Source organism: Conger conger, chromosome 11 (assembly GCF_963514075.1).
Source record: "Conger conger chromosome 11, fConCon1.1, whole genome shotgun sequence".
In the NCBI taxonomy this organism is placed as follows: Eukaryota; Metazoa; Chordata; class Actinopteri; order Anguilliformes; family Congridae; genus Conger; species Conger conger.
In genome coordinates, this window is record NC_083770.1 from 43,104,989 (window position 1) to 43,222,122 (window position 117,134).

The 117,134-nt window shown below is 45.1% G+C and overlaps 4 protein-coding genes across 11 annotated transcripts in view; 3 read left to right on the forward strand and 1 right to left on the reverse strand.

The window, feature by feature from the left end:
- The window catches only part of tsc1a (TSC complex subunit 1a), a 23,965-nt gene extending 6,893 nt beyond the window's left edge, over window positions 1–17,072 (reverse strand). Inside the window, exons 1-18 of one of the 4 annotated variants that reach the window (XM_061261101.1) lie at window positions 16,887–17,072; window positions 12,912–13,134; window positions 12,058–12,161; window positions 10,044–10,196; window positions 9,412–9,556; window positions 8,711–8,865; window positions 8,554–8,627; window positions 7,949–8,127; window positions 7,240–7,352; window positions 6,563–6,716; window positions 5,843–5,946; window positions 4,917–4,992; window positions 4,630–4,737; window positions 3,683–4,286; window positions 2,874–2,944; window positions 1,519–1,685; window positions 904–1,086; window positions 1–12 (exon numbers count right to left, since the gene is read on the reverse strand). The exon at window positions 1–12 is cut by the window's left edge and continues 99 nt beyond it. In XM_061261101.1, coding sequence (XP_061117085.1) covers window positions 1–12; window positions 904–1,086; window positions 1,519–1,685; window positions 2,874–2,944; window positions 3,683–4,286; window positions 4,630–4,737; window positions 4,917–4,992; window positions 5,843–5,946; window positions 6,563–6,716; window positions 7,240–7,352; window positions 7,949–8,127; window positions 8,554–8,627; window positions 8,711–8,865; window positions 9,412–9,556; window positions 10,044–10,196; window positions 12,058–12,161; window positions 12,912–13,020 — 2,511 coding nt within the window. In that variant the 5' untranslated portion in view covers window positions 13,021–13,134; window positions 16,887–17,072. Of the gene's footprint in view, window positions 13–903; window positions 1,087–1,518; window positions 1,686–2,873; window positions 2,945–3,682; window positions 4,287–4,629; window positions 4,738–4,895; window positions 4,993–5,842; window positions 5,947–6,562; window positions 6,717–7,239; window positions 7,353–7,948; window positions 8,128–8,553; window positions 8,628–8,710; window positions 8,866–9,411; window positions 9,557–10,043; window positions 10,197–12,057; window positions 12,162–12,911; window positions 13,135–16,886 lie in introns of all 4 variants that reach the window. The other 3 variants (XM_061261099.1, XM_061261102.1, XM_061261100.1) reach the window with 3 other exon arrangements.
- Window positions 17,073–21,651: 4,579 nt separating this feature from the next.
- On the forward strand, window positions 21,652–29,686 carry LOC133140858 (bile salt-activated lipase-like). The gene is made up of 9 exons (XM_061261125.1): window positions 21,652–21,714; window positions 23,782–23,929; window positions 24,383–24,502; window positions 26,342–26,539; window positions 27,223–27,353; window positions 27,740–27,847; window positions 28,434–28,548; window positions 28,680–28,866; window positions 29,479–29,686. Exons 1-9 carry the CDS (start codon window positions 21,652–21,654, stop codon window positions 29,684–29,686), a joined length of 1,278 nt encoding a protein of 425 aa, XP_061117109.1.
- A 4,394-nt stretch (window positions 29,687–34,080) lies between these two features.
- zgc:92275 (cholesterol 7-desaturase nvd) lies at window positions 34,081–57,517 on the forward strand. Its single transcript, XM_061261124.1, has 7 exons — window positions 34,081–34,686; window positions 49,147–49,335; window positions 51,755–51,933; window positions 53,110–53,235; window positions 53,352–53,471; window positions 55,533–55,709; window positions 56,878–57,517. Exons 1-7 carry the CDS (start codon window positions 34,269–34,271, stop codon window positions 57,037–57,039), a joined length of 1,371 nt encoding a protein of 456 aa, XP_061117108.1. The 5' UTR covers window positions 34,081–34,268; the 3' UTR covers window positions 57,040–57,517.
- A 10,236-nt stretch (window positions 57,518–67,753) lies between these two features.
- On the forward strand, window positions 67,754–103,423 carry LOC133140851 (glutamate receptor ionotropic, NMDA 1-like). 5 transcript variants are annotated; one of them, XM_061261104.1, is made up of 23 exons: window positions 67,754–68,262; window positions 71,002–71,136; window positions 71,591–71,767; window positions 76,494–76,556; window positions 77,228–77,325; window positions 77,644–77,765; window positions 78,469–78,643; window positions 79,604–79,748; window positions 80,205–80,291; window positions 80,822–80,957; window positions 81,316–81,443; window positions 82,673–82,837; window positions 83,166–83,284; window positions 83,494–83,606; window positions 83,881–84,029; window positions 84,425–84,582; window positions 86,517–86,678; window positions 90,418–90,527; window positions 91,925–92,070; window positions 92,486–92,542; window positions 96,299–96,325; window positions 97,384–97,494; window positions 101,507–103,423. In XM_061261104.1, exons 1-23 carry the CDS (start codon window positions 68,014–68,016, stop codon window positions 101,570–101,572), a joined length of 2,898 nt encoding a protein of 965 aa, XP_061117088.1. In that variant the 5' UTR covers window positions 67,754–68,013; the 3' UTR covers window positions 101,573–103,423. The 5 variants fall into 5 exon arrangements, with proteins under 5 accessions (XP_061117088.1, XP_061117089.1, XP_061117090.1 ...); XM_061261105.1 differs by lacking the exon at window positions 76,494–76,556; XM_061261103.1 differs by lacking the exon at window positions 96,299–96,325 and having other exon boundaries at window positions 67,882–68,262.
- Window positions 103,424–117,134: the final 13,711 nt, after the last annotated feature.

Consider the following 117,134-nt stretch of genomic DNA (forward strand, 5'->3'; position numbering starts at 1 on the left):
CTGCAGCTTGCTCTGCGCAGAGGGAACGCACAGTCAGCCAATGGGGTGGGGAGGCGGGGGACTTTTGGTGGCTAATGAAACAAGGGTACGATTGCTGGGTTGAACGGAGCAGGACATGATCAAACGGTTGGGCTGTCGAGTGCTGGGCTGCCCCTGGTGTCCTGTAACATTTCTAAAAGCATTGCTAGGACACTGGGGATAGTCTAACACCAGACAGCTCAACTCTCCAAGGGCTCACTATCCAAGTTCTAAGGGCTCACTTAGTTTAACAAAAACTCCTGAAGTCCTGTTAAGAGCTGTTAACTGTTCACCGAGACATTTTTAACGTCTTATGAGTTTATGAGCGGAAGTCTGGTCAATAAAGTAAGACTTTAATGCACACACACATACCAGCAAAATGGCAACGCGACGACCTGCATTTTGTTCAGATGCGTTTCGGTACCAAGTGGCGTAGCTTAAATGAATCGAGACAAGACTGTTTGAAAAAAGACGAAGCATTCGTGGGGGCTGCCTGCCATCAGAGGCAGGGGGTGTGCCAGTGCTCCCGGGGTCTACCTGCAGCTCCTGGGTCTTTGCCTGCCATCAGGGTCAGGGGGTGTGAGCACTCTGGGGGCCTACCTGCAGCTCCTGGGTCTTTGCCTGCCAGCAGGGCCAGGGGGTATGAGTGCTCCGGGGGCCTACCTGCAGCTGCTGGGTCTTTGCCTGCCAGCAGGGTCAGGGGGTGTGAGCGCGGGCGGGGCCTACCTGCAGCTCCTGGGTCTTTCAGGGGGTGTGAGCGCTCCGGGGGCCTACCTGCAGCTCCTGGGTCTTTCAGGGGGTGTGAGCGCTCCGGGGGCCTACCTGCAGCTCCTGGGTCTTTGCCTGCCAGCAGGGTCAGGGGGTGTGAGCACTCCGGGGGCCTACCTGCAGCTCCTGGGTCTTGGTGTAGTACTCGTCGCGGCCCTGCTGCAGCTGGCGGATCTGGCTGTGCAGGCGGGTGACCACCGTCTCCCGGTCCTCCCACAGCTGCCGGTACCTGCGCTGCTCCGCCTGCAGGCTCGCCTGGACGTACTGCATCTCCAGGTCCTGCAGCTTCAGCTGGTCCTTCTGCAGGGCGGAGCAGAGAAGGAGAGGAGAGGGGGGTGGAGACAGAGGAGGTGGAGAGGAGGTGGGGGTGGAGAGAGACAGGAGGTGGAGAGGGGAGGTGGGGGTGGAGAGAGACAGGAGGTGGAGAGGGAGGTGGAGGTGGAGAGAGACAGGAGGTGGAGAGGGAGGTGGAGGTGGAGAGACAGGAGGTGGAGAGGAGAGGGAGGTGGGGGTGGAGAGAGACAGGAGGTGGAGAGGAGAGGGAGGTGGAGGTGGAGAGAGTGAAAAGGAGAGTGAAGGGAGGGAAAGGAGAAAGAAAAGCAGAAAGGAATGAGATATGGAAGGAAAGAGAAAGGGGGGGGAGAGAAGAAGTGATAAATCCCGGGTTTGAGAACCACAGGGCGCAGTAAAGGACAGGACGGGCATCGTGGCGCAGCGCGAGGCGGGCGTTACCATGGCGTGGTTCTGCTCCTCCAGCGCGGTGGCGTTGATGATGCGGCGCAGCAGCCGGCGGTTGCGCAGGGCGTGCTGCTCCCTCTTGTAGCGCTCGTACAGCAGCTGGCTGTGCAGCAGGAGCAGCTGGCTGCGCAGGGTGTGCAGCTCGTCCAGGGGGGCCGAGCCTGAGCGCGCAGCAGCGCGGGAAGAGGGGGCAGGCGGGGGAATTAGCACACGGGGCGGGGGGGGAGGGAGGAGGTGCACACACAGTGACAACAAACCACGGACCGTCCTCTGTTATCAGAACTGGGACCCCACACGGACGCAGTCGCACCGCACCGGCAGCCATTTTGCGACTGAACGGTTTTTGTATGAAGTTCAAGTTCTGTACCCGCGGTAGCGGCCATTGCAGGAAGGTTATGGCAGCAGAGAAATTCTATGCAGCGCAAATAGTTTCAATGGTTTTAACATTTTCTCCTTCAGCTTTCATTTTTTTATTCTTACACAAAATGAAACCAAAAATTTACAAACACTGGCATTTGTGTATCAGAACATTTCAATACATATCAACATACACTACAGGACCTACGTATTTGGACAGTGGCGCAATTTCCGTTTGGCTCTGCAATCCGACACATTGGATTTGAAGTGCAGACTGTTTCCCTTAATTTAAGGGTATTTACATCCATATCGGCTGATCTGTGTAGGAACTGCACCCCATTTTTTCATAGTCCCCCCCATTTTTGGGTACTAACATTAATTGGGCAGTTGGCTGATCAGCTCTTTCAGAGTAGTCAGATGTGTTCAATCACTTCCTTAGCGCAGGTATAAGAAATGTCAGTATCGAGTCTTGATTCTAGGCTTTTGATCGTCGTAGTTATTCTGTCTGTTATTATCAACATGAGGACCACAGTATTGGAATCATTAAGAAGAAAGAGCACTGGTGAGCTCAGTAGCTGTAAACGGGCTGGTCGGCCAAGGAAGACCTTGACAGTTAATGACCAAATAATTCTTGCCATTATGAAGAAAAATATTTACTACCCCTGCACAAAGCAAGCAATTTCATAAACCTGACTAATCACAAAGTGCTGAGAAGCCAACAGTCCAATGTATAAAAAGGGATGCAATTCCCACATAGTTCACACAATATGGACGCGTGAACATATGTGAAGAGAAAAAAACTGAATGAAAGCTACACAGCGTGACATCTGTGCTGCTCAGCATCATAGCATCTGTGAATTAAACTTGTCAACCACATATACGATTTACACAATAAATGACAAATGTGTATGCATGTACAAAATGTGTATGGTTGTTTTTCTCATCTTCTCTTTCCCAAGCCAATAGTTGCTCTCGCCCCGGTTTTGCAATACCTTTTGCTTTAATACTCTGTTGTTTACCTCCAAAGTGCGTCCAGTCAGCTGACTTGCTTGGCAAAGGCAGTCTGAAAAAGAGCAAACAAAGAGACGGGGAGGGAGGGGGGGGGTACTTCAGTAGGGAGTCTGGTAAGCTCAACAATGAGACACACGAACCAATACAGAACACCCCCGTGCCAGGAAGCAGATGGACCGCTCCACACAGATCAGGTGCACACCTACATGCTTGCAGGCCACATCCTATTCAGCTATGTCACTAAAGGTCATGCACCCCAGCTCGGACGGGTTTAGCAAGTCCAAACGTCTGACAGTCACAACGGAGTGGCCGTTCTTCCGGGATTAACGACTAAAAACACAAAAATGACATTTTAATGAGGCAATTAAAACTGCTCGGGCAAATTAGTGGAGTCAACGCCCGGCAGTGCTGTCGAATTAAAGCACAAACATGAGCAATCCAACATTACAAGACACATGTGCACAAGAACAAGGGTATCTACACATACACCGGAAGCATGCGCCAACAAAAACTGGGATGAGTACCTGAAAAGACACGCGTGCGTGCACACACACACACACACACACACACACACACACATACGCACACGCACACACACACGTACACACACACACACACACGTGCACACGTGCACACACACGCACACACGTGCACACACACGCACACACTCACACACACGTGCACACACACGCGCACACACACGTGCACACATACACACACACACACAGACACACGCACGCACGCACGCACGCGCGTACAAACACAACGCTCGCGGACGCGGCGCCCTCACCTCTTCAGCACCTTGTCGTGGACGTCGTTTCCCTGCTGAATGAGCCGGTCCAGCACCTCCAGAGGCGAGGAGGCCGCCGCCCCGTCTCCTCCCTCCTCCTCCTCCGCCTCCCCCCCGCCCCCCTCCCCGCTCCTCTTCCCGCGGGCCCTCCTCGCCGCCTCCACCGTCCGCCTCCCCACGAACAGCGTGGCGGCCTTGGGCAGCGCCAGGTCGAACAGGGCCTCGTAGGCGGGGGCCAGGGCCGCGCAGGGGCTGGGGGTGAACAGGCTGGCCCCTTCGTCCTCGGGGCCCGAGGGACAGCGGGGGAAGCGGCTCCTCAGGGGGTGGTCGATGGGGGTGAAGACCGGCTGGAAGGAGAGCTCCAGGCCGGCTCCCGCCCCCGCCGCGCCCCCGCCGCCGCCCCAGGGCGGGGCCTCGGGCTTGTCGGGCGTGGAGGTGGCGTTCTGCGGCTCGCCGCCGCCGCCGGGGGTGCAGGCGGCCGGCGGCTTCTCCTGGGCCCCCGTCAGCGTCTCGGTGGTGCGGTAAAACGGCGAGTCGAACCCCCGCAGGCCGGAGGCCTCGCGCTTGTCCTCCGTGATCTGCAGGAGCTCCTCGGCGATGGCGTCTGCAAACAAGCGTCACGCGGGGAGGGAGGGAAAGAGAGAGACGGAGAGACAAAGGAATTGTGAGTGAAGACAACGAGGAACTAAAGCCCTCCACTAGTGCTGGGGGAATGACGTTTTGACACCAAATGGGTGGAGCAGTGATATTCAACCAGTAACTCACTGACTTGAACCAGTAACTGTCGGGTGCAAAGCCTGCTGACTAGTTCAGCAAGCACATGACCGACGGCTTTCTGTAGCTCCGCCCATTACGCGGGTTCGAGAAACCCCATTCGCTCGCCACTACGGCGCGCAATCCACAACGCGAAGAAACCGGTCGTTCCCGTGTCAGCCCCTCTTCCTCACCCTCCTCTCCCTCCTTCTCCGGGCGCTGCTGCAGGTCCAGCTCCTGCTCCTTCATGAAGGCGGACAGCTCCGTGAGCGTCATGGTCTTCATGTTCTCGCCCAGGGGATCTGACCACGACAGCAACAGAAAACCCGGCTTCAGTGAAGCATCGGGGAAGCCCGACACCCGCTCGCTAACTGCCAGGACACACTCTGACGACAGAACGGAAGAGAACAAAAACACCCCCCCGCCCCCCCTCTACACCGGTGCCCTCAAAACTTCTGACCTCTGCCATTGGCCATCTCACCACTGTCCTTCTCCTGCTCACTGATTGGCTCCTGTCTCTGGAGGTGGGGCTTCGAAGATTCGGTGGGTCGATCCTCCTGCAGATGAACCAAGGCAATATAACATCAGGCACGCACGCACACACATACCGCCCCTATTCACTGCCATTGCAGATTTAAAAAGGTGCAGAGAGGGAGAAGCACACGTAATTGCAACCACCATATGAAAGAAAATGGAGTGTTTAGTAATCTCATTTTCTGAAAACCAAAATTATTGGCACCCCTAACAGTTATTGTAGATACTGTACAAATATTACACAATAACAGGAGACAGCAAAAGCTTTATGCGTGGGAATGGTAGTGCTGTTTGTGTAATTGTGGTTGGAGTAATCACTGGGGGGGCTAACCATTTAGCCGTTAGCAAGTAGCTTTTTTTAAAGATTATAAAAATTGCCGAAAAGCATTCTTTTTTCCACATGCACAGAAATGTCAAAATGTTATACATTATTTAGAAGAAATGAGGAAAAACCCCATTAATTTCTTCCATAGGCCATCTATTTTTTTTATCCGGAAGTCCGTAACCTGCCCCCCGAGACCAATTCCACCTCCATGACCTGAGGTCCACTACTGCTGTTCACATTTAGCAACGTCTGATAATTATGCAAAATTGTGGGAAAAAAAGTGGGAAATTGTTTCACAAACAACTTGGAAAAAGTAGTGGCAAAAACAATGGCAAAAACAATGCCATTGTTTTACTTGAATCAGTATGGACCACAAATTGAAAGCTCAAAAACACAAAAGATATGCAAGTGAGCCTTTAAGAACATTCTAATCACAGGCTAAACAACAGAGACACCTCCTAAAGCAGAGGCCATTCACTGCGTGTACTCGACACAGACACACACTTGGACACAGACACACACTTGCACCCAACAAACTAGTGGCTTACCTTGCGCGGGGCAGGGGCGCTGGCGGGTACGGACATGTGATCGCTCAGGGAGGGGGGAGGAGAGGAGGTGGCAGGGTAGCTGGAGGAGGGAGTCCGTTTGCCACCTGCAGAGAAATGAAAGCAACCTAAACTCACCCTGTTCCTGGATATACAGTGGCTTCAGAAAGCCAGATCCCTTTACTTCATTGTGTTGTAGACTTCATTTTCAATGGACAAAATCGCTATTTTTGCCCATCTATCTACACTGAATAATCCATAATGACAAAGAGAAAACATTTCTTTTTTTTTTTTTGTTAAAAATTAAAAACTGAAATCATTTATATTTGTATTCATACCCTAAGCGCAGTACTCCGTAGAAGGCAGCAAAGTACAGCTTCAAGTCTCTACAAGCTTTGCACACCAGGATTTTGACATTTTATCCCACTCTTCCTGGCAGAGGTTCTCAAGCTCTGTCAGATTGTGAACTGCCATCTTCAGGTCTCTCCACAGGTGGGGCTTAAGTCTGGGCTTAAGTCAGAGACTTGTTCTGAAGCCGCTCCAGCGTTGTCTTGGCTGTGTGCTTCTGGTCACTGTCTCGCTGAAAGGTGAACCTTCACCCCAGTCTGAGGTTGCGTGCACTCTTAGTGCAACTAATTAGCAGCTCAATCACGCAATCTCTAGCTGTTGAATGAGGTGTGTGGAAGGGCAGGCGTGGGTGGCTCATCGCCCTGACCGGCTTACCTGACACGCTCTGCGTTCGGCCCAGCGGGTGAGGGGCATTCTGGGACGGCTCGGTGCCGGGGGAGAGGCGAGACGGGGGCGTGGTCATGCCACAGAGGGAGGAGGGGCTCCAGATGGGGTCCTTGGCCCCACAGCCACCCTCACAGTTCAGGCTCTGGGGAAGCAGTTTGGGAGCAGGTGTGAAATAAGCAATATGAGGAAAGACACAAAATATACACAATATAAAATATATATACGCAGCAAAAGAGCTGCTCGTTTTTCATCCTTGGTTGCTCTTGGTTATCTTGAAGAAATAAAAGAATAAAATAGAAAATAAAAATGTTTTATCTGCAAGCTCAAGATTTTAAAAACATTTCACTAGATTTAATACATGAGATTTTCAATATGGTTAATATATAACAATAATAATATAGTGTTATTGGTGGTTGAGCTTGAGTGAGAAATTAAATCAAGAACCGTTAATTGAATGCGTTTTTTGTCAAAGCAATGAAAAAATAGTTCACAGTTTGGTCCACGTACTGCTAACTGTGTGCAGAGTTTTGAAAAAGTAATCTTGGTCTCAAAAAATGTTTGTTAGCAATTGTAAATAGCTGTAAATATGCGAGAGATGGCCAGGCAGCAGGGTGGCATTTCCACGTTGAGACTGTACTTGGTTGCTGTGCGGGTTGGGGGCTCACCTGCTGTCGGGAGGTCTGGGGGCTACGCTGGGGGGGCTGGGTGCCAGACAGAGGGGGCATGGGCAGGGACAGGGGCTGGCGGGGGGTCGAATACGGGGTCGAGGAGGAACTTCCTGGGTTGTAAGAAAAAAAAGCAGACATCACCAAGCGTTTGGGCGCCTGTTTGCGTTTGTGTATGTGTGTGAGCATGGGTGTTTGTGTGTGTGTGCGTGTGTGTATAAGGGCGGGAGGATATATCCTATATTTATCGGCATCGAGATATGAACATGCAAGAAACTGCAATGAATAGAATGAAATTGATGTCATTTTTGTTTATTCAATGGGCATAGGCTAGTCATTGTCGGGGATCTATATTAGCAGTGTACCTAAAGCAGAAAGACAATAGAACTCTGCACAGATCAGTATTTGTTTATCGCAAGTCGTATCGTCATCAAAATATTTAAATGTTTTTGCATATAACATCATTTCCTCATATCGTGTAGCCATAGTGTATGTGTCTGCATGCACATTTGTACGTGTGTGTGTGTGGGGGGGGGGGGGGGGGGGGGTGCATGCGTGTGCAAGTGTGCGTGTGTATGTGTGTGTGCGTAAGTATATATGTGTGTGTATATGTGTATGTGTGCATGTATGCGTGTGTGTGTGTATGCGCGTGTGTGTGTGTATGTGCGAGTGTGTATGTGCGTGTGCATGTGAGTGTGCGCTTGCGGACCGTAGCTGCTGTGCAGGTCAGTGTAGGGGCTGGCGGTGCAGTCCAGCGGGCGGAGCTGCAGGTGGGTGGAGAAGTGATCCGGCATGGTGGAGTATCCCTCCTCGTACGACGCCTCCTTGGGGTCCAGAGACACTTTGGCACACTCGATAACGATGTCGTGGACCTCAAACCTCTTCCACCTGCGCCATATTGGGGGGGGGGGGAGTTAGAAGAGACTATCTGAAGTATATAACTCAAAGCTGAGAGTATGGTAAATGGACTGCATTTTACAAAGCACTTTGGATAAAAGTGCTTTACAATTAACATTCACACACCAATGGCGACAGGCTGCCATGCAAGGCACTGACCAGCTGGTCTGCAGCTGTTGGGGGTTACGCGTCTTGCTCAGGGACACTTTAACACACCCAGGGCGGGGGAATGAACCGGCAACCATGTGAATGTTGTTACCTCCTGAGTTAATGTCCCCCCAAACTCCACACTCCCACAAGCTGAGTTGCACACACGCACGCGCGCACACACACACACACGCGCGCGCACACACACGCACACACGCATGCACACACTCAAACACACACACACACGTGTAGCGGTTGTGCTGCTCTCACCGGGTGGGGTCCAGCTCGTGGTCCTTGGTTCCGGTCACTAGCTCAGGATGTATCCTGACGTGCTCCAGCATCGGCTGCAGTGCGAGAGCAGAGAGCGTTAGCGTTAGCGCCGCACCCGCGAGGGGAGGAGACTCCGCTCAGCCCGCCCGCGCCTCACCTTCACCACCTCCTCAAAGGTGTCGCCGTTCTCCTTCATGCTGTAGTGGGAGCGCAGGTAGGAGACGAAGTTGCAGGGGTACATCCCGTAGAGCCGGTGGAAGAGAGAGTACACGGTGGCGTGCAGGTGGATCAGGTACACGTCCGTCACATGACCTGTCCCGCAGAGACCAACGGATGATCAAAACCTTACCCCGTCTCACTCCCTCTCCCTCTATCTCTCTCTTTCTCACACACTCTCCCTGTCTCTCTCACACACACACACACACGCTCTCTTTTCCTCACTCACTCACACATGCTCTCTCTCTCACACACATTCTCTCTCTCTCTCTCTCTCTCTCTCTCTCTCTCTCTCTCTCTCTCTCTCTCTCTCTCTCTCTCTCTCTCTCTCTCTCTCTCTCTCTCTCTCTCTCTCTCTCTCTCTCTCTCTCTCTCTCTCTCTCTCTCTCTCTCTCTCTCTCTCTCTCTCTCTCTCTCAAACACGCTCTCTCTCAAACACGCTCTCTCTCACACACACCCACACACACACACGGTCTCTCTGGGCTTGGCTAATGAAGATGGTGATCGTCTTGCACCTCAGATTACAGAGTTTAGATGTTTACTAATGCATTGGGTGTAATTAAAGACAAAAATAGAGGCGATTCACCACATGGCGGAAATGGCGGTAATTATGGTGTGCATGGGCGGACGCGGCTGACACACCTGGGTTCCTGCCGTTCCAGGCGGCCAGGCGGCCGAAGATGTCGAAGAACTCGTACAGGTGCTGCTTGCCAGGCTGAGGGATCATGGGGAGCAGCGTGATGAGCACCAGGACTCCAGTTATCAGCACCACCACGTCAGTGTCCGCCTGCCACGCCACCCACAAACACAGCGCTTCAGACCTCTTAGCCTGCCTGGGTACTCAAGGCTACTCCAGGGTCCACGCAAAACACAGACGCACTTAAAGATAGGAAACAGTCAGTACAATGCCGTACACGAAAGATGTTTCTGCTCTGTACAGTACGGACAAGAACAATGAACAAATCAAATTCTTTTACCCATTTTAATGGCTCTGGTTCCATCTCATTGCAACCATTTCATTTTGTTCCTAAGTCAGTTTAACTGCTCAAGAGCTACTGGTTAACCATCGGTCTAAAGAGCAAATCCAAATACAGCTCATTTTTAATAAAATTAAGATTTTAAAGTAAGAAAAAGGAGCTAATAAATCCTCCCTGGTGATTTGATTCACACGAGTAAGACAACTGAGAAAAAGAAAACACCTCCAGAGGAGCACTGCCACTGTAATGAACTGCGCTTGTCAAGGACCTATGACCCCGGCCCAATACCCAGCATACCTTCAGGCATTTGAGAAGGGTGTTGAGCAGAGGGAAGCGGGCGATCTTGTGGATCCAGGACGGCTGCTTGCGAACGACGTGGCCCAGTAGGGTGAGCGTGGGCAGCCGACAGGGCTGTCTGCTCAGGCACTCGTTCATCTTATCCAGGAGGTGCTGGGTCACACACACAGGTACACACAGGTACACACACACACACACACACACACACACAGGTACACACACATACACAAAGACACACACACAAGCACGCACACACACACACACACATTATTACCGGGACTTAAATACTACTTCCCCATCCCACATATACACGTGGGCCAACCGTGACTCATTCTGTATGGCGTTGCTTGCAATATTTCTGTATTACTGAACTGGGCAGCAAAGTGCTCAGCAGCAGAATGCTCATACAGTTTCACAGTTTGGAAGTACAAAATAAAAAGACATCATTTAGGCCACAACAGTGGCCGTGCTGAAAGCGGAGGAAGATGAAAGATAATGAGGAAATGGGGGCCCAAGCAGCCATGGTTTTTGAAGCCACAACTTATCCGTTATTGTATTTAGATATTTCTGGGATTATAAAAAAAAGTTGAACTTACAGCTCACAAGGAGACTTTTAAACACTGTCCTTCACATTTTCATGAACTTTCATGACAGTGGCACCAGTCAAGTTGTCTTCACAGAGCCACATTTCCAGCTATTCAAGCCAATTAACTCCAGAATTAATTACAGTAACCTCAACGGACACACCAGCGTGGACCATTTTGATTGGAATGAATCGACTACTTGACCATTAAAAAGCAAACTGCATCTGAAGCAGACCCATGGCTCCTGAGAGGACTTCATTTAATCAGCATTTTTCTAAATGAAGAAACTCTTTGGGCATTATTTTATATGGCAGAACACATTCAGCACTTTGGCACCTGCTGCCTTCATCAGGGTTTTCAAAAATCAATTCAAGAAAAGCGAGCGCAACCTTCGCTTCCAATGTTCGCTCCTCTCTCATTTGCACCCTGTTAACAGTTGGATTCGCCTCCTCCCATTTGCAATTTGTTTTATCTTACAAAGTGGAGTAAGAACAAATACTTTGAGGGGAAAAATAACAAAACCAGAGGGTTTCAGCAGGATAGCTGATTCTATTCTCATGTATGCAGTGACTGTGAACTGATGACTCGACAGGGAGTGCTGATTAAGGGGAGAGCTGATTAAGGGGAGAGCCATTTAAGGGGAGTGCTGTCTAAGGGGAGTGCTGATTAAGGGGAGTGCTATCTAAGGGGAATGCTGTTTAAGGGGAGAGCTGATTAAGGGGAGAGCTGATTAAGGGGAGTGCTGATTAAGGGGAGTGCTGTTTAAGGGGAGAGCTGATTAAGGGGAGAGCTGATTAAGGGGAGAGCTGATTAAGGGGAGAGCTGATTAAGGGGAGTGCTGTTTAAGGGGAGTGCTGTTTAAGGGGAATGCTGTTTAAGGGGAGAGCTGTTTAAGGGGAGAGCTGATTAAGGGGAGAGCTGATTAAGGGGAGTGCTGTTTAATGGGAGTGCTGTTTAAGGGGAATGCTGATTAAGGGGAGTGCTGTTTAAGGGGAATGCTGTTTAAGCAGAGTGCTGTTTAAGGGGAGAGCTGATTAAGGGGAGTGCTGTTTAAGCGGAGTGCTGTTTAAGGGGAGTGCTGATTAAGGGAAGAGCTGTTTAAGGGGAGTGCCGTTTAAGGGGAGAGCTGAATAAGGGGAGTGCCGTCTAAGGGGAGTGCTGATTAAGGGGAATGCTGTTTAAGGGGAGTGCTGTCTAAGGGGAATGCTGTTTAAGTGGAGTGCTGATTAAGGGGAGTGCTGTCTAAGGGGAGTGCTGTCTAAGGGGAGTGCTGATTAAGGGGAGTGCTGTTTAAGGGGAATGCTGTCTAAAAGGGAGTGCTGATTAAGGGGAATGCTGTTTAAGGGGAATGCTGTCTAAGGGGAGTGCTGATTAAGGGGAATGCTGTTTAAGTGGAGTGCTGATTAAGGGGAGTGCTGTCTAAGCCTCACCTTGTCATGAGGCTCCCTCACAGAGACTAGGATCTGCACAGCCTGGGAGGAGCTGGTCTCCAGGTAATAGTCCACCAAGCCGTTCAGCAGCACTGACCCTCGTTCTGCATGTACACACACGCACACGCACACGCACACGCACACGCACGCACACACACACACACACACGCACGCACGCACGCACGCACGCACACACACAAACACAAACACAAACACAAACACAAACACAAACACATGCGCACACATACACACAGAAAATCAAAAGAGGGAACACAAGCAGCAGGTCAGAGAAAGGGCAGCAACCAATCTGCCAGCATCACACACCACTTCCTGTTTCAACTCAGGAAAAGATGAGAACATCTCCACCATGACTTGAATGAGCTCAAGCAAGGCTTTAGAAAGGGCTCTCCACTGTACTAGAGTCAGTTAACGCTACTAAAACAAAGCTAGTCAGACAGTTCCACCAATACTAGGCCCAGTGTACATGTAGTAAACTAAGGACGTGCAGAAGTACTTGGAATCAGTTCAAGCACCCAACACAAAGCTCTAAAAACAGTTGCACCAGTCTGGGAACCTGAATAAGGCTCTCATGTTATTTTGCTGACATTTTTATCCAAAGCGACTTACGGCTAGTTTCACGCAGCCTCTGAAGTTTCTACGTTTACTAGCGCATCAGGTATAATTAGAAAAAAACAAAAAATAAATGCAAATATGCGGCACATGGTGGTGATGACGTTTAACGGCGTTCCGTCATTATTGTACTGTGCATCGGCCAGCTCTACACCCGATGGAGCGCCCAGTCCGACAGGCCACAGACTGCCCCCTCAGTGACGTTGTGTGCAGGCGTCTCTCACCCGTGTTGAGTTGCTCGTTGATCAGGCCCTTTATCTCTTCCAGTTGCTGCAGGTCGGAGGTCTCCAGCAGGGGGAGCAGGTCCCCGACATTGGGCTGCTCCCGGGCCATGGTGCGGGGGGACGGGAGACCGAGCCCGGGTAACGGAGGTCCAGGGCGAAGGTCGCGCCTATCGCTCGAACGGGGTCCTGTCCAGGGTGGGGGTCCCGGGACCAGGCTCCACTGCTGGGACGGGGAAAAAGCGCTTAGCTATATTTCTGCCCTCTAGAGCAAAACCCGCGTCAAACGGGTAATCTCACACCGGCATGTTTGCTCATCATTGAGGGAAAAGTAAAGAATAAAAGAGAGCAGTCAGAGAGCAGAGTAGTCCTCTCGGTTGGCTCATTTACACCAGGCAGGATGAATCAAGCACAGGAAAGTATTTGAATCCAAAACAATAACGTATCTGACCCGGGTCTGATGACCCAGGTGTGATGACCCAGGTCTGATGCCCCAGGTCTGATGCCCCAGGTCTGATGCTGGTTCACAAGTGTTAGCAGCATCGCTGCCACTGCAAACTGTTGGGCAGTTTACAACACTTAGCACTGTATCACTGTCTCACTGTATTACTGTATCACTGTATCACTGCAGCAGCCCAGGTACGATTCCCTGGCCAGCTGCAGATGGGAAAGCACTCCAACTGTAAAACTGTTTGAGTCATCACAGGCTTTACTAGAAGTAGATTTGTAAAATAACCAAAAGTCAACTTCTGCATGTTGTAAGACTTGGAAGTGCTCTGCAATGAGAGTGGAATTTCTGCTACTGAAAGATGCACAGATATAGCCACATCAACATAATTATTAAGCATATTCATAGAACAGGGCGTGTGCAAAGAGAATATAATTTCCTTGATTTGCACATACCCTGTCTGACAGTAATTTCCACAACATTTGCTTTGTTCGTTGTTTGCTTTGGAAGTGACCCATTTAAGTATTTTTTCACTCAAGCAGTCCAGGGGGGTATATCACAAAGTAGGATTACAGAGTTAGCTTGACACGTCCACCGAGTCCACCGCCATTTTCACTCCAGTCCATGTTCCAGTTTTCAAAGGATTCTGGGTTTTACACTGTGAGCTCATCCTTCAAACTCTGCAATGCTGCTTTGTGATACACTCCCCAGTACAGTCATTACAGTTCAGATCTTCAGACTATATTTTCATAACCGAGTACCACGTCATCTGTCCTATCACCAAAAGCCAACTTGACCATTGAGCAACACAGAAACAATGATGTCGCATATCCTGACCAGTGTCCTCACTTCCTGACCAGACCAACAGTCACCAGACGAACGGCAAAGCAAACGCATCTGCTTCGGTCAGGCGAGGACAACCCGCGACCGCAGTTCGACCAGCCCTGAGTTAGGGCCACTGTCCTTACAAACCGTAGAAGAGGAAGAATGGGAGGGTGGGGGTGGGGGAGGGGGTTGCGATGTCCAAAGCATGTGAAAACAGTTCTACTGGGAGCAAACTCAATCTCAATCAAATGACCTAAAATAACGGTCTAACAACATTTTTATTTTCAAACAAGAACCCCCTGCGCCACATAACAGTGGTCCGGCGGGGGGGAGGAGGGGGGGCTTGACGGACAGTCTCAGCTGGGGAATTACACACACTAACACACAATTTCCTAGAAATCCCCTCTGAGCCAATCACAACTGACCTTCAATCTGGCCACCTGTGGTATGGGTGTGTGTGTGTGTGTGCGCGTGTGTGTGAGTATGTGTGTGTGTGTGTGTGTGTGTGCGCGCGTGGGTGCCTGCATGACAGTTTTATATTTCAATGCTTGGACTTTGAGAGTCCTGCTAGCTAAGTGTAGAAATGGCTTTGAGATTTAACACTCCTGCTGGCCTCTCCATAAAGTCTTACCTCTACAAGGCACAATGCTCGCAAAAAGCATGCAATCCACTGATGCAGCACATAACCCCCTATGAGAACAGCAGACCACATTTAAGCGAACACAAGGAATGCTTATGTTACGTAATACTGTTTCAAGGATAGAAAATAATGTGAAGGTCACATATTTGCCCACACACCTCTGCTCAGCAACCTCTGCTCAGATAACACTGTAGGCATCTACGTTTGTTAGCCTGAGGGCTACGAACTGGGTCCAGAGCAATACTGGACTCCATTATATTGTCATGAATTATTTAACAGGAGCAATGCTAAATTCATAATACTTAGAACATTTTGTATAACAAGCTTACTCGCATGAAAAAAGGCTAAACAAAGAAATGAATGCACGGTACGTAAGTGTCTCTTAATGTCCTCCAGAAATATTTCACTGTCACATGAAATTTAACTATGGGTTAGGTTCCACAGCAGGAGACAGAATTCTGAATTGTGGTGTACAATTTTCAGAATACCTGAATAGGGGTGAGTTTCAAATCAGCATATATAAAGAACTAGCCTAGTACGTGCACATTTAATTTGACTCTAGGTGCCACATACCCTTATTTGAAATTCACAAAAAACATTTTAAGAGTTATTCTTGCAAGAAGAGAAATAAAAGTTGCATGGTTACTAACGTTTCTGAGACGGCTATTCGTAATGTAACCTCAAAGCAGCCATGATATAATTTGAAGCGACATGGAACGTTCATTCTTAGAAATCCAAATAAATTAGCCGAAAATAAGCTGCACAATAAGCAACGGTGATGACATACAAGTAACATTCGCAACTAGTAACTTATAATCAAGGGCCGGGGAGGTGGGAAATGCCACTATTAATCTTACAAGAATTTAACTCACTCACAATAACAAACGTCCTAGAGTCAATCATAAGATATGTGCAATGCGTAACCTACCAAATACTTAGCTAACTGAAATTTTAGCTCATACATGAGATATTTAGCTGCTTCATCCCAGGAAATGGGAGCACACCGCATACGCACTAACCAGTACTGTTCACGAAAATACAACAATATTGCCTAATGACAGAGAAGTGGTTTAACTGGCTTGAAACTTTTTCCCCAAATAAGATTGATCGTATGAATTTGATAATACCTTGGTAGGACATGTCAGCAGTTAGCTAGCGTTTACCTTTCAATAACAAACGGCAGCATTGCTTGGAACATGACAATTCTATCTGCGCTAAAACCGGAGAAATAGAATTAGCATGTTTTATTTCTTAATATATTCCATTATTCTAACTTAGCTGTCAAGATGGAGTGCTTATACTCTTGACATCAATAAGAAATTCAATCATTCTGCATGACCATTATTTTCTTGATATGGCACTTTGAACAACATACACCGCGTACTTGCAGTGAATTGACTTGACAATCTGTATGTCCACACACAGCAAACCAACTTAGATAATCATATCACTGGGCATTATGCAAGCGAATAATTCTGATCACGATTTCAGTCTTGCGACCAAACTAGAAAAGCAGCGTCTCAAAGCAAATCATGCTGTATTTTTTGGTGGACGTTGACGCTGCAGACAATGATACGGCTTGCACGCCAACTGATTTGGCTGGTTGGAAAGTTTTGCGCATCCGACCAGACTTTATTACACCCGTGTGACAAGCTTTGTATAACCACAATATAATGCATTGCTAGCAAAATAGCTAGCTATCAAAGCAGCTGATCAAAATGGATTGTTGCATCCGCTACAATAAGTATTAATTATTCTGACGTTACATTGAAGTGCAATTCGTTTGCTGGCTATAACTGAAAGACTAAACCGCATAAAATAAAGGCAGGCTGGGTTGAACATTTAAGTTAGATATCTGGCTACGCTTGCTAGCAAGCAGGCTAGCTAGCTAGCGTTCAACAGTCAGCAACTCAGCTAGGTTCTGAACTAACCAAAGTATTGTTTTTATAACAGTGACAAAGCATGACAAGTTTAAACTACTAAACAAAATCTGAAAGCATGCTGCAAAATAAGACAAAAACAGTTACTCTCGTTAGTAATGTATTCATTAAATAGACCTGTTTACCAATTAGAATTGCCCCACTCCGTAGGGCGCCGCCATGTTGAACACCTTACCACCCCTCCCTCTGCAATACTCCTCCGCAACTGAATAAGAAAAATAATCCCAAAGCGCTCCAGAATGTCCTCTTCCACAGAAAAGGGAAGTCGAAAGAAGGCTATTCTGATATAACTGTGTTATTTTCTCATTTAAGTAACACGTGGCCGTCCAGACTTTTCAAAGTGTTAATATATGAAAATGCCCCCTACCCAAATACATCTGAAAAATGTTTATTGTTTTTCCCAAGGTGGAAGGATGTGCTGAGAGTGAGTCGGCTTTCGCGTGACTCAGACAGTTTGCGCAGGCGCTGTAATGAAACATGACGAGAAAAAATACTTTCTGGTAGAGATAAAAAAAAAGAAAATCCAGTGTTACGGGTGAAAAGCTGAATGGCAGCCGTGAATTTGCAAATATAAATTGGGTTGGCAGCGAGGTCCTAAAGAACAATGAAAATAATCGAAATTAAATGAACTTGCATTTACTTAGATTGTAGTTTAGATCTCTGCTAGCTACCGTTTCTGAATAGCAATGGTTTTACTGTGACATAATTGTGTATCCAGTTGGCCTATTCCCCAATTAAAGCAGGGTAATCCCCTATACATTAAGACTACTTGGCAAGCACATCATTTGTATATGCATCGTTTATTTAGTTTGTTTTGTCTTTAAGAAATGTCTATAGGAAGAATATGTTTCATATAAATATGTTGGAAATTAAATGATTTATTGTACATTTATGGACATACACAGGTTTTATTTATTATTATTTTAGGTTTTTCTTCTTAAGGCTTGGAATGGATTGTAATCTATATGTGTTCGTATTTTTCTTAGCTCAGTTAATTTGTTTTAGTGCTTTCGTTTTGGTGTAACAAAATCCCCACTCATCTTGTTAGCCAGGTCTGGATGTAAATTAGCTGAATGCATTCATGTGGATTCATAGAAAACAGTGTGTGGGATGAAAACACAAGTGTTTTATTAGTGCAGCAGATGTGTAACATAATAGATATAACAGTGCCATCCTGGGTTCAATTCCCATGTGACACATTTGTATCCATGAACAAGGTTTTTAAACTCCTTCAGTGAAGCCATTGAAACAAAAATGTAAACGTTTCTGTTATCCAAGGCACTTTAAAACAACTGCTTCAGTGAATTTTCAGCCATTGAAACTGTCAAAGAAAAATTGTAAATTGCTCTTCCCAAAGCCTAGAATGTAAATGTTTCTATTATCCACAATGCCTTTTCTGCAGTAGATGGCAGCAGGAGATGGTTGTTACTTAAGTCATCAGCATAAAATGGATATATTTGAATTTGCTAATAACAACACAGCCCAGCCCAGCTCAGACAGGGAGGACAAGTTTATTTTAATAATTGCAGGTCATGGCTTCATTGTAATGAGGAAAATATTTTTCCTTTATGGCTTTAGTCTCCATTGTAACGCTCTGCCAAAGCAACAGAATGGTTTGCAATAGGAACGCAGCCAACAGTTGGAACTTGGCAGATACTTTACCACAGAATCATATTACACTGCAAAAAAAACATTTCTTGAAGTGTTTTAGAACCGGTTTTACAGATACATATTATGCTTACTCATGGAATAACTTGAGTTTTGTACAGAGAATCTCCATTCAAAATGTAATTTAGTCTACTACTAGACTTAATCTGTGTTTGTGAAACTGGCACTTATAAGGAAACTTAAAATATTTTCTTTTTTTTTCCCTGAAGTACAAAATACTAGCTTGTTTTAAGTTGTCTTCTGCTTGACAAGTGAAAACTTCATTCAGTCCAGATGCTCTAAGGCAGGGATCTCAAACTCAAATCCTGGAGGGATGCACTGTCTGCTGTATATATAATATATATATATATATATATATATATATATATATATATATATATATAAATATATATATATATATATATATATATATATATACAGCAGACAGTGTAGCCCTCATATATATATATAAATGTGTTTCTGATTTTTCCCATTACCCTATTTATATCAATTCCCATGTGCACTGCCGCAAGCCTGCCCCCTGGCAGCCTTAATGAGAACGACACACCTTCAAGCTGTGCCATGCTGTCTCCAGCCCCGGCAATCAGGGAGGCTTGCATGTGGCAATCCTTCCTGCTGAGCCCCCTGTCCACCTTTAGCACTATTACTGCCGCTCCCTCATGTGCCCCCCATTCTTGGATCTAGCTGGTGGGCCAGATCCTCAGTGGGCAACTGCATAAAACTAAAGCCTGATACCTTAACCGTGCACCACTGTAGCCTGAAGCCTTAACCGTGCACCACTGTAGCCTGAAGCCTTAACCATGCACCACTGTAGCCTGATACCTTAACCGTGCTCACTGTAGCCTGAAGCCTTAACCGTGCACCACTGTAGCCTGAAGCCTTAACCTGCACCACTGTAGCCTGAAGCCTTAACCGCGCACCACTGTAGCCTGAAGCCTTAACCGTGCACCACTGTAGCCTGAAGCCTTAACCGTGCACCACTGTAGCCTGAAGCCTTAACCGTACACCACTGTAGCCTGAAGCCTTAACCATAAACCACTGTAGCCTGAAGCCTTAACCATGCTCACTGTAGCCTGAAGCCTTAACCGTGCACCACTGTAGCCTGAAGCCTTAACCGCGCACTACTGTAGCCTGAAGCCTTAACCATAAACCACTGTAGCCTGATGCCTTAGCCGTGTGCCACTGCGGCACCCCAGTCTGCTGGTTTTTGGAGTACTCCTGCACTTATGTGCTTAATTTAAAGCTTTGGTTGGTGAAAGAGTCTGTACACTTTGCTTCATGGTCTAAATTGGCTGCAGATAGAAATGAAATCACAAAAATCCTCCAGGACTGGAGTTTGAAATATCTGGTCTCAGGACGACTAACTTTGTACATCTGAAAACGTTTCAGAATAATTATTTTAGATGAACACCTTCTGGCAGCCTGTAATCGTTTCTTTGCCTGTGGGCTAAAAGCTGCTCTTGGGGCAAGGAGAAAGTAATCTCAGTATTTTTCTATGGAGGGGTATTCTGAAGCTCACCTCATTGTGTTTGTCTGCAAGGCCAAAAGACAAATGTAAACTATCAGTTACATTGAGTGTAAAACAAACTATTGTATTATTTTGGAATGGTCTCCCCCTACATTGGTGGTAAGCCTATTATCCTAGGTCTTTGCCTTGGTTGGAAGGAGGTTATGGCGCTACTATATCTCATGTTTAGGCCACTCTTGAGTGAAAACAGTAATGGTTGTTCAGCATTGGTTTTAACTTGATGCAGTAATGTTACAATACATCCAAATACATTTCTTCCTGCCATAGCTAAATGATGTATATGTAAAAATTAAAGCACACAGAAACTGAACTTTTTAAAGTTTTTCTTTTTCTTTCTGCAGAATCAGACTTGAATCTTTGTAACCAATTATTTTGGTGGCCTATAGTGTTGATTTTCTTATCATTTTAATCTACATTTTTTGCAGAGGACTAGCTTGTGCCCCACTGATACTTTTTCACAGGGTGATGTGAGAAAGCCTGCAGCTGCGCTATGTAACTTTGATAACATATTCATAGTTTTGTAAACACTATAGACCAGAGCTGTTTCTGGATTTCATGCCAACTTCTGGACTAGTTATTTAAATAGCCCTAACATTCATGCCATCTAACATTTAGCTACATCAAGCTAAAAAAAATGACTGTCAAAGACTGTTCTTGTGGCTGTATATATTTTCTGTTATTTAATGTGCAAGGGGACCAGTGCAGGTGTGTACACTGATTTAGCCTGGATAATTGGTGGAAACAAAAATACCAACCCTCCAGGACCAGAATTGCTTACTCCTACTATAGACAGTGATGTATTTGGCACAGTAGTCCAACAGCTACATAAAACAGGGATACCTTGTTTCAGCTCTCCATGATGCAGGCAGACCTGGGCCAAATACATAATTGTTTTGGATTCAAATATACTTTACTAAACTTGGTGTATTAGAACCTGTGAGTATACTCTAAAATATTTTTTAAATCACCTTCTGGTCCTCTTGGTTGGCTCCAGGTAAAATCAATCAAGCATAGAAGCATTTGAATCCAAAACAATTACATGTTTGACCAAGGTCTGGATGTCTAAAATGTATAAGTTGAGCAGCTGTGTGGATTAGTGGCCTGGGAATATGGCCTGGAGGTAATGCATTCAAACCCTGGTGGGACACTATTGTTGTTCATTTTTAAAGTATTTCCCTTGAAATATTTAAGTAAAAATGATCTTTTCCATAAATGTATTAATCATACTATACAGATATATATATCATTATTGCTTACATTTTCATTTTCATTGTCATTGAATTCACATGACCAAGTGTGCTTTATACAGGGAATCTAGGGGAAACAGTCAAACAGAATACAAAACAGATCTCAAAGCTTTTAATCTGGCTGTAGTGTTAATTGGATATTAAGGGAGGGATGTTTAAGGTGGCCGATGGTCTGGGACCAGGGTAGGGACAGAGGGGTCACTGAGGCCTACTGTTGCTCTGAGATGTACCGCTGTAGGGAAAATATCCACTCCACTTGGCCATTGCATTGTGCCGCTAACATTTACTGTGCCACTCAATCTTTGATTACATTGTGATATGGTTACCATGAAGGTCACTTGTTCCAACCTAAAAAAAAGGCAATGAGATTGGGGAAACCACGAGACGTACAGCTGTATAAATAGCAAGAAAAACTTTATTACGCCTGTCTGTGTGTTGTTGATGGTGATGACTATGCTGAGGAGTCTCGTGGCAGTTGCCCTGTGCCTGGGGTCCACATCTGCAGCAACTGTAGGTATTTCCGCTCAGAAGCAGGGGGGGGGGGGGGGGGTCTTTTTGTATTGCTTTGCTTGTTTGCTAATGCATAATTTGGGATTAGTATGTCATCCATCTTTTCCCACTGGTTCAGTTCAGGAGGCGAAAGAATCAAACCTGGATACTTCTGCTTAAAATCCCGGTTCCCACAATGATCACCCTGGTGTAAAACTGGAAAGGAAAACACGGCTGCAAATATTGTCATAATTAATAACTAACCTCAGCTATTGCTTTCTACCCCCACAAAAATTTAAAATCCCCTTACTTCACAGAACTGAATCTTTTTATGGAAAGTGTCAGCAAAGCAAGAACTGGCTTGACAAATGAGGGTAGGCAATGACTACTTCACACTTTCAAACCGGTTTTTGCCTTCCATCTGTCTCATTTTCACTTTCGCCAAGCCCGAGTCTGGGCACCAAACCTAGGTCAAATGCATAATTCATCATTATTTTAACTCTTTACAGTCTTTGTCGGTATTTGAGAACACGCAAATCCCTGGGAGCTGTCTGTAAAACATGCTGTTCACCAAAACTGTGTCATATGAAACAGGGCTTTAGGTACTGAATATTGCAAAAAAAAATACATGCTTCACTGTTCTCTGAAGTATTTTATAATGATCCAGTTTTGTTGAAAACTGTACTTCCCGCAGGAAATAATAAGTATAAAAATAAATATTTTCATGAATTTCAGGTCTTTTGTGGTTTGGTGTAGTGTTATTCTGTTTGCTGTAGTCAATTACTGATAATAAAACTACTATTGGGGTGAGTTCTATTACAAGGAAATACAGTGCAGTGCAGAAGTATTTGGACAGTACAATTTCTGTTCTCTTGGTTCGGTACTCCAGCACATTCCATCCATCCATCCATCCATTATCTGAACAGGGTCCTGAACAGGGTTGCAGGGGGGCTGGAGCCTATCCCAGCATACATTGGGCGAAAGGCAGGAATACACCCTGGACAGGTTGCCAGTCCATCGCAGGGCACAGACACCATTCACTCACACACTCATACCCATGGGCAATTTAGACTCTCCAATCAGCCTAACCTGCATGTCTTTGGACTGTGGGAGGAAACCGGAGTACCCGGAGGAAACCCACGCAGACACGGGGAGAACATGCAAACTCCGCACAGAGAGGCCCCTGCCGACGGGGATTCAAACCCAGGACCTCCTTGCTGTGAGGCGGCAGTGCTACCCACTGCACCATCCGTGTCACCCGGATTTGAAATTAAACAATGAATATATCGTCATCAATATATCAGCTGTTTCTGATTAGTCAGGTATATTCAATCGCTTTGTTGGTGCAGGTATAAGAAAGCTTTCAGTACCTAGTCTTGATTCTAGCCTTTTGATTGCATTTGGAGTCTGTTTTAGGCATTTGTCAACATGAGGACCAGAGCTGTGCCAATGACAGGCAAGGAAGCCATTATGAGCCTGATAAATAAGAACACACCTGACTAATCAGGAACAGTCCAGAAGCCAACTGTCCAATTACTTTTGGTACCCTAAAATGGGGGGACTGAATAAAAAGGGATGTAATTCCAACACAGATCACCTGATATGGATGCAAATACCCACAAATTAAACAGAGTCTGCAAACCTCATGTGAATTGTTTAAGTTCAAATGCTGGAGTATAGAGCCAAAAGAACATAAATTGTATTACTGTCCAAATACTTATGAAATTTGATTGACATTTGTCAAACCAACAATGCATTTTAAAAACTGAAAACACTTCAGACGAATGGTGTCGTTACTAAGGTGCAATCCACATTGTTCTACCAGTAGAGGTCGCCACAGTAAGGGTATTGTAAGATGGAGAAAAAAAGAGGTTGTGTTTTGCTTTGAGGCGTTAACTCCAAATTAACTTTATCAGTGGGTCAACATACTACACCTTCTTCTTAAATACTTATTCTTATTATTCTTTAATATTTGACTTGTGTAGAAGTCATGATTGATATTCAAACTCAAAGTGACCATTGGCAGGGGTAATTAGTCCCCTCTAGTAGTGTGAATTGTGACCCATCATACCCACGGTGTGCCTGCAGTTGGGGGCTGTGTCCACTGAGGGTGGGATGGTGGAAGGGACCAACCACCGACTGGGACTCTTCAGCTCGATTGATGTCTTCAAGGGGGTTCCCTTCGCTGCTCCCCCCGGCAGATTTGAGAAGCCAAAACCTCACCCGGGCTGGGAAGGTATGTATCATTGCCTAATGTTATGAATTCCCCCCATGATTCATTTTAAATACAATAGTAATACTAAAATAAGATGAACTACAGTTTCGTAACATTTTGGCCTTTTCAGTTTCTTTGTTTGTTTTTTTTTGGCAGGCTATTAGTGATCAATGTGGATGTACCATCCTGACTTCACTGCAAAAAAATGCAAGGCATTCCTTGTCTTAACAAGTGTTTTAGTCTTGTAACAAGAAAATATTGGCTTGTATGAAGTTACAGTTTGCTTGACAAGTTACATTTTCTTGCTCCATTGGCAAATCTTGAATCTTGTTTTTTGTATTTTTTTTTGCAACAAAGTAGAAGTAAGATTTTAAGTCAAAAAATTTTTTTGGCAGTGCACTAAATTATTTGAGCATACTGTGTCTCAAACTCACCAACCAGTACCCCCCCCAGTGTCCATTCCTGTCCCAACAGGGGTGTTGAAGGCCACCAAGTACCAGAACAGGTGTCTTCAGGTGACTCTGATGCAGATGGGCACTCACGGAAGCGAGAACTGCCTCTACCTCAACATCTGGGTCCCCCAGGGGCGTACAGGTACCCTGAGAAACCAGTGCTGGTATAGCCGTTAAGCCTTCAGGCTACTTTGAGCGCAACTCCCTCCCCAATGCTGAAAACCTGATGCAACAAGCAAATACTTCTCTTAAATTTAAAACAAACTCCATTTGAGTGACAGCTGCCATTGGTCTCTCAGAGAAGCAGAGACAAATATATGCATGTGTAGGCCTTCGTTCGTAGTTTGTTGCAGTAGAAGGCTTGTTTAGAGATGCAATGCCGTTATTGAGCATTGTTGCAGTGTTATAAAGAAACCGTGGTACTCTTTTAAGACAAATCACACAAGGGTGACATGTCATGAAGACATCCATCCACGCTCTCAGTTAACTGGGAAACTGGGAAGTGAGCTGGCAGGTTGATGACAGACTGGAAGGAACCAGAGGAGAAAGCGCTCAGGCAACAGTCAGAGGAAAACGATTATTCTTGCTGGTCCAGACAGCAGTTAACATTGCAACGATTGGTTACACATCAGGTTGCTAGGCAGTTTTGCCTAGTCATTTTTTTTTTACTTTTTACATTAAAACACCACATCATGCCATAAAATACAATAAGTCTTCATCACTGGTTGGCTCCATCTGCCCATATGGAAATCTAAAATATGCGTCATATATGTCAGTTTTGTTTTTATATGGGGGCATATGTATATGGTCATATATTCCATTTTCGTATGGGTGTTATCCCCTGTGCTGCCCTCTCACCAACAGTCCACACCCTAGAGGGTGGAAGATAGCAGAAACAAATAACCTGGAACAAAACATTTAGTGAGCAGTGGAACAGCATAAGAAGGGATGAGAGGTGTAGTGTATACTAAAGCGAGTGATCAATGATTAACAGAGTGACTACGTATTGGAGCACATACTGTAGGTGTGTATGTGTATTTGTATTTGTATTGAACACGGAAAGGCGGTTGGTAAGTTCTCTGTTTCCTTTGCCTCTGTGTGTGCCTGAAGGAATGCGGAACTGACATCATCTCATACCACAGACCAACACCTCTCCTGTCAGGAATCAAAGCTGAACAACATCATAAATTATGCATTAAATCAGTGCCGTTCAAGTTCAGTCCCCCTGCGTAAGCTGTCAATTTTTCTTAAATCACCCTTTTCATGTTCCAAGGGATTATTCACCCTCTTAAGTCACATTATGCTGGAGATACACATTGTGCTACGTATATAAGAGAAAGAGAAACGAATGACAGAAAATGGTAATGAGCCGAACCTGCATTGTGTTATGTTTAAGTGAATCATTATTAAAGAATTTATTCAACACGTTGTTAATTAGGACCCAATCGATTCATCTTTAATTTGATCAGTTAAACGTTTTGTTAATTGTTCACAATATAGCACAATAAGCACAATATGAACATGGGGCTTTTATTGGCATGGCATGCACAGCTATTTCTGACATTATGCTGCTTACGAGGGTAAATATTTCCTCTAGACATGAATAGCACCCAATTAAGAATAATCAACAGCCTCTCGAAATTCTGGGATTGCAACTGTGGTTGGAATGATAAAAGCATACACAAGGGGGCCCAGTGAACTGAACTTGAGAACCACAGTATAAAATAAATTAAATTACGCAACAATTATTGCACCTTTCCAAATTAATTGTGTGACGGGCTAATGTGTCCCAGACACACGAACAAGCTTAGTGCAAACTGTAACTGGAGGATAGACAGATATTAGAAAATAGAGTAGCTCAATAGGTGATTATACAGGGGGACATCAAAGTTGGCATCTCAGTCACAGGAAAAATCACATCCCTACAGTGACCTCTGCCATGTGACAGGAAGTGAGACGGTTGCTCTCGTTCTCCACATAGTGTCCACTGGCCTGCCAGTCATGATCTACATCTTTGGAGGGGCGTTTCTCCTGGGGGCATCGAACGACGTCAGCTTCATGGGAAACTCGCTGTACGACGGCGAGGAGGTCGCCAAAAGGGGCAACGTCATCGTAGTGACGGTCAACTACCGTGTGGGCACCCTGGGGTTCCTCAGCACCGGAGACGCCAGGGGACCCGGTGAGTCACTCCTTTGAGCTGGGATTGGACAGGGCTGTTGTCAGGCGGAGGGTGTGATTTTTGTTGGAGCAATTTAGGGCCACAACAATATCCTTGTTTAGGGTTACTAAAACCCGTGGCCTGGCTCTGCTGGGCACCAGCAGTCTGCCTGCGCCAGCTGCACAGGAAGGGTACTGCTACAGAACTGTGCAGCACAGCTGGGGAACGGCAGAGCAGAAAGACGGGCAGCACATGCCTTCAGGGGAGGGCACGCACTTGCCTGCACTCTCCCGGTTCCGTGGACGACGTTTCGCCAAAGAGAAGGCGGCCGATGAACACGAGCAGGCATTCCAAAGCGGGAGAAAAGGGGAGCGCTGCGATTGGCCCGACAAAGATAAAAGGGCGGAATGGCGCTGCGGAGCACAGCGTGTGGGGAAAACTAAACTGCAGCTGTCGGATGATGTGTGTGACATATGCTTCCCACAAGACAGCCCACCTGGGACCGCAGCACACCAGTGTAACTTACCGTTTCCCCTGCATTATTCATCGGCTTCGCGGGGCAACTCACACGGCTCATGCTTTACACGTTATACATTTACTCGCGCGCGGCTGCTCACCCAGGCGACGCAGCGGAAGGGGCCTCGCCCGAGGGCTGGACGCCTGGCCCGCTGTCGGGGTTTTAACCGAGCCGTTTCCCGTGACAGGGAACTACGGGCTGTGGGACCAACATGCGGCCATCGCCTGGGTCCACCGCAACATCCGGGCCTTCGGGGGAGACCGGGAAAACATCACCGTCTTCGGCCAATCCGCCGGCTCCGTCGGCGTCAGCTTCCAAGTACGTGAGTCACGGGAGAGAGGAGAGAGTGACAGGTTTGTTTCTGTGGCGTGGTGCTCGTCACTCCCCCCCCCCCCCCCCCAACCCCCTGGCTTCTGACAACGAATGAAGCTTTGTGAAGCAGCTTCTCCCATGTGTCCTTTTGTCTATTTTTAAATATAGAAACATTATTGTCTCTTTCTTTCTATTGCTCTGTCAAAGGATTAAGACAGCCTTTAATAGCATGTCAGCAGCTATCCACTTTGGCAGCTTCAATTCAAATAAGACAAAAGACCAACTGCTCCTTCCTTCCTGACCAGAAATAGAAAATGAGCATCTCTCTTGTGAGAATACATGTGAAAAATATCTCCCTCCATCTCTCCCTCTCTCCCCCATCCCTGCCTCAGATGCTGTCTCCCTATAACAGGGGCTTGTTCAAGCGAGCTATCTCCCAGTGCGGGGTGGCTCTGAGCCCCTGGGCCATGCAGAGGGACCCCCTGGCTTTAGCCCAGAAGGTTTGTGTTCACGGGGGAAGTGATTAACTGCTGTTAACGGTCAGCAGGGACAGCTGATGTCACTAGCATTCACCCTATGCATATACATTTGGATAAGCTCCACAAAATCATTCATGTTTGGTTTACCATGTGAAATATCCTTTTAAATGATTTTATTTAACATAACTGGTTTAGTTGTATTACATTTCTATCAACATCATGTTTATATGAGTTATTTAACTTATACAGTACCTACTTTTTGAGCTTAAATGTACCTATCTTATCTATTCCGTAGATCCGAGTTGAATTTACACAAAGGTCCGGATTAAATATATTCACGCCAAGCATCACACAAATAGTATGCAAGTAGCCTACTGCTCACTTAATTTTATGACGTGAACGTCATTACTTAAATTAATTGAGTTATTTGAGCATATTCAAAATATTCATAATATTTGCATGATTGTATTATTTGACTGTATCAAACTCAAATCATATAGGGACTGCAAAAAAACAAAAAATAAGCCAGTCAACAAGCATTTTAGTCGTAAAGTCTGGTCTCCCCCTGGAGGGAGTGGAGTGACACTGTCTCAGCCTGCCTCTACAGGTGGCTGAGAGGGTGGGCTGCCCTACAGGGGAGGAAATGATGGCCTGTCTGAAGATCACAGACCCCGTGGTCCTCACTACGGCAGGCAAGCTGGCCCTGGGGGACATTGGAAAAGGTCAGTACAGGCCTGGAACAGACTGCCTCGGGGACTGTTCAGTGCAGATTGTCCACTGCACATGAATCCTAGGGATGAGGAAAAGGATCACTGGATGTTGGAATGACCCAGAATTCACCTGGCTCATTCAGGTCCTGTGGTGTATCTACTGGAGCTGTCCCCCGTTGTAGACGGGGACTTCATCCCTGATCATCCCAGCAAACTGTTCCACAATGCTGCGGACATCGACTACATTGCTGGCACCAACAGCATGGACGGCCATCTTTTTGCCGGCATGGACATACCCTCCATCAATCAGAAACGCAATCCCACTTACCCGTGAGTGTTGTAGGGTGTACAATTGAAAACACACACACACACACACACACACACACACACACTTTTGTTAAACAAGATTGTTAAACCAGACCATTGTTACCCAATATGAGTATACAGTATTACGATTATAATGTGGATTGTTATTTTTAAGACGTATGTATATTATTCTGAAGGATAGTATTTGGGCACAATACATAGTATATTATGTATTACTATATGTTTATTTTTTTATCAATTGCTGGTCAATCACAGTGACACCAAATGCACATCCTTATGTCCCTTTATTATGTATTATTTGTGACTGCAATGCCCATTCTCTCTCTCCTGGAAAACAGCACTGCAAAACAAAACATATAAATAGATATATTGATGAATTAATATACCTCACTGGAAGTTTAGATGTCCAGGGATTCAACCACAAGCACCACAAGTGGTTATAAGTAATTACTACCTTCAGGCCCAGGGTGCTCTTCATTGTTTGGTATGTTTTGGTCGTCACTTCTACACCTGCTTTGTTTGAGGAAGTAACCATAATTGATGTGTGGAGTAGATTTCTCCACGGTGAGAACAATAGTGAAATCAGACTCTGAAACATCCTCACTTTCCCTGCAGGGAGGATATTAAAATGCTGTTGGCAGGGCTGACAAAAGACAAAGGAGAGGTGGGTGTAAACTCCTCATTCAGCATGTACACACAAAGCTGGGTCCCTGAACCTGACCAGGAGACCGTCAAGCGGACCGTGGTGGACATCGAGACGGACTACCTCTTCCTGGTGCCAACCCAGACAGCCCTCCACCTGCACTCCAGCAATGCCAAGTAAGGCCATTATTCATACCGCACCTGTTCAGGAAAGGGTACATAAAGAAGCTAAACATAAACACAAACATAAAAGGGGCTTTGTTTGATATCATTGAACCAGGAAAGAAAGTTCCCGCACAGTGACGCTGAGTACTGCAATGTATTTGTGCTGTTTCTTTTTCTATGTCCTAACCTGCTCCTATTCAACACTCCTGTAAGTTACTTTTAAATGTCTTCAGTGGAATAGTGAAGGTATGTCCTCCTCCTCACCTTTTCGTCACCCCGCTCCCCACCTGTTGAATGACAGCGGCCTAAGACCACATGTTAGAACCCTATGCTGTATGGCGTGCAGTCACCTTCATCCTATTTTAATGATTAGTCATCCTGATTTCACAGAAAGACTGTTTGTGCAGAGAAACGCCTTAGCTGTCCGCCATCGCAGTTTTGTCCCCACCTTCCTCCATCCTCTGCCTCGTCATACAGGGGCGCAAAGACGCACTCCTACGTGTTCTCAATGCCCACCCGGATCCCTGGCTTCCCCAGCTGGATGGGGGCGGACCACGCTGAGGACGTTCAGTACGTTTTTGGCAAGCCCTTCTCCTCGCCCCTCATCTACCTCCCCCGTCACCGCGACGTCTCCGAGTGCATGATCAGTTACTGGACCAACTTTGCCAGAACCGGGTAAATGCGGCCGCCATCTCCTGCCGAAGCAGCCTGTTAGCCACAGCCACAACGCCTGCTTCCAAGTGCAACACGTCGCAGCTTCTCAGACATAAGCTTGCCGCTAAATCATTCCGTCTCACACGGTTACACTTTCTGTCTTTGCCACCTTGTGATAGACATCGTCTAATGGTGAGGCCTCATTATGCACCTAGCCTAATTAACCTTGTTTGGGTCTGGTACTGCTGCACTGTGCATGTGAAGTGTGCTTGAAAACCCATATGGGTGAAACCTGTGAAAATACTGTGTTGAACTATGGTCAAAATATACATAAAGTAATTTGACAAGATGAAGGTTAATATTAATACATATAAACGAAGGACCCATTTGCTGTATGTACTTTTGTCTCAATCTACTGTATCTGATGTGTCAGTCAATCAGAATGTTTTACATTCTATGTTTATATGGAACTGGGCATGACATAGAATGCACAGATAATGCTTCAAACACTTCGGCAAAAAACAAACACATTCGATCTGTCACTCATACACTGATAGTGAGTGGGACATCACCAGAACATAAGCTGTTAAATACAGATGTTTAAACAACATGGTTATACTCCAGGTTTACTGATCAGAGTGGTTCAGGCTTATAGAAATGTATGGCTTCTTGATAAAAGGCAGAAATCACAGCATTTTGTAAGATGGGGGATGGGTGGGGATAATTCTATCGAGTTGCAAAGTCACAGAATTTTGGAAGGCAAACTATTTTATGGGGAAAATGCCATACTGTCTCTTCCTCTAAAAATGATTCCTACTGACTAAGCTTGCCCTTATCTTTTGACTTGTGTTCCCATTGCTGCTCAACACAGTGACCCAAACAAAGGAGAGTCTAGAGTCCCTGTCAACTGGCCCCCCTTCACAAGTACCGGACGCTATTACCTGGAGATCAACAACAGGATGAATAAGGACTCCATCAAGAATGACCTGCGCGTTCACTTTGTCCACTATTGGACATCGACCTACGCCAACTTGCCTTCATTTCCTTGAAAGGGGGGATGCCTTTGACAGAACATCATTTCCCTCCTGTTTAATTCATTGCATGCATAATGTTCTCATAATTATTGTGGATATCTCATAATTATAAGTGGATATTTTGTTCAACCAGCCATATTTATAACCGACCAACTGGACTTGACTGCGACATATTTCAAAGCTCAATTCATGCGAAGAATGCAGCCGAATGCTTGATGTGTTCAGCTATATAAATTATATCTGACATGGGAGCAGAACATACCAGGCTTCTAAACAGACTTCATACTGTGCAGAGAATGGTTTTCCCCTTGATTTTAAGACACCTAACTCCCAAATGCTCCTGACGAGCTGGTCGGCGCCTTGCATGGCAGCCAATCGCCGTTGGTGTGTGAGTGTGTGTATGAATGTGTAAAACCCCACGCTAACCCAACGACGGCATTTAGCGAGGGCTGAAGGTATCAGCGTGCTCGTCCTTCTGGTGGTGCTGAAAGAATACTAATAGGGTTAAAAATTAGTGGCCCCTATGCGGAGAGTCTAGATCAGCCAATAAATCAACCATGATACAAAGACAGGAGTACCACTCTGCCTTCCGCTCTTTACTGGTCCGGGCTGACCAAGAATCTCCACAATAGGGCCAATATATTCACCTTCGTTTATCTGACTCCATTTTAGAATAATAATTTAGATTAGTTATCCACATTAAGTAGATTTCTTATTGATAATTTTGACTTGATCGCTATAGGAATCCTGTACTGAGAAGAACTCGCTGAACAATCCTCTGCTGGTACCACCGCATGTCACATTGTGCGTTATGTGCACGTCTCACGAACTGACTAGCTATCTGTAGTCATTACAGAGGTCGCAGGAATAGCTACTCTCGGGTATATCTGTTTACAGCCTAGGGACCCAAGCAGACCAACATAGCTACGGCTGTGCTCGACATGAATGAACTACCATGCGGAGGCGAGGGATTTACCAACATAGGTCTACGGGTGCTATATGCCGTGATACAGTAAGTGGAAATAATCATCCTCCCTAGACCAGTTCGAGGGGGTAAACCACGCATTCCCTGTGTAACATTAAGTGTCAGTAAGGAAAACCAAACAGATCAAGTTTTAACAATTTTATTTTACCAGGCAGGTTACATACACGTAATTACATACTAGTTCCAAATCAAAAAACATTACAACGGAAACCAAATTACGGAGTCTTAAAAGTCATACCTGGTAATAAAAGCTACATACGGGAGCCTGGCTACAGACACCCTGTACGTAGAAATTACGTGCACAGAGTGCACAGGAGGCTGATTGCATTCTCCCAGATTGCTTAGTTTACTGTCCTTAACCTCCTAAGACCTGGCGTACACATGCGTGGACTCCACATTTTGGGCTGTACAACCATAATACTTCATTCTTAAGACCGAGAGTCCACATATGTGGACATCATTTTTCTCAAAAATGGGTCACCCATCTGTAATTTGGAGCCACGCCTCCCCAGGAAACGCAGGGGGGTTGAGGCACATGGCTTTCACTGGGGCAGAGCTCCACACAGTTTCTCCTGGTTGGTTATGATGTCCATGGTTTGCTGTTGCAGAAATAAAACCATTGCACCAGTCGCACTGAAACAATCAGAATAATACCAAACATGAATATTATCTAAACTGACTTTGTCATGAAACATCCAGTGCTGCACACATCATTTAGTGACTGAGTAAAAGGGGGGTTCAGGAGAAGGTCAGGGCCTAGCAGGAAGTATTTCCTCCCAACCTCTCTGTGCCGGAAAAATTGTTGCCCTGTCGTAACGAGTTTCACGGCTGGAGGCCTGAGTCTTCCCCCACAGGCTCCTGCCCGTATGGGTGCGGAGATAAGGGGGGGTTAAATTACTTTACAGCCACATATTCCACAATACCAGAGGAAGCCAGCAAGTTGACCAGCCCTGAGTGATAATAATAGTTAATAATGATTTCCGCCTTACAAATGGGTGAATGAGAAGCATCAATTGTACAGCGCTTTGGATAAAGGCGCTATATAAATGCCGACCATTTAAATTTTGGCAAGAGAAAAGAGATGTGTTGCTTCGTTAAATAAGACATATGATATTGCCAGATAACGATGCGGTTAATAGAAAAATTAATTCTGTTAAGCTGATGCCGTAGTAATAAACAAATAAAAAGCACTGTTAGTTACGTTGTATCCTCAAGGTCCCAGAAATTATTTGTATTTGCCTTGTAGGGGACATGAGTCTCTGGCCTTAATATCAAGAATTGTATACTCTACTATGCTGAAACCTACATCACATGTTAAAAATTAAATAAATGTTAATTTTGTTTCATTTGTCATCCAAGACACTTGTATGGCAAAAATTGAAAATAGGTCATTTTGTTTTCTGCCATGTCTCAGGAGGATATGGATAAGAAAATAAGCTGATGTGATCTTTATTTTTTTGTTCATATGTGACCTTGCACTTACATGTATCAATATGCACGTATCGAATTAAACGCATCTCCTACAATCATAAAACAATCAAAATAGCCTATTAATGTTAGACGGCAGTCGGACAGCTTAACATTTTTTCCTGCACTCACTCAATGTTGTATCTATGCATTTCGAATGTATTCGTGTAATTCCATCCTTCTGCCTGTGGGCGTGACTGCGCGACTGTCCCAAGTCACGTAGTATCGTTTCCCAGGCGATTGGAGAGTCTCCAGTGGAGTTAGGAAACACTCCCAGGCAGGTAACTAACGAAACACAGCACATGGAACAACTCCATCTGCCTACAGCAGATCTACAGAGACGCGGAAGCATGAGCAGGTTTCATCTATCTTGCTCGGTGTAGTATAAAACACCGAGCACTTTCGAGGGGGACAGAGTTTCTGGCGCACCACGAGGTCACTCAATCTGCAACGCCGGGATGGAACGATACAAGCTCTCTGTTTTTGTCAAGGCGATCGCGTTGATGGCGATCAGTCTGGCTGTTGTACTAGATGATACTGCCGACATGTTTATTGGTGTCGCATACCCGGAGCTGTGGAGGAAAGCGGGACTGGCAGGTGTACCAGCCCGTGCTGCTGCCTGCATCCTCGCCGGGGTGTCCTTACTGGCCTTAGGCTGGCTCTACAGGCTGATATTCGCTCCCCTGGAGCTGCTCCGGACGGCCGACGAAGTAGGGTATATTGCAGAAGATGGTCGTTCGCGCGCCCAGACTGCCAATGAAGTGCGTAGGCGACGGAAGACAGGGGAGCTACCACCAATCTACCCGAACGGCTGGTATCGAGTGGTGGACTCACACACGCTAGAACGGGGCGACGTTAAGAATGTCACATTACTTGGTAGGTAACCCCCGCCCCCCCAATCGTACATTTGCCTTGAAGACAGCAAGTTCTTGCAGCTTCTGCATCACTGAACAAGATACGAATGAACAAATAATACGGCATTTTTAGTAGGCTAGGGGTAATAGGCTAATGAACTGTTCTGGGCAATATCAGGACTAGATTTTGTGGAACATGCATGGTGACTGTATGCAGTAGTATCGCTGTACACCTGTGATCTGACAAGTAATGTTTGCTTCAGGATCGAGCTTGCAGAGCAGGGAAATCCCAAATTAGCTTCAGGCAAAACCGGTATTTTTAGGTGAGTTCAAGGACTCAGTCTAACGTCGCATCTTTATAAACTGCTGACACAGCAAGCACGAGCTCTACCAGAAACATAATTTCGTGTGTTCACGGTTTGTGTCAACTGTAATCTGCTGTTATGCTTACTGTAAGATAGTTTTTCCATTTTGATGATACGCGACTGACCCATTTTTATAGAGGGAGATTTTGCAAAAAGCAAGGAAACGGCGTCTGTATCCAGCTACCCGTGCTAAACCCATAGCTATGGCTGTGAGGGGCACGTCACTCCCACCACAGAACTTTGATCTCTTTTTTCCCGCACTTCTCCTCAGATTAGTCACCCTCGTTTCACAATGTTTGTGGAAATTATGTAATGTGGTATATGGTATGGAATGTCACGTGACATTACATTTAAAAAAAAATTTTTTTACACGTTAGCTTCTGTTGTCTGCGATTCTTATTGTGAGTATTTTGGCATAGGCCGACCAGAGTGGGATGCTCAAGTCTCTACACAACTACATGATTTTGACTCAAAAGACTGAATGAAATATCCATAGAGCAGCAGTGAACAGTGAAACACCATATTCTCTCTGCTGCCACCTCAGTGATCAGTCTGCTTTGCTGATAAATACTTGCTGACAGACACAGAAATTCCAGAATTACCTTTGCCCACCATCATCGTTCATATTATTTGGTTGAAAATGTTAAATTGTCTCATTGCTTGTTGCTTGTCTGTGACGTGTGACCGCAACAATGAAAAGCAAAAGTAACTGATGGAACGGCACCAAAAGAGCATTTCAAGTTATATGGATGCAAACAATTACATCTACAATTCCTTTGTGTATAAATGCATCCGAAGATGACTAATCCTCTCTGACTGACACTATTGTGGAACTGAAACGGCTATCTTTTAAGTTCCTTGACTGAAACACTTCAGTATTCTCTGAACTTCATCACAATTGGGGAAATATTATATGCTCTCTTGCTTCACTCTTGTTCATAGGAACAGAGAAATGTGGTTCTAAGGTGTCGCTAACCTTGCATTTTCAGGGGGTCTGGTTCTTGGGGGTTGTGTGGGATAGGTTTCTTTAAACATCCTTTAGAGTTTGGGGCTCTTTTCGGGCATTTGTTTTGTGTGGCAATTTTGACATCTTTATTTCTTGTTATATCACATAATTTTACAAAGACCCCATTCTTGCCTTCTCGGTGAGGCCTTGGATTCAGTGAGTAATAATGACCAAGCACAGGTCTGGTAGTCATATTAAAAACTTTCATTGCAAAGGCAAGGGAGTCTTCTGCTTAATTTATGCAACCAGCTTGGATATCTCCAGCCGGCAGCTGGTTCTATGAGACCCTAGGCACCACTGCATTGTGTTGAACCTTTGGGTCGACCTTGACCTCAGTCTGTTCTGTTGTGCAACAGCCTGGTGCTGACCCAGATTATATAACCATTTTACTCGCACACTGTGCTAGAGGTATTTCCCTCCTGAAGAGACCATGTTATCCTGTCATTCGCATGAAGGTACATGATTTGTTTTAATGGGAGCGGGCAATGTTACCTTTCAGAATGAGAAGTAGAGGAGAGTAGGGGCTCACCATGGGTGCTCAGTGCCTGAAAACCCTTGTGGTTAACAAGGCTAAAGGCTAGATTATTACATTTATATAGTTCAGTGTTTTCGTTTTCTAGACACTCAAACCACCACCAATGTGTAGCACGCACCCGGGTGAGGCACAGCTGCCATTTTTGTGCCAGAATACTCACACAGCTGAGGTGGAAAGGGAGATATTTTTGCCAATTGAATCAGGTCTCATCTGAAAGACTGCATTTCCTTCAGCACAGTGTACCCATCACTGCACTGGGGCATTGGGGATAATTTGATCAGAGGGAAGATCGCCCCCTACTGGCCCACCAACACCACTTCCAGCAGCAAATTAGTTTTCCCGGGAGGTCTCCCATCCAAGTACTAACCAAGCCCACACCTGCTAAGCAGGAGCAGGGTCCATGGTGGTTTGGCTGCTGGCTTATATGCAATAGGCAGTGAAGTTTCACAACTACAGTTATCACTAATCAACAGCAACCAAACACAATACATGTAGGCTGCTGTACATTTTTGGCTCTAGGCAATAACAGCCGTGTGAGACTTATGTTTGTGCTATCGCAATGCTCATACATATGAGATTCCCCACTACAGAAAACAATGGGTTATTATAGGCTCTCCTAGAATAGGTTTGGGATTTTATGAGATTCTGATCACTACTGCAACAACTCACTGAACCTAAGAATGGTGAGAAACTAGTTGTGAGTGAAATGTCAAGGAAATAAAATAATTATTTTAGCTAATATAAATAATAGAAATAGTAATTCATATTAATAGTAAATGTATTCTTTGTGAGTGATGCACCATTATGTGTGTTAGTCATGTATCTGACATTTATTGGGTCATCAAATTAGTATATCAGAATTCTTTATTAACTCTTGTATCTGCGCTGTGGAACAAGGAAATGTGTATGTGTCCCTATGTCTGTCAGGTAATGAGTGTTGCCGTCCTGCAGATGATCAGTGGATCTTCCAGTGGATCAGATTAGTCGCTCAAGGGCATTTGGACTCTGTGAACAGTTGTGCCGCAGCTGCTGACTACGCAGAAGCAGAGTCAACAGAGCGCACTGTGAACCCTCATAGGTAACCAGGGAAAAGGATCAGATTATCATTGCGCTGCAGGCTAATGCCCTGCAGCCTTTGCCAATGGGATAAATCGTTTTTTTTTTTAAAGATGCAAGCCTTTCAGAACACGGCCTGGTCCCGGAGGGCTTCTCAGCTCTAGCTCTGTGCAGGGTTGCTCAGCCCAGCCCGTGAAGTGTCCCAGTGTCTTCAGGGCTACTCTGGTGGGCTGCCCCGGTGGTAAAGGGCCGCTGTGTCTGCAGGGCTACTCTGGTGGGCTGCCCCGGTGGTAAAGGGCCGCTGTGTCTGCAGGGCTACTCTGTTGGGCTGCCCCGGTGGTAAAGGGCCGCTGTGTCTGCAGGGCTACTCTGGTGGGCTGCCCCGGTGGTAAAGGGCCGCTGTGTCTGCAGGGCATCTCTGGTGGGCTGCCCCGGTAGTACAGGGCCACAGTGAATGCAGGGCTACTCTGGTGGTCTGCCCCGGTGGTAAAGGGCCACAGCATCTGCAGGACTGCTCTGGTGGGCTACGTTGGTGGTAGAGACCTACAGTGTCTGCAGGGCTACTCCGGTGGGCTGCCCCGGTGGTAAAGGGCCGCTGTGTCTGCAGGGCATCTCTGGTGGGCTGCCCCGGTAGTACAGGGCCACAGTGACTGCAGGGCTACTCTGGTGGGCTGCCCCGGTGGTAAAGGGCCACAGTGGCTGCAGTATATTGTTCCAGCTGAGAATTTACCCTTCAGATTGTACTTGTCCTACGACTGATTATCACAGTTTTTAATCCTATATATTGAAAAAATCCTATCGAAGAAAACTGTAGACGGTTCTACAGATGTGTTACTGTAATATGTGCATTACTTTTCCCATGTTTAGCTCCACGGTATCATGTTTCAATGACTAACTTGTTCCAGGTAGTGTGGTTTTCAGCTCTTGAGATGATAGATGCTAAAGAGTCATAGCAGTCTTGGTAAATGGTTGGCCTTTATCCAAAGCGCTGTACAATTGATGCTTCTCATTCACCCGTTCATACACACACTCACACACCAACCTGCCATGCAAGGCGCTGACCTGCTCGTCAGGAGCATTTGGGGGTTAGGCGTCTTGCTCAGGGACACTTCGACACAGCCCGGGCGGGGGATCGAACCGGCAACCCTCCGAATGCCGGACGACTGCTCTTACTGCCTGAGCCATGTCGCCCCCTCTGTCTTCTCTGCTAAAGTTGCATTCCACTGCTGCTGCTGTGCTAATACCTGCAGATTTACTGCAGTTTCTGTGCCGTAGCCACACCGTCATGAACAGTAAGCACAGTAAGCAGCTGCCTAACCTCCACTTACCTTTGTTGTCCCGGTGCAGGTATCTGTTACCATGGCATGTTGCCAAGGAAGCACCTTTTGTGCTCGGGGCTCTTTCCCTTTGCTGGAGAACTGGCTTTGTCTTCTGCTCGGGGTCCAGGTTGTAGAGTTGATGGTTTGAGTGTCTGGGAAACCTTTCAGGAGGCGTAACCTGTAATGAAAGGCCTGTCTGTCCAGCTTGATCTGAGTGCCACTGGAGGTGTATCAACAAGGTCTTGGAAATGCTGTTGAATGGAAAGAATTATTAGACCTGTTGTACGGTGGCTGAGGTTGCGGTTTCAGGACAATAAGCCCCGCGAAACCTGTCGGTGTGACTGTCACTTCTTGTAACCACTAACAACTCCATTTTAACACCATTGTATAAACATGAGTTATTTAGCTAGTTGTCCCTTATACTGTAAGAGATTGTCACTAAACTCAACATTGCTTTATCAGTAATGTTAAATTTTTTGTTGTGATTTGTTGTGATTACCACATATTATGTTGTTCATTTTTGGATACTGTACTCCTTTTTGTTTACCAGAAGTGGAAGTGGTAAAGTAAACAGGATGCATTTGTTGCATAAGTGTATGGAAACAACTACCATTGACCTTGGGGTCTACCTACAGCGAGGTTGCAGTTCTCACTACATTGTATGTATGAAATCACACCCCATCTATTGGCCACTGGAGTTCTCAGCACATGCGGTACTCTAATACCATATTTAGAGGTAACTTTCATACCTGGTGTGTTACGGCGGGGGGGACAGAGGAACCAGAAGCAGACACAGGGGTGTGGAAAATGGCAGGTTTACTAGCAGGTGAAGGGGCAGACAGAGCGTAGTCAAAAAGCAGGCCAGGGTCAAAAACCGGGGGGTCAATCCAATAAGGCAGAGGTACAGAAATCCACAACACACAATGAATAGTCCAGGGAAGCAGGCAGGGGTCAAAACAGGAAATCCACAATAATACACAAAGACAAGGACTAGGAAACAAGGAGGCTAGAACTGGGGGAAGGGATGCAGGGCTCAGGACTCAAAACAGGACAAGATGAACAAGCAGCATGCAACTGAAAAGGACAGGTATAAATACACAGGGGAATGAGACAAACTAGGCGGGGCATGGGAGTGAGGCCAGTCTAACAAATAAACATCAGGTGAGACACTTGAAAGGGTAATAGGACAATAACGAGGGGGAAACGAAAACGCAGACTGGATTCACAAAGACACACACGTAATAGTAGACAATTGCAGAGAATCAGGAGATGCAGAGATACAGAGAGACAGGTGTGAATACTTCACTGAAACTAAGCAAGTAATCAGTGATAGAATAGGGAGGCGGAGTTACAGAACAGAATTGAAACTGGAGATGCATTAGTAAGTTAGTTAAGTGATTTAACTTGCAAATACCCAAAACTAGTGAATGTTAGTTTGTTAGTTTGACAAACATATTAGTGTGTTAGTATAATTAGTACTGTACAAATTCTATGTTAGTTGGGATTAGTATATTGGTGCTATGTACAAACATGAAATGGAGAGAAAGCAGGAAGTAAGGAATGCAAGATTGGAAAGAAGATTGAACCCCGGAACTACCGTAAACACCTGAATAGTGGGGCACGCAGACAAGGGAGTGACTGGGCTCGTAAACATTCAGACTCAGACATCACAGGGGAAGACGAGTGCAAAGACTAATGAATATAAACAGAACACCAGACATGAATATGAAAAATAATAAATTACAAGAATAATGATAATAAACAATGATAAACTAACACACAGAACACAGGAACATAACATGGTGATGGTTTGTGAAGCAGAGCTGTGGTAGGGGGAGGGTGATAGTGTTGTATGTGGGAAGCTGCCTTATCAACACATGCATGCACATACGCATGCAGAAACGTTGACATGCACGCATGCTTACAAAGTCTAGAGGTCAGAAAGTAAAAGTAAATGTGTTTCTTCCACCCATGAACTCAGCCAGCTGATTTTACTAATTAGTTCCTCCTGGCTGGAATTGTGCAAATCCAGGTGTGCTCTAAATAAATAATTCAGTGGCTTTGTAAATGTGACAATCATAAAATAGTTGCAGTGTCTCAATAAAATTACTGAATATTACATAAAGTTATTATTCAAGTTGGCCATACCTATATATCCAGCCATTAATTTTGTCTGAAATGTACTTATATTATTGAAGTTTATATGTTGGAATTTACTTAAATTATTAAAAGACCCGGTATACTATTTGACCAGGTATACTAAAATGATTAGTCATTCCAAATCAAAATGATCTGTCCTGAAGAACAGCTTGGGAAAAAGAGGTTGATGTCTGCAGCTGTTGCAGTTGCCCACTTCCCCATAGGTTTTATGAGGTGCAGCAAGATCAGAGTGATATTGCAAAATACATATTGTTTCAGTTGCTGAAAATGTTCAGGAGTTACAGTTGTAAAGTGTGCTTAGCAGTAGCTTCAGTGTAGATCAGATTGAGTAGTTGGCCTAATCGCACTCATTAGTTGTTTGGGAAACAGAACATATTGACATCTCTTCGTATATATTTTCACATTTCTACCAAATATAATTCATTCAATTTGTCAAAATGTGTTAAATATATGCATTTCCAAATGTAATTTGTGAACCCCTGATAAATATGCGCTAAAATACTGTAAACAAAAAAATAATAGTGTCATTGACATAAGCATTATTTTCCAACATGAAAAGTGAGCTTTATCAATTTACTTAATTGAATCAACCCAAGTATTACATTTAAAAAAAGCCTGCAAAAAACACAATTATCACCCCTGGTTTAATACCCTGGCCATGAGAATCAGAATCATTGATATCCTTGGGTTTGCGTTTATGAACCACACCCGCCCCCTTTCCCCCTACAGTCAAATCCCATCAGATGTTTGACTGAGACGGCCATTGCATTACATTACATTACATTATTGGCATTTGGCAGATGCTCTTATCCAGAGCGACGTACAACAAAGTGCATACCCATAACCAGGGATAAGTGTGCTGAAAGACCCTAGAGGGAAGTACAATTTCAACTGCTACCTGTACAACAAAGATAAGGACCAGGGACTATTTTTATTATTATTATTATTTTAAACAAACAAACAAACAGACAAACAAAGCAAAAGTGACCAAACTTAACTATCCAAACACTGCTTACCTAGCCAACTAAAAATACCGACACACAAAGTAAATCACAAAGACAACAATTAAGGTTCACAGGGAGGTAGGGAGGGACGGGGAGAGGTGCTGCTTGAAGAGGTGCGTTTTTAGTTTGCGCTTGAAGGTGGGGAGAGATTCTACAGTTCTGACCTCAACGGGGAGTTCGTTCCACCACCGTGGAGCCAGAACAGACAGTAGTCGTGAGCGTGAGGTGGAGGTTCAGAGAGGGGGAGGTGCCAAGCGGCATGTGGAGGCTGAACGAAGAGGTCTGGCAGGGGTGTAGGGTCTGATGATTTTTTGTAGGTAAGCTGGGGAAGACCCCTTAACTGCTTGGAAGGCCAGCACCAATGTTTTGAATTTGATGCGAGCCATGACAGGCAGCCAGTGGAGGGAAGTAAGCAGGGGGGTGACGTGTGAGTATTTGGGAAGGTTGAAGACCAGACGAGCTGCTGCATTCTGGATAAGTTGGAGGGGTCTGATGGCGGACGCTGGGAGGCCAGCCAAGAGGGAATTGCAGTAGTCCAGGTGGGACAGAACCATCGCTTGGACCAGGAGCTGGGTCGAGTAGGGGGTGAGAAAGGGGCGGATTCTCCGTATGTTGTTTAGGAAGAACCTGCATGACCGGGTCACCGCCGCAATGTTCTCAGAAAGGGACAGTCTGCTGTCCATCACCACGCCGAGATTCCTTGCACTGGGTGATGGCGTGAGTGTGGTATCCCTGAGGGAAATGGAGAGATCCAGATGGGGAGAGGTATTAGCAGGGATGAATATCATTTCAGTCTCACCTGGGTTGAGCTTTAGATGGTGGTTGTCCATCCAGCTCTGGATGTCACTCAGGCAAGCAGAGATACGGGCTGAAACCTGCGTATCAGATGGTGGGAACGAGGTGAAGAGTTGGGTATTACATTACATTACATTACTGGCATTTGGCAGACGCTCTTATCCAGAGCGACGTACAGTTAATTAGACTAAGCAGGAGACAATCCTCCCCTGGAGCAGTGCAGGGTTAAGGGCCTTGCTCAAGGGCCCAATGGCTGTGCGGATCTTATTGTGGCTACAATACCTTGTGTGTACCAGTCATTTGCCTTAACCACTACACTACAGACCACCCTGATAATACGAGTCAAGATTAATTTGAGTATTTCAATTAGGTTTGCAGAGATGCATTTCAAAACACCATTTTAATTAGGTAGAGACACCGCAGCAAAAAGGGGCCAAGCTTGAGGTGACCACTTTCTATATATATTCAGAGATAACTGAAAACGGACAGAGTGTGTGTGTGTGGTTCCCACACATCCGTGCCCACACGGACAGAAACGGCTCGTCACACTCACACCGCAGACACTTAGTCAGAACAAGAGTAGCCGGGAATTAAGAGGCACACTGGAAAAAAAACAACAACTTGTGAACCAGTAACGATGTAGGTCTACACTTTAAAGGTCGGAGAAGGCCTTTAACGTTTCAGTGTAAATTAACGCTTTGCAACGTTTTGCCGCGGCTGAAGGTGGCCCTGGTTCAAACATTTCAAATTATATAAGCCATACCCACGAAAGAAAGAATTCTGTCCCGATTATTGACGAAAATAGCCACAAAGGGTTGAATTATTATTAATAAATAAAAATGGCTCAGGTACGATACACAAAGCAAAACTGCACGTGTAAATGCATACGCTGCAGTAGGGTGGCAGTGGCTGTCACTAAACCATAAGCGCACACCAAAACACACAAGCATGAATTTGACCTTTGACCCCGCTTTGAGGCAGACCGCAGTGTCCTGAAGCAGTGGCTCATGGGACCAGAAACCAGAAGCTGAAATAGGACTTATAAGTTTCTGACTTTGAAGACTTCTGACTGCAACGAAGGATACATGATCCTTCCCAAGCGCAGTAAAGTGACATTTCATTTTAGAATTGCTTTGGGGACATTTTTGAGGCCTACTGATTTCTAAATATTCTGTGTCAACTAAGCCACACACTTCATTCTGAGATGACCGATGGCTTTCAAGAGCAATGTACAATCCAGTGAGCATTATGAAGCAGCACAGAACCACAGAATCAGACCCGGCAAACTGCTGCCATGACACCAACAATACAAAGAGCATGTGTTTTAATAATCTTTACCAGACACCTGGACACAGCAGCACAGACACAATCAGGCGCTCCATTTCTGCCGAAACTTCACACACGCACGCACACGCGACTCTACACGAACATTTGTTCAAGGAGCAGATGTGCTCCTAAATTGAAAAACTCAGGAGCACACTAATGCATCAAAATTGGTAGACATGTTCTGAAATGCATTTTTCCAGTTAGCACATGAAATTTCAGCAGCAAATGCTCATGAAATGTCCACTGCAGAGCCCTACACACAAACACACACATGCGCGCGCGTGCACACACACACACACACACACACACCATATATACATGTACATCAGGAGACAGATTAAATATGCATTTCAACCCAGACGTCCAGTCTCTGGACGGTGCGGTCTTCGAGTGAGCTCCAGGTGCGAGTCCTCCGGTCCAGAGGGGGCGCTGCAGCGGACTCACAGAGACGGTGCGGCTCTGAGCAGACACTTGGCAGAGCGGGACAGGACAGCGCCGCCCCGGACCGCCAGGCTCTCCTGCAGAGCCTTGCGGTCCAGCTTGTTGAGCCGCTGGGAGCAGAGCTGTAGATCCCGCACACAGTAAGTGAGGCTGTCCAACGCCCTGCCATCCCAGGGGCCGCACACCTGGCAGCCCTGCAGGTTGAGGAGCTCCAGGGTGCGACGGCCGTCCCTCAGGCCTGTGAACAGTGCCTCCAGCCCGGCCGAGGTCACCGCAGGGTTCCCCGACACATCCAGGGAGACCAGGGACGGACACGCAGCCAGACACCTGGTCAGGGTTGAGAGGTCACAGTCGGTCAGTCCGTTGCCAGCCAGGCTGAGGTGAGTGAGCGCACACTCCTCCTGTGCCAGTAGGGCAGCCAGGCGGCCGGTGAGGGGGGGGTCAGCCGGCAGACTTCGCACGGCTGACGGGTAAAGGTGCGTAAGAGAGCGGAGGGGCAGGGTCTTCAGAACCAGCTCGAACCCCGTGGAGCCCAGGGCATTATGGGAGAGACACACTGATCGTCCGCATGGCAGTGGTAGGATAGCCCATGTGCAGTGATCACAGGGCCAAGGGAACGAGTGTAAAGAGAAAAAAGAAGCGGGCATAGGGCTGAGCCCTGGGGAACTCCTGTGGCGAGGGGCTGAGGTGTCGATACCGTACCAGCCCAGGCAACCTGGAAGGAGCGACCAGAGAGGTAGGACTCAATCCAGTCCAGGGCTGTGCAACAGATGCCCGTTGCTGACAGGGCGGACAGGAGGATGGAGTGATCCACAGTGTCGAAGGCAGCAGAGAGATCTAGAAGAACGAGGACAGAGGAGAGGGAGGCTGCTCGTGCGGCATGGAGTGATTCACTGACGGAGAGGAGCGCGGTCTCTGTCGAGTGGCCCGATCTGAAGCCAGACTGATGGGGGTCATTGCAGAACATGGATGTTGTTTTCACTTAACCACTTCTTTGCATTTACACACCCGGCACACGCACACATACACAAGTGCATAATGTGCATGCAAACACAGTCACACATGCAATGCCTGCCCATGGTCTACAGTAAGACGAGGCTAAGAAGGCTTCTTTCTTCATGAATACATAATTATTCATGTTATTTACATGATAATAAAGGCCACAGATTTGAATAACAATTGGCCATCCTACCCACGTGCACACCCAGCAACTACCTTACTGTATTTACATAATAATAATTACTCATGCTGTAGCTCTGTATTTTTAACCCTTTGTACAACTACAATGAGATAACAAAAAAGGGGTTGTAATTCAAAACTTAATCTCTAGAGTGACTTCTGAATTATAATTAGTACACCACAGTAACGCTACCACATCAGGCAAACAATTTAAAAACAATCTAAATATTTTACTGGACCTATAACTCTTGTTTGCTGAACAGCACAACGTGAGCTAATGCCACTTACTTATGGTTGCTGTGCCAACATGAAAGGCTTGTCAGCGGAGCTTAGAATTTGTATACCAGGGAACCTTAATTGAGCCAACGTAAAACTAATGCATTGTAATTAGTTCCCTGCAATATTGTGGTTGGAGAAGCCATTTTTTACATTGTGGTGCACTGACCTTGCTTTGCTAGGATTGGAAACATTATAAATGAGAGGTCACGTCTCTGACTGCACTATATGCGGCTCGCCCTCGAGCAGTCACACCCATGGAGACTCACAGGCTGTCCCGTGGCCACCTGCAGTACCTCCTGTTTTGCATGTTTATCTCCAGATGAAGCTGAATAAACAGTGACATTTGGCCATTTTTCATAAGGTGAGGTGAGGCCAGGCAGTTAGACTGTGCTGCCGAGGCTGGACTCTATGTAATTACTTGACCATATTACAAGACCTGGTTATAGAGGAGTGTACATGTTTTTATGTGAGGATTTGGGTTCATCTCAGTCTGCTTCTCCTCTGTTATCTATTATGTACATTTATTGTTGGTTTTATTTATCCTTTATTTAGCCAGAATGGTCCCATTGAGACAGTGTCTCTTCTTCCTGGTCACATGGTCATTTGAAAAGAGGAACACACAGTCCATGGCAGTGATATCCATAACACAGTCCAAGTCCACAGTCCATATAGAATCAAGATACATTTGTGAAATGTTTGTACATTTTTATGTTGCTCATTGCACTTTTGTAATCAGGACTATTTCGTGAAAAGGGCAGGTCTCAGTGTATCTCCCTGGGTGGGCCTAAGTAAAGAATAAATTGATTAAACCCAATTGGCCTCACATGCACTCTGTTGAGAGTTGAATTAAAACTGAATAGCTTACTGTGAAGCAGTACAGTCAATGGAATGCGTGTTGGATTGACTGACAGCCGTAATGTGAATGAACATGTTAAGGAGGAATGCGGTGCCACCAACTGCTCCCGCCGATAGCGCTCTTGAATTGACAGAAACATGATTTAACATCCCAAAAGTGCTGAGTCACAGTGACACTGAGTGGCTCAGACTGCCCTTGAGACAGTCGGTGTAAATTACACCTGGGATTGGGCAGAGAATATATATGCGCATTCTGTGCCTGTTTGAGGTAAACTGTCAGTTTGTCTTTATCATGCGTGTGCATTGTAATGTAATGTAATGCATTGTGAAATGCGAGGTATAATGGCTGATTTATACAAGCTGATTTTAAAGTGGGCAAAAAACCAGTTTACCTTCTTGGATGAGTCAGATTCCAGTGAATGTATGACTTGTCTGTTAAGTGTTATTGTACGTGCTAAGTGTAGTGCAGCACATGGAACCTGCTGGGCTTGAGCATTTAGCAAGAGCCCCAGCCCAGTGCAGATACTCTGTGTTTTTTGCACCTGCAGGCTCAGTTGGTTACCAGGTTTATAGTTAATAGGTAAATTGTTAGAAGCTTGCTGTGAAATAGTCCATCTGGTCCAAATGCAATTCTCAGCCTCACTGGTTCAGTGAAAGCTGAAGTTTGGCCAAATATCTAAGCCTGGCAACCATCCTTTTGTTGAACTGTTTTTATCTGTTTTCAAAGCTTTTTCAAGTGAAAGGAACATGCGGTTCACCAAAGCAGTGTGCGAAAAACCTACAGCAGCCAATTATACGAACAGGCCAGGAAAACAGATTTAATGAGAAGGGAAAACAAGTTAGAAACCAATTTTAGACTGAGGAGCCCGGGAGAGTTAAAAAAGGATACTACAGGCTCTGAAAGACTGCTGGCAGATACATGCCTGGCAGAGGCCTGACACAAGTCTGTAATCCTCCCAGTGACGCAATCATGAGAGGAAGAGAGGGGGAGGAATTGAAAGAGGGTGAGGAGAGGGAGAGCAGGTGAAAGAGTGAGGAGAGGGAGAGGAGGTGAAAGAGTGAGGAAGAGAGGGAGAGCAGGTGAAAGAGTGAGGAGAGGGAGAGGAGGTGAAAGAGTGAAGAGGAGAGGGAGAGGAGGTGAAAGAGTGAGGAGAGGGAGAGGAGGTGAAAGAGTGAGGAGAGGGAGAGCAGGTGAAAGAGTGAGGAGAGGGAGAGGAGGTGAAAGAGTGAGGAAGAGAGGGAGAGCAGGTGAAAGAGTGAGGAGAGGGAGAGGAGGTGAAAGAGTGAGGAGAGGGAGAGCAGGTGAAAGAGTGAGGAGAGGGAGAGGAGGTGAAAGAGTGAGGAGGAGAGGGAGAGCAGGTGAAAGAGTGAAGAGGAGGTGAAAGAGTGAGGAGAGGGAGAGGAGGTGAAAGAGTGAGGAGAGGGAGAGCAGGTGAAAGAGTGAGGAGAGGGAGAGCAGGTGAAAGAGTGAGGAGAGGGAGAGGAGGTGAAAGAGTGAAGAGGAGAGGGAGAGGAGGTGAAAGAGTGAGGAGAGGGAGAGGAGGTGAAAGAGTGAGGAGAGGGAGAGGAGGTGAAAGAGTGAAGAGGAGAGGGAGAGGAGGTGAAAGAGTGAGGAGAGGGAGAGGAGGTGAAAGAGTGAGGAGAGGGAGAGCAGGTGAAAGAGTGAGGAGAGGGAGAGCAGGTGAAAGAGTGAGGGGATGGAGAGGAGGTGAAGGAGTGAGGAGGAGAGGGAGAGCAGGTGAAGGAGTGAGGAGGAGAGGGAGAGGAGGTGAAAGAGTGAGGAAAAGAGGGAGAGGAGGTAAAAGAGAGTGAGGAGGAGAGGGTGAAAAAGATAGGGAGCCTTCTGTAAATATGGCAATATGGCTTATCTATGGGCGACCAGCCTGATAAACACTTAAAGGTGTGACACAGCATATTTTCAGAGAATCGGTGGGCTAGAGTTTGGACTGGAGTTGAGTGAGCCCTGGTGTACGTACTTGCTACTTGTTCAGTTTATCTGATTACTCTACAAGGCTTCAGGTTGTTTCAGCGCACTTGTCCCTGGTTATCATTTGCCCTTTATTGTACGTTGTTCTGGATAAGAGCATCTGCCAGATAAGTGTAGTGTAATGTAATGTAAGTGTACGGTCGTGGTCTGACCTGTCTGCCCCTCCCTTCCTCAGGTCAGCAGGTGGCAGTGTTTCGCTCTGAGGACGGCGTGGCCTACGTGGTGGATGCCTATTGCCCGCACCTGGGTGCCAACCTGGCGGTCGGTGGGCGAGTCGTCGGGGGCTGCATTGAGTGCCCCTTCCACGGCTGGCAGTTCCGTGGCACGGACGGGAAATGTGTGAAGATCCCTTATGCTGACAAAGGTGATTGACCTCTGATCTATTAACGCTGCTTTCACGCGACAAACGGCTTGTAGCGTAGTGGTTAAGGTACATGACTGGGAGCCACAATGTCAGTGGTTCGAATCCCGGTCGAGCCACAATAAATGATCCGCACAGCTGCTGGGCCCTTGAGCAAGGCCCTTAACCCCACATTGCTCCCCGGGCACTGCACTGTGGCTGCCCACTGCTCCTAATAACTAGGATGGGTCAAATGCAGAGGCCAAATTACCCCACGGGGTTCAATAAAAGGTATATTATTATTATAACTGTAACAAGCCGCAACAAGTGATAGTAGTAGCTTGTCTGCAGTTATACAGTATTTACTCAGTGATGCTTACAGCCACCACCATAACACCAGAACAGTAAAGATGTAGCCATTACCCTGCGAAAGACCTCTTAATAGACACTGTTTTTGTCTTGTTTTAGTCTTATTGTTTTAATTAAAGTAGAACATATTCATTTACTGTTTGACAAGTAAAATGTCCGTACCCTCTTGGCAAATCTTGAAAGGAGTCAAACTGGATATTTTTGTCTTATTTGGAAGTCTAAATATGTCTAAATATAAGACTTTGTTCTTGTTCAAAAATGACAAAAAATGTAATGGAATAAATTCTCTAAAGTGAGGTGACCTGGGAGGGACTATTCTGTCACAGAGCCACAGTGAACTTGACAGACCAGAGAGCCACAGATATCACCATGGTTGCAGACTTCAGCCATCTTGACAGAGGGCTGTTCTCTCCCATGTTCCCATGGTTGGGCGAGCCAAAGAGCACACTTCATTTCATTTCTGGATGGACTGAATGTAACAGAATTGTTCATCCAGAAGGGGCAGGACTGGTGAGGACTGATATGTCACACTTTGTGGTCATATGGGACAGTGTAGCTTTCAATCCGTATCATCTTTCCACCACCGCTGTCTGGTTGACAGCCCATTTGTGTATGGCCATGCGGTTTCTCCCACAATGCTCTCTGCAACAGAGGGCTGCATTAGGCATGCAAGTACACAGATACTCAAACAGAATATCCCACCAACAATCCCACAAACACAGCTATCCTCAACCCAGGGCTCTCAATGAATAATTACCACTATCCCGCTGTTTAAAGGAGCAGTCTAACAAAAATAAAATGCAGTTATGTTTCACACTGTACCCGGAGTGCTGTCTATCCATCCAGATAGTTTTGCTGAGTTTTCTCGTTAGCCGCGGCAGCTCACCCTGATACAGCATAACTCCACAGACCCTGTGCACGGTTTAGTCGAAATGTACTTTCAGCCAAAGTACTGCAACTATGTGCAGTACTGCACGTGTTTTTTTTAACTTTCCCGTGAACACAGCCTTTTAGGTATTTATTTTTAGTGCCAGAAAATAACGCAGCAAACATACAGTATATTTAACAAAAAATGACACAAAATCCACAACCTCAAATCTTGCAGTATTGAGTGTGTCCACCCAGCTTAATCTTCCTGGCAGTGGGCTAGGGGTCATCATCATGCTGTAGAATTTATTTGTTCCTAATCAAATGTTGTCCAAACGGTACTGCGTGATATGTTATGATTTGTTTGTATTTATCAGCATTCTTGATGGCTTCAATAAAAAAAGAGTCTGGCATTTACTGCTGGGGATTTCCAAGGATAGAAATTATTGCAAGAAAAACATTCAGTACTGTGATGAGATGGATAACCTGAATGAAAACTGTTGCCTTTTTGAGCTGTACGTTCTTGTCATCTTGTACCTATCTTCAGAAATTACACAAAATTGAACGGAATAACTTCTCTAAAGTTAGGTGACCTGGGAGAGACTATTCTGTCACAGAGCTACAGTGACTTTCAATGATTAATTACCACTATCCCTCTGTTTAAAGGAGCAGTTTAACAAAAATAAAATAAAGTTTTGTTTCACACTGTACCCGGAGTGCTGTCTATCCATCCAGATAGTTTTGCTGAGTTTTCTCGTTAGCTGCGGGAGCTCACCCCGATACAACATAACATTTTTGAGCAGTTTTTGTCATCTTGTACTTATCTTTTGCTTAAAGGTACAATAGGTAATTTCAGATTTCTAACGGTCAAGAGAGGAATTGCAGCAACAAACATGCTCAAACCACAATACTATTTATCCCGCCCCTTCTCTGTGAACACGCTGACGTTGAAATGCGATTGGCTGTGGCAATTACAACTGTTTTCCAACAAATGAGCTTGAATTATTGTACAGCTATACAATGGTTTGGTACAAAGTGCTGGCCCGTCAACAAATTTAAGGACTATAAACACAGGCAAAGGGTGAGTCTTTTTCAATGATAGGAATGGATTTACAATGGTATTGTAACAATTGTTTTAACACAAAAAAATTGTACCTTTAATTTTCATAGAATTTTTTGTAATTTTGTTGTGGCGTGCATGTCCCAGTGCCGGAGTTTGCAAAGGTGCGTTGCTGGCCCACCCGGGAGGTAAACGGACTGGTACTGGTGTGGTTCCACTGTGACGGTACCGAGCCCAGCTGGACTGTTCCGGAACAGGTGGAGATCACACGCGGGGAATGGGTGTACCGTGGCCGCACTGAGCACTTCATCAACGCGCACATCGAGGTCTGTGTGTGTGTCTGCGTGTGTGTGTGTGTAGTGTGTATGCTTTTTTGGGGGGTTCGGTGCTGTGTATGTGTATAAATGTGTGTGCACGTATGTTTGGGTGTGCGTGGATGTGTGTGAGCATGTATGCATACACATACTGTGTGTCTGTCTTATGTGTGAGCATGTTGACATCTATATGTGTGGGTGTGTGTGTGTGTGTGTGTCTGTGTGTGTGTGTGTATAGCATGTGTGTGCTTTTTTGGGGTTCTGTGTTGTGTATGTGTATAAATGTGTGTGTATGTATGTTTGGGTGTGTGTGGATCTGTGTGAGCGTGTATGCATACACATACTGTATGTCTGTCTCTATGTGTGAGCATGTTGACATCTTTGTGTGTGTGTGTGTCTGTGTGTGTGTATGGCGTGTGTGCTTTTTTGGAGGTTTTGTGGTGTGTATGTGTATAAATGTGTGTGCACGAATGTTTGGGTGTGTGTGTGTGGATGTGTGTGAGCGTGTATGTGTACATGTACTGTATGTCTGTCTCCTTGTGTGAGTATGTTGACATCTGTGTGTGTGTGTGTGTGTGTGTGTGTATGTATACAGTGCTATGAAAAACTATTTGCCCCTGGCCTGATTTTCTCTATTAATGCATTTTTGTCACACTGAATGGTTTCAGATCTTAAGACAGTCAAATGGGTGACAGCTGTTTCCTTGAAATAAATGAAATAGTCCTTTTAAAAATGAAAACACCATTAAGTGTGAAAAATATGCAATACTAGAGGCAATCAGAAAGGGGCAGATACTTTGTCACTGTATATACCATATGAAAATGCTTATTTGTGTTATTTCTACTGTTTATCTGTTGTATGTGTGTGTTTGTACTGCATGTGTAATCATTGGTAGATGTGTTCAGCGTCATGTTTCTTGGGATAGGTGGTAAGTGTGTGCTCATAGTCACTTATTTGTTGCTCTTAAAAGAGCTGGCACTTTTTTGTGCTATCGATAGCTCGCTGATTTGAACAAGTTCCTGGTGTTTTTCCCTGTAGGGCCAACTCATTTTCTTAGGCAAGTGATTGAGGGACTGTGATGTCTTCACTACAGTGGCAGTCATTATGTTCTGTATTTCCAGTACCACCGGCTGACTAATCTTTTCATCGCCTTTCCTCCTGCTCTTTCACCTTGACTGCCCTCTGCAGGAGATTCCCGAGAATGCAGCTGACATCGCCCACCTGGCACACCTGCACACACCGGGCATCGTCAGCGGCGTGGACCTTCGCTACACCAACAGCAAGACCTGGGAGTTTATCCGTCACGACTGGAAAGTGAGACCGGCGGGGGGGCGGTGTCCGGGACAGTTTCTCACTGCACTGCTTTAACTCTTCTTGTGTATGAGGGAAAGCTCCCTTTGTGACGGGTGAATTCTGTGCTCTTTGGGCAGGTGGACTGGAAGCCGGAGCCAGAGCCCACCCTGCACTGTTCTGAGATGCTGGTGAAACACGCGCTCACTGTGTTCGGCCGGCGGTGGCCACTGCTGGACGTGGATGTGGTGGCTAGACAGGTGAGTGCAACGGAGCGGAAGACCGCAATGTTAAGTAATTGGGCCCGGCTGTAAGTTCATCAAATTGTGCAGTGTTAGGCATGAAGCCAGCCCCCTATAGTACTCTGAATGGGTACTGGTGCAATGCAGGATAGCAGCTGAGAGAATACACTCCTTTTAAAGGAAAACACCAACATTTTGGGAAATACACAGCAGTTATATACAGCATAAAGTTCCAACCTCCGAAAACGAACAATTTTTTTTCTGCACATGTATTTCAAATACACATGATACGTAGTGTAAATAAGACATCTTCGAAGGTGTATTTTTTCACGCTGGTGGAGGTAAGCTACTGACTCCGATAAGCTTCAAGTCTTTATGCTAAGCTAACACGTTATGCTAACATGGAAATTGAGCCAGTGAATGCACAAAAATGAAAATGACATCGCACAACTCATCTAAGCCTGAGTAAGTCAGAAAAAAGGTATATTTCCCAAAATGTTGGTGTTTTTCTTTAAGGATTGCTGCAGTTGGGGATTCTGCTGAAGCAAGAGACAGAAAAGAAACAGTGTGATAAACTTTGTGAGAATGAGGGCGTACATGTGCAAGCATGTGTAAGACACTGTGTGTGTGTGTGTGTGTGAGTGTGTGTGCATGCCCGGGGTCTGTTTGGGCTACAAATGAGAACCAGCATGTCTAATCTGGACTTCTTGACCGCCCCGACTGGACTGTAGCCCGAATCTGATAGAGCCCAATCTCTGAAATGACAAGCCAACAGCACCATAAAGCGTAATACAAAATAATGCAGTGTTTCCGCTGGTGAAGGTGCTCGCCATCATGGATTGGGGGGGCAGCATCACCTCCACCAGCTGTTCTTCCTTCTGTTGTGTTCGTTAAACGTGCCGTTAATACGTTTGTGGCTCGCACTTCAGCAACAAACAGCGCAGGAAGGACATCCTCATTTTCTTTTTAGGTATGCTATGTGCTTACATAAAGCATGTTTGTTAAATAGAGGACTAATTTATATTTCAATGTTTGGGATTATCAGAACAGGCAAGCCAATTTTTTTGAGTAATTTCTCCTTCTGTTAAATATTAATTGCTGTTCCTATTGATCAGAACAGACTAGCCAGCGAGCTGTAGTTTTTATTTTTGCCAGTTATTTGTGCCATTTTTCATTCTGTTAAATGCGACATGAATAAGTTTGTCGCTCCTGTGCTGTCAAATACTTGTTTTAATTAGCTTATACTTATATTGAGTATAAAGGTACACAACAAAAACTGGAAGCTTTGCCCTATTGTCAGTTGTTATTGTTACTGGTGGAGGTGTTGCTCCACTCCTAACTTCTGGTTCGGCCGTGCTTGGCCCATACAGTACCCGATCTGACCCGACATCACAGAGCTGAAAACAAGCCCGATGCCAGACAAAATCAATGCATACCTTCGGCCCTGTCGGATTCTCTAGAGCATGTGTATGTGTGTGTGTGTGTGTGTGGGTTTGTGTGAGAGTGTATGCATTGTTTGTGTTAGAAAGGGTATGTCTGTTCGTGCATTTTGGGGGCAGGTGTGCATAGTCTGGCACGTATGTCTGTGTAAGAGACTGTGTCTGTGCGTGTGTGTTTGTGTGTGTGTAAAAGAGTGTGTATGTGTGTAAAAGAGAGTGTGTGTGTGTGTGTGTAAAAGTGTATGTGTGTGTGTGTGTATAAAAGTTTATGTGTGTGTTTGTGTGTGTGTGTGTGTGTGTAAAAGAGTGTGTGTGTGTGTAAAAGAGTGTGCATGTGTGTAAAAGAGAGAGTGTGTGTGTGTTTGTGTCTGTAAAAGAGTGTGTATGTGTGTAAAAGAGAGTGTGTGTGTGTAGAAGAGTGTGTGTGTGTGTAAAAGTGTATGTGTGTGTGTTTGTGTGTGTAAAAGAGTGTGTATGTGTATGACAATGTGTTTGTGCATGCAAACGTGTGTGTTATTCACTGAGGGTTTGCGCAGGTGTAAATGTGTATGTGGTGCAAGTGTGTATGTGTCCGTTTCTATGGGCTTCAGGTGGGTTTGAGACGTGTTCTGATTCTAACCTGGTTTGCGTGCGGTTGCAGGTGGGACCAGGTGTGGTTTTCCTTCTCTTTGACCACAGTTTCCTGGGTCATGGGCTGATCATGCACTGTGTGACCCCAGTGGAGCCCCTCCTCCAGTGTGTCACTCACACCATCTTCTATCAGAACAACATCCCGCCGCTGGTGCCCAAATTCATCCTGTGGGCTGAATGCATCCAGGTAAGGCTCAGTCAGATGACTGTTTGCATTAATTAGGTATTTCCACAGTTAACTATATTCTCCTCTGTTCCCCTCAGTCAGGTAACTGTTCTAATCATTCAGGTGACCATTCTTCTCAGCAATGTAACTCTGAGATCATTACAGAGATCTGGCCCTTGAGCCTCCAGTAACATTCAAATTTCACACAGAGAGCTAAATAGAGACCGGCAGTGGAAAACCCAGGATGAGAAAGTAAAAATTCCTCCCTAGTATTTTCTTCCAATCACCTGGATTTGAAAATTAGCACAATTCTAGTAGAACTAATGAATGAAATCAGCTGGCTGAGTTCATGGGTGGAAGAAACACGTGGCTGGACTTTTACTTTCTGACCCCTGGACTTGTCTGTCTGATACCACCGTGCTGTAGTTACACGTTCACAAAGTACAAAGTATTCGCTTTGGCTCTACATATGTGTGTGAAAAAAACAATTGTACGTGCATCTGGATACATTTTAGGGAGGAGCTGACTTGGATCTGACTGAGAGAAAATCGATATGTTTTATTCAACGGAAAATAATGGCCTACCCAGCAGAATTAGGAAATCTAGAGTTTAGGTGGGAAATGAGTCGTGGCAGACTGCCAGTTGCGTTATGTTCACATAGTCATGGCTGAGGACCCTGGAGGCCTATACTGGTGGATTTAAGATGTTCACTGTGAGTGATGCTAAATGCTAATTCGTCCAGACAAATGGAGTGGTCCATCGAGTCCTCAAAACTCAGCTTAATGTGCTAGGGCTTTTAAGGACAATATTGTCCTGACTGTCTCGCCCTTGATCCTGTGCACTTCCCTAATGCAAACCAGGGCCGTTCTTCTCCAGCCCTGGAGGGCTGCAGATCCAGCGGTTATTTCTAGCTCTGTGTAGGCCGCTAATGCTAATGCTCGGTGCAGCAGAGGGGAGATAAACTGATTCAATCAAGACAGTTTTGGTTAAGTGGCTGTCTGGAAGCAGAGGCCCCCCTAGGCCCACAGTAGCACCGGTGTGAATAAATGATTGCCGCTGGAGTGTTAGCAACCAGCAACAGGAGCTGCAGGCCTTCGACCCTCAGGGGTCTCGCGGTGCTGGTCTTTTGGACGAAACTTTGATCTGAGGTGAGGGTTTGTGTTCCTGTGCTCTCTCTCTCTCCCTGCAGTTTGAGCGGGACGTGATGATTTGGAACAATAAGACGTACATCTCCAGGCCCATGCTCGTGAAGGAGGACTCCGCCATTCAGAGGCACCGCCGCTGGTTCAGTCAGTTCTACAGCGAGAACAGCCCGCGACTGCGCTACCAGCATGACACGCTGGACTGGTGACCTTTCACCCCGGCCGGGAGACGGAGAGACGGGGCGCAGGCTGGGACGGCGGGCAGGGAGGGATGGTGAGAGGGAAAGAGGGAAAGGATGTTCAGCTATGTAGCTAAGAGAGGGAGAAGTGGGGCCGGGGGAGAAAACGGAAGTGGATTTGCACTTAGTTTTGCCTTTAGTTGTCATCGGGGAGCCAACATGACATTTTCCACTTTCCTGCAAGGAGAGTTTTTAACTTTTTCTTCTTTTTAATGGGGGTTTCTCATCATCCCAAGAGCAAATAATTTTTTAATATCTGTCAATAACATAACTGCGAAGTGTTGCACTAGGACATCTTTCCTGGCCCTGTGAGTTTGAGTTTTAGCCAGCGGTACTTTCATAATTCTTCGTAAAGGAGACACCGCCTTAGTAAAGCCTCGTGACAGCACCTTCGGAGAGCCATATCAAGGGCAATTTCACTGACTGAGTTAGAGGAACAGAGGGATGGAAGATACAGAGAGAAAGGGGGGGGGGGAGCAGAGAGGAAGGGGGGATGAGGGGGACATAGGCAGCGTGGGAAAATGAAGGGAACAGAGTGGAATGAGACAGGGTCCGGGTGACAGAACGGGGGCAAACATGATGGAGGCAGGAAACGTAGAGGATCTGTCCTTGCCCGGCGGTGATATTAGTTTTTGTTCATTTAATGAGACACATGGGTGCCTAGTGTCTGGTTCACCTCCCTTTATTACTGTAATAATGGGACCACATTCCTGTTGTATATTGCGCCGAGGTTCAGTTTAAAAACCCGACATAATTATTTCTGCCTAGCTGTGGGAGCTTTATATCCTCCTGAATGTGTGTAACCTCCTCCCTGTTCTGACATCATCAGCTTTCGCCGGACATCTCAAAATCCTTGTAAATGCACAACCACAACTTTAAGCTATCTCAGCAAAACCAAACAAAATAACGTGCGATGAGCTGACCTAGGCTCGTCATTTATCTGCAGTCTACGGTGTCCAGCACTGCGTCAAGGCTGAATTAGAATGCCCTGAGGCTTTCTTTCTCTGCGTGACCTGACAAACTATTCCACACATTGACAATTTTCTGCATAAATGCATTCTTCCTGATACCAGTGCAGAATACATGATCCTTAACTAATTTCCCCTATGCCTGGGCTGATCTCTCCTCCCGGACATGTCCTCTTTTTTGTACCAAAAATATCAGTCCAGGCAGAATTTCTTAGGTTCTCAAAAAAGTCTGCTTAGGTTTTCACGTTCCATTATTAATATAAATAATGGCCCAATGTTATGTTCATCTTGCCCGCCCACCCCTGTCGTCTTTTTTATTGGAAAACCGAAATATCCACTCTACCTGTGCCTCCCTTTTCTGCTCACAGTACTCAACTTGAAGAATTGTCCCTACCACTTGGCACCGTGATGTAAATCACACAGCATTTCGACTGAATATAAGTAGGAACTGCTCTTGGTTACTGCGTGGTAGGGTGGTAATCCCCTGGGAAGGCTCTCTGTTGCTGCTTGAAGTGCTATTGACGGGCCAGTAGGGGGCAGTCTTTCTGGTGGAGAAGCGGAATACACATATTCCAATACAGTGAATGCTGCACAGCTGAACAGATGCCGAAAGTCCAGGGGTCAGAAAGTAAAAGTCCTGCCATGTGTTTCTTCCACCCATGAATTCAGCCGGCTGATGTCCATAATTATGTCTACCTCCTGGCCGAAGAACTGCAATTAGCAAAATCCAGTTGATTTGAACAAAAAACTTGGGAGGATTTTTACTTTCTGAACTTGGATTTCCAATCAACAGGATCCTGTTCAGAATTATTAAACCATGGTCCTGACTGACACGTTTGACTGACAGTCGAAGCCTATGCCACTTATTGCAAAGAGTAGGAGGGGGGGTGTTCCCTTTGTCCTGGTCAAATTCCCCACCCAGTGGAATCAGTCTTATCATCCCTTATCATTTTATCATCCCTTGGTTTGACTGGCTTAATAATTCCCTCCCTTTATTCTTCAGCTTATCTGATTGGAGGGTTCTGGCACAAAATGGCTGACAGGTGGCTGATACGCAGTGATGGCTGTTATCAGCTTCCTTGTGAAACTTGTGAAAGGTGCTGTTATTATTATTATTGTTATCATCATAATACTACGCAGGATTTCTATCCTTGCGGAGGTCCTGGGTTCAAAGAAGTCCCCTCCTCCATCTTCAACCCTGCCAAATCCCCTCCGTTTCTATATTTTATATGTTTTTATGTTTTTTTATTTTTATATTTCCATTCCTTCCTTTGATAGCTGTCACCATTGAGGAAGAGCCAGATTGTTTTTGAATGTTTGAGTTACAAATACTCCACTGAAACATCCCGAACACATCTCAGAAGGAGACATACAGGCAGAGGAGCATGGATTCGGCAAATGTGCCAAATACTGATATCGCCAGTACATCATAGATATGACTGAGCATGGTTATTATATAACATTTTCAAGTGAAAATCCTTCATACTATGCCTTTATAGTCTCTGATGTTTTGCAGCACAGAGCCTCACGTTTCAGTGCATTTGAACCACTTTGAAAGCCAATACCCCCTCTCTACATTAATTAGGAAATTGAACATCAGACAGATTTCTGAGCCTGTCCATTGTGACCGAAGGACGTGGAATTGCACCAGTATGCTAATTAAGGGACAGTGTGCCAAGTGTTTCATGTTCTAATCATATGCAGAAGCTTTGAGATTTGTATTTAATATTCTTGGCATCAAAAATAGACTGAAGTGCGTCACTCTGTATGTACAAAGATCATATATATATATATATATATATATATATATATATATATATATATATATATATATAGAAAAATAAACCCAGGAAAAGCGTTTGGTTGTACGTGCCAAGAATCGACCCTTCCCAGCAGTTATTTTGTTAGCAGTTTCATAGTAATTCATATTTGAGTAATGAATTGATCGATTGCTTGTTTTGTTTATTCAAAAGGCGAAGTAATTTATTCCCCTGGGGCTTCTTTTCACAAATGCTTATTGTCCCCTTTCCAGAAAATGTAAAATGTATTTTACAATCAAGTTTGATTAATTGAAATGTAAATACGAGTTATAATGGGACGAAATGGAGATTTTATTTTCTGCGGCGAACAGCCTGAGGTGCCTTGTAAATCGCTGAATGTTGTGGAGTTGATTCCCAGGCCCGGGTGTGCAATGGCGGAGCAGCTTGCGGGGCTGTCGTCTTCTGTGGCTCTCGCTCTCCCGAGCGGCGTGATTGACATTTGCCGGGGCAGCCAACGGCTCAGCACGGCGGTGCTGCTGTCATTGAAGAGCGTGTGAGCGCGTGCTTTTTACGGCGCACAGCTGGGCCGCGGGGCTCCGTTACGAAACGCACGCATGTCGCACATAAAGCCGTCTCGTCTTGTTCAGTCTGTGCCATTCAATATGCATTAACATGAGAAAATATGACTTCATATTACTGTAACTGCTACGTATGTGACCAGACAGCATACAGCACTCGTATATCTCTGGTTATGTATTTATTTTGTTTATTTCAAGTTCAGCTCTATATTCGAAGCATATATTGTTCATTGCATTTATTTTCTGTATGCTTTCTAGTTAATCTTCAGAATATCCTGTGAATAGCCTACTTGTTTGGGCTTTGGGCTGACCAGACTCCTTAGAGAATGTCCCTTTTATGAACTAATTCATGAAATGATAGGGAAACAGCAGATTGTGTTTTACCGATTTGTACAGATAACCAGTGAATGGTGGTTACTTATAAAGTAAGTTGTACTAACATTTAATTATAGTTGACCTTTATAATTGCAGGATTTAAGAAAAAAATGCTGTTCGGTTTCTGAATGTGTATATGCCTTCCTGGAATATTTTATAGTATTGACAAATTACTCAAACATTGTTTCTCTCACTGATCGACTGTAGCAAACTAATACGATTTGAATTTACATTGTGGTTTACCATCCAGATGAGCTAAATTGAGAGTGCCCTTGTGTTAGAATCAAGAACAACAGAGTTTTGCTTATTTCTATGCATGTGAACCCTGAATGTACTGTATGTGAGAAAGATAAATCTTTGGGAGAATTGTATTCCAGGAAAATTTTCAATAAACAAAATTATTTTTGAATGTACTATATCCTTGTTCTGCTTATTATCTGTTTATATTGTATTGATATGCCATTTTTTTCATGATAAAATTTCAGGAAACCAATCCCAAAATACTAAATGGCAGAAGCCTACTTGGCCCGTGTGCTGTCTGCATGAGTGGTGGGTCGAGGTTCTGGTGGTCCTAGGTGAGGAAGTAGGGGAGACAGGGGCGCAGAACAGCACGGGCCAGGTTGAAACATGGGGATTTTGCATAGCTGCATTTGCGCAGGAATGATGGGTTCGTTTTGACGTATGTATACTCGCTTCTCCTGTTTTAGTACCCTGAAAATCATGTTTTCTTCCACTAAAGCGTTTTCCAATTAACTGATGATGTGTGAACGCCACAGACTTCAAATATACATCATTTAAATCACTGTCTTGTGGGTAATAACGCAGAGTGTCAGGAACCCGGGCAAGGGGAACCAGTTACAGACTCAGGGGTGAGAAAAAGCACAGGGAAAACACGGGGAAGCAAAAAGGCAAGAACCCAAAAACACAGAGTGAGGGAGAGAGAGGCAGAAAAACAGGGTGGCAAAAAGAAAGAACCACAAAAAGGAATACAAGGACAGTCTCAGGAAACTGGAGAAGACGACCTCACCCTGAGAAGCTGAAAAGGACAGGTATAAATACAAAACTGATTGAACAGACAACGAGAAACAAGTGAGAAGCAAGATAGACAGGAAGGAAATCTGGTGGAGGCAGAGACACTAAATACAGAGCAGGTGAGACAAAAACATACAGAAAAACACAGAACCTGACACATAGTTTTTTGCAGATTTCACTAGCAAGCAGAGACTGTGAGCCATGCAGGAGTACAACTAGCACAGCCGGGGCATGTTGGAACGCTGTGTTCCAACATGTCCCCGCTTATTATAAGTGCATCAGCCACAACAGCTTTTAAAAGTCTACACAAAATAATGACGCTTTCTACAGGAAATGTATGAAAAATTTAAGCAGTAAGAAATGCTGGATTCACCATCATTTGCAACACCAACAATACCAAAAGCATTTTCCAGTCCGTTTTCCTACATTTTGGACAGTGACATTTGGTGACAGTTTCACTCCTGTTACTTTCGACTGAACTGTAATCGCCAGGGATGTCTGTGCCGATGGTCTATAGTCATAGCAAAGACATGCGTCTTCTTTCTGGATTAAAAATATTTGCTGTAATATCTGTATATGTTTTTTAATTAAGTGAAAACCTTAAAGTGTTTGGTTGTTCCCTGATCCCTGATCTCCCCTACCTCTCCTGTGCACATTGTTCTGAATTTGATAACTGCTGCTACATCTGTTCCAAACCAATCTGAAAGATAATTGCAACCTTGACAATGCATGGCTAGCTTCTAGGGCCCAGTGCTGAGAGCTCCCAAACTGGTCGGCCCTTCTTTTAGCAGAAGAAAGATTAACACTGTTAATGTGCTATTTTTGCTCAGGAGACACTTTATACTTTAGCCAACAGCTTTACACCGCATGTATCATCCAAATTCAAGCATCACCCATCAAATGCTGCAGCGAAACAGCATGCGCTAATCTCGTGTTTGGATTAAATGGTGTCATATAAAATGTGTGCGTTGTGAGTATATCAGAGATACAGTGTAGTCTGTTAGTATTTGGACAGTGACAACATTTATTTTTGTTTTCGCTCAGTACTCCTGCAAAACCAGTTGGTTAAAATGCACTTTTAAGATTTAATTTGATCCATATTGGGTGAACAGTGTAGGAATTACAGCAATCTTTATACATAGTCCCCCCAATTTTAGGAGTCTCAATATGGATCAAATTAAACCTTGCTCTTTAACCACATAGCAATTGTTTTATTTCAACTGTTTGTTCAGTGGAGTACAGAGCAAAAACAACAAAATACTGTCACTGTCCAAATACTTACAGACTGCACTGTACATTCATCAGTATCTCTCCCCTTTCCTGAAAGGATAAACCTCACCATTTTAAAGTCATCTCCCCAGCCACAACACAACAGTGTTTTGATGTATGGTGCTGATTTTGCTTGTGATTTTTTTTTAGCCCCTGTTCACAGTATCCCTGTGGTCATCCCTTTATGGTCTTCTTGCTGCTGGCTGGGATCGCACCTTATACCAAAATTGTTCAGCAGACTCTGGAAGCCCTGTTGCCGGCTGACTCCAGAGGGTGGCACTCCTGTGCTGGGATATCCAGCAGATGCAGCAAGGACACTTTTCACCTGCTTTTAACATCTTTTCAACTGCCTCCGGGTTCTACGCCAAGTCATTATCTTACCGGTTTACTGAACTGAATTTCTGTAACAGTAAGGTCACTGCCACTATATTTTGTGACCGGACAGCTCTACCTGGCTACTTTCTATCTCTTCTTCCTCCAGACATTTTGTTTCAACTACTGCTAACAGCCTCATCCGTTTACAGCAGCCTACTGTCCATGGCCGTTCATGTCTCCTGCTTAACTCGGCACACGCTGGTTTCAGTCAGAGAATGGGAGATGATTACCTCAGCTGTGATCTCTGAAGGCCGTGTGTTAAATTTAACAGCCCAGTGTGAGTGCCTGTCCCTCGGGTGTGTGTCCTGCTGTCACCCTTACCACTCCTTATGATGACATGACATTGGATGTACTGGATGTACCTTGAGAGAGCCACTTTCTCTTCCTTTTGCCCAAGCAGTCCTGACCAACAGGTTCCTCAAGAGTCCACAAGTGACATTTCTTTCCACAATTCTTGTACTGTGACTGGGAATACATCCAGTGGCTCAACAAGCAACTGAAGTTAATATCATAATTGATCCTTAACGTGCAGACAATAAGTAAATAAAGTTCTGGAGGCCAAATTGCTCATTGAGTTCTAATATTCGTATATGAAAATATCGCAATGTAACTATTTATCTGAACTAAACCGAATGTATTTGCATTTTTCTTCCATTTAGTTTTATACCTTGAATACCCAGAATTGAACATAAACACTGTTATGGATATACTACGTATACATTATATAACTATACTATATTAGGTTTGCTATGCACTGCAAACATACTTAAAAATAATTCAATCTCAACAGGTATTTTAGGCTCATATTGATGCTCTTATTTCTTTCACTTTACTTTAGAGACAATCTAAGATCTTCAATTACAAGACTAAAAACGGTTTTTAAGACAGTAATTTCGGCTGCAGATGTGACGCTAATGTTTATTAGTGTCCTCCATTATTGGAAGATGTTGCTTTTTTGAGGACCGCTAAAAATAACTGCCTGTTTCCACAGAGAGAATGCTACAGAGAAGAGGAAGAGAGTCACAGAAAGGAGGCATGAGGCACCTCACATTTCTTCATGCTAAGCGGTCTCCTTGATGAGCACAACTTTCAAAATAATGAAACAGGCCTCAGGAAACATCTCTGGCAGAAGTAATGGTCTTCAATAATGCATACAGGGGAACATATGCTACAAAAGAATCACATTAAGGGTGCGACTGTGGAAAACAAGGCCTAACGCTTTATGCTCAATTTGCTATCTTCTTATTAGTCTGCCTTTCTACCCCCTTCTGTACATTTTAAATTTAGCACAAGTAGAAGGCACCATCCCCCCTACTCCCCAAATCAAATGAAAGACAATTTGCTGTGCATTCAAGCTGTAACATGCACGACAAGGCAAGGAGAATTTAAGGTCTTCCCGATTAAATAAAACACTGGTCTAAATGAGCAAATCAGTATTTGGAATACTGGTGCTGCAAACTGTTGCTGGTGTCTTCCATATGAGTTCCACTGAGTTGCTTCCGTGGTGAAAAGGTCAGTAATATTTTTTTTCTGTCACTGTTTTAATCTGCCATTGTATATGAAAAGATATTTTAGCTCACTCCACTGAGCCAGATGAATACCACATAGGATCTAGTGATGAAATGGTGAGCCTTTTCTCTGCTGTCGCTGTGGCGACCCAGTTCGGGATTCACTGTAGTATGATTTAAAAGAGCCCGGAGCATCTTATAGCAGGAGCTTCTCTGCTGCCAAGTTGCGTGCCTGATCTGTGTGCCTCAGTGTCTCTGCATTGGGCAGAATGGCCTTTGCTCAATGATTTCCTTCGATTGGCTGTGTGAACAGTGTGGCCCTTCACTCTCAGCCGAGGACTCGGAGGGGTTGAAGGTAATTGGTTAATTGTGCGGAAACTTGATTGGTTGCTCTGGAATCGCAGGAATAGTCCTCCCTTTTCTCCCCAAGTGGAGATATTTATGTGGTGTCCCCCCTCCTGGTGTTCCACCTCCCATGGGCCCCCTGCATCAGTGGCTACTAATCTGTCCATAACCTAAATCTCTGCTTTAAGGACATCCGAGAAATATGATGGGGTAAAGAACTGCAGTTTGTGTGATTGTGAATGGTCTTAGTGTCTCCCTGCCGGTTCCTAAAGTACATAGTATGTTTGCTGCAGCAACATGTGTATTCTTACTTTAGTATCTATGGTGGTTTAGGAAGTACAGGTATGAGTACCGTCGCATATGTGAGCATGTATGTACAAATGAGTGCTGTGCAGTCAATGTAAGTGTGCATGAATATTCATGGGTGTGCATGTGTTTATATGCATGTGCGCCCGTTTTTGTGTATATAATTCCTTGCACAGATTCCTGTGTCTGAGTATGCATGTGCATGTGGCTGTATGAATGTGTGTGTCTGTGTTTTTGTGCATTTGTGCGGATGTCTGTAGCCATTACTGTACGAGGAGGTATGTGAAAGAGTGTGCGTGCGCGAGTGTGCAGACCAGCCCGTGCACGTGTAAGTGCATGTGTGAATCGTGAGGTCTTAGTAACCTTGATGCTTGATGCTGGGTTTTTGTTTTCAGTGCTGTAAAGCACTTTGTGCTGTACGCTCGAAAAGTGCTTAACAAATAAAGTTATCATCGTTATTATTATTATTCTCTTTTTCAGTGCTGTAGTAATGAGCATATGTGAGGACCTAGTGGCACCGAGAGGCGTTAAATGAAGCCGCTGTTACGCAGACTGCCGCTGCTTTATTGATGTGGAGAGCTGCGGGGGGAGGGGCAGCAAACGTGGCGCGGGCCAGAAGGAACCATGTCGGCCCTTTGATTGTGTGGCTCTCAGCAGGACAGGATCAGAGTCCTCGTTGCTTCTGACATAAAGACCACACACTGTCTCCAACTGTAACAGTGCATCTGTCTCTGTGTCTGTAGAAGAGAAAAGAGAGAGAGAGAGAGAGAGAGAGAGAGAGAGAGAGAGTAAATAAAATATACGATGTACCTTCCAGCTCCTATTAAGATTCTGGAAACGAATGCAATAACGCTATGGTTTAAACATGCGCACGCACTGGCAGTTGTTCTCATGTCTGCTTTCGCTTTCAGTGGCTTCCATAGCTTGCAATAGTTCCTTAATCCACATGCTTCATTAAAAATGAAATGCTGATTGGTCATAGCTTAGGCTAGGCAGACCGCAAATATTGAAAATGCCCTTGCGTATTTAATTCATAAGTACTCTCCTATTCTTTTTGGATGTTGGAGGCGTTTACTACCACAGAGGTACGTCGTTTTCAAAAACTAGCTTGAGCCAGAGATTCTTGTTTCCTTGGTAACCGAGGTCTGGTTGAATTTCTCGCTCTACTGTTCTGGAGCGTTCTGCCTGGAGCCCCTCTAATAGATGCACCTCCCATTTGGATTAAACATGATCTTATATCTAAACAGAATAAATATTATTTCGATTTCTTTAATAATCCCGTTATTTTCAGGACACTTCATAAAATATTCTTTCAAATGCATGTATTATTCATGAGTATGTACTGTTATGAATCATTTAATAGACTGGATGAAGAGGTGGTGGCCCTGTTGGTAAGGCTTCATATATTCTGAGCTGTGAAATTATTTATATATTGTATAGACAAATCGATGCAATCTGCAAAAGAATCGTATGCGGATTTTCTCCATGATTGTAGAGGTTAATCCGCGGATAACCTGGTTATATAATCAAATAACTGTCGTCGAAGAACACTTATCAACAGTGACATACTGTACGCTCGGTGGTTTGGTGCTTTTAGGTGAGTGAATTTTCAAAGTGAAGAGATTTACAGTTGATCTCTCAGGAGACGTTCAACAGAAAAAACATCTTTCACTATAATGAGCAGATTTAACATACTTCTTCCATCGTATTTTAACCTCCAGGCCCTATCAACACATGTACATATAATAATTATATCTATTCATTGTTAACACGTGCTGATTCGCCCATGTTTCCTACCTGACAGACATGACAGAGAAAGCCAGATTAAATTTTACTTGACAATAAACTGCAAATAAACTATAGGAAGAACCAGGTATCATGTTTGAAGGACGTCACGTTTGTAGAGAAAACCACTTGGTCGTTCAAGCAAAACACAAAAGGAATATCGAGTGGGGGTCCGTGGGCGGGCACGCGCCTCAGTGCGCAGGCACCGTGGTCAGAACCACGGACAGCCGCTCACACGGAGGTTTCGCTCATTTGTCTCACAGCCCAACAGTACCTCGGACAGTGCCGAGGCAGAAGCAAGCGGGCGTCGACATGCACTTCTCCAAGCAGACGAAAAGCATTGTATGGTCCTGTAGAGTGAATAGAATTTCATCACACATAAGAAACAAACGAAGGATTTGCTGAGGATTTGGAAAACACGAAGAAATTAACGGGATATAAAATATCTATTAATTGTCCAGCGACTCACTCACACATAAATAGCGGGCATTCCTTCGCAGTGTATGTTAATGTAACCACATTCCAGCGGTACACTGGGACTGCAGGCGGTCAGAGAAGCGCGGAAATAAGACGGACACACCGATCCACAGACAGCAGAAAGAGACACGACCCGGGATCACGGAGCTACGGAGTTTTACACAAAATGCGTCTCTGTCTGCTTGCCATTTTCTTCTCGTGCTCCTTTGCGCGTGGCGGGTGTGAGCCGAAGATGGTCAACATCGGCGCCGTCCTGAGTCAGAAGAGGTATGAACAGGTGTTCAAGGACGCGGTCGCCCAAGCCAACAACATATACGGAAAAGATAAGTTCAAGCTGAACGCCATCTCTGTCACCCACAAACCCAACGCTATTCAGATGGCTCTTTCCGTCTGCGAAGACCTCATCTCAAGCCAGGTAATTTAACGTTAGTAATAAAACACGCTTTTCTAAGCTCATCAAATAATTATTTGCAAAGATTTTCTTTAGGACGTCCACACGTTTAAAGGTCATATACACATCATAATGATATGCAGATAGAGTAGATAGCTTACAGCACAGTAACGTTCATTGTGGAGGGCAAAGAAGAAACCAATATTTAATGGAAAAACTAAATAAGCAGAATAAACATTTACAGAGCAAAGCTGGAAATTCGCCAGAAGCGTACGGTTTGAGATGACCTGTATGGGCTCAGTAAAACACACGGTGTCGTATCAGACAAGCTGTCGAGAAAGCAGCACCATAACAGTTTAAAACACATGAATGGCGAATGGAAGCCAACTGTATTGAACCGGCTACACCCACTTTCGAAAAAAGACAAAATAAACGAATTGCATGATGCACGAAGAAAGTGGCATGGTAAATATAAGACAAAAAGCAAAGATGTATCGCTTACAAAAAATATATATATTGAGGAATAACCTTACAAGTAATCCTCCCATTTACGGTCCACGGTTTACCTGTTACGAAAAGCCTATTAAGATGATGTGACTACTCGTCTGGGCTCACAGAGGATGTGTTCTTTCAAAAAATATTAGACAGCCGTTCTTTTAGAATTAAAGTTCAACACAATCTCACAACTGAATGCTCAGTAGCCTAAATCAGAACGCCGATTAAATGTTCTTGCAACCTTGTGTGTGCGTGTAGTCAGATTCCCCATGAGAACATGGTGTTCAACAAATCTAAACTTTGTGATTCTTGTATATTTAATTTATTGTTTACCACATCCAAGAAGGCTTATTCATATTTCACGCTCTGCCTTAGCAAAAAAATCACCTAAAACGTAATGTTGGTCAATTTAGTTGTTGATATAGCTAGACTAACTTGGTGATTGATTTCGTTGGCTATATAAACCCATAAGCTTTGAAACACAAACCAAATGTTTTAAAACTGCCAAAATGTTTATTGAAAAATATCCGCGTTGACGTGGAAAGTAATTTTGGGCACACATCCCTCGCTTCATATTAATTGATCAGCTATTTTTTACTGTCGGTCGACGTGACAGTGCACAATGATAAATAAAATAGTCAGCAAAATTATCTAACGTATTCAGCATTATCAATATAGATGCAAGTAAAATGTCTTTTTCTTTTTTTTTTCATTGATTTTTCATGCGTATGTTGCAAGCCTGATGCATGCAAATGGTTTTCTATTATACTAGTATAGACATATCAGACATAGTCTATATTGATAGTGACGGCTATTAAGCGACGACTGTGTCGATAGGCCCAAATAATCCCTATATGACGCAGTTGTCACTATTGTGATTCCCACATTCAACAACCACATCTCACAGTCTATTCAGATTCACATTCGGAGGAGTAACAAGTGTAAAATATAGTAGCCTATAGACAATGCTTTTAATTGTGATGGACGGGTAACTATTTGGTAGTCGACAGTTCGCCTAATTAGCAAAGTCTACCCCTTTACCCAATCATAAAGCGTGATAAGAACCAGGCTATTAAATAGGGCATGAATGCCCTTTGATTTAAACGCATCAGACGTATTCACGTCCACGCTTAGCCAGGACACATTGCCCCTAACTCCAAGGAGAAGAATATCGCATTTTCATCTCTCACGCTCAAACCGAGTGGAAAAACAGGAATAATGAGGAATAAAACGTGACGTATCCGGTAGCACTGATTTTACGGTTTATATAGTCATAGCCCATACCGGGTTTGACGGCGTAGAGCCCCGAGGCGCTGACCCTGGATCCGTTACACTGGTTGGGGTTAGGATTGGCTTGGTCAGCTGATCCCAGATCGGGCACTTTACTGGAAGGAAAATGGAATCTGATTCCAGTTTAAAAAGGAGGCCAACATGGCGGCAAGATCAACATCTGCCTTGTTCTTGTGAAGGGAAAGCCTGTGATGCTGCGAGTGGTTGAGCCTCTTAGTTAAAAGATTATTGACGTCAAAAAAAAAAAAAGAAAAAAAAAAAGAAAAAAAAAGAGAAACATCATGCCTTACCAGCACCCTTACCACCAAAAATGTCTCCGGCACCCCAATCCATCAGTCATTCTCATGTATAGAACCAACAAAAATTGAGTGGTAATTGTGTATGATAGCTTACATTTGTATACACATTTCAATTTTCTCTTTAGTGGTTGTGCAGGCTGACATAAACCATATTGTTAGCTGTTAGTTCCAAAATAATTTTCAACTGTACTTTAACAATGGAATAGTTCCCCTCCACAAATGTACAGCAAATGTGTGGTAAACATGTTGTTTTGCACCCATTGTGAATGCACCGTACGATAATCCTCCCCAAATGTATTTGTCTCATGTTCATGTTTCTGTATTAATACATGCCTTTATCAATGTTCTAGTTCAGTGAAAACACATAAATTGCATTGTCTGTGAGTCTGTGAGTTGCTCAGGGCTACACTCATTCTAATGGCCTCATTCTAAACCTGAAGGCTGGATAAACATCCTGACATACTACATAAGGTCACACACACACACACACACACACACACACACACACACACACACACACACACACACACACACACACACACAAGCAGAGCAATACATATAAAGGACAAATTACTTCAGAGGAGAAAGATGTGTACCTTTGCATCTGCTTGGAGGGACAGCACTGCCTCACCTGACTTGTGTCCACAGCAGAAGTATAATGCTCTCTTTGCGCCCACAGGTGTACGCAATCCTGGTGAGTCACCCACCACAGTCTGTTGACCACCTCACCCCCACACCTGTGTCCTACACCGCTGGATTCTACCGCATCCCAGTAGTGGGGCTGACTACGCGCATGTCCATCTACTCAGACAAGGTGAGCACCTGCTTCCATGGTGACCGTGAGCTTCCTTTTGGCCCTGTTTGTTACAGAGGAACAGGAAGCTTCCCCCCCCCGTCCATTTTGGCTCTAATCTGCATGCTCTCAGTGTGGCGACAGACATTAGAGGCCCACAGGCATCAGTGTTCTCTTCCTGGTTTCAGTAACTAAAACACCCACAAGACATTCACAAAGAGCAGTGACGTAGGTTTTTTGAAAAGTCCCCAACCCTACCCCACCCCTCTGCCTCCTGTGGTCAGCTGATTGTGTTAACATTCAGCGACATCATCCGATAATTATGCAGAAACATACATCATGTCACCTCGGAAATAATTTTAAAAACAGCTCCAAAAAAAAAGAGAAGCAGTTAGACCCTAAATTATGCATACTTCTACTAAAATTGCGGTGTGGGGCTGCTCTCTCCCTCTCTCTCTCTCTCCTTCTTTCTCAGAGCATCCACCTGTCCTTCCTGCGCACGGTCCCGCCGTACTCCCACCAGGCCCAGGTGTGGTTCGACATGATGCGCGAGTTCCGCTGGAACCACATCATCCTCATCGTGAGCGATGACCACGAGGGCCGGGCCGCCCAGAAGAGGCTGGAGACGCTGCTGGAAGAGAGGGAGACCAAGGTGAGACGCGTGGCGTGGAGGCAGTCACGTGGTGTGTGTGTGTGCGTGTGCGTGTGCGTGTGTGTGTCGTGTACACGTGTATCCTGTACTTTAATATCTCAATGGTCTTCTATGTATGTAACTGTTTTCTTTTCTGTTGTGTAAACGCATTTCTTTCCATTTGTAACATTGGCAAACATTTTTTATGCTAGAGGCATCGACAGCGTCTTAAGTGGTTTATCTGACAAAACTCTGTATTTTCGACTCATCTCACGTTAATTTTTTGCCATAGTCAAATTCTCCTACGTGTCAATCCACACCGGGAGCAAAAAAATACTTAACCTGGGGCTGTGCAAAAAATCAACGATTTCCAGATGGTTAAGCAGCTAAATACATCAGTTTTTTTTTTGTATTTGGGTGTTTGTTCTTGCTTTGAAATGATGTGCATCAGTGTGGAGTGGCGGAAGCAGTTATATAACGGGCATGAATGTCGACAGGATGCGTTTTGTGCGACTCCACCGCTGTTGTTGGTATGATTGAAGCAGAAAGTGTCGGTGTTCGGCTTTATCTGATCCTCTTATCTCGCGACCTAAAATGATGGACGGTTGGGTCTGTCTGAAACCAGAATCAGGTGCAATTCTCTGCGCTACCACTTTGATCTGGGGGCGTTTAGACGGGCACAGGTCTTGGTGGTTTTCATAGCTCTGTGCCTTCTGTGGTCACGTATTTTCGATTTAGCGAGGGGTTGTGCCACTTGATTCTCAAATCAAAACTGTCATAATGGCAGGGAATGCACAGCTGGCCACAATCCCGCCACTAATCTGATCTGATCGCAAAGCCTTTCAGGAAATGGGTTCTCTGCCCTCGCTGATGTGCCAACAAATGAAATCGTTTAATGTTCTGCCTGAACTCAGAGGTGGACCCCGGTAATCGTCCTGCATCACACTCTTACCTTCGAACACAACCGCGTTCTACTGCATGAACCGGGCTATGAGGAGCACTTGTCATACATATTGCTGGCTTCTTTATTATTTATCATTTATTATATTTGTTGTGAAGCTTTATGCACGCAGTAGGTACTGTGTGAGAGACTATACACCTATTGCTTATTCATTTTGATGTATTTTGCGGATTTCTGTGGTATTTCTGGCTTTTATGACTTTACTATTGCTTTGTGCTATGATGCTACTACTACAAATAATAAAAATGTGGAAAGATATGATTATTAATAATAACAATAACAATAATAATAATATTTTTTATTATTATTATAATCATAATTTTTTGGTAACATATTTTTGCTAAATCATAGGCTGTTTCATTATAATTGTTGCTAAAAATGTGTTGTGATGAATGGCATAGTTATATGCTACTGTAAACAGAAATGACGTTCAACTGACTGTGCCTTACTGTAAATATTTATACATTTTATTATTTCTAAAAGAAATTTGTCATACAAAGACAATAAATCAATCAAATACCAGAGAAATCCAGAGAAAATCTGAAAACTTATGCAACGAACAACAGCAACAAATATAAATTTTACAATTCATTTTTTAAATTACTAGTATTTTCAAATACTTATATTTGTACAAAGTCGCTTGATGTTTTGTCTTTTCTCTTACATCTGCCTGGATAAATTCAAAATAACTGTACAATGCAGCAGGTGTTAAATACACAGACATACACAATTACATCAAATCTCATCACCAATACTTGTACATACTGTAGGTCCATTAGTGTATAATTTACTGTACATATACAGTACCTCAGGAAGGCAGAGTGGAGCTGCAGGAGACAAACAGCAGTCAAACAGTGCTTAAATAGCTATTAAAATAGGGCATGGTTGCAGTGTGTGGGAAGACTGCATTGGTTATCAGTGGAAACACCTCCCAAGGAAGGTCCAACGTGGTAGGGATGAGTAACATACTCGGTTATAAGGCGACACCCTGCGGTCTAACAGTTGGCGCGGAGGAGTTCAGCTGTTTCATCACGCCGGGGTTATGCTCTCTCGAGGAAGTGCGATGCTGTTGATGTTGGAGCTGATCCCATCTCTCGAAATCGATTTCAGAGACTGATCTAGCGTCTTAAGGCCGGGGGCTGTTCATGGGAGTTCACTGCTGCGGAAACATGGAACAATGCCTAGTGCTCAAACAACATTTTTGATTGCTGGATTATGAAAGATCAAGGTTCAGTTGCAATTCATCAACAGAAGCATATTTTCTCGGCATAATAAAAATAAATATTGCTGTAAATGTTGCCTAATGTGCGGTAAAAGTCAGCAATAAACGGAATGAGCCAATCATTCAGCCAATAGATGTTCTTAATTATCTCTGAACCGAGAGCTTCTTCTGTTAACGACACATTTGAAGTCTGCCCTTTTTTACCTTCTGCCATATTAAATAAGTTTGAAGCATTCTCAGGGGTTCTGCAGGCCTACTGCTCCTGATTTTTAGGACAGGTCAGCGATGGCTCCAGCGTACATTCTCAGCCCCCGCCCCCCCCCCCCCCCCCATGCCATGTCCCTGCCTAGTCTGCGCTTTAATCTTAAATTAATAATGAATGTCCTATTTAAGATACTTCCTAAGAATTTTCATATTTTATTTAAAACTCCAGGCAAGTTAAACGACCTGCCAACATCTCACTTTAATTACATCTGTAAAAGAGATCCTCTGGGATCCTAACTTCTACAGAAGCACAGCTCTAATCAATATTGCATCAATATGAATCACAACATGCATCCTCACAGGAAAACTGTACTGGAGAATCAGGAAAACATCCTGAAAGGTAGGTGACACCACGTAGAGGTAATCATCACCTTCTGCTGTCTTCAAATGAAACATGTTCTTTTCTTTCAGTTACAAGTTACACTGCATTTTAACTATCCAAGATCATTTAATATTTCTTCATTTCTGACTAACCACAACTCTCTCACAACAAAAAACTGATGACCAATATGTGTCTATCCTGCCAGTATAGTACTTGGGTACCTCGCTTTTATGCTAATATTTTGGTTGTTCTATAAAATGTATATTAATCTTGAGGTAGTTTTTCTAAAATATGTTTCCCCATTTAAGCTTCCATGACAATTAGGCCTTTTTTCTGGCCTGACAATCATTTTCTGGCCTGATGTTCAAGTACAATATTTACACACACTGCAAAAATGACAGATTTTTTTTATTTTTAGACTTAAAATGCACATGGTCATCACTTAACACCAAAAAAGAGTCAATTAAATTACACTTATTTAGCAGACGCTTAAATCCAAAGCGACTTACAGTCAATTCAGTTTGAAAATCAGGAGTATAGAATGAGTAAGAGGACACACACACGTATATATCTATACACACACACACACACACACACACATGGAGTACAGGAGGAGTCATTAGTCCAATTATAAATAAATGAAAACGTGCAGGATTCCCATTACTAGCCAAGAATATCTCTGCCAAGAATATCCGGTCCTCAGCAGCAAACACACACAATAAGTCAGGGAAAATTCATTTATTCAATTTGACAAGGAATCCAAATCAATAAGTAAAGTGAGATCAAGAAATTATATTTCCACATTATACTTTCACAGACCGTATAATGGACTGCTTTGTATTCACCGTGGCATTGCACGGAGAGGGCATAAATTCTGCTTCAAAGAATAGCTCGGTGACGGCAGCTATACTGTATGTGAGAGCAATCAGGGCACGCACGCTTAGTCACGGTGTCCATTTTGTAGCTATATTGAGGTAGATGTCTCACATAATGGAAGCCTTGGAGACGGCATGGCGGCTAATAATTCCAAGGTCAAACGAGAGCAATCAATCTTCACAACGGCTTCAGAACCTGAAGGTCAAACCACAGAGCTGCTCTGAACCGGGGACTTGTTGTGCATATTTGGTCACAAATCGGGCTGGATATTTGTAGATTGGTAACAGTGGCTGTTTTTATTTCGTTGTGAGTGCTAGGTTATCAGCTTTATGTCTTGGAAGTCTTTTGTCTCTGGTACTTTTTGCAAGTACTTGTCTTCATTGCTAGTAACTAGCCTGACTGGGGCCTGTATGAGCCCGGGGAAACACTCAGCGTGTGGTAAAATAGAATTTGTTAAATGCAAAAATGTTTTGTAGTTGATGAAGTTTTTGATTAAGCAATTAAATTGCTTTTGCATGCTTATCACACATGAGCCATGCATGTCCTTTGCATTGTTTGGAAATGACCGGGCAGGTCGAGGGAGTTTGCACAGTTGTTGCAAAGCTCTGCATGCAGGAATACATTGAGAGGAGATTAGCTGAGTCTCAGAGAACTCCAGGCAAATGCCCAAACTCAAAAGTGGCTTGCTCCACACAGAACAGAATGCTTGCTTTTTTTATGACCTGACTGGCAAGTCTGAAGTTCCCTTGGAGGGTGAAAGGCCACCCCTTATAATTGAAATACGGGGAGGGCGTGAATTTGAAAAACTTCACGAAATGAAACACATATACGAAATGAGTTGAAGTTATAGAGAAACATAGAGATCAGCGAATGGTATATCGGGTCTTTGATAAGCATGCCGACAGCCCCGCTAAGTGCAGTGTACGGTTGGTGTGCGTCGAGTGGTCCTCTTTGATGTTTTGCAAGCCCCAGCGTTAGGGATTCCAATTTGAAGCAGAAAAGTGGAGATTTGTCGGAATGCTTTTACTGCCGCCATTTTTCAACTGTTTATAATATTTAATATCTGTGTCTGCATATCTTCTCTGTGCGCATTATTCATCAGAATAAAAACAGGAACTATGAAAACCTCGACCAACTGTCCTATGACAACAAGCGAGGACCCAAGGTATATTTGCATGGTCAATGCACGCCGCCCCACCAATTCTCTAAACGTAGAAAACTAGAAACCAATCAACCAGTCAAAAACCGATCCAGAAATGTTCTTATCTTGGTAGCACGCCTTTTTTATGTTGAGATTTTTTTTTTATGATTTCATAAAATCAAGAATGTTTTTTTGTGTTGGGAAAAAAAGAAAAAAGAAAAAAAAAAACACCCCGCATTTTTTTAAAGGAGTTGCATGTGTTCAGATCAGCAAGTTTGCAAGTCTGTTCCTTTGTGGACATCTGGTCGTGTGGGACAGGCACTCTTCAAATACTGAGTCTTACCTCTTCAGCATTTTCTTATTTTAATTTTTTTCTTTGGGAAAAAATACCACCACCACCCTTCCCCCTTCCCTTCACCTATTTTTGATTTCCAGTTGCATCGATCTTCTTCTCCTACCTCTAACATGCACGTTCTTTTTGGAGTCTTGATGATCCTCAGTTTGCATGCAAAAAAATGCAGACATTTTTTCCCTCTCAAGCTTTTTTTAGTTGAACAGATTCTCTTGGATTTTTTTGCTCATTTTTTTCGACAAAAAGAAAAAAGAAAAAAAAAATACTGAAAGAAAGAGCAAACAGAGCATGGTTCATGAGAGTGTAAGTAGCCTCCCTGGCTGATTGTTTACCTTAATCACAGGCAGAGAAAGTCCTCACGTTCAGCCAAGACACCAACCTCACGGCACTGCTCCAAGAGGCCAAAGAGTTGGAGGCCCGGGTCATCATCCTCTCAGCTAGGTAAGAAGCGTGAAATTATTATTGTTATTATTATAGTCGATTATTATTATTTGTCTTGCTGTGGAACTTTTTTCAAGCTCAGCCTCGCCCTGACGATTTAATCTTAACCCTTAGCCGCCGTGTGATCGCAAACAGGGAAACAATGCGCACAGTGTGCATAATGTATGTTCTACTATCTTTGACACAGAGCCAGTCCCTGGCTGAAGCTCATTTTCTCAGAGGCGATACATTGCTCACGGCAATGTGGAAAGCGACTAATCAGATCTGAACGTACTACAAACGAGGCCGTTGCTATTGTTGTTTCTCCCGTGACTTCAGCGAGGACGAAGCGGCAGCGGTCTACAAGGCGGCACGGCAACTCAACATGACGGGCTCAGGTTACGTGTGGATGGTTGGAGAGAGAGAAATGTCCGGTAAAGCCCTGAGCGAGGCTCCAGACGGTAAGTACCGCTCCTGCGTCCGGAATATGCTGGCTTCATGTTGTAATTTTTTACCAATGTGTTTATTTATTTTTCATTCCGTCAAATAGGGGGTTAAAAAAAAAACATTGCTTCTAATCAAACCATGACAACTTGGTGTTTGTTTACATGTTAATCGTTTAAACGTTTAAACATTAAAATGTTTAAAGGTTTTAAACGAGTGGTGTCCTTTCACAGCATTGTAAAAGTGAATGTCTAACAGTTGTTTGTTGTTTGAATGTGTCAGTTTCTTTTTCAGTTGGCAAAGAAATGATGAAATACATGTTTTCACCCAAAACCCAGAGGCTGTGGTTTCCCACAGCAGCTGTAGCCTACGTTGTATTGTATGTATTTTGCTTGCGTTAATAGCCTGGTTCTCATGAATTTGTGAAGGGTGCTTTGCAACCCCCCACACTGACCTGTAACTGAAATTTAATGGTAAGCAGCAACTGCATTTTCTGTTCTGGCTATTGCACTTGCGTCTGTCTAATCTTCCCCTTTATATGTTCACAGAAATGTCAGTCATTGTGCACCAAATCATTGATAACGATAAATTTACCAAATACTTGTATCCGGGCATGCATTGTAGTCTTTTATATGCACATTCCCCGACTGTCTTCCTGTTGTAAGTGTATTCCACAAGGGATGGTGCAGCACACCGATTGTAACGCTGTTGACTGGGCAGGTTTGATCGGCCTTCAGCTGATCAATGGAAAAAACGAGTCGGCGCACATCAACGATGCGGTGGCGGTGGTGGCGCAGTCCATCCAAGAGCTCTTCGAGAAGGAGAACATCACGGAGCCGCCCCGCGGATGCGTAGGAAACACAAACATCTGGAGGACCGGGCCGCTCTTCAAAAGGTGTGCGGGCACGGAGGTTCCCTCGTCACTGACTCACTGACTCAGGCAACCGCCCTCGTTTGTTATGCTGGATTTCGTTTGGCCGTTAAAAAGTGAAGAAGGGTGAGAAGGATAAAGGGTGACACTGTAAATCGTTTCCTCCTGCTGTCGACTTAAGAGAAAAAACAACGACAAACAAACAGAAGAGAGAATGGTACATGGCACAATTGACTAAATAAAACAATTAAAGGGACTTTAATTATTTAAATTAGGGGCTTTACCATACAGCACATACTATAGATGCTTCAGGAAGCGCTAGTGACAGAGGTTTTGAGGTTTTTAGAAACATATTTCTTCAGTGTAAGGATAAAGTGGAACTCCTAAGGCTAATGAGAGAAGGCTTTTTAAGGCGTAAGTAGCACTTTATGTTATATATTTATTAGCTTTCTCTTGCAGGCTTTTAGCTCTTTGCTGCCTTTGCAAGAGAACTGTCCTGTCAACTGGAGCCAGGCGGATTCAAGATTCTGATTCTTGATCTAGTTGAATTAATGAATTGAAGGCTAGGCAGCGTTCCAAGTCTGGAAGTAAAGGCAACTGTATTGATGTGGAGTCCTTTTGTCTTTTTTTCCTCGCTCTCCTGGTTTTAACAAATATAAATTTCTGTATTTTTGTCTGTGATTGTATAAAAATAATTTCCACTGATAAAGGAGAAACAATATATTCCCACTGTAAGGTCTGGGCACTGGGGATATGATAATGAGGAAATACAAAGATGTTTGAGAGCTGAAATATGAACAAGCTACATAGAGTTACGGGCCAGATTCACATAAAAGAATATTCGGCCTCGTACCAGAACTACGCTTGGTGTAATGCCATGCTGATATCAATGGATATCAACGTTGTGTTTGTTTCACATTGCTGTGTTTATAAGGGCAGCAGCCCAAAAATTACCCCTCCCTTTCTCTCATCCCGCTGCTTCAGAGTGTTGATGTCATCCAAGTACCCAGATGGCCTAACAGGACGTGTGGAGTTCAATGACGATGGAGACAGGAAGTTTGCCCATTACAGCATTCTGAATTACCAGAAGACCAGGCTGGTTCAAGTGGGAGTCTACAATGGCACACAAGTGCGCAGATTCTTTCAATCTGTCAATCACACCTGTGCGCATTCATACTCCAGCTGGTGTTTTTTCAGTCTAGGGCAAATCAGCCACGGAGTTTTCCAGGCAAAGCTGCAGTAATTCTGCAATCAGTGTAGTGTAAAAAAAAAGGAAGAATAAATTCACACACAGGAAAGCATCTCACAATTCACATAAAGGCATTCGACGTCAAACTCTGGAGCACAATTTCACCCCTCAGGGATCACATATGTTCTGTTTTTAAATGGTTGTTTGGGGCAGACCTTAGGATTTTAACTGGAAATGCAAGAAAGCTTCATGGAGGTTTTTACACTTAAATTTTGTGGACAAGAATACATTGTTTCTTAAACTAGAAGTGATTGTTGCTCTCATGCTCGAGAGAGCCTGATACAGAAGTGGCACTTGTTGGTTAAGCATACCTGACGGCTTCGGTCTGCTCTGCAGGTGGTGCTAAACAGCCAGCGGAAGATCATCTGGCCTGGTGGAGAGACAGAGAAACCAAGAGGATATCAGATGTCCACCAGACTGAAGGTACATTTCTACCTGTCTCCATCCGTCCAACTCATGCCACGCTAGCTTGACACTCGTAACCATTTCCCTTCGATTCCAGATCAAATCTGCATGTTGTTGCTCTCAAACTGTTTTCAGCTAGCAAGGGTTCAGCCGCTGAAAGCTTAGTTAGTTGTAGTTATATTCATGATCAAGGCGTCAACAGTATCGGGCCATGGTTGGTTGTCCTGCTAATGCACAGGGTCACAGTGTAATGATGTTAGCCAGAGCTAACTGTGACCAGCAGAACTACAAGAGAACACATGATTCAGGGAGGGAGGGTTGGGCAGAGGTGTCACTGTGTCATCACTGTGTCATTGCCCCAGAGTGATTCCGGTCCGACTGTGCTCATCTGACACAGGGACTGCTCAGCGATCCAATATATACTACGGAACCGCACACGGCGAACCAGTTCAGAGATAACCTTCGATGTTCTTTTTTAAATCTAATATCTGCCAAATGACTAATGTAATGTAATGTTAACGCAAAAATACTTATTTTTTTGCGTGTAGATAGTGACCATTCATCAGGAGCCGTTTGTGTATGTGAAGCCTACCATGCTGGATGGCACGTGCAAAGAAGAGTACACAGTCAATGGAGTCTTAATTAAGAAGGTTATCTGCACTGGGCCCAACGAAACCATCCCTGGTAAACAAAACTTTGCCTTTCCCATGACATATTTCCTTTCATTCAAGAGCCACATACAATTGCCAGGCAAATACCTACACGTCTAAATGTTAGATTTGTCAGTACATAAGTGCATGTAGAATATACAGTGCAGTATTGCGTATTTGGACTGTTGGTACAATATCTGTTCTTTTGGCTCTGTGCTTCAGCTCATTGGATTTATAATGTAGCAATGAATAATGGGGTCTGTTTATGGGTGCTGGTCAGCATGAGGACCAGAGCTGTGCCAATGACTGTGAAGGAAGGCGTTACAATGGCTGTGAAATAAGAAAAAAAGGACGGGATTGTTCTGCATGTGTTGTGTTTTTTGGTGTTACAGGTCGTCCCGTGGTACCCCAGTGTTGTTTTGGGTTCTGTATTGACCTCTTGATCAAACTGGCCATGACCATGAACTTCACGTACGAGGTTCACCTGGTGGCCGATGGGAAATTTGGGACGCAGGAGCGGGTAGGTTTCCATGGAAACACACTGATTGTGGTTCGCTCTTGATTTGAGTAAGGTTCACTCATGAATTTGCTGAAAAAATCTTGGATTGTGCCGCTATTTAGGGGGCTGGTATTTCTGTTGAGGGAGTAGCCATTAATAATTCATAGTGCCAGGTTTTGAGGCTTGAGTTTGAACCATAACTCTCTGAAGCGGATTAATTTAAGTACCCAAATCTCAAATAGAGAGCAACTGGAGTCCAGTACACACTGTGCTGTCAGGTTTTAGTGGTTATGGGACACTCAGTCCCCTAGGAGTGAGATGGGTGGTAGTGAATCAAAGCTGGGATCTGGTTTGGTAAAGACCCCAGCAGCATCCATGGGCCTGAGTGTAGTGGATCTAGTCTGACTACTCTCATTCTAGTCTAAAATAACTAAAATCACCTCTTAGATGATTTTGATGTCATTAGTCAACCTGGCAACCTCAATGAAATGTTAATGCTAAGATTAAAAAGTCTAATTAAAAATAAATAACATAGTGTCTCACTGGCAACACTTGAACCATTTGGTTAGACAGATTCCATTCCACTGTTAAATCTTTCATTTTTTCAGACATCTTTGTTTTTGCATTTTTCTCAGACTCAGGTGCTTTCATTTGCCGACTGTGTGTGTGTGCATGTGTAGGTGCGTGTGTGTGCATGTGCATGTGTGTGTGTGTGTGTGTGTATGCGTGTGCGTGTGCGTGTGTGTGTGTGTGTGCATGCATAGGTCTATGTGTGTGCATGTGTGTGTGTTTGTGTGTGTTTGTGTATGGGTGAGTGTGTGTGTGCATGTGTGTGTGTGTGTGTGTGTGTGTGTCTGTGCATGCGTAGGTGTGTGTGTGTGCATGCGTGTGTGTGTGTGTGTGTGTGTGCATGTGTGTGTTTGTGTGTAGGTGAGTGTGTGTGTGTGCATGCATAGGTCTATGTGTGTGCATGTGTGTGTGTGTGTTTGTGTGTGTTTGTGTATGGGTGAGTGTGTGTGTGCATGTGTGTGTGTGTGTGTGTGTGTGTATCTGTGCATGCGTAGGTGTGTGTGTGTGTGCATGTGTGTGTGTGTGTTTGTGTATGGGTGAGTGTGTGTGTGTGTGTGTGTGTGTGTTTGTGTATGGGTGAGTGTGTGTGTGTGTGTGTGCATGTGTGTGTGTGGGTGAGTGTGCAGCTTCATAGGTCACTGAGCAGACTGCTGTCTCCTCCTGGTTTCTCTTTGCCTCAGGTAAATAACAGCAACAAGAAAGAGTGGAACGGCATGATGGGAGAGCTGCTGGGCGGGCTGGCGGACATGATCGTCGCTCCGCTCACCATAAACAACGAGCGAGCCCAGTATATAGAGTTCTCCAAACCGTTTAAATACCAGGGCCTGACAATTCTCGTCAAAAAGGTACAGCACAATCTCTTTCAGCATCAAAAAACAACAACATGGCCCCTCTCCCACGTTTTCCACTAATGTGGGAGTGATTTCTCTTTTTTCCATTAAGAAAGAAGCAAAAAAAAAAAAAAAAGGAAAAAAAAGCTTGGCAGTTTCCGACAGCGTGCTGTATCTGTTTATCCTCTGGCGGTTTACACCTACGCTCATGCCAAACATTTAAATATGCTTTTTTTTTCTTCTTGGTCCATTTTCGCTCGACGTGCCACGCTATGTTGTGTTGAGAAGGAGCGCCTTGGCGTGGGAGGTTTGTGTGGGTGACCGCGATCGTGTTATGTTGCAGGAAATACCGCGAAGCACGCTGGACTCGTTCATGCAACCGTTTCAGAGCACGCTGTGGCTGCTGGTGGGTCTGTCGGTACACGTGGTGGCGGTGATGCTCTACCTATTAGACCGGTTCAGGTAAGCCCACAGTCTCCGCTTCCATCGGTCCATCTCCCTCTGTTCCTCCCCCTGTCTTTTTCTCTGCTCTAGTGCCAGAGTGTAGCGGGCTGACTGATGTTGTGAGGGGTTTCGGGGGGTGGGGGGTTTCTCCGGGTGAAGTTGGGCGGGCGGCACGGGCAGGGCTGCGGTGTTTCTCACTCGGCACGTTTCTACGGTTGGTCTCGCAGCCCGTTCGGAAGGTTCAAAGTGAACAGCGAAGAAGAAGAAGAAGACGCCCTCACCCTGTCTTCTGCCATGTGGTTTTCATGGGGAGTACTGCTGAACTCTGGGATTGGAGAAGGTCAGCAGTGTGCCGTTTACTTTGCACTGCAGATTCTCCATGCCGTGAGCTTACTGTTCTTTGGACTCAACTTAAATATTTGTATGTGTACCTGTGTGTGTGCGTGTGTGTGTAATTGTTATGTGCATACATTTGTGTGTGCATGTACGTGTGTGTATGTGTGTGTGTGCATATACGTGTGTGTGTGTGTGTGTATGCCTGTGTGTGTGTGTGTGTGTGTGTGCGTGTATGTGTGTGTGCATGTACGTGTTTGTGTGTGTGTGTGTGTCTGCAGGTGCACCACGCAGCTTCTCAGCTAGGATCCTGGGCATGGTTTGGGCAGGGTTTGCCATGATCATTGTGGCATCCTACACTGCCAACCTCGCTGCCTTCCTGGTGCTGGACCGGCCTGAGGAGCGCATCACTGGCATCAATGACCCTAGGGTGAGTAATTACTTCCTGCGCCACAAGGGGGCGACAGTGTACAGGGCCTGTAACGCATACGCTCTGTAATGCACTGGTTTGAAACCCGAGTGAAAATAAAAAGTTGGCTGTTAGACCCTTGACCCAGCTGATCTTGAATGAGAAATTTGAAAAACTACTGGAAATCGTGTAAATACTTAAAAGGCTACGTAATATAATCACAGTTTATCGTCGAAAGATGTCCTCAGAACCTTTCGTTTTCATTATCATTCGTCTATTTGTTTACTCATTCACTACTATGTGGCGATCTAATTTCATTACTTATCGCGGTCGACGCGGACCTGAGTCGAGGTCCGCACAGACGCCCTGCGTAGACGCAGCTCGTGATCCCCGCCCGCGCTGTGTGTGCCCCGCAGCTGCGGAACCCATCGGACAAGTTCATCTACGCCACGGTGAAGCAGAGCTCTGTGGACATCTACTTCCGGCGGCAGGTGGAGCTGAGCACCATGTACCGCCACATGGAGAAACACAACTACGAGAGCGCCGCTGAGGCCATCCAGGCCGTGCGCGACAAGTGAGTGATCCACCAGCAGGGGGCGGTGGTGTGCGGTCACGTCATTATTACTGAATTACTGCAGTCCACCAGGAGGGGGCGGTGGTGTGCGGTCACGTCATTATTACTGAATTACTGCAGTCCACCAGAAGGGGGCGGGGTGGAGCGGTCACGTCATTATTACTGAATTATTGCAGTCCACCAGGAGGGGGCGGGGTGGAGCGGTCACGTCATTATTACTGAATTACTGCAGTCCACCAGGAGGGGGCGGTGGGGTGCGGTCACTTCATTATTACTGAATTACTGCAGTCCACCAGGAGGGGGCGGTGGGGTGCGGTCACTTCATTATTACTGAATTACTGCAGTCCACCAGGAGGGGGCGGGGTGGAGCGGTCACGTCATTATTACTGAATTACTGCAGTCCACCAGGAGGGGGCAGTGGTGTGCGGTCACGTCATTATTACTGAATTACTGCAGTCCACCAGGAGGGGGCGGGGTGGAGCGGTCACGTCATTATTACTGAATTACTGCAGTCCACCAGGAGGGGGCGGTGGGGTGCGGTCACTTCATTATTACTGAATTACTGCAGTCCACCAGGAGGGGGCGGGGTGGAGCGGTCACGTCATTATTACTGAATTACTGCAGTCCACCAGGAGGGGGCGGTGGGGTGCGGTCACTTCATTATTACTGAATTACTGCAGTCCACCAGGAGGGGGCGGTGGGGTGCGGTCACTTCATTATTACTGAATTACTGCAGTCCACCAGGAGGGGGCAGTGGTGTGCGGTCACGTCATTATTACTGAATTACTGCAGTCCACCAGGAGGGGGCGGGGTGGAGCGGTCACGTCATTATTACTGAATTACTGCCGTCGACCAGGAGGGGGCGGTGGGGTGCGGTGACATCATTATTACTGAATTACTGCAGTCGACCAGGAGGGGGCGGGGTGGAGCGGTCACGTCATTATTACTGAATTACTGCCGTCGACCAGGAGGGGGCGGTGGGGTGCGGTCATGTCTTTATTACTGAATTACTGCAGTCGACCAGGAGGGGGCGGGGTGGAGCGGTCACGTCATTATTACTGAATTACTGCCGTCGACCAGGAGGGGGTGGTGGGGTGCGGTCATGTCTTTATTACTGAATTACTGCAGTCCACCAGGAGGGGGCGGGGTGGAGCGGTCACGTCATTATTACTGAATTACTGCCGTCGACCAGGAGGGGGCGGTGGGGTGCGGTCATGTCATTATTACTGAATTACTGCAAGTTCTTAATAACTCTTAAAGACTTTTTGAGACAATGAAGGTGGACTCATGCATTTCTGTCTGTGGATGAGAAAATATTTCAACTGCGCAAGAAAGGGGGTGTCCTTATGATGTTTTTCCCCTTCAAAAAAATCAAGACAGTGTCCTTGCTACACTGTTTTTTTGGACTGTTTTCTGTTGCCTATCTGCCTTGTTATTTGTCTTTATGTTTTTCATTGTTATGGTTGATGTATTGCTGCTTTGTTATATTTTATTATACCTTAGAAAAACTGTAGAAAATGAAAAGTAAAAAAATGTAACTCAAGTGTATGAATATTACATGCTGGCATAATTCCATGTACTTGAACGTGGACTGTTTGCTTCTCTGTAATCTACCTCTGTTTTTCTCACCCCTTTATGTCTGGCTGAGAACCCTTTCTCAGATTGAGCCTGGATATTGAACTCCTTAAAATGATACCCAGTGGGGAGGGGGGACCGCTTGTCCGATGATGGACTTCAGAATGGCGGAGGTTAATGATGATGGTGGTAGACGCTGGTAAACCGTACTTTGTTATAACCCACTGTGCTCTCCATTGTCACCCAACCCTCCCCCACACATCCGCGCACACCCACACACACACCTACACACACACACACACGCACACGCACACGCACAAACGCACACACACCCAAACATGCACATCCCCTGCCTGCAGTAAGCTGCACGCCTTCATCTGGGACTCTGCGGTTCTGGAGTTCGAAGCCTCACAGAAGTGCGACCTGGTCACGACGGGGGAGCTGTTTTTCCGCTCCGGTTTTGGGATCGGCATGCGGAAGGACAGCCCCTGGAAGCAGAACGTTTCCCTGGCCATTCTCAGGTCAGTCCCCGGGGGCGCCAGGGCACCTCGCCTTTTCTCCGGCTTTTCGCACTCCGTGGCTGCATGTCTCCCTCCTCTCCATTTCCCGTTTCGGTTTTTTCCTACGGCGCCGTGAAGAAGGGAGGAAGTGTAGCTTTCCAGGAACTGGGTACCTCTTGTAACGCTGGAGGTTTATCTCAGGCTTTGCCACCGTACCCTTGAGAAAGAGGTACTTTAGCTGCATCGCGTCGGTGAAACAGGGTGGCCTGTAGCGTAGTGGTTAAGGTAAATGACTGGGACCCGCAAGGTCGGTGGTTCAATCCCCGGTGTAGCCCCAATAAGATCTGCACAGCCGTTGGGCCCTTGAGCAAGGCCCTTAACCCTGCATTGCTCCAGGGGAGGATTGTCTCCTGCTTAGTCTAATCAACTGTACGGGGATGATCTCACGGGTGTACCTGATGCTGTGCGTTGTGGCGCCCAAACTGTTCTGATTCTGTTGAACCAAAAAAGTGTACAACTTTTGTGCAAACAACAAATTTGTACAAACATTGTATCTTTGAGACTTACAAAAGGAAGTGTTTATGACCCAGTTCTGGAGAACAGGCTGCAAGCCAGCTGAGCTTTCTTATCAGCTGGGAATTTAGACTGGTTTGCTGATTTAACTCATTGATTTTAGTATATAGATCCAGGTCACAGACAGCGATTCATTCAATTCCAATTTCTTAGTACAATATGCAGTTTCAAACTGCAGTTTTTATAGTCCGTTCAATGAAACTGCAATGAATATAGAGGCTTTTCAGAGTGTGATGATAAACAAAATGTATTATATGTTAATAACAAAAATATATTTATCTGAGAGGTTATATTATTTATATTATTTATATTTATAATATTTATTGTGTTTGTCCACTGTTTGCTAAGATTTGGTCACTGGTTAATTCATTCACTTCCATATCTTCTCAGTTTTTTATTATTGTATACACTTTTGATCATGAAGATGGAGTAATGTATCCTTACTGTCAAATATCTATGTGTCAGTTTAAAAATACAATTTGGAAGAGTAAATGCATAAATGCAAAAGCATGACCATATTTATTTTATGGTCATCAAACAATTGTAGATTTACTGAGATGCAGTCTGTTTTATTGTCCACCCTAGATTCATTTTCTATCTGAAATCCTAGCTGATTTTCAGATTATTTTATTTTTATTGAAGCTTTTCAGTTTATGTACTGGGAGTGTAACATTGCATTCACCTGTGGGGATTTTTAAATAAACTAGTCCACTATAGCAGTCATAACAGTGATTTATGTTCTGATAATGAGTCAGACATTCAGTTCATGAGAGCTGCAATATATTGGAATTGCCTCCAAAGACTGTATTACCAAACTGTAGACTGGTTTCTGATAGAATATTCTTCTCTTTTAGGATTCCTATGGGCAGCATATGGCTATATCCCCACGCAGCTGCACTAATTTAGCTCTCTGGTTACCTAGCCAGCTCCCTCATGAAGTAGACTAGCCAACTAGCTTATTAGATCATTTATCAAATTCAAATAACATTAAAATAGGTTACTAGCTGAAACTTTGGAAGTGAATGTATCCAGTTAGCCAATACGACTAATGTGAGAATGCATTGGGTTGGCTAGTTTACTCTTTAGCTTCCCCCTGCTGCCTAAAAAGGAAATCATACTTTTCCTGGTCAGTCCAGCAGATTGGGTCTATTCATTGGCTCAGGCGGTAAGAGCAGTCACCGGGCAGGTTAGTGCCTGGTGCTGCCATGGCAGCCAATCGCCATTGGTGTGTGTGCGTGTGTATATGAATGGGTGAATGAGAAGCATCAATTGGGAAGGATGGGGTGGAAGCATCAAACTGGGAAGGATGATTGACTGCGTACCAAAGTGATTTAAAAAAAAATCTTTTTTCAACCCTCTCCTCTCCTGTCATTGTTCACCCCTTTCTCCACTGGCACTCAGTTTATCTTGTCTTGCCACTGAAAGGGACAAATCATTCGGATCAGTAATTCAGCGTACTCCGTTCCACCAAGACTTGTTCAGAAGGTTTCATTTACTGCATGAACTGCACTTTATTTCTCACACACAGTTAAATGTCCAGTGTTAATTCAACAGGGAGGTGATTTAACACTGAACACTTTACAGTGCACAAGTGCATACATACTGCATTTCTAGTGCCTTGACTTGAATTTCATTGTTTGTCCATATCACAAATAATAAACCTATTTAATTATGCAATGGGTAGCACTGCCGTCTCACAGCAAGGAGGTTGTGGGTTCAAATCCCAGTCAGCCAGGGCCTCTCTGTGCGGAGTTTGCATGTTCTCCCCGTGTTTGCGTGGGTTTCCTCCGGGTACTTCGGTTTCCTTCCACAGTCCAAAGACATGCAGGTTAGGCTGATTGGAGAGTCTAAATTGCCCGTGGGTTTGAGTGTGTGAGTGAATGGTGTGTGTGCCCTGCGAAGGACTGGCGACCTGTCCAGGGTGTATTTCACCCAATATATGCTGGGATAGGCTCCTGCCCCCGCGACCCTGTTCAGGATAAGCGGGTTAAGATAATGGATGGATGGCAGTAGACAACTATTGAAGATTTAATTTATTTTTATTTTTATTATGATTCCATTAATAGCTATATTCTGTTCCAGAGGTGGGTAAAAAGCAAAAAGAGCAATGAAAAATAAAAAACCTGTCAACAACTCCTTCTCAATTATAAAAGAAGTTCTTCTGATATAAATATAAAAGGCATATAAATAAATGTATTTTTTTCTGTCTCTAAGCTTTGCTGTGAAGGTGTGCATTTGTATCACTGCGCAGTGTAACTCTGGGGAGCTGCTGAGAGATCTTGCTGTAGAGTTTGCTTCAGTGTGTGGAAGCATCCAGCAGCCGGGGGTCATTCCAGTCTCTATTTTATCCTTCTCATCGTTCCTCGCCTGACCCAGAAATCAAGGTCCGCCATCTTTTAAGGACATTCCAGCCTGTTAAATGTTCCTGAAAGGACCTAGGAGCCAGGAGCTAGGAGGCTCCTGAAAGATTCTTGAGCAAGGAATCATCCTTAGCGGGAGTTATTTTCTGGAATGTGTGACATATAAACGATCAATCTGTGGATCCACCTCTCCCCATCAGCCACATCTGTAACTGACGTGGCTTCAAACTGACATTTGAAAGAGTAAGGGCATTTCATTTGTCTAATTTCTCAGTCCTTGCATCCTTACCTTACTTCCTTTTCTTGCAATCTCCAATGTTGGCACCAAGGAAAGGAAGCAAGGAGGTGGAAATAAGTAATTGAAAAGAGCCCCTGGCATCAGATGACGGCGGAGATGAGTAGCACTGATGTAATGGGATACCAAGGAAGGGAGGGTCAAGGGCTGCCTGTAAAAAGAAGAGCTGGCTGCTAACGTATGCTTTGGAGGAGAGCAAATGCTCAAAGGCCTACAAACCCTGCTGCAAAATTGGATTCAGCTGGTCAAGCCTGGTATAAGCTGGTAAACTAGCAGCTTTGGTAGCTTTTTTGAGCTGGTAGCTTGGTCAATAAGTCTTGGTTAGAAGTGGCAGTATTAAACTTGGTCAGATCCAGTTGTAAGTGTCACAGATTTTCCTGTTGTGTTGTCATGACTGTTTGGAGAACTGCTAATATTTTAAAAGTGAGAATTGATCTAAATTCTGTGATTAGGCGTTTCTCATTTTTTGCATGTGTTAACAAGTGTAATCCTGCCCCCTCTCCCCCCCCCCCCCCCCCCCCCCACCCCGCAGTTCCCATGAGAACGGCTTCATGGAGGACCTGGACAAAACCTGGGTGAGATACCAGGAGTGTGACTCCAGGAGCAACGCCCCAGCCACACTCACGTTCGAGAACATGGCAGGTACAGTACGCTCGCTCCGCTGTAGAGCCAAACGACCAATGGGCCGAACGGGCCGAAGCTTCTCTGTCCTGCTCCCGGACTCTGGTCCGCACTGAAGGAAATGTGCAGTGGGATTAAGTCTTTTGATTGGTTTGTGTTTATCAGTGGAAGTACAACCAGGGCTGCTGCGTAGAATTCCGGGCCCAGGACAAAATTGTATTATGATACTATTTTCATACTATTGGGCACCCCCTACCTCCAGTGCCTGGTACAACATAACCAATCTCCCCCCCCACCCCCCCCGATGGCAGCCCTGAGTACATCTGTATATATATGAGTACATACATATATACTGGTGTAGACTGAGCCTAGTGTGGGTGTGAGGATTTCAATGACATCGAAAAAATGAAATCAAAAGAAAATAGGCCGAAGGCAATGTTATTTTGTCTATTAAATTTTATTTGTCTATTAAAAGCAAATTATGCAATTCAAGGCATTTGGCATATGGCTGATATGGGCACAGAGAAGGATGTCACACAATGAAGAAGAGTGGAGCGTTATATTGTGATGTCTGTAAGCATTTGGACAGTAACAGCGTAGTCATTTCTACATGGTTCACTCCAAATGCGTCTAAATACCCTCAAATTAAAGTGTCAGCTTCAACTTGAGGGTATTTACAGAAGGAGTGTATTTACTCTGTAGGAGTTAAAACATTTTTGACTGTCCAAATACTTGCTGACCTCACTGTATGTGTTGTGGAAATATCCAGACACAGGAGCATATACTTAAGTATATACTATAAGTATATTCTTGGTGAATGGCAAGTTTACAAATGTAGTAATTCTAAGAGCTGTAGGTTCTATTGATCCATATTGCACAGTAGTTTATGACTTTAAAGCCTACCATCAAAAAAAACTGTCTTTTTTCAAAAGAGTGTTTATTCATTTTTTTGTTTGTGCAAAAGCTAATGACTAGTTATGAAGCGTTTAAAAGCATCACACAACTCGGTACAAGTCGGGTCACTGTTCTGCTGTTTCGATTTTTCATGGCTTACATAAACAGTCATTAGCTGTTGTGCCTCCAAAACAAACCGTTCAGTTCTTGCATAATGACGGTGCGCAGATGGTATTCCTCAGATATTTATTTGCCGACGGAGCACCTTTCTCAACCTCCTGTAATTTTCCGTCATATTTTTCCTGTCCAGTTACAGCTGCTGGGAATTCTCAGCATGGTCTCTTGCGCTATTTTTAGAAAACAACACAGCAGCCTCTTGGATGATTTGACATTTGCTTCGGTGTGTTAAACGCTCGTGGACACCGGTGAGGGGGATCAGAGGAACAGCTCTGAGAGTGTTAGTGACGGTGAGCCTCAGGGGCTGAGGATCAGGAATTGACTGCCCTCGTCCGCTTGCCTCACAGGTGTTTTCATGCTGGTTGCCGGCGGAATAGTTGCCGGCATCTTCCTCATCTTCATCGAGATCGCCTACAAGCGGCACAAGGACGCCCGCAGGAAGCAGATGCAGCTGGCCTTCGCGGCTGTCAACGTCTGGAGGAAGAATCTGCAGGTATGACCTCCACCCGCCCCTCCGCCCGCCTCTCAAACTGCCCCGCCCTCGTCTTGGGCCCTCAGAGCGGAGAGGGGCCAAGCTGGGCCAATTAGAGGGACCCCCACCGGGTTCACTGAGTTAGGACATGGCAGGAGTTATCTGCCTTTCCTCTCCCCCTCTGAGACCGGACCTGTACTGAGGTCAGGGGCGCATGTGTAGACTGTTCTGGCACGAGGGCGTCAGGCTGGAGAGAGGCTCACGTCCGCTCAGCCCAGGCTCACCGCGCGGCTGGGGTCCAGGGCCGCAGCCATGACACAGGGTCAGGAGAGAGATAGACGACTGCAGCCTTCCTGCCTCAGCCGACCAGGCCCTTACAGTGATGTCCTGTCCTGCAGTTCAAACCAGACTCCTGTCTCTTGTCTGTCCCCCACAGGACAGTAAGGATGCACAGGGGAGTCAAGGTGTGGGCCAGCCCGGGACCCCCAGATTAGTACGTAAAGTAATCAGTCTGAATCAACCATCCTTCTGCCATGTCATCCGCTCTGTCAGAGTTGAAGTTGCCAAGAGCAAAGCTGAGCCCGAAACAAGAAGCATCAAACACAAAACTACCATTCCAGTTCATGGCATCGCTCTCCTATGTCAGTAAATATAAGGGGAAGGGAGAGCTAGCCACTCAGTGCCTTTCCCTGGTGTGTTGAGGAGTTCCCTGCAGCAAAGCACCCTGGGTAATAACGGATATCAGCGATGGGGTACTTATTTCATTGTGGCAGAGTGGGTGTCGATTGATGGAGCAGGTCCTTCACCCGCCATCCCACTGTCCAGTTCAGCCTGGGGAGACTTCTTATCATATTTCATAATGTGGTTCATACACAGCACATCGCTCACAGTGGCAATATAAGCCATATTGTTCTTGCAGCACCGTATATGTCCCCTAGCCCTGCTGACTAAAGACTTGTCAGCCCCTTTTCACATTTGTCTTGCCCTGTAACAATGTAGAGGACAGGAACCCTGCCAAAAACCCCCCTTAGGAGCAGGAGATTTAAGGGGGCCACGTCTCTAAAGGTCAGTGCTGACTCCGGGGGCCCCAGGGGGCCCTGTCTAAGGGTCATGCTGCCCAGCGGTGGGTGCAGTGAGGCTCTGATGTTGCCGTGGAGACGGCCACTCGCATGCTGGGACCGCGCTCTCTAATGAAAGCGCAGAAAAAAATAGCGCTCTGTCAGCGGGATCGTGGTCACTTGTCCGGCTAGCGGCTGAGTGGCGCCCGCGTAGCGCTGTCCATGGTTTTCCTTTCATGCCTTCTGTACCCGCAGACAGAGGGCCCGCAGACTGGGACGGGAACAGAACGCGCGGGCACGTTAATATTGTTGTCTTTCAGAGTAGGCTTCTTCCCAATACAATCTGCACCAGCAGAATGAGGCACTGTATCCAGCTGGGAAAATTTGTTCTGTCGGGAACCAATTTATCAATCAAGGCAATTAGATTTCATTTATGTGACGCATTTTTGTAAAAATGCGCTTCATAGAATACCATGGCCTAAATCCCCGCAAAGAAATCCAAAGGTAACAGTGGCAAGGAAAAGAAAGGAGCAAGATGCATTCTAGGTAAGGCCTACATTACATAAAGAATATATACAGTGTGCTTCATAAGTCTTTGGACAAATGTGTGGTTATTTGCGTTACTGTCACCTTTTAGTCAGCTTCGAACAGTCTGACCATTCTCCTCTGACCTCTCTCATTAACAACATTCTGCCCACAGAACTGCTTTTCACTGGATATTTTTTGTTCTCTGCAAACTCTAGAGACTGTTCAAATCCCAGGAAATCAGCTATCTGGCACCAACAACCATTTCACAGTCGAAGTCACTTAGATTACACATCTTCCCGATTCTGACATTTGGTCAGAGAAACACCTGAACCTCTTAACCACGTCTGCATGCTTTTATGCATTTAGTTGCTGCCAGTGGCTGATTAAGCATTTGCATTAACAAACTGGTGTACAGGTCTACCTAATAGTACACTTCAATGTAATATTTTTCATTACAAATCAAAAATTGTGTAGTACAGAGCCAAATCAAGAAAAAATATATATATGCCTTTGTCCCAAGACAAATGGAGCTCACTCTATATATGGAAGCATGAGGTACACATGATATATGCTAAATTGGGGCTTGCTGGCGTGGCACACACTGAAATAAGCATGGAAGGCGATTCTATGGGTCAGAATAGCCACAGCAACCAGGCTATTCAGGCTACTCAACCTTCACATAGTCAAACGGTAGTTTCTACTGTCATCTTACCGGCCTGGTGTTCACTACTCTACTGCTCAAGCGTGTGGGTTTATGCTAATGTTCGTGTGTGCATCGCTCACATACGTGCCTTTTGTTTTGACACGGATGACTGTAGAGGCAGCGATCCTCTGAGTAACCCGCCCACGCGGGTCTGCCATGTCATCCCGCCCGCAGACGCACGTGCGTCGCCGTTTCGTGTGGGAGTGTGGGGCGGGCAGGTTGGCGGCCTTTGCTCGCACTGATGCGGGACAGGTGCTGTGCAACACTGACTGAGGGGTTATTCAGGGCACCGCTGCTTGATGGAGATGTACTGACAAACAGATGAGATGGGACAGGATGCAAGGAACGTCTTAGGTCATCTTAGAGACAGAACTTGAAAGAAAGCCCTCTCCAGATCTCGCTGTGACTCTACACGTGACATGGGAACTGGCTCGAAATGTGACGCAAAAAACTCTTCAAAAACTGTCCAAATGATTGGTGGTGGCAGTAAACAAAATCTGACAAACTATTGCAGCAACAGCTTGGCTCAGTGAGTGATGTCATAAGACAGTTGGCCACCGTGTTGATGACTAAAAATGCTGGGGCTGTCCCAATATGCACACTTGATCACACTCGCATGCTTGGGCACTTGGTGTACATGTTCATATATTTAGCGTATATCTAGAAGTGTGTCCCATTTGTTCAATAATCAAAAGTGCAGTGTGCTTGATGAGCACATTATCCAGACTTACGCCAAGTGAGGGTCTTGGTGTAAGTCTGGATAAGACTTGCACCACGTTAGTGACATTTAATGATGACACCAGTCACATGGTTACCAGCTTGATGTTGTTAATGTGAATATAACGTTAGCAAGCTTGGTAGCAAATTTCTAGTGCTTTTCACAGCTAATGTAGCTATTTAAAGTTGTGTGTGAGGACAATAAATTTGTTGTACGTCGCTCTGGATAAGAGCGTCTGCCAAATGCCATTAATGTAAAATAATTTGAAATTGGGACAACAAATCAAAATCACTGAGCAAATACATGTTTGCGCACTATATGCAAATTTACCACCAAAGTGTATAAGCACCCTGCCAAGTGTGGAGAAATTGGACAGCCCCACTGTTAATTTAGTTTCAGTCAGTGCCAGCGATCGTAGTTTAATTTGATGTCTCGGAGAGAACTGATGCTCGCCGATGCCATCCACAATCATCAGGGCAGGCCTGCCCCACCTTTTCTCCCACTTCATGTGTGTCAAGAAATGGCACATTTATCCTAAAGAGAACCTGAATTATCCCCTCAAAGTTTGTTGAGGATCAGCTGGTTCTTACGGCGAAAGTCCTGATGGTTGTTGTTGTGTGTTTCGACAACAGCAAAGTTGCGCAATGGTCCTATGGTAGGAGTGGAGGATAAGCTGGGATTACAGGTCATATAAGGCACCCAGTCACGTGATCTGACCGAAGAGGCTGTCCCGAGACAGCACCCGATTTTTCTCACCATGCCATCCATCACGAGTCACCGTTCAGTTTGCTGTTCTGCATGACCTCTGGTCAAATTCGCACCACACCGCCCCCAATTACCTGCACCCCCGTCCTGCCAGTCTAACCCCGTTTCCCTGAGCGTGTGGGGTGAATTTACATTATACCCAGCTCAAGGTATAATGGCAAGAACTTTCTATTGAGTTGTTGATTTATTATTGATTGGTTGTCATTTTCACCATCAGTGCATTTCTAGTGGGTATTCCCCTCTCAAGCCCCCCCCCCCACACAATGAAGTACCTATCTGCTTGGCTTTTTTTGTTCTTAATTTTGCGCGTCCTCCCCCCCCCCCCCTCCCCCCTCCCTTTATTTACTTTGGTTTGCTTTTGCGCTTGCGTATGGCTTGCCATTTGGAGTGACACCACCCTTTAAGCAGAATGTGAATATTTATCTTGATAGTTATATTTATTTATTTGTTGTTTTCCCTTTCCTTCCCTCAATGCAGCCCTCTTCCTCTGTAGAGAATCAGGATGTAAGGATCCCAACAACAAGCTTTGTGTCCAGACAGCCTGTAGTCTTTGGCTTCTCCTCAGTGCCTTTTAGTGGCCAGAGGGTCACCATGACAACAGGGGTGGGCGGTAATTGGGGAATGGTTGGTGGGGTGGGGTGGGGTGGGGTTGGGGGGGCACACCAGTAGCCCCATATTTTGCCATTTAAACTTTAACTTAATAAAGGGGAATAAAATGTCGAGGGATTACATTTCCGGCTGTATCAATACTGAAGCCAGTCAGCCTGCCAAATGGTGTTACCCTGCAGAAAGTTCTGTATTTTTGCAATAATTGTGCATGTGCATGTCTGAAACCAAAGGGATTAGATACTGCACACTGTTGAAAGATGGTAAGATCAGTTGTTCTGCATGCAACTCAAGTTCTGCAACTAGTACCTATGTTGTAGATGTGAGGAACATGGACATAAGCCTTTTGGCGTAGCTGTGGTGGAGTGCATAGAGTTCTGGGAGTGTGAGTGTTTATGAGTGTGTGTGAGTGTGAGTGTCGGAGGAGGGCACGGGTAGATTTCCCACCTTAAGCAACTCCATTTTGCTCAGACAATCAGGACGGACGTAGACGTGCTCCTGAAATGTGAGTGCGAGGGTGAGGTTCTCCCGTCTCGCCCGGCCTCACAACCCCCAAAACTGTGGAGCGTTAGAACGAAAGGGGCCGGCAGTTCCTCATCGTTCCCTGAGCAATAATGCAGAGACAAACGTCCACACACTGAGTTTTCATCTGTGGAGCTCTGCCCTGCAGCTGGGGGAGAGCACGAGAACATGAAGATGTGAACAGGCCGTTAAACTGGTCCAGTTCTGACTGACCTACTGCCTTTGGGTAAGACACTGCTTCAAGCCTTGTCTTCTACTACAAGGCTGTTACATTCATTAAGAAAGACTGTTTCATGAAGGACATCCAATCACGATCAGAGACAGGGTGTAGCAGGGTGGGAAGGGGCGGGGAATTAAGGGAGGGAGTGAGAGTTAAACCAATCGCACTCCTCCACAGAACGTAAATAATTCTTCTACATATATATTTATTTTAGGATAGGAAAAGTGGTAGAGCAGAACCCGACCCCAAAAAGAAAGCTTCTTTTAGGTCCATCAGTGCCTCCCTGGCCTCCAGCATCAAGAGACGTAGGTCCTCCAAAGACACGGTAAGGACACCCAAGAAATGACACCCTCCCTGTTACTTTCTCTCTCTTTCCATCTTGCTCTCTCACTCTCTTTCCCTCTCTTTCACTCTCTCTCCTCCTTTTTCCCCTCTCTTCCGCCATTCCATCTCGACTCGCGAATAACCCGCCCCATCCCAGAGTTTCTTCACCCTCACACCTGGAGTTAATTCCATGGCCACGTGTCTGTCAGTCAGCCATTGTACACTCCCATCCAGACATGTTTTGGGGAAGACCGTCAGGGCGTCAGGCGGCAGGTTTGGGTAGGGCGGCAGAGGTGCAGCGGCTAGGCGCGAGGCAGGGGGCAGCGGAGGTGATTGAGGTTCAGGAGGAGGAGGAGGAGGCAGGGCTGTTTGTGCTTTTGTAAAGTTTGTGCTTCTCTTTCTCCCCGTGGCTAACCTAGATGTGTGTTTTTCCCCCTTGCTATATTTTTGGTTATATATGTATTATGTGTGTGTGTGTGTGTGTGTGTGTGTGTGTTTCCGGTCCCCTTTACTGCTTGGTGTCCTATTTAACTGCAAACCCCCACCCCACCCCAATCCCGACGTCTCCCGTTCATTTTGTGCAGTGCGTGCCTACGTTGTGGATGTCTAGGCATGCGTCACAAAACGCATGGTACAGTGTGCACTGTCTGGTTCAGATGGCTAAAGACAATCAGCATGCCCAATAACACTAATCTCACCATTATTTCCCAGCAGGCTTTGCCTTACAGAACCTCCCCCCATTGGGGGGTCGTTAATGGGTACATTTTATCATCCAGATGTATTTTTTTTGCGGTGCTCCATTGAGATCGTATTGTTTTTCTCTTTTCTCAAACTCAAAATTCCAGGACATGTAAGGCAGAGGAAATGCTCACACCAGAGCATTTTTCATACAGAATGATGGGAAGATATTGACACATTTTTATTGATTTTTTTTTTTTTTTTTTTTACCATTTAGAAAAGCTTCACTCCCCCAAGAACTGATTTCCTTCAGCATTATAGGAACTTAGGATCATATAGGATCAAATCGATGTACTGGGTGTATATCGGCCACTCATTCCAAAATCTGCATGAGAATATTCACATTTCAGAAGTACACCAAGATATACCAAGTATACCAAGTGCTACAGGGCATTTTACCTCTTGGTTGTATTATTATTATTTTAAAAATTCTTTACCAAAAATTTAAAAGAGATCATGCATGCTGCTGTCTAACGATGTTTCTTTTCCAGGTAATGTACCAGAGACACGGCTTTGATGAACAAAATTCCTCAGGGTGTATCTCATTTCTTTCCATTCGAGGACAAAAAAAAAAGCCCATCTGAAATGTCCAACTTCCACAGAAAGTGCATTCTTTTGAGTGTTTAAAGTAGAATCCAGCCCCGCCCTCCCGGGCTGTTCTGCATTTCTCTGCCACAACCTCCCGGGAAGCGTAGTTGGGAATACGATGATCAACTGCGCAGTCAGTCCCCTGGAAGAAAATGGCGGACAGACAAGGAGTTAGATTTTATGAGCCCTGTCTCTGTCTCAGGCCATACTGCCCAGGACACTCAGGTGAACTGAGAGAGGATGATAGACAAATCTATGGACAGGAGAAGGCAGGGTTTGAGAATCTCAAAGATTGCAGGTTTAGCAGACTTCGGGAGAAATGTAGGTGGTCATAAAACCTCCTTTAAAAAAAAACAAAGAGGAAAGTAACGCCCATCTTCAGCCGTGACCATTGTTTTATTTTATATCAGTGTTTTTTTTATAAATGGATTTCAATGGATTTTGAGTGTTGGTGTCCCCACCACATGCCACACTGCTTCGCTCTTTTCTGCCAGCATGACTCGTGGGTTGTTGTAGAGTAGACCTTCTCTCTCTTTCTCTCTTTCTTCTGCTGTTCACCTGTCTTTCAGCAGGGGGCGCTGTGGGCTATGATTCGGAATGCTAACTGAGAACAGTCTCATTTCTGTGGAGGTTTCATTCGGGATAAAAGTACTCTGCTGATGCACCCGCCTGTCTGAGAGCTCTTCCTGAGGAACCGATGCCCAAAACGAGGGCGTGCGATCATTAACCGATGAAAACTTGAGTTGTACAACGCGTTGTACGATTGAAGTTTCAGCCGTGCGTTATATCCAAATCTCAAACGACTCGGTGACTGACAGGTGCATCATGGTTGCTTTTAGAGGTAAATATGTCAAGTGGGTGGCATTTATGTTCCACATAACAATTTTACAAAAATACTGACCCCTTAAATCCCAGATGAACCATCTGCCAGTTTAAGGGATGATGTGAACTTTGAAAAAAAAAAAAAAAAAGATTCTGCAAAGAAATCACATATTACATTTTTGTGAAGTAAATTTGATGAGATGCAGGCTTTAGAGAATGATTTATGTTCATTAATTACTGCATTCAATGTACTTTATGGTATCAATTTATTTTTATCTTTTTTTATCAGATTTCTTTTAGTCATTATTATCTTTCCTTTGGAACTGTGTTTGCAATATCGCCATTATATTAGTGCACCAGATACAGAGTGTTTCTGTCTCAACATTGAACAAAAGGAAGGGCTGGATAAATCTCAAACCAACATTAACACCAGCACAGCGCTTATTTACACTGCAGACACTTCAAACCTGAATAACTTTTTGAAGACAGTCTCAGTTTAGACAGCTGTACACTCCAGCGCAAACACCGTATACCCGAACCCCCGTACACTCTCAAACCTTTACTCCTTAACCCAAACCATAAATGCAACAAAACCTCTTTTTTTCATTCAGAACAAGCGACTAGAATTTTTATTTTCTCGTAGAGCTCCTCATCTAGGACATCCACCCCAGTGTCTGCCAGGGAAGGGGGATTAGCATTAGCCTCCTCCTGTGCTACTGAATACAGTCTCTGCTTGTTTTCACCTGGGTGCAACCGCAACTAGGCAACGTACAAGCAGCTTTCATACAGGCGCCACATTGCTAGTCAGTGGAATCAGTGAAGGGAAATGAGCTTCAGAAAACAACCCCAGCTGGCTAGCCCTCCTTTGGGGAGGCAGCCAATTACACCATACACTAGCCGACAAACAGTGAAGCAACATTCAGTGTTCAGCTCTGCCCCTTTTATGGCTGTGCTGCCAAGCAACTTTTGAAACTTATGTTGGACACATTATGTTTAATGTCCATATTTAATTTATGTTATGGTACAGTTATGAACTAAGCACCTGCCATCACCCAAAGGACTTCACAAAAAAACCCTGAATTTCTGTGCTTTATGCCTGACCAATACTCGAATGGTAAAGGCATGCACCGCGGCAAACCATTTCATAATGCTGGGATATTGTTCTCATTGTAAAATCTGGTAAACGGCATGAAGAAACTGTTCATGGCATACTATTAGAATAGTTTTGCCATGGCAGGTTCCAAGGTTTCAGGTGAAATACAGAATTGATCAACCCTGATATGGGGTGCAAATGAACGCAAACATTGAGCCTTCTGATCCATTTCAGGTTTTGCATGGTGCCACTGGCAAGAAATTGATGACCGGCACAGGAACAACAACATATATATATACGTTTCTAGTACAGAACCCATGACTTCCTCAAAAATCCAATCTTGGCAAACAAACTGCATGATGTGCACAGTATGCTCATTCAAGTACATGACAAAACCTGAAATGACTCTGTGGCCGCACAAGGTATTCTCTGTTTCCATCCCCTCTCTGTTTTTAAACTGGTGGTGCAGCCAATTCTAATCTGGGGCAGTTAAATTCACTTATGACCTTCCTCATCTAATTGATGAGTGTGCTGAGCTGTAGTCTGGAGGAACTCTGCAGTGCCCGCTGTCTGTCCAAACTACCATTCCGAATCAGAGGCAAACTCGCACTGCCTTTCCAGAGTTTGGGGGGTTGGGGGAGGGGGGGGGGGGGGTGGAGGGATTGTGGGTCACCAGTTTCTGAAGTCCTGAGATCTAACACATAGTGGGGTGGGGGGGAGAGGTTGGATGAGAATGATTTTTTTTTTTTGTCTGTTTGTCCTTTTTCTGCAGCCGTACCCCACTGACATCACAGGCCAACTGAACTTATCTGACCCTTCTGTCAGTACTGTTGTGTGAAGAGAGACAGAGAAAGTGTGTGTTTGGGGGGGGGGTCCTGAGGTTGGGACAGAGCCACTGATCCATTTGCTGCTGATTCATCTGAGCCACAGTCCATTTGGAGTTGTAGTCGCGTGGACCTCCGGCAGGACCACAGCCGGACCTCACTGGACCAGAACATCACTGAAAATGCTGAGCCTTCACCCGTCCCAGACGAACCGGTACCGGAACACTGCTACACCCTCCTGCCGTCCTTCCCCACTGAAGGTCCAGACCAGCAAACCCTACGGCCTTTTCACTCACGCACGTCTTTAAAACTCTCCGCAGATGTCAAAAACGTCAGACAGACCACGTGCACATGTCCGCACATCTGGCCAAGCGTGGCCAGGGACTTTTTGGTCCTCCTTCGCGTTTATGGGGACCTGACGAAGTCAATGAGCCGAAAAACATAACATGTTCAATCAAAAAATGGGGGACAGTTCACTGCTATTTATGAACAAAACATACTATTTATTTGGGACCCTGTGTATCATTAATGTGAACTATATTACTTGTTGTATATGTCCTACTACCTCCGCATATTTCAGCATATTTTAGATATGTAGCCTATTTGATACACTATTATGGTAAAGTATTTTAAACATGTGACATGTGTTAATTTGGACCGGTTTTGGTGAAAAATAATTAAGACTATGAGTTTGTGCAATATATGTCATTTGTATAAGAAACTATGGTGGTAGTGGTAGCGTGCAGCACTGTAAGTGCTCCGTAGTGGCAAATCGAAGTTTAGACGACTCTGCTACGTCCATTTTTGGCTCTGCTGCTCCATTGTGGCTCTGCTGCTGCTCCTGCATTATTTTATCAAAGTTCACGTTTCCCAAGTCCGCCACAGCGCTTCGAAGTTCGTCCAGCTGCACAAACATTCTCAGCTTGGGGCTTACGGAACAAACGGCTAACAGATTTTATTTGTTGGTGAGCGTTTGCAGCTGAACGCAAGCGACTGGATTCTCCGATAAAATGCTGCTGTAGTCAGAGTAGATCTGAAGTGTCTGTTCAAGCATGCATGTTCATTTGTGTATGTGTGTATGTACATATATGCATACATATACGCACACACTTGTGCTTGAAAAAATAATTCAGAACCACCTTGGAAACAGCAGTATTGGTTTAAATTGTGTGTATATATATAAATATATACATATGCACACCTGGCCAAGTAATTTGCATCTTTCTAAATATTTGCATATTTGCCATGGAGACCAAAGTCAGTGTTCCAAGAGGATGTGGATAATCACTCTAAATACATTAGAGATGCCACTAGATCTTATATTTCAGCCAGTGTTCACCTTACCGTTTACTGAACCACAAGCTAAAGGCCCGTCCTACAATAGCTGCTAAACCGTAGTCTGTGCACAGAGGAAGTGGGCATGTTTTACCCATCCTCATATTTCAACATTTACAACTTTACCTTTCTTATGTAGCCAATTAACCTTCAGTATGGAAATAATATGAATCTGTGACTTCTAATGGAATCTGCCTATATAGCTTATACACGTGTGCAGTGACTGTGAGTGTTATCTCCTTTCTCACCTTCTTTCTTTTTCAAGATAGCTTCAAATTCTGAGGGGCATCAAATGGTCACTTTTTCTATCCAACCAGCACTAGGTCTTTCACATAAAACCCCATTCAGGGGTGTTTCCTTAGTCAGAGCTACTACATGAAAGTTCCCAGGTGAATTCTACACTCAAAGCAGGCCATTTTGCTGGCCGTGGAGTTCAGAAATCTCAATGCCAACATATACTGTCCGCTGTACTTGGACAGCACCATGTAGAAATAAAAACACTGTACGGCACTTTTGTCTTAAACAATCAATATGAGGGCTTTGCCATTTCTTGAATAGAAATGAAGAATGTGGAAAACATACATTTGCGTGTTTACTGTTCTGAAATTAGATCCAAATTATGTTTTGTCTTTTTTCAAGTTTAAAAAACCCCATTTACTGATTATTGATTACTTTCAATGATAGATAACATTGTGTTTATCGGTACAGAAGTTTAGTAGATTTCAGTGTGTCTTCTCTGTATTGGAGGACCATAAGCTGAACCGAACAGTAATATTTCTTCATGTAAAGCTGAAACAAACTGTGAAATGCAAACATCATTACCATACATTTGTGATGCTTATCTTCCATCAAAGGGACTGCAGTGGTTGCTTTCGTGAACACCACCATGTAAATATGACTCATGGATATTCATTGGTATTTGAATGAGCAGTTATTTATTTAAATAAGAATAATATGCTGGTTTATCTAAGGTGATTTGTTGTACACAATGCATTTGAAGCACACAGGTTCTGGCAGCTAATTTAGCTCCTGCCAGTGTGTTTTTTTGTGAGTGGTGCAAATCTGGGATAATTGTTTTTGTGGGTTGTTGAGTAAGATTGTGTGGGGTGCTTGTGAAAAGTACACTGATATTGCTAAACTGGTTTGAAGGTTGCTGTAGGTAAAGTTTGACACTGTTGGCACTGTTGGGGGGGGGGGGGGGGGGGGGGGGGGGGTTATATTGATGGGTACATTATTTTGTCTGTTTCTCTCTTTCAGGGCTATTGATAGGTTACATGAGTTTTGTTAAGACACAACCTAATTTGTGCCACAGTTTTATAATTCTGAACGTCATTCCTATCTTGTGTCAAGGATTAGAAAGTAACAGTAATAAACAGTAATTTTTAAACAGTAATAATAATGACAACAGTAATAATTATAATAATAATAACAATGCTACGTATTGTGTGTACATGAAAAAGTAAATTGTACTCTGTGCCAATTAAAATGTCTTACCCATAGATCAAATGCAAAGGACCTAAGAATTTTTCATAACGCATAGATAGATAGCATGTGGAGTTCAATTGGTGTCTAGTGTCAGGCTGGACACACAATGTAACAGTTAAGAGTTGGACTAATATCCAGGAGGTTGTGTGTTTTTATGTGGAGTATACCCTGGATTTACACCTGAATTGCTCCTTACAATTACAGCGTTGTGTGTTCACTACCGTGAAATGTAAGCTATGTAACTTGCCCCTGAAATGGGCATCTGCCAAGCAAATAAATAACATGATGTGACGTAGATCAATCATATTTACTGTCAGTCCTCTGAATTCAGCTGCACAACACCACACTGGGGGCGGCATGGATGGTGCAGTGGGTAGCACTGCCGCCTCACAGCAAGGAGGTCCTGGGTTTGGGTTTTAAAAAAATACAATAAAAAATAAAATAAATAAATAAATAAATAAATAAAAAATAAAAATTAAATTAAAAAGGAGGTCCTGGGTTTGAATTCCTCCAGGTACTCCGGTTTCCTCCCACAGTCCAAAGACATGCAATTAGGTTGATTGGAGAGGGTATGAGTGGGTATGAGTGTGTGTGTGAATGGTGTGTGTGCCCTGCGATGGACTGGCGACCAGGGTACACCATGGAGTCCAGGGTGTATTCCTGCCTTTCGCCCAATGTATGCTGGGATAGGCTCCAGCCCCCCCCGCAACCCTGTTTAGGATAAGCGGGTTAAGATAATGGATGGATGGATGGAACACCACACCGTGCCTTGTGTGATGGGTCTCTGAGTGTTCATCTTCCCCTCCATGGGTGGAGCTACAATGAGCTGGCTCACTCACTTGGTTTACCAATAAAAACGATTTGCTCCACAGCAAAATACCATGATTGGTCCATCAGTGAAGAACTTTGATAGCTGGGTTCTAATGATGCATCACTCTCTCATCACTGTGTGTATCTAAAGGCAGTAATGTTGAGATAAATTACTGGTATTTAAAAGCTGTCAGTCTTACTGTTTTTAGATGGATCCTTATTCCAAAATCATTAGGACTTCATAATATAATATTGTAACTCAAAGATTAGCTCAGCAAATGTATTTAAGTTATTGTTATTAATAATAGTGAATTAATCTGGAGCAATCACAATCAAAGAAGACAGGGAATACAGATTAAACGAAATGAATGAATTTTAAAAAAAGCATTGCCTGCTTACAGATTCATATATCATTGCTATAACCACGGTTCAGTTAACTGAACACGCAGTTTGACTTTGGAGTCACTGATTTAAGCCATCCCTCAGTTAATACAAACAGCCCAGTATTGTACAAAAATGCTTGTGCGCATGCAGCGCCAGTAAAATTGACTCTAGATACTGTACATTGAGCAGTTGTGTTTTTGTCTTTTATGTGTCATTTATGAAAAAACGCAAACCCTAAAAAGTAAGCTGTGTCAGATCATGCTGTGGTTTTTAACATGTTAATTAAACCATTAAGCATACTCTCCCCACATTCATAAAGATGAAAATAATGCCGTTTTTGTTTGATGCGAAGTGTGTCCTTTGCATAATACATAATCACAGTCCACTAAACATAAGCACCAGTGATTTGAACATACAGTGCTCTGAGAAATGATTTGCCCCGTTCCATATTTCCTCAATTATTGCATATATAATTTCATATCAGTTGAGCAATTTTAGCCCACGCTTCTTTGTAGAGCTGATTTAATTCAGACAAATTGGTTGTTTTTGGAGCATAAGCTTGATTTCGGTTGTGCCATAGCATCAACAACTATGTAATGATCTGAAACCAGTCAGTGTGACAAATATACAGGATTACAAGAAATCGGGAAGGGGAAAAAACCTCCACAGCACTGCAAATAATGCTAGTCTCCAAAAGAGCAGTAACTGCCAATAGGGGGCTGGGTATGAACTTTCGTACTTAGAGGATAAAAAAAATGAAAGTGCCTAAAATATCAACTGAATAAGATAAGCTTAAAGGGATAATAACCTCCCCTCCGAGGAATTGCCACCTTAACGTGGTGGAGGGGTTTGTGTGTCCCGGTGATCCTGGGAGCTAGGTTGTCGGGGGCACTGTTAGCCCCCAGTAGGGTCTCCCAAGGCAAATTGGTCCCGGGGGAGGGGCCGGACTAAGAGCGATTCAAAGACTCCCATGATACGGCCACACAAAGACCCCCTGCTGGAGCCAGACCCGGGAGGGGAGCTCGTCGGCGAGCGTCTGGTGGCCGGGCCTTATCCCATGGGGCCCGGCCGGGCACAGCCCGAACTGGTCACGTGGGGTCGCCGCCCTGTGGGCTCACCACCTGCAGGGGTCGGCATCGGAGTCGGGTGCTTTGCCCAACGGGCAGTAGGCAAAGGCGGGGATCCGGGCGTGCTGATCCTCGGCGTCGCAGACTGGTTCTGGGGACGTGGAACGTCACCTCTCTGGTGGGGAAGGAACCGGAGCTAGTGCGGGAGGCGGAGCGGTACCAACTAGATATAGTTGGGCTCACCTCCACGCACAGTACTGGTTCCGGAACCAAACTCCTGGAGAGGGGCTGGACTCTGTTCTTTTCTGGAGTTGCTCAAGGTGAGAGGCGCCGGGCGGGTGTGGGGATACTCACAAGCCACCGGCTGAGCTCCACTGTGTTGGAGTTCCACCCGGGGAACGAGAGGGTCGCCTCTCTGCGACTACGTGTCGCTGGGGGGAAGGCTCTGACTGTCATTTGTGCTTATGCACCAAATGGCAGTTCAGAGTATCCGGCCTTCTTGGAGTCACTGGGCGGCATCCTGGAAAGGGTGCCACCCGGAGACTCCATAGTTCTGCTGGGCGACTTCAACGCTCACGTGGGCAATGACGGAGAAACCTGGAGGGGGGTGATTGGGAGGAACTGCCTGCCTGATCTGAACCCAAGCGGTGTTTTGTTATTGGACTTCTGTGCTGGTCATGGATTGTCGATAACAAACACCATGTTCGAGCATAGGGTAGCTCATAAGTGTACTTGGTACCAGAGCACCTTAGGCCAAAGATCGATGATCGACTTTGTGGTCGTATCATCAGACCTGCGGCCGTATGTCTTGGACACTCGGGTGAAGAGAGGAGCAGAGCTGTCAACTGAACACCACCTGGTGGTGAGTTGGATCAAGTGGCCGGGGAGGCTGCCGGACAGACCCGGTAAACCCAAACGTGTAGTGAGGGTGAACTGGGAACGTCTGGCGGAGGCCCCTGTTCGCGAGGTCTTCAACTCCCACCTCCGGAAGAACTTCTCACGCATCCCGGGGGAAGCTGGGGACATGGAGTCCGAGTGGGCCATGTTCAAAGCCTCCATTGCAGAGGCGGCAAGCAGGAGCTGTGGCCAGAAGGTCATCGGTGCCTGTCGGGGCGGCAACCCAAGAACCCGCTGGTGGACACCAGCGGTGAGGGAGGCCGTCAAGCTGAAGAAGGAGGCCTTTCGGGCTTGGCTGGCCCGGGGGTCCCCTGAAGCAGCAGACAGGTACCGGGTGGCCAGAAGGGCTGCGGCTTCGGCAGTCGCTGAAGCAAAAACCCGGGTATGGGAGGAGTTCGGGGAGGCTATGGAGAAGGACTTTCGGTTGGCCTCGAGGAAGTTCTGGCAAACCATCCGACGACTCAGAAAGGGAAAGCAGGGCTTGTCTCAGGCTGTTTTCAGCAGGGGAGGAGAACTGCTGACCCGGACTGGGGATATTGTCGGGCGGTGGAAAGAGCACTTCGAGGAGCTCCTGAACCCGAACAACACGTCCTCTGTGGAAGAGGCAAAGCCTGAAGACTCGGGGGAATCTGCACCTATATCCCTGGCGGAAGTTGCTGAGGTAGTCAAAAAGCTCCTGAGTGGCAAGTCGCCGGGTGTAGATGAGATTCGCCCTGAGATGCTGAAGGCTCTGGACATTGTTGGGCTGTCTTGGCTGACACGCCTCTTCAGTGTCGCGTGGAGGTCGGGGACAGTACCTGTAGAGTGGCAGACCGGGGTAGTGGTCCCCATTTTCAAGAAGGGGGACCGGAGGGTGTGCTCCAATTACCGGGGTATCACACTCCTCAGCCTCCCTGGGAAAGCTTACTCTAGGGTACTGGAAAGGAGAAGGCTTTCGACCGTGTCCCCCGGGGAACCCTGTGGGGTGTACTGCGGGAGTATGGGGTACCAGGGCCATTGTTACGAGCCATCAGGTCCCTGTATAACCAAAGTGAGAGCTGTGTCCGCATTCTCGGCACAAAGTCAAGCACGTTTCCGGTGGGTGTTGGACTCCGCCAAGGTTGCCCCTTGTCACCGGTCCTGTTTGTGGTATTCATGGACAGGATCTCAAGGCGCAGCCGAGGTGAGGAGAGTGTCCGGTTTGGTGACCTCAGAATCGCATCTCTGCTTTTTGCGGATGATGTGGTTCTGCTGGCCTCATCAGACCGTGACCTTCAGCACGCACTGGAGCGGTTTGCAGCCGAGTGTGAAGCGGCCGGGATGAGAGTCAGCACCTCCAAGTCCGAGGCCATGGTTCTCTGCCGGAAAATGGTGGATTGCTCCCTCCGGGTTGGGAACGAGTCTTTGCCACAAGTGAAGGAGTTCAAGTATCTCGGGGTCTTGTTCACGAGTGAGGGTAGAAGGGAGCGTGAGATCGACAGGCGGATCGGTGCAGCATCAGCAGTAATGCGGGCGTTGCACCGGACCGTTGTGGTGAAGAGGGAGCTGAGCCGGAAAGCGAAGCTCTCGATTTACTGGTCGATCTACGTCCCAACCCTCACCTATGGTCACAAGCTTTGGGTAGTGACCGAAAGAACGAGATCGCGTATACAAGCGGCCGAAATGAGCTTCCTCCGTAGGGTGGCCGGGCTCAGCCTTAGAGATAGGGTGAGGAGCTCGGACATCCGGAGGGAGCTCGGAGTAGAGCCGCTGCTCCTTCGCGTCGAAAGGAGCCAATTGAGGTGGTTCGGGCATCTGATCAGGATGCCTCCCGGGCGCCTCCCTTTGGAGGTTTTCCGGGCTCGTCCAACTGGGCGGAGACCCCGAGGGAGACCCAGCGCCCACTGGAGAGATTATATATCTCTCCTGGCCAGGGAACGCCTCGGGATCCCCCAGGAGGAGCTAGAATGCGTTGCTGGGGAGAGGGACGCCTGGAATACCCGGCTTTGCCTACTGCCCCCGCGACCCGACTCCGGATAAGCGGGTGATGATGGATGGATGGATGGATGGATAATAACCTTTCTGGAGTTTGTTTAAAAATAGTATTTCAGTTTTAGTGAATGTTCATGATTTTTGTGGCGATGAAGAATATCTTTGGTATTATGAATACTTGGACTGGCAATCTGCCAGCCTTTGTGTGAAGACTGTCACGCACACAGAGCGTATAACATAACATGACATAAGGTAATGGTGAGAACAGGCCATTCAGCCCAGCAATGCTCGCCTTTTCCTACCCCTAAGTGTACCAACTGCTTAGTGTGCCTAAAAGCTGAATAGAATCTAACACCATATCAAGCCTGGTCTTGAAAACCTCAATCTGACACGTTTCTGCTATCCTGACAAGGGATGGCGATGTGCCCTGAGAGTGTGTGCATGCGGGCTTTATCAGGACATTTCAGTTCACCTTAAATTAATCTGGGTCGGGCTGACCAAGAGTTCATTCGTCTCATTTTAGGACACAGCAGAGCCAAAGGTCACTATTGGCCATTCTGTCGTGGTGGAAGAGGGCCGAAAAGGTAACTGTTGGACGCTCTCTGTGCTCAATGGTTTTTATGCTTTATGAGCTCCTAACTTATCAGCGGCCCTTCATCCTGCAGCAAGACAATGACTTAAAACACGCTGCTTATGCAGCCAAATCATTCATCAATGCAGGAAAAGCGGAAAGTAATGGACTGGCTAAGTCAGCTGTTTCTGAAGTGCTGGAACCACCCTGTCTGGCATCATCAATGAACAGTCCAATTCGCTTAGATCATGCATCTTACCCATTCCAATGTCAGACAGAAAGCCTATTCACCATGTCCGCATGCTTTATATTCTGAGTTGCAGAATTATTCTACCAAAATATAGTGGCGGGTGAATGTATACACTGGACATTACAACAAAATAATATTCACCAGCAAGTATGAATGAAGTGTAAAGTGTGAAGTCCTCTAAAATACCCAGGTCAGAAGCAGTCCCTCACCGATATAGAAGGGCAGCATAAACGGTGATCAGTTTGGGAACATGATCCTGCAACAGAAGAGGCAGCCACAGTGAGGACAGGAAACACATGGTGAGAATTCCCTGCCAATATCCTCGACATTTATAGGTCATATACAGTCAGGGCCATAAATATTTGGACGTTGACAAAGTTATTGTTATTTTAGCTGTCGATCACAAGATATTGGAATTGGAATTGGAGTTGGAATAATTAATATGTGCTCGAAGTGCAGACTTCCAGCTTTAATTTGAGGGTATTTATATTTAAATTTGGTCAATGGTGCAGGAATTACCGCCCTTTCTATGCATAGTCCCCCCAATTTTAGGGGCTCAAAAATAATTGGACAAATTAACACAATCATAGATTAAATTGTCATTTTTTTATGCTTGGTTGCGTATCCTTTGCATGCCATGACTTTCTAACGTCTCAGACTCTTGATATCTTATTTTCAGATTGTCCTACAAGAGATACTAAAACTCTTTGCATTTGAATAGATCTCTGTTGGAACTGATGGGTGGGACTAGATTCAGCTGTAAATTATGCTGATACAGTATGGAACACATGTTGGCCAAATGGCTTTAAGTCATCAAGGGTCCAGGGTATCAAATGAGCCTCAAACCATCATGCTCTTGTCATATATGGATGGATCACAAGGGTTGTTTCTCCTGAATAATTTTTCCATTGGGTTCAGTAGGATAATTCTAAAGAAGGTATGTATCTGGTTGTAGATGTTCTTGGTAATATGAACATGTAGTATTTTGCATGTGTGAAATAGACATATAGCATGTGACATCTTAATCTTTTTTTCTTCCTCGAATGCTTCAAATGGAAACGCACTGCTGTCTGTAGTTGTCATTGAATAAATGTGGACCCTGACCTGGTAAACTTTCTATTTCTGTCTGGAAATTCTGACCTAGGGTTCCCTTTGTCAGGACTATTCATGACTGGCCTCCTAGCTATCCATGTATCTTCATGAAATTCATTCGTGTCAGACAATCAAACAATTTAACTGGAGAAGATTTCTCCACCAGATGAAGAAATACATTATAGGACAGGTGTTGAGGGTTTTGATGTGTAGCTGAGAATATAAGACAAATCAAAAGAAAGAGTGTAGCAAAATGATGGAGATGATGATGCTGGTAATGATGATGATTATGGTGGTGGTGGTTATTAGTAGTAGTACTAGTAGTTCCAATTCAGAATTATGGAATTTATGCAATATAAATGTAAAAAATATATATTAAAATATATTAAATAGTAAAGGAGGATTGTTCTCCTTTAAATACCCCAGCAATCTCCAGATCTGTTTATGAATCATATGCTATACTCTCAACCACCTGATTTTTTGACTGATCTGAGATCAGCCAGGCTGATTCTGTCAGCTATGGGTCAGACTGGTTTAACCTCTTTCCCCAAGATATTCAAATGCTAATTCAGGGAAATCTCTCGCTCCTTTGCTTCTGAACTGCATAGTCGCCAAATTTAGTCTGTCATTCTACAAGCTGTGTGCCCCTAGAAAAAGTAGTTTGCATAATGTGAAAGATCTCACCATATCCCATGTCTGTAATTTTGTCATTTTCAAATGTAGTCCCCACAAGCATTAACCTTCAGTTTCAACAGTTGGCTACAGTACAGTGGTGGTAAAGTTTTAACAAGCCAAAGGCAAACACTATGTGTTTAACCTGCAATACCACCAACTTATGATCGATTTTTCCCCTTTTAGTCACAAAATTTGGAATGCCCAATCATATTTATCAGTACCCATTGCTGCCAGCCATTGATTACGGAGAGTGTGGAGAAGCATGCGCTCCCTGAAAGTCCACTATCACTTCTTATCATCACATTACATAACATTCATTTGGCAGATGCTCTTTCCCAGAGGGACAATGAAAGAGTGCGTAAGTGCTTCCAAGAATGCTATATGAGCAGTGGGGCCAGAACTGGCTATTAACATTCCCAGAACCATTGAATGTAAGTGCAACTTCAATAAAGCAATAAGTGTAAGTTAAAGAACATGTATGCCAACTTCCATCCATTATCTGAACCCGCTTATACTGAACAGGGTCGCTGGAGCCTATCCCAGCATACATTGGGCGAAAGGCAGGAATACACCCTGGATGGGTCGCCAGTCCATCGCAGGGCACATACACCATTCACTCACACATTCATACCAACAGGCAATTTAGACTCTCCAATCAGCCTAACATGCATGTCTTTGGACTGTGGGAGGAAACCGGAGTACCCGGAGGAAACCCATGCAGACATGGGGAGAACATGCAAACTCCGCACAGAGAGGCCCCGGCCGACGGGGATTCGAACCCAGGACCTCCTTGCTGTGAGGCGGCAGTGCTACCCACTGCACCATCCGTGCCGCCCCATGTATGCCAACTTGAAAAACATAATACAAATTCATATACTGTATCTATAGCATCCGTGTAAAATGATAAAATATGCTATTTGTGTTATCACACTGCAGTTCACAACACACCTTACATAGACAGGAGCTGGAGGAAGACACTTCATGCGCACATCAACAGGTGGACTTGCAGGTGGCTATTGTGTAAAGAGGTGGCATCATCCCGGCTGAAGTAAACCTGCCAGTCCCTGGGCGATACAAGAGCAAATCATGCATCTCTGAAATATGCCGTTTCGAAAGCATAGTCATCTCCCATCTGCACTACTGCAACTCCCTCTGTGCTGGCCCTCCACCATCAGACCTCTGCAGTTAATACAAAATGCTGTCTCTTGTCTACAAACTCCCCTGGCTCAGCCATGTCACTCCCCTTATAATGTCCATCCACTGGCTACCAATATCAGTGCACATTAAATTCAAAACCTTGGTCCTACCTATTGGGAAGCTAAGCTAATCAAAACCTACACACCAACCTGCACTTTGGGCACCTGGTCGCTCAGCCATGTGTGCTTGCACCTCAAGGTTATCTGCTGTCTAGTCTGGCTGTGGTAGAAGGAACTTCCCACCGTTTTTAGACAGTAGAAACTGCCCATTTTCTGAGGCAGACTGAAGACCCACCTTTTTACTTTGCACCATGGCTCCACTGACCTCCAAAACAATTACTTTCTTTCTTCCAATTTCCTTTTTTGGATAGTTACAGCTGTGTAAGGGCAGGTTATCTAGTGGTACTTTCTTTGGTACGTTTTCTATGGTGTGATACTTTAACATTACATGTATTTGTTATAAATGGGCCTTCTGTGCCTTGCTGGTAATTATCTCAATTTTATATTCCTGAGCTGAACACTGATGCTCTCCATTTCTGTAAGTTGAGCAAGAGCAGAACATTGGCTTAGTGAATGTAATGTAATCACACTTTATCTTTTATCAGCATATGGCAGACAGAAAAACAAATATTTATTTCAGCATATTTCATTCTCTTTGGAATTAAAGACCATGTTCACCACTGGAAGTCTGAAAAGAAAAGACTCACACAACCACTACATAAAATAACTAATAATGTGATGTTCATCACTGGTACAAGGTGGCCTGTAGCGTAGTGATTAAGGTACATGACTGGGACCCACAAGGTCAGTGGATCGAATCCCTGGTGTAGCCACAATAAGATCTGCACAGCCGTTGGGCACTTGAGCAAGACCCTTAACCCTCCATTGCTCCAGGGGAGGATTGTCTCCAGCTTAGTCTAATCAACTGTACATCGCCCTGGATAAGAGCGTCTACCAAATGCCATTAATGCAATGTTGTCAGAATGTGATTCTGACCAATGAGACACATCACTGCACCAGAGAACCTGTGGTAATACCCAGATATACTCCCTGGTATTACCCTATTTATTCCTATGCATAAATAAATTATCCATCCATCCATCTATCCATTATCCTAACCCACTTATCCTGAACAGGGTCGCAGGGGGGCTGGAGCCTATCCCAGCATACATTGGGTGAAAGGCAGGAATACGCCCTGGACAGGTCGCCAGTCCATCGCAGGGCACAGACACCATTCACTCACACCTACGGGCAATTTTGACTCTCCAATCAGCCTAATCTGCTTGTCTTTGGACTGTGGGAGGAAACCGGAGTACCCGGAGGAAACCCACGCAGACACGGGGAGAACATGCAAACTCCGCACAGAGAGGCCCCGGCCGATGGGGATTCGAACCCAGGACCTCCTTTCTGTGAGGCGGCAGTGCTACCCACTGCACCATCCGTGCCGCCCCATGTATGCCAACTTGAAAAACATAATACAAATTCATATACTGTATCTATAGCATCCGTGTAAAATGATAAAATATGCTATTTGTGTTATCACACTGCAGTTCACAACACACCTTACACAGACAGGAGCTGGAGGAAGACACTTCATGCGCACATCAACAGGTGGACTTGCAGGTGGCTATTGTGTAAAGAGGTGGCATCATCCCGGCTGAAGTAAACCTGCCAGTCCCTGGGCGATACAAGAGCAAATCATGCATCTCTGAAATATGCCGTTTCGAAAGCATAGTCATCTCCCATCTGCACTACTGCAACTCCCTCTGTGCTGGCCCTCCACCATCAGACCTCTGCAGTTAATACAAAATGCTGTCTCTTGTCTACAAACTCCCCTGGCTCAGCCATGTCACTCCCCTTATAATGTCCATCCACTGGCTACCAATATCAGTGCACATTAAATTCAAAACCTTGGTCCTACCTATTGGGCAGCTAAGCTAATCAAAACCTACACACCAACCTGCACTTTGGGCACCTGGTCGCTCAGCCATGTGTGCTTGCACCTCAAGGTTATCTGCTGTCTAGTCTGGCTGTGGTAGAAGGAACTTCCCACCGTTTTTAGACAGTAGAAACTGCCCATTTTCCGAGGCAGACTGAAGACCCACCTTTTTACTTTGCACCATGGCTCCCCTGACCTCCAAAACAATTACTTTCTTTCTTCCAATTTCCTTTTTTGGATAGTTACAGCTGTGTAAAGGCAGGTTATCTAGTGGTACTATCTTTGGTACGTTTTCTATGGTGTGATACTTTAACATTACATGTATTTGTTATAAATGGGCCTTCTGTGCCTTGCTGGTAATTATCTCAATTTTATATTCCTGAGCTGAACACTGATGCTCTCCATTTCTGTAAGTTGAGCAAGAGCAGAACATTGGCTTAGTGAATGTAATGTAATCACACTTTATCTTTTATCAGCATATGGCAGACAGAAAAACAAATATTTATTTCAGCATATTTCATTCTCTTTGGAATTAAAGACCATGTTCACCACTGGAAGTCTGAAAAGAAAAGACTCACACAACCACTACACAAAATAACTAATAATGTGATGTTCATCACTGGTACAAGGTGGCCTGTAGCGTAGTGATTAAGGTACATGACTGGGACCCACAAGGTCAGTGGATCGAATCTCTGGTGTAGCCACAATAAGATCTGCACAGCCGTTGGGCACTTGAGCAAGACCCTTAACCCTCCATTGCTCCAGGGGAGGATTGTCTCCTGCTTAGTCTAATCAACTGTACCTCGCCCTGGATAAGAGCGTCTACCAAATGCCATTAATGCAATGTAATCAGAATGTGATTCTGACCAATGAGACACATCACTGCACCAGAGCACCTGTGGTAATACCCAGATACACTCCCTGGTATTACCCTATTTATTCCTATGCATAAATAAATTATCCATCCATCCATTATCCTAACCCACTTATCCTGAACAGGGTCGCAGGGGGGCTGGAGCCTATCCCAGGATACATTGGGCGAAAGGCAGGAATACACCCTGGACAGGTCGCCAGTCCATCGCAGGGCACACACACCATTCACTCACTCACTCACACACTCACACACTCATACCTACGGGCAATTTAGACTCTCCAATCAGCCTAACCTGCTTGTCTCTGGACTGTGGGAGGAAACCGGAGTACCCGGAGGAAACCCACACAAACACGGGCAGAACATGCAAACTCCACACAGAGAGGCCCCGGCCGACAGGGATTCGAACCCAGGACCTCCTGGCTGTGAGGCGGCAGTGCTAACCACTGCACCATCCCTGCCGCCTAAATAAATCATACTAAACCAAATACAGCATTCTGCTTTCTTCATCATATGTTCATTTAAAGTGGATCATTGTGGTGGATCACAGTCCTATGCTTTTACTATGTTTTCATAGCTATTTGGGCTCAGAGAGTAGCAAATTCTGTTATATGCATTGGGTGCACTGTAACACCATGTCAACACGCTACATTCCTCAAGGGCTCATTGGAGGGAATTTTGTTTTGATCACCTACAATCATGCCTGAAGCAAGACTCAAAACCCACCATTCCAGAAGCTCTCTAGCCGAAGCCCTTATCTCATAATCACATGAGAGCCAAAGTATGCCATTTTCATAAATACATTTGTGTAACAAACGTCATGGGAGAGCATTTCCCCCAGGCAAAATATAAAAGGACTTCTCAGAAAGAACTTAATGTAAATTGTTGGCATTTATATAGCGCCTTTATCCAAAGCGCTGTACAATTGATGCTTCTCATTCACCCATTCATACACACACTCACGCCGATTGGCTGCCATGCAAGGCGCCGACCAGCTCATCAGGAGCCTTGCTCAGGCTCACACTTCGACACAGCCCGGGCGGGGCATCGAACC

Bases quoted from the DNA above. Each gene is read 5' to 3' on its own strand.
- LOC133140851 (XM_061261104.1), top strand. From the start codon at position 68,014: ATGCGTCTCTGTCTGCTTGCCATTTTCTTCTCGTGCTCCTTTGCGCGT. The intron at 84,030-84,424 runs GTGAGTAATTAC...TGTGCCCCGCAG, and splicing joins CTGGCATCAATGACCCTAGG to CTGCGGAACCCATCGGACAA. The intron at 97,495-101,506 runs GTAAGGACACCC...CTTTTTCTGCAG, and splicing joins GTAGGTCCTCCAAAGACACG to CCGTACCCCACTGACATCAC.
- zgc:92275 (XM_061261124.1), top strand. From the start codon at position 34,269: ATGGAACGATACAAGCTCTCTGTTTTTGTCAAGGCGATCGCGTTGATG. The intron at 51,934-53,109 runs GTCTGTGTGTGT...TGCCCTCTGCAG, and splicing joins TCATCAACGCGCACATCGAG to GAGATTCCCGAGAATGCAGC. The intron at 53,472-55,532 runs GTGAGTGCAACG...GTGCGGTTGCAG, and splicing joins TGGATGTGGTGGCTAGACAG to GTGGGACCAGGTGTGGTTTT.
- LOC133140858 (XM_061261125.1), top strand. From the start codon at position 21,652: ATGACTATGCTGAGGAGTCTCGTGGCAGTTGCCCTGTGCCTGGGGTCC. The intron at 27,354-27,739 runs GTACGTGAGTCA...TCCCTGCCTCAG, and splicing joins CCGTCGGCGTCAGCTTCCAA to ATGCTGTCTCCCTATAACAG. The intron at 28,549-28,679 runs GTCAGTACAGGC...TGGCTCATTCAG, and splicing joins CCTGGGGGACATTGGAAAAG to GTCCTGTGGTGTATCTACTG.